This window comes from Capronia coronata (assembly GCF_000585585.1).
Source record: "Capronia coronata CBS 617.96 chromosome Unknown acBCG-supercont1.2, whole genome shotgun sequence".
Lineage (NCBI taxonomy): Eukaryota > Fungi > Ascomycota > Eurotiomycetes > Chaetothyriales > Herpotrichiellaceae > Capronia > Capronia coronata.
Genome location: NW_006912894.1, coordinates 2896024 through 3028867, shown reverse-complemented (window position 1 = coordinate 3028867; position 132844 = coordinate 2896024). Strand labels below are relative to the sequence as shown.

Below are 132844 nucleotides of genomic sequence, written 5' to 3'. Positions count from 1 at the left end.
GCTCCAGCGCCGCCCGGACCACCGGCCACACCAAGGCCAGCGTTTCCCAGAGGATTGTTCGCCGCGGCAGAATTGGACGACCGGATCCGGCTATACTGGTACGCGTCGGCGGCGATATCGGCGACGAACTTCTGCGTGGCCAAAGCCAGAAGCCGGGCCAGGGGCAGAGGCGTGCTGTTCGTGCTTGCGCCTGTAGGATCGGCCGGCGATGGAGGCGGGAGGCCAGAGAGAGCTAGATAGTGGTTTGTGACGGCGTCGGGGATCTGATTCATACAGAAGTGGGATTAGCAGGATGATTCATCTTAATCGTCATGTCCAAAAAGCGGGATCTATTGAATAGAAGGTCGAGCGCAGTTAAGGAAGTCCATTCGGACGCGAAGGTAAAAACTCACAATCGGGGCGTAATCGTCCATCTTGCTCAGAAACTCGCGCAACGTGACATCCTTGCGGTTCTGCTGGAGGAGGTTCGACGCCGTGGCCGTGGCCGTCGCCGGCTGCGTTTCAGACTGTGTCGAGTTATGATCCACCGTCGCGGAGGATGCGGCCTCGTTGTGTGCACGATTCGCTGGCCCAGCTGTCCCGGCGCCGTCGTCTTGAGTGTTGGCCATTTCGGTGTCGACGTCGGCATCGGCTTCGATGTCTCTTGTGGCAGGTTCGCCTTGTTCAGGCATCGAGGGAGGCGACGACATTATCGTGTCATCTATCAATCAGGTATCACTTGAATCAGGAAGCAGTGTATCAGACGCGGCGCGGTAAGGAGATGCAGAGTTCCAAGGAAGTCTGTCGATTAGCGTATCGGTTTACTGCTTGATCTTGAGGTCTGCACGCATCGCATCATCTGCGGACATTTGTGCAAACCGGGGTCCAGACACGGCTTGCAATAGAACGGCTGCACTTCGGGATGTGGAGAAGCACCACGGTCTACAAGTAACTCGACGTACTACTCACTTACGACGACCCACGACCTATGGACTGCAGCAGGTGCTTTTTCCGCCGCCATCCCAGTAGGTATTCACCTGAGTAATAAATTATACATAGAAGTCTCATGGGATTGGCATGAGCTGTCATATTTCCGATTTCCTGCAGGCACTGCAATTCCTGCGTAACGCAAATCGCTGCTCGGCCAGCGATCATTCGCACCAGTATACTTTTCAGCCATGAAGCCATTGAGTTCACGCCCAGTGCTTAGTAGTATGAGACTACCTGTTGAGCCAAATATAACCTCCGAAAGACGCCTGACGCTAATAGTTCGATGATTTTGTAATACCCGTTGCTGTGTTCATGGCCAGTCTGGACCCAATGATTGAGATGCTTGAGCGGCTGCTCTCGCTATCATCGCTTCGACGTCGTCCATACTTGTGTTGAACGAACCTTCGCCCTCGTTCTGGGGACTGCCTTGACCGAACTCTTCGCCACCGTCTGATTCCAGATTAGACTGGGATGCGCTCGATCCGGCCGCGCCCGAAATCTGCTGGTCCGCTCCGCCCAAAGCCATTGCCTCCTGCAGCGCGTCAAAGGAAGCTGCATCTCCTTCTGAGAGGAGCCTGTCGCGCTCCCGGGCTTCTTGTTTGGACGCCTGTCCTGGAGCACGAGTCTTGAGATCTCCAGTCACATATTTCAGGTAGTAGGGCACCTCGATGCCACTTTTCAAAAAGAACAGCTTCAGATTCCGAGCTTTATCTTTCAGCTGAACTTGGTTGCGGTCCTTGAGAGCTTCACTGACTGTGCCTCCCGGGCCATACATGGCCAAGATCTGACTCCAATGGGGCCCTTTCACGCGATCGAGGCCGGTCATGAGAGCATTCTCCTCTTCCGTGGTCCATGGACGTCTCTGACTAGGCGTAACTCCCTTCCTAGCGACGAGTGCAGCCTTTGTCGTAGCAGCTAGCCTTGCACGTTCGTACAGGACCGATGTTGGCGCCGTTTGAGAAGCGTGGGGTATCTCTCCAAGTGCCCCAGACACGGCCGTTGTACTATCGGGCTTAACATTGACGTTCTCAATTATTGGCTCGAAGGGCTGATAGTCTGGGAGCCCTGGCTGGGAAGTGGGCGTATCGAGTGGGACAGCAGGATTAGTGGGAGAAGACATGCTGTTGAACGTCTCTGGGAGGCCAAATCCACCTGCGTCTTGCATAGCAATCTCCGCAGCTCTTGCAGCCTGAGCAACGAAGTCATCCGACAGAAGTGAATCCGTCGAAGGCTTGGGTTGAGGCGCTACGGGCAGAATTGCCTCATTCGAAGCGACTGGTAATGGTGGTGTGTGAATTGAAAATTGCCCTTCCATTTGACCTCGTTGTAAAGCTCTTGTAGGATTATTTCGGTGGGCTTCCGCCACGCCATTGCCAGCATGTGCCGCGCTTTCAATGTTCTTGGAGAGATATGAAGAGACTTCACGGCTGAAGTCCTCCCATCTGTATTTGAAAGGCAGCTGGTCAAGAGTGTTGTTCTTGACGTGATTTAGGAGGATATCCCGCCGAGATGAGAGTCTGTTGAGGAAATCCTGCTCGCTTGGAGCCAAGGCGGTGGTACCAGGTCTCCTTGCCAAAATAGCCTTGTCCAGATCAGGCCCGAAGAGATCAGCCATCACAACAGCAGGCGGAGCGGCGCCCGTTCGCCAGGCGGTAATGAAGCCTTGGGTCTTCAGCTCGAGATAGATGGAAGCCTGCGCCTTCAGCAGTTTGCCGTTGTCGGGGACAAAGACCGAGAGGAACATTCGATCCATGTCGCGAAGCCCGATCTCGCCCGTAAAGACGCTGGACATGAATATGGCTTGGTTGGCCTTGCGAAGGATCTCGATTTGGCCTAGATCACGTAGCCCCAGGTCACTGGACGACAGAAACGGCTTTCCTGTGTTGAACATCCTCCTTGTCTGGTCGAACGTCGATCGCATTGCTGCATATTCTCGAGTGCTCGGCGAGTTGGGGGTATTGGACAACCCTAGGGCTTCGCTGGGCGTTAGCCTTGCAAGAAAGCTCAATATCTGAGACGCCTGGCCATCCAACGCAGTCAAATGCTCCAGACGAGATTTCTCGGCCGGAGACTGCGACCGTAGAGCATTTGTTGCAACATGGTCCCTTCGATTTCCAGCAATTCCTGAGGGCAGCGAATCAGCCTGGGTGCGTTGGGGCTTTTCATCCCCTTCCCTTTGCAATTCGGCCAGACCTTGGGACACGGCCGGCCCGATCACATTTCTGACTGCCTCCTCTTCAGCATTGGATGGAGTTATGCGTCGTCTTTTCGGGCTCCGAGGATTATCATCGGGTTCGGGGTCTGGTATAGGAGTCGACAAAGGTGCTGGCTGAGTGTGGGAATCTGCGAAACATCAGCCTATATACTTGCGCAACAAGCAACGGTACTAGCCTGTCGAATCCCCAGGTCTGACGACTTCCAACCGCCCTCCTCCACCTTGTCCTGCTGAGATATCCAGCGACATTGCTTACAGCGGCATCGTTGGGACCCTGCCTCTGCAGTAGGTGCATGGGAGATCCAAGTCACGTGGAGGATGTCGAGCGAGGAGATCAGAAAAAGATTTATAGATGCTGTCTGACAGAAGTCCATGCGGGGCACAACAGCCACTTGCGGCATCTGGGGTAATAACTAGGTGTCAGACGCATGGAGATTTGATTGTGGACTCAAGCTGCAGTGAGGCTTGAATCGAGGGGAAACGCGCCGTGTCTTCAAGTTGCGTGCGGGCATCCGACTACTACTCTGTACTACCAGTAGTATTACCTACCTAGTACTGGCGCTCGTCCATCACTCTTCTCTATCTCTAGAATCCTTCATCCCACCTCCTATCACGCTCCCAGCCACCGACATTTTTCTTCATCCTCATCCGGCAAATCCTTATCAACAACAGCAGGCAGCAATGGCGTCATGTTGATACATGTACTAGGCAAGCCATTCTTCTGCACAATGCCCTTGCTGTGTAGACAGGTTGAAGGGCCTTGCACGCACCTATCTGTTCGAGCGCGACCACAGACTCAATAGCTAGGTTGCTGTTCACTTCACTAGTGATACTGACATGGTCCAGCATCCAATGTACCTCCAAACCTCGTTGGGGCCCGATAGCCTTACTTACCATCCTTCCACGAGCTCTCTTCTCCTGATCGGCTCCTCTGGTAGCATCATCTTGACCAGGAAAGGCGGTGAATATGGTAGGCTTCTCAAGGATTGATATGGAGCCACATCGCCATCAGGCTGTCCTACAGAAAGTATGACTATACATACAACAACGCTCGACCGATAAACTATCTAATGGCTTATTGAAGCTACTGGGCGAATCGACGTTGAGAATACAGCAATATAACCCCACTCCATCATCGCTTATTGCTATCGAAACTCCTCTCCGTCCCTGTTTGAACTCGTCCACTCACGGTCCTCGTGCCCAGGCATACACTCCCTTGTCAACTGCTGCCCTGCGATCATGGGACACTGCTCTCAATTCGGTACCTATAGGCTACTTCTTGTAGCTTGCTTCCAAGGCATGCTGTCATGCGAGCCTTGGGAGCTCGACCCCTGCAGCCTTATGCCTGATCGCGAGCTCATAATGCTCGTCACACCCCGCAGCTTACTGCTGCTGTCTTGTGTTTCCATCTGTCTCTTGGATCGCTGGTTGACCTGAGAAAGCGCTGACCATTGTAAGGGTAAATATGGGACTATCAGTGGATGGGATGACTTTCCCTTCTGTCTTGTTGCTTTCTTTTTTGGCCATGTTCATCACTATTGATGCCCAGATGGGTGTCAAACAGCAGCTTCTGAGTACATTCATCTATACTTTACATGGAGACAGAACGCCTCTTGTCCTGTCAACATCACCCACTCTGACGCCTCTCGGTGCTCAACAGTTGTATGAAGCCGGCAACAGGGTTCGCCAGACATATGTGACACCCAACGCGAACGGCAGCATTACCATCCACGGCATTTCACCTTATCAGCTGGAGTACGACCAATTGACTGTGTTGTCGACCAGTGACCAATATGTGTTCGCATCGGCTCAGGCTTTCCTGCAGGGATTGTACCCTCCCCTGCAGACGTCGTCCAATTATACATACATTGACGGTCAAAGCACCGTCCAGAACGGCACCAACCTTGTGGCTCCTCTCCAGGGCTACCAGTATCCGAATATCATGACTCTTTCAACCAACGACCTGAATTCGATATGGCTCAGTGGTTGGAAAAATTGTCCCGCATACTCATCCTCGTCAAATGATTACTATGAAACCGAATCCTTCCAGAGCCTCCAGAATCGCAGCCAGGAGTTCTATACGAGCCTTCAGCCGGATTTCCTGAAGGGAATCTTTCCGAACGCTTCAGTCGGCTATTTGAACGCGTACAACATCTACGACTATCTCAACTATGCCTACGTCCATAACACCTCCGCTGCAGACCTTTTGACTCCCGCAATGTTGACTGAAGCAAGAACCCTTGCCGACGATCTGGTCTTTGCCCTGAATGCAGACACAACAGCTTCTGGATCAACTGCTGGAGATCATATCCGAGCAATAGCCGGCAGGACATTGGCCACCCGGATCATGCAAGCCTTCTACACAACCATCAACACCCAGGGCGCCTCAGACAAAATGACCCTGGCTTTTGGAAGTTACGAGCCCATGGTTGCGTTTGCAGCTTTGGCTCGTCTAGTGTCTCCTCTCAATTCGGCATTTTATAACGTTCCTGCCTCAGGGTCGAGTTTTATCTTGGAGCTGATTTCCATGCAGAGTGGCAATACTGACGCATATCCCGAGACCTCGGACATGTTTATCAGGTTTCTATACCAGAATGGCACCGACGACGATTCTTCGCCAGTGGCATACCCCTTGTTTGGTCTCAGTCCAAGTCAAACCTTGATATCATTCACCGACTTTGTCGCGGGTCTGCAAGAGTTTGAAATTTTCAATGTTGAAGATTGGTGCAAAACATGCAGTAGCTTCAGCGTGTTCTGTCCCGCCTTTGTTGGTACGAATGGTAGCTTGGACTCTGCAGGCCAAGTTCCCTCCCATCAGAAGGGTCTGTCGCCAGCCGTTGCCGGCGTGGTTGGCGCCATTGTCACTCTTGCCGTTGCTGCTTTGTTACTTGGTACGGCAATGTTATTTGGTGGTATGAGGTTTCATCGAGTCCACACCAAGCGCATGTCTGAACTGGGAGGGTTCAAGGGCGCTAAGAAGCTGGCCAGCGACCAGGATCTAACCATTCCAAAGGGCAATGTAGGGGCAGTGGTCGTCACAAGCGAAGAGCCGACTATCATAAGAGGTCACGAACGAGTCGGCAGCTGGGAGCTCAAAGATCAAGCAAAGGCAGAGGAAGCACAAGGTCGCATAATCAGTGCTGGCACTCCTCAGCTGCCACGCCCAAGCTATGAAGGCGACGACGAGGATATGCCAGTCGGTCCCGATACCGTCCCCGTCCACCCACGAAGCCATATATGAGAGTAGAGAACCGGCCGACAGATCGGTTGTCAGAAGGGTTTGTGCGAAAACAAACACATCGGCCTGCATCCTGCCGCACTATCCTGCAGAAAAGTCATTCGCTTGACTGAACACAAGGAGTCTTCCAACACCGCAACGTTGATTCGCTGATGTTGCTGCACCATTTTTCACGTCTCATTTACCCATCTTTCTCTTCTACAAGATCGTTCTACCACTTTGACCTTGTTGTGAATGCTGGTCTACCCTTCCTACAACTCGACAAGCACCACCCACAATCGTTCTGAAAGGTCCTTTTGCCAGCCCCGGCCCTAGAAGCTCTCTTGCTCCTGCCTGTTGGGCTTTCTTACTGTTCGGTAAGTCGTGGGACGTTCTTTCCCAATTGTTCGCGCAGGCGCACCTTCAGTTAGATCGGAACAGGCACTCGTCCTGCGCTCATCGCTCACGCTAGACTTGCGACACACCAATGCGTTTCCCCATCCTTCAGCACAACGTTGGCAAAGGCTTTGCTGTTGTTTCCCTCTCTTCTGAAGCTCTCTTTTGGTTCCCTTCCTTGGTTACTGCATTACTTCTCACTGGCGGTCACAATACGGTATACGGCCAATATGACTAACCGAAGCACAGATAGCCAGGTTGGCAGGCATCGCAGGTATACAGTGTCCCGTCTACTCGAACTTGCTCCTCACACAAGAGCCACCCACTTCGACCTGTCAAAGTTCACCTACGACGCAGCTCGAGGTAAGTCACCAGAAGCCCGGATGGGTCCAAGACGATACTGAGTCAAATCAGCCGGAGTGGTACCTCCATTAGGTGCTTGCGTCATGTCGAGTCGGCGGACATTGAGCGATCAACCACGCAACTGGTCACAGGAGTCCAGCAGCTCGCAGGAAGAGCTGATTCTCTATCGAGGGAACCGCATTGTCGAGCCTGAAAACCCTGAAAGACAACCCAAGAATCCGCCCTCCGATGCTCAGGCTGATGAAGGTTTCGTTCGTTTTCTCAAGAAGCACGCCTCGCCAACGCACCAGCGAGTCACCGCTGGGGGCCGGATTGTACCAATGGAACACAGAACTCGTCCTCCTGTCTGTCAATTGGCGGATTGCAAACCACATCCAGAGTCTGAGCGCAAAAACAATACCGGTGAAGGAGTCGCAACGAACACCGAGGGTCCAAAGTCAGAAGCAAGTAACCAGGTCAAGCCAAAGCTTGATTCTAGTGACATTCTGGCACAATCCCAACCTCAGCTTCACGTTCAGCTGCCTATGACCAATGCAATGATCGCCAACAATGCCTTCAATGCAGGCATCAACGTCAATCTGGTGTCCCCGGGAGATGCCTTGGCTCTTGACAACGCAACTGCACAATCTCAACACTGGCTGGCTCCCATACCGTCAGCACCTGGTGGTCCAACCATGTTTCCTGATCCATACTATTTGCAGAGCCCTCAACTGTTTCCGAGTTGCGCAATGCCCCTGACCCCACCGGTTTCTGGATTCAATGGAACCTTAGATGGACAATATCCTGTGGCCTTTGTCCCTTTCCCAGACATGATGGGTTTTCCTGGCCCGACTGACATGCCGATAATGACCGGAGAGCTTGCTCAGGCAGAAGCGAGCTCCCTTGACCACATGATCGCCGGTGCCACCGCCCGCTTCCAGGAGCTGGACCGCCAACTCAAGATGATTGACCGCCACCGTGCAATGAGAGTGCGCGATCCCTATCTCTCCGAGCATCGAATGGCTGTTGTTGAAATGCGTGCAAATGCAAAGTCGGAGATCTCGTACTGGTCCAATCTTGCATCAGAAGCCAAGAGCGCACCAAAATGGTCCGGGGGCGCAGGTAGCACACTCAACGTGGAAGCAGCTGCCTATGTCCCTCTTCAAACTGGCCCGATCATCACAGCATCGCCTAGCAAGCCAGGCAGCGTCTTGAAGGCTAATGACTACGCCGTCCAGCTCGCCCAACCCAAGGCTTCGCCCAAAGCAGGGCGTCGTGGTATTCCGATCGTGCCACCTCCAGAAACATCCGACCTGACGGTCAAGAAGGCTAAAGACGCGCCTCCAACCCAGCCTTCGTCTTCGAATGTGGATGAATGGGGTGTTCGCCTCGGCGTTGCACCTCCAGATTTGCTCCGTCAACAAGATGAACTGGCGAAGGTCCTGATTCGCGAAGCAAGCATGTCACCGCAGAAATTCGCCAGCAATGGGTCAAGCGGGAGTTCATTGGCAAGTCACAACACGTCACCGTTGCACGATTCTGCAATTGAGTCCTCGCCGGATGTGAATGAAGAGAACAAGGCGGAAAGTGACGAGTGGTTACCGACAAACCCTGGTCGGGCGCCTGCGACTGTTGAAGCATGCTATGAGTTGCAGCTCGATGCCATGCGGCTGCCTAAGGGCATCATCAGCAAGGTCCGATTGCCAGATGGTACTATCACCGAAGTCCGAGGTCGAGGTCTGCAACGTCCGCCTTCTCTGGGAATGGACGACTTTGAGAGACGGTACTGGAAGTCGAAGCCTGTTCTAACCAAGGAAATGACCTCGCAATTCGTCGGTATCCGAGCCTGTGACGAACCTTCCGCTGTAGAGGAAGTTCTCGAATACCTCGACTCCAATCACCTCAACGGTGCAGGGTTGGTTCTTCTTCTGTGACTTCGTTTGGAAATGTCTTGCTGACTATGGTCAGTCCAATCAGCAGCCGTAATACACCGTTCAAGGAGAATACCAAGGGGGACCTATCAGGTAGCAGCTCTGCGTCGTCAGACAGATTCAGGGATGACTTAAGAGATGCGGCAAAGGGAGGTCTACCGTGAGTGTTCCGTCCAAGAAGAACCTCCATTGATGGCGACTAACGGATTGCAGGGCAGCGAACCGTCCGCGGGAACACGGCCACAAGGAGCACCACTCGGCAACGTTCGGGTCCAATGGATCTGATCCAAGCATGTTGACCTTCAAGCAATCGTCTGCTTCTTCCACGCCTCTGTGGTTGCGAGGAGATGACAGGGTAGGCTGGTTTGCAAGCGAGCCATCTCAGGAAGCTGGCATCAACAAGGGGTACACGTCTGTGTCGGTGCAGAATGTGCATGCCATAGGTCGGCTTCCGCACATGCTGGACGGCACCACTGACAGTCAACGTCGCTCGGCGAAATTGATGCTTTCCGCAGCTGGCAAACGCCGAAGCCCGCACCGAGGACACAGCGCGACTACTGCTTCAGACGCCTTTCCTGGACCGACAGGTCGGACAGGTCGAAGCCCCGCCAATGGTACCGATGACGGGGTTCAAAACACCATTGGCACGCAGGAAGAGCTGTGAGATATGCCACACAAAAGAGACGCCATGTTATCACGGGTGTATGGATACACGCTGAGCACGGGTTGGTCGAGTCCAGTCACGCGACAGAAGATGGTAATGGTTGGCAGGCAGCATATTGTCTCGAAGTATTGCCAGGCCAGGGTGTCGTTGGGCAGCAGACAGACTATGTTATCGGACAGGATGCAGGAATTTGACAACAGCAACAGCACTGGCAGGCAAAAGGCGCATGATGAGCAAAGCAAGATGTATTCAATTCAGTGACATGAAGCTGAAGAATGGGTACGCATACATGGACTAGGTAGTGTCGCAGAATCGCTGCTGCATCTGAGGGCACCCCAGTAGAGCCAACGCTGACTGAACAATTGACACGAATCACGAATGTCTTCTTTTCCCGGAATGGAATGAGTAGGCCCCAGAGAAGCTGATAGTGGTGAGACTGCCAGTGACTCGGTGTTTCTACTCTGTAGGAGAGTCTGCTGAATGGGTAGAGGGCCCCGAAGAGCCAAGCAAGCAGCAGTGATAATACCATATACAGAGTATTCGCATGTCGACACGAAAGGGCGAGGATACGGTGGAGGGGCGGAAGCTGAGAGACAAGAGTCGACGTGGTTGTCTCGGGGTGTGTCGGGTGTATCCGTCAAACTGTGGGCGTCTCTCTTCGATCGAGATCTTTCGAACGATATCGGGCGGCGTACAACTCCGGAGGGAGAGCCTCTACTCTGGAGATTCTGTTCTCAGGAGCATACCGACTGATCGACTCGTATCGACAACGGCATCCCTGTCGGTGGCGACGACAAATACCTGGTGGTTCCCACAAGGTACATAAGGTAGGTACCTCTAGGTAGGTAGGTGTCTAGGTTGGTAGGAAGGCAACGGTATAGAATCTGTGGTAGAGCAGCAGTAAGGCGCAGGCGCAGGCAAAAGGACTAGGGGGAACCACTACAGTTTGGCTGACTGAGGAACAGGAATGGCGGAACTGAGTGCGTACGCGTTTACTTCCACGCCTCTAAGACTCTATGCGCGCTATCGTTTATCCCGCCACTACCTGGCACAGTAGTACCCGTCACGGGCTTGGTCGGTGATAGGGTTGTGTTAACAAAGTTGATCTGAATATACACCATGATGGCTGGTAAAATACCCATTGGCGCCTACTCTTCTTGAACAATACACACTGAAGCATTGCAAAGAAGCAGGTCTTGAGGTGCAGAGCGTAGTATAATCGCTTGCAAGAGGTCAGTGTGATGATACCGTATAGATATCTGCGAACTGGTAACCTAAGGTAGTAGTATGACAATCCCATCCTCCGAGCGTGGCTGTTAGCGGCTCTTTAACTAACAAGCCAAGCTGTCAGGCCAAGTTCCGCCTATAGGATGTCCAGAAACTAGGCGAGTTCTAGTTAAGCAGCTGCCCGAAGTAGCTCTACCTCGGGGCTCCTTAGGCTCTAGCCTTTGCCTCCCCACTGCTGGCGCAGGCAGGACTACTCTGCATCACAGTATCAATCCCCACCAAATCTCAAACGCCAGCCAGACCTGATCGACCGACGTTTACCAATCCCAATCCCACTCTATCCTTTCCCTTCTCGCTCGCCATCCCTCCCACTTCCTCCTCCAACAAACAGCCGATATCACTCCTCACTCGCTATCACCCTTTCTTTCCTTCCCCAGCTCATTCATTGACGGACTACTATATCATTCAGAGGCATTCGTTGGCAATTCCTGCCCGCCCTCATCTGTCCCTTCCATTAGGCAAGCATCACTGCCTCAGCTTCAACCCCATCAGGAGCAACCCCGAGATGGCGCTCCGCAGATAACACATCTGGTACACACGCCCTTGTCTGCATTTCGAAAAGCCCCCAGATCCCTCAATCCCGACGTGAGCCTCGCTGCTCCAGCCACGAACTGGCCTCCTCGACTCGGCCCCCTTGTCCTCACCGTCTTACTTCCTCCGACGTACAAGACCGCGATCACCTCCTGCCCGTCGAATCTGTGGATCCATTGAATTGGCACCTACATCACCATGGCGACCGAGAAACGCAACTTTTCCCCTCTGTCGTTCTCCTCCAAGAAATATCTCAATGGTGACGCTGGGTCGGGCACACACACTCCCACAACAACTAAGCTCAAGAACTTCTTCCGCATCACAAGCGGTGGCAGTCAGACCCCGATAAGCTCCGACGGGTTACCGACCCCCAAACCTGAGTCGAAGCCCGTCAAGCAATCAAGATTCCTCACAGGTTTGAACAGAAATCGATCAACCACGATAGCGAGCGAAGGCCATCCTCTAGACGATGCGATTGTGTCCCCGACCGCTCAAGCCAACCCCTACTTTGTCCATCAAGGTCCTCCCAACCTACGACACCGCAATGAAGGCAGCGTACCCCCCTCGCCTCCTGATACTCCCGAAATTCAGATCAATGGCACGTCCCCCGAAGAGAAGGCGCTTGCGGCCGGTAGAGAGGAACTGGCCCGGAAACTCAGAAGGGTGGCCTCCGCGCCAAATGCCCAAGGTCTTTTCAGTGGAGGCAAGAGCGACGGGAACAGGCCTCAGACGGCGGAATTGGGTAAAGAACCGCTCGGAGTTCTTTCTGGCTCGCCGCCTAAATTGGACATGATGTCCCCAGAGGATGCTGGGCCCTCCAGTCTGCCCTTACCTGGGAGCCAACTTCCCCTCCCCGGTCAAATTCGGCAGTCGGTCGCTTTTAGAAGAACGTACAGCTCCAATTCGATCAAGGTGCGCAACGTGGAAGTGGGTCCCGGAAGCTTTGATAAGATTAAGATGATTGGTAAGGGAGATGTGGGCAAGGTTTACCTGGTTCGCGAGAAGAAGTCAGATCGGCTGTATGCCATGAAAGGTTTGTTCTCCGGCGCGAGTGTTGTTGAGGCTTGGACTAATCCGAAATAGTGCTCAGCAAGAAGGAAATGATCAAACGAAACAAGATCAAGAGAGCGTTGGCCGAGCAGGAGATCCTCGCGACCAGCAATCACCCTTTTATTGTCACTTTATACCATTCGTTTCAATCCGAGGAGCATTTGTATCTATGCATGGAATATTGCAGTGGCGGGGAGTTCTTTAGAGCTCTGCAAACCCGTCCCAACAAGTGTATCGGAGAAGAGGACGCCAGGTTCTATGCCGCCGAAGTCACGGCTGCACTGGAGTATCTGCATCTGATGGGCTTCATCTATCGGGATCTGAAACCGGAAAGTACGCGAGAGCCTTGAAAACGAGACCGATGTTGCATGTTGACTGATTCTCTCCCAGATATCTTACTTCATCAGTCAGGTCATATCATGTTGTCCGACTTCGATTTGTCCAAGCAGTCAGATTCTGGCGGAGCACCTACCATGATCTTGGGCACGCGCAATGCATCCAACCCGACGGGATACCCTCTGGTCGACACAAAATCCTGCATTGCCGATTTCCGAACCAACTCCTTTGTCGGTACTGAAGAATATATTGCTCCCGAGGTCATCAAAGGCAACGGACATACCAGTGCCGTCGATTGGTGGACTCTTGGGATATTGATCTATGAGATGTTATTCGGAACCACACCGTTCAAGGGCAAGAACCGCAACGCAACCTTTGCCAACATCCTTCGGGACGAGGTACCGTTTCCCGATCATTCACACGCACCTCAAGTGAGCAAGTATGTATCAACCCCTGCTTCGCGGACGCGGACATTGTGGGACTGACGAAGCATAGTCTATGCAAATCGTTGATCCGGAAACTTTTGATCAAGGACGAGGTCAAACGATTAGGGTCTCGAGCGGGTGCCTCGGACGTGAAGAACCATCCCTTCTTCCGGCCCATCACCTGGGCACTCCTCCGGCACATGAAACCTCCCATGATCCCTCATCAGGGCAGGGCCATCGACACTTTGAACTTCCGGACGGTCAAAGACAGCGGCAGCGTTGATATTGGAGGCACCCCCAGCCGCTTGAAGGGGGTTCCTCTTGACTCGGGTATGGCGACGCCTGGCGGGGAGATCGCAGATCCCTTCTTGGAGTTCAACAGCGTAACGTTGCACCACGATGATGAAGATATGATGATGATGGCCGGCGGACCGGTACAGAATGGACGATGATAACTTTTGCATGCTTGGGTCAGACAGGAAAAGAAACGGTGGGCGAAATGTCCCCTGCATTGGCGTTTCCGGCGTTGATGGGTGAGACGGGTTGGTTGAGAGAGTCAGATCGGCCTTCCAACGCCTTGTCTCCCCTTGATCATTGACGAAGAAAACGGGGGCTACGGGTGGTACGACATGATCTGGCGTTGCAAGATTCGAGAGAGGCATGTACAGATATACAGCGGAGCAGACTGGAAAGGTGGTGCCGGGTATATGACCATATGGGATGCATGTCTTCCTCGCTTTCGTGACCCCGTGTACACGTGTGAGAGAGCCAGGGCTGTTCTCTCTTCCAGTCCATCCAGTCCATCCAGCCAGCCAGCCAGCCAGCCAATGCTGCAACCCTGCAACCTCCAGCCATCATCTGTGCGCGCTTCTTCGCGGAAGATTCGTTGTCGTACTTGTGTAACTGCAGTGCTGGCATTGTGGTCTGTTGGCCGACTCTCAACGGTAGCCTTGTAAATGTGCGGCGGTGTAGTACCGGGCGGTCCATGCTGGCCAATCAGAGCGGCGGATGGGTGACAACGAGGTCGAGACGCCCAATGACACCGATTGTCTGCTCCACGCTCTCGATCCCTGCTTCCTTTGATTCACAAGTTTTTTCAACACGGACATCCCTTTGTTGTTCTTCACCCATCTATCCTTCTTCGCGGGGAGATTATGTTATACTGCTACCGCTGTCTCTGCGACACGACATCACCACCCCCAGCGCTGGGCCGAGACCTAACGGTGTCCTCTACCCTCGACTCGACACCGGGCTGCTCCTCCCTGCTACCCGTGTGCCACGAGCATGGCCACATGTCTTCGTTTCCAACCCTTTGTCCCTGTCCTTCGAGTGCGAATTAGACCTCTTTGTCCTCACTGATCTCCCTACCGGTCATCCTCCCTCTTTACACACTAGACCCTTTTCCCCGGAGTAGAAAGACCACCGAAGACGTCATGAAGTTTGGCCGGAATCTCCCACGAAACCAGGTTCCCGAGTGGGCATCGGCCTATATCAACTACAAAGCCCTGAAAAAGCTCATCAAGGCCGCCGCCGAAGGCCAGAAGCAGGGTGGAAGCCTCGATCTTGCCGGTAGGAGACGGATTGGACGTGAGGCATTGGGCCAGAACAAACCGCTCATGTTGTTTTTGTTTAGGTTTCTTTTACACGCTGGACCGCAATCTCGAAGATGTGGGCCATTTCTACAACAAAAAGTTCCAGGACTTTTCCCGCCGGCTGAAACTCCTCGAAGACCGCTACGGCGTCTCTCCGCAAGCCGCCGCCCAGCTCGACCCGGACGAACGCGAAGATCTGTTGGCCGCGCTGCTGGAGCTGCGTGGGCACTTGCGGAATTTACAATGGTACGGTGAGGTGAATCGCAGGGGCTTCATCAAGATTACCAAGAAGCTGGACAAGAGAATACCCGCCGCCCAGGCTCAGAAAAAGTACTTGGAGCTCAAGGTCGACCCGTCGCCATTCGCGACGAATGCACAGCTCTCGGCTTCCTTGAACAAGGTCAATGACTGGATCTCGGTCCTTGGAGAATTTGCCACGTCCACAAACAACGACGATGTGGCTTCCATTTCCTCCAAGTCCTTGAAGCGCACGACATCGCGGCCGTCCGTGGACATCTCTACGGAGCACTTGGCAAAGATTGAAGCGACAATCCGTCAGGACGACGCAGGTGAGCTGGATCGGTTGATTCAGGGCTTTGTACAATCAGCCCCTGATCACTCAGAGCATGCTGTTCAACAATTGTTGAAGACTCTTCTTCAAAGGGCAATTTCGAGTCGAAGCCGTGCCTGTACCGCACGCCTCTTGCACGAGATTGTCTTCTTGGATGACCAGGACGACATCAATCGACGCAATTGCATCCACCGACTGGTCGTGTCTATCGGCCGAAAACAAGCCAACGCCGACCAGGAACCGACGACAGAATCGTATCCAGATCTCTTTTCAGAGCATCACAACTTCATCACCCCTGCTGCTCCGCCTTCGGTGCCGTTCAAGCGGTCTGTTGTACACGAAGATCAGCGGGCTCGGATCCTCACGCGGGAAGATGACTCCATCTCATTCCTTGCATTTCTTCTCGACAACATGCAGCCTGCCCAGCGGACAGCACTGCTGGCAAGAGACAGCGCTGGACGCACTCCCTTGCATTTCGCCGCCGAATATGGCATTCGTGTGATGTGTGAAATCATCATCGAACATCTTAAGGAGTGGAAACTGTTTGACGTTACAGAAGGCATTGATGGACCGCATTGGCAAGACAATGAGGGCTGGGCTCCATTGCATCTAAGTGTCACTGGCGGTCATCCTTTGACGACAGAGGCGTTACTGGACGCTGAGCAGAGTGCGACCCCTACCCCGTCGAAGTCGACGATTCGAAGAGCGTCGTCTAGGTCATCGGCCGTACTGGCGTTGGCCACGAAAGCCAACTTTGTCGACATTGTTCGTCTCCTTGTGAAGGCCAACGTCGACATCAACTACCAAGATGAGCAGGGCGACACGGCACTTCATGTGGCTGCTAGATTCGGCCACGTCGAATGTGCCAAGGTGCTCCTGGAGGGCTCAGACATCCAGAAGGCGGACACGGAACTTTGTGAAAAGACATATGGTTGGACACCTTTGTTCATCGCTTGTGTCGATGGGCATCTCTCTATCGTCGAGCTCCTCATTGAAAGCGGAGCGGACCTCGAAAGGGTTGATACGTCAGGCTGGAACGCTAAGGAGCATGCTGCATTGAGAGGGCATATTGATATTGCTCTGAAGCTGGCCAGTGTCATGCCCGAACCGGATGCCGATGGGGATTCTTCTTCGAATGCCTCGACGTCTCCTCCCACCACGTCATCTCTGACCGAGAGAAATTCCAATTACATCGGGGGTCAGGGGCCGACCACGGTGAAGATCAGCGAGCCCGTCAAGACTTTTGGACATCGTTACCTGACCGACAAGAGTATGATCCTGGTCAGCCTTGGCACCATGGATACTCGTAAGAACATTGGAGCAGTCAACCTCGATCGAATCCCCCTCTCCAATGCTCACTCGACGCAGCTTGATACTGCTCTGTCTATTGTGGTATCTGCCAAGGGCGCCGAGGGGGAAGCGGAAGTGATTGATCTTCCGGTGCAGGATAACATCTCAACCGAACCCATAGTCTTCCATGCACCGGATCCGTCCAAAGTCAAGCTGCTCTTTGATCTGATTCCAACATATGCCGGATCCAAGGAGCGCATCGTCGGACGGGGTGTGGCATTGCTATCGAGCGTCAAGCCCAGCTTAGGGTCGAGGAGAATGCCTTTACAAGGCGATGTGACCGTGCCGATTGTTGCGGCCAATGACCTCGAAGTCATTGGTTCGGTAACGTTCAATTTCTTGGTCATCACCCCTTTCAAGCATCCGAACATGTCTATCACGGAGAACCAAACATACTGGAAGAGCATGGCGTCCACCATGGTCATCGGTCATCGTGGGTTAGGCAAGAATTTTGCAGCCGGTAGACGATCGCTGCAACTCGGCGAGAACACGATTCAGTCCTTTATTGCGGCGGCCAACCTCGGTGCATCGTACGTGGAATTCGATGTCCAATTGACGAAAGACCACGTCCCTGTCATCTATCATGACTTCTTGGTCAGCGAGACGGGGATCGACGCTCCGGTGCACACTCTCACTCTGGAACAATTCCTTCATGTCAGCGACATCCGTACTCCCCGCCAATCAAGGCCCGCCTCACCAGTTCCTTTCGAAAGCCCCAAGATTGCCAGTCTCAAGAACGGCGAGTCCAGAGCGGGGAGACTACGGTCCATGTCTGTCGGTGGAGGTGACCCGGAGACAGTCGACATGGAAGAGCGCATGAAACATACCCGGGACTTCAAGAAAAAAGGCTTCAAGGGCAACACGCGCGGCAACCACATTCAAGCTCCCTTTGCTACTCTGGAAGAAATGTTCCACAAACTCCCCACTAACGTTGGCTTCAACATTGAGATGAAGTATCCCATGTTGTCGGAGAGCGAGGATGAGGAAATGGACACCTACGCCGTCGAGCTCAACTCATTTGTCGACACGGTGCTCGCGAAAGTGTATGACCTGGGTAAAGGGAGAAACATCATCTTTTCGTCCTTCAACCCGGATATCTGTCTGTTGCTTTCATTCAAACAACCCAGCATTCCGGTCCTGTTTCTGACCGATTCCGGCACCGCACCGGTGGGAGACATCCGCGCTACCAGTCTCCAAGAGGCCATCCGGTTCGCCAGTCGCTGGAATCTGATTGGCGTGGTTAGTGCCGCGGAACCGTTCGTTGCCGCACCTCGACTGGTCCGCGTCGTCAAGGAGAGTGGACTGGTCTGCGTCAGTTATGGCACGCTGAACAACGATCCGGAAAAGGTCAAGTTACAGGTCAAACAGGGCATCGATGCGGTCATTGTCGATAATGTCCTTGCGATACGGCGAGGATTGACTGGAGACAGCAAGTCAAACAGGAAGGATGCAAAGGTCGCCACGGCGATCAACGGACATGCCGAATCAGAGGCGGATGGCAAAGATGCCGCCGCTGCCGCCGCCGCTACAGCTGCCAATGGTAGTCTGGGCAAAGCGTTGTCTGGGAGTACCGATAGTCTGGAGATTCCGGGGATCACTACCAAGGGCATGTCCACACCTGCAGTCAACGTACCCCGGGTCAGGATCGTCCATGGCGAGAGCCGGCACAATGGTGCAGTGAAGTTCGTCGATGAACTTGACGATGCTGATGCTGACGTCGCAGTGTCTCCCTTGACGGAAGAACCGGAAGAGGAAGCCACCGGTGCGCAGAGAGCCGGAGCTTGAATAGACCTGATATCAGCCTAGCCGTCGAGAATGGTGGAAAAAAGCAAATTCAGAGACAGTCAAGCATGGCGACGCAGAGAGACGGTGCTAGGAGAGCGATTATACGACCTATGAGACTAAGCCTTTGTCCACGGTTGTGGTTGTGGCTACGACTATCACTGTCCTGTCCTGTCAGAGCCCTACGTTGGTCGTGTGTTGTTGTTTGCTAGAGACTACTACTACTCACTTACTCCCTCTGGTATGTCGTAGGTCGATAGAGTATTTAGAATCCAGAATCCAGAGTCCAAGACAATACATATATAGCACCGGGTGACACGGTGCAGAAAGAGGCAGACCGAAAAACAAGGATGAGATAAGATAAGAAATGACAAACATCACAATCGTACTTTTTTTGGTTCTCGCTCCTGCTGTCAGTACTGCTGAAGTGATATCTGTCACCAACTTCATTCAATCTAACCACATCCCCCCTCCCCCTCTTGCTTTTCGAGAGGTCCATGGAGTGTAACATGTGAGAAACCACTCTAACCACAACTTCCCTCTCCCTCTTTTTCTTTTTCTAGGAGGTCCATGGAGTGTAACATGCGAGAAACCACTCTAACCACAACTTCCCTCTCCCTCTTTTTCTTTTTCTAGGAGGTCCATGGAGTGTAACATGTGAAAAACCACTCTAACCACAACTTCCCTCTCCCTCTTTTTCTAGGAGGTCCATCGAATGTACCATGTGAGAAACCAATATGAGAGAACAAGACTCATACATACATGCATGCATGGTCTGAAGTGAAGTCAAGTCAAGTCAAATCTCAATGTTGCAATGCATCTCACATCAGACAAGCCTCCTTCTCGGATGAATGCAGTTCACTACCACCGATCCTTACTCTTCTTGACATTCCCTTTCCTTTTTGTTTTTCTTTTCCTGTTGCTTTGCCCATAGATTGGCCTATTGGAGCTGTGTCCGGTGCTGTCGAAGGAGCTGATGATGATGATGATGATGATGATGATGGTAGGGCGGAGGGGTGTGCATGTGATTGCGAAGGCAGATGCACAAAGACATCGACGATCCATTCGTACCAGACTTTCCTGTCGTCTGTTTTGCGCCACATTGTCACGGTGAGCTCGGACGAGTCGGGACAGAAGACGGGACTCTGTATCACCGAGGAGTGGGTATTGAGTTAGTCAATTTCTCTTTTGGGTTTCTTGTTTTAAGAGTGAGATGTTGAATGGGGTCATAGGATGCAATGTAATGGGATGAGATGGGATGGGATGGGATACGACGAGACAAGAGCACAACTGGAAGATAGCCGTGCTGATATGGAGCCGTCCAAGAGAGACTCCGCAAGACGAAAGAAATGGACTTCAACTTTGACACCAGGACAAGGAAAGGGGTCTAGACTAGAAAGAAAGGTGGGCAATGAGAATACAACCGAACGTACCTTCAGAGGGAAGTATATCGGGAACCAACTGATCATACCCTCACTCTTGGCGTCCATCGTGTTCGGATTCGTCGACAGCTCCACACCCCTGTACAGGACGGTCTCGAAATACCCTGCGATGCCATGGCATGTCCCACGATTCGGGATCGGGAATGTCAACGTACTGGTCCGCGCGTTGTGGGAATTACTCAGTTCCGGCTCGGAGTGTAGGTTTGAGTTGGCGAACGAGGTCGAAGCGCTGGGCAGCGCCGGATTCGGGTGCTGGAAGGACCATGTCGTGCCGATCACTGGGACTGGTGAAGGAGGCGTTGCAGGAGATTGTGGTCGCGGTTGCGGTTGCGGTTGTTGCCGTGTATGGGCTTTTGAATATGGTGCTGGCAAGGATGGAGATGTAGGAGAAGACACCGTCTGCGTCTGCACATCAGTCAGGTCAGTCTCGGCGCCGAGAACGGAGGCGGAGGAAAGGAAAGAAATACCTCCAAGACTGAATCTTGGTGTGAAGAGGATTCAGGGGGTGTTGTGGTGCTCAGATAGTCGATCGCGTTGAACATGACCACATACGGAATCTCTGCTGCATTGGGATTGGAACTGATCATCCCATGTTTGATATCGGCGTGTAACTTGGGCGCCGCGATGGGCGTGATGTGTGCGGTATATGAGGCTGGAATGGAAATGCCGTGAACCGGATTCATGAGGTGTTGCACTCCATCCAGACATTCTGGAGATAGCTCGTTGTCGGCAAAGGACCCGAGGAGCTCTGAGATCAGAATGTCGATTTTATACGGTGTCGGGGTCAAACTGGGGGTCGTGGTTGCAAGCAGGTATGTTGAATCCAGAGAAGGCGAGCCGGTAAAGGTGGTCGTGGTGCGGGCAGACGTAGGATGTGTCTCATCGGTAGTGTTATCCTGTGTTGCCCCCGGCCCCGTCGCCAGATCGCCATCCTGTTCGACGTTGTACGTCCGATCGGACTGCTTCTCGTCTGCAGGTCGAATTGGCCCCCGCCAGGTCCTCATGTCCGACTTGACCAGGTTGACACGATGCTGCCATATGGTTTCATTGTGGCGCTGAAGGAGGACGAAAGCGTTCGGGTTCTTCTCCAGCGCCCACATGTCGATCTCGACACCAACGTCCTCACTGGCCTTCAGGGCGCGAGTGACAAGTGGTCCTCGTCCGGCTCCTACCACGGCTACCACGACACGACCGTCAGGGTTGGAGGTCGGCTTGCCTTGTTCAATCCAGTCATGCAATGCGCGGGCAATGGCACGCTCGTACCAGGCATACTTGATAGGGTCTTTTTCGAACACCTCGTAGGTGATGCTCTCCAGATTGACGGTCAAGGGCTGCAGCGGTGTCTGCAGGTAGTCTTGGTACCCGGCTCCAAAGCGGTCCAGCACACCCTGCACAGGTTGTTTTGTCTGTAGGTTCCGCATGTACGAAAGATGAGGCGTTGGGTCCTTCAGGGGTCGAGAATCTGCTGCTTCGGCGAGACTAGGGAAATTCGATGCGTTTGAGATTGTGGATTGGGGCCCATTCAAGTTGTTTGTCGGATGGTGGGGGACTGCTCCGACATCACAGAGGAGAAACCATGGCGCAGAGCGGAGGCGGACGAAGCGACTGATAAAGGCTTGGTGGGCTCGTGACAGCACCGGATAGCCTTTGACATTTTTGGAGAAGACTTTGCCGTCCAGACTGAGAAGCCGGACAGGCTCTGAGTACCATCGCGACTGGATGGGGACCGGGGGAAGTAGCTTGGGGATAGATAAAGCTGGAAGAGATCAGCATGACAAACAAGGATGAATGTCCGAACATCCAAGCCAAAGCCAAGGACCTTAGATATTGTGGATAGTCAAGGTCTGTTGTCTTACCTACGCATAACCTGGAAGGATATTTACATATCGATCTAATCAGATCCCAAGCCTCCCAAGAACCGAATAGATCCAGTCTCTTCATCTCGCCATCGTCTTGATCTAGGAATTGCTGACGTGCGAACGGAGCAAGGTCACCCATCTCTTCCGTTTGATCGTCCGAATGATCAATCATGGGCAACCAGATGTACAGCTGCATGTAGGGACCTTGAGCCAAAGCGTCCAGAATTGCTCGTGCATATTGGGCAAAGCCACTTTCCGAAGCCCCTTGTCCACGAAGACGGGGACCAGGAACCAACGCGTAAGTGATACCACAGAAAGCGGCATACGCTAGTTCCAATTTCAAGACTTGGCGGGACACATCCGCGATAATGGGATCCGGAGAACTCAGATCGATCCAGGAACTGGTGACGCCAATGATCTGGCCAATGGACTCACCCGGAGTGAGCGGCGTGTCCGCTGGCGTAAGAGGAGGTATGGTGACGGGTGAGGCATTCTTGGTCCTGGTGATGTTTTCGTCTGAATGTTGAGAAAGAGACGCTGAAAGCAGCGTCAAAACCTGAGAATGGAAATGTGGTGTTGTAATGGGACTTGTCAGCATGTCATACTGGTCCGTGTCAGTAGCTTGAAACGATGGCGCCAGTATTGCGATCTTACATCTGCCGCATGTGCTTCTTGGATCGCCTCGACGGTAACAGGTATGGGCCTCTTCGCATCATGATGCCCAATAATGAAACGAGGCTGATCTTCCATGTTTGCGGTATGATTGAACACAGTCTGGATCTGCCCACAAGTGTCGACGCTATTGGGATATCGAGGGTTTGGATGACAGAACAAAACTAAGCCGGCTGAATTGGGCTCTTCCCATGGTGCTCGAAGTGGTGGAATTAGACCTGGTAAGCTGCAACAAAGCCTTCCGTAGTGATATGCCTCAAACAAAAGCTGATGCGAAACAACAAGCTTATGAGAGTGAGCTGAGCTGTGGTGCCCAAGACAATTCAATGTCTCAAGCGAGCTCAAGTCGACAACGTTCACGATATCCAAGGGAGAGTCGTCGTCTCCGTCTGTGTCTGTGTCTCTGTCTGTGTCTGTGGTGAGAATGCGAGGCACGTTGGAAATTTACAGATTCGGTTTAGCGTCTTCTCATTGCCAAGGTTCTCATTGACCAATAGCAGCTCATCTGCTGGATTGCAGCTTGTGGATTTGTACTCCGCCGTATTGAGAACATCTGGCGCCTCCTGCGGCCTTTGCAGCCAAATCGGAGCTCAATTGGAACATGCAAAGAAAGAAATATTTGCCTGCATTCCACCACAGCGACTAGAGACTATCGTCGTGTCGCAGCCCACGAGCTGCATCTGGGACACGATGAGCGTCTTCCGATCCTCAGAGTGTGTCTTCTGCCTGTTTTCTCGGTCGTCTCGTCCTGCCGCGGCCTCGCGCCGCCAATTCCATGCCACTCGTGTCCATCAAAAAAGGAAACCGCGGTTTCCAAGCGTCAAAGCTGCGAACACTGAGGTGAATCTGTCTCAGGCTACGCAAGACTACCGGTCCGCCAAAAATGGTACAATCCCACAACACTATTCCGCCGAGCAACGTGCCGCGATCGAGGCCGCTCAAAAACTGATCGATGCCGAAAATCTGGAGAAGCAAACGGGCTTGCGGACGGACCCGTGGAAGATGAAATACTACGACGACCTGACCAAGATAGATCCCGTGGTCGACAAGCCGGTGCGGGCGCCCTGGACGACCATCGACGACAATAGCAGATTAAAGACGGAGGATGAGCTAGAGGACGATCTGGTCAACTTCATGCAGAGGATCCCGCAACCGAAGCACGAAAATGACTTCGATCCTACACTTTGGGACAAGTTCGACAAGAATCTCAGATTGACTGTAGGACGCGAAGAGGCCGAGAGGAAGCCCCGGACGGCTCTAGCTCCTGAATTACCGAACATTTCAGACACGCCTCCACCCAAGAAGACCACCAAGGGCAATGAAGTGGTGGTGGAAGAACCCCCGTCACCGGCACTGGTCCGACTGATGCAGATGACCGGTTACGACCGACGCCAAATCAGCCAACTGCGCGTCAAGACCATCATTCAGCATCGGGTGACGAATCAGACAAGACTGGGCAAAATCCACAGAGCGTACGTCCTCAGCGTTGCTGGGAACCAGAATGGATTGATCGGTATCGGCGAGGGTAAAGCTGTCGAGGCCGGTGATGCTGTACTTCAAAGTCAATACCGTGCCATCCGAGCCATGACCCCAATCCTGCGTTACGAGGATCGAACCATTTTTGGCGAAGTTCGCGGCAAAGTCAGTGCCACTGAGTTGGAACTGTACTCCAGACCACCAGGTAGGTGACCTTTCCCTCGTGTAACAACCCACCGTGCTAACAACGCTGTAATAGGTTTTGGTCTTCGCTGCCAAAAGTATATTTGGGAAATTTGCCAATGCGCCGGTATCAAAGACCTTGCTGCCAGAGTCACACGGGCCCGAAACCCGATGAACACGGTCAAGGCAGCTGTAGAGGCGCTGATAAGCCAGAAGGATCCCGAGGAGATCGCCAGAGCTCGGGGTAAGAAGCTGGTGGATGTTCGAAAGGTGTATTATGCTGGACAGACTTAAATGTTGTACATTATTAGAGTCGAACAGGCCTCGTGTATCGGTTCTTGCCGCACCTGCAGCGCAGCGCCCGGAGTGCAAGTTGTCAAGCTCATTTAATTGTGTGGTTTCGATCTTCTCGAGAAAACTAGTTGAGTGTCTTGGTGTTTTGATCGAAGTGGAGGGTCGCATAATGGATTCTCTTGACATGTTTCCATGATCGTGTCTTCCTGTCATAAAGGTCGTGCTTTGGGCTCTAGAGAAGAGGATCATGGCGCCGTCGCTCAACGCTGAGTGTTGTCTTCTCCGTCAAATCCATCGCCTTCCATGCCCTCTATTTGGCCTTGCTGCAGTACGATACTGTAGACACTGGCCTTCATCAACGTGTACACGCTGGCCACTTTTCTCTCCAGTAGCCGAAGGCCTTCCGCCATCTCAAGCGTGATGGGTCCGCCCGAGAGCGATGCTAGAGCGGAAGAGAGCTGGGCAGGTTGAAACAGTCAGCTAATAGTACGTGGACAGCAACAGCAGAGCAGGTTCGAAAGAGATATGAAGGAAAGAAGGGTCCAATGGACCACACCGGGGCCATCGACATGACGTGCGTCTCTGACAGGAAGTGATCGGGGTTCAAAGATGATGCCTCAAACCCCCCAGACAAAGCAAGTAATCGGGCTGTGGATGCAAGTCAAGTCCGTGCCAGTGGTCTCTCCTCATTCAAGCGCAACGGTGAATGCATATTGGCAACTCACTCACCTCTTTCATGTTTCTGGCCAGCCGCTCATATTCATCAAGCACTTCCTGTTCCAGTGGAGACACTCCAGACGCCTGACCGGCTAGGTCTAGAAGAGGATTTCGCGAGTCCGAGTAGACGGTGTTTTCTTCCATTATCGCAACGCAATATAGAACAGGTTACCAGAGTGTTGATCTCATCGCAGCACAAATTCGAAGTTGTCGTCAGAAGTCCCAAGAGAGATCTCGGCTTCACATTCACGTTATCGAACACTTTGCGAGAACAGTCGGAGACGCGACGTGATGATGGCGCGTTCAAGTTTACACCCCACCGTATTATGCTAGATTGCCGCATAGTCCACCGTATCCTCCCTCCCCTTCGTACTTTTGTACTTCGTCGCGAGGTCGACCTCCCTCTACTACCTCAAGGTTGAGGAGCATACGAGCATCTATCTACCTGCCACGTACTGCGGACAGAAGCTACAGTACTTACCGTCTCCCTGGACTTGGGACGCTTACTCCGCGAAAAGCAACTCGGGGTGATGATTGTCGACACTTCCGTCTCCCTCAACGGCCGCTCGGGGGCCCGTGCGGCGGTCAGGCTGAACAAGCTGGTGTCTACCTAGGTACCTACCTAATGTATGGATCCTCAACAGGCTCGCCTCCTTTCCACGATTCGAAGAGTGACATTTTCCGTGACGAAAGATCACAATCTCCACCACCAAAGCTTGAAAATGGTCTTCGTCGATCATCTTCACTCACATCTGTGAACCACTACACCTCTCCGATGAACCGCTGTCAACGCAATAGACGATCACGGTGTGGGATGGTATCCCTGCATGGACTCCCTCCGGAAGGCCATTGACCGGTGTAACATGAAGCAATGTCACAACTGGAACATTGGGCCCTGACGTCTGAAAGCGCGCTATTCGTGTATGCAAATGCGGAAGGTCGTGACCACTAACGGCAGTCTACTGTACGAGAGGACACGCGACACCTGCATCTTCGAGTGCCTACCTGGAGTACTGCTCGGGGCAATGACCGAGTTTCACTCGCCGTGGGAAAGCCAACAACATTTCTGCAGAACCAAAAGATGACCGGCCTAGCAATTCTGGTTTCTCTTCTTCGGCTGATCAGTAAGCCTTACTTACAACCATGAACGCATTTTTCTTTCTTTCATTTAGTCTGTCAAGGCAGAATCTCCCCGACGGCAAAGGACTCGTAGGGGTTTGAGCATTCGTCCGAGAGAGCCATCCCAACGCTTCTTTCCAGCAAGGCTTGACCCAAAAGACACTGACTGTCCAGGACCCTTGCACTATAGATCGAAGGCTTCACCAGAGTACGCAACCCAAACGCATAGTCACCCGGCTGGTGAGCGGACCCTTGAATTTGCAAATGTTCCCAGCCAGACGGACTATATCTTACGTTAGAGGTCCCGGCGGAGACGTTATCTCTAGGTCGTACCAGTACGTTCTTGAAGAGTTACAGTTACACAATCGGCAGTGACAACGGGACCTTTGTTTCGCAAATGGCCGAGGCCGACCTTGGGATCCTGCAAAGCAACTGTAAGGCGTCACACTGTGGAACAGTAGATACCACATCCTCTACACGTGGATGGCCAAGAGCAAAGCTCGGAGTGCCCATGAGCATTGAGCACTTGCACTTGCATCATGATGGGGTGCCAGTGGGCGAGTTGACAATCGTGACAACGAACCAAATTGCGAACCAACGACAGGGGTCTGGCTCTCTCTTGCATCTCCTATTGCACCTTTCGTGGCACGGCGTCCGATAGTCAAAAAGCGGCGCCAGTAGTGGCTTCATCACCGATCATTTTGTTTCTCTGTGGATGGGTAGAGTCCAGACTCCGGACTCCAGATCCCAACTCAAACCCCAGGTCAGTCGTCCGGAACTACGGATCAAAATCCACTTCGGGCGCCTACGCCTATACATCAGAGAACAATCCTTTACTTCAAGTCGCGCGAAAGCAGCAACCCTTTCGACTCTGCAAGCCAGGCGGGCATTTTTTCTAGGAACAATCCGACCAATGACCAAATCCTTCGTTGACAGGGCCAGGGGAGGGGGATGCCTCAGGCTAGTGCCGGTGTGCTTTGGAGCCAGGTCTTTCAGCTACTAGTAGTACGTCGACACCAACCAACACACACCATCCATCCTCAAGCCACCATTTCCAGCATCACAATTCGAGGGACATGCATAAGGTAAGGTAGGCAGAACAGGGTGTCCCAGGATGCCCGAGTCTCAACGTGAGGTAGGCAGGCAACCAGACACATCCGTATAGCGAGCGACATGCATGGATTCTTATCTTTTTCTCTTGAGCCAGCCAGCCCTCGTCCTCCCTCATTGCCCCTGTTCAGCCCGACCAGAGGAGAAAGGCACTGGCCACACACCCTGGACGTGGATGTGGACGTGTTCTTCTTGTCGCCCATAGACTAACTTGTCCACACGTCCAACCGTTGGTGCAACCGAACCACCCTTTCGGGCTCGCTTGCAATCTTCCGTTGGACCAGCAGACAAGCATCCCCGTGGACGCAGGTAGGCGGTCTGCAAGGCGGGCTTTTACGATGTCCTTTTGGCCTTCATGAAGAATAAAATCATGTTGCCTGTCAGTCCTGCCGATAACCCTGGGACTGAGCCTCAGCCCTCAAGAGCAGGGTCATGCCCTCGGACTTTCCATCTCCTGTCCTTCTCATTCCCGACTTCTTCTCTCCTTTGCCTCATGCTCACTTACCCCTTACGCATTCTGGGCCTGAAGAGTTCCCAGCCGAATATGCTGGAGCCGCCTTCGATCGGCTGGCGCTGGGACTGACGACTCGACAACACCTCTCCACTTTGCGTCAGCCAGGCTCACTCAAAATCCAACAGTAATCTCAAAGAAAAACAAACAAGGCTGGAAGCCATGAATGTCATGTCCGTTGAGTATTGTGTTCAAGCAGGTAAGCCCATTAGTGTCGATTGGACCTTTCATCTGTCCTCAAAAAACGCCTTCCACTGCAAACAAGCTCCTGTCATGTTGTCTCTTAAAGGATCCCAATACGACGTTCTTTGATTTCATCGTCGAAGTCTTCATCATCCCCAAGGCTTCGAAAAGAGCTGCTATCTTCCGATGACTCATGAGCAGATCGGAAACAGTTGTGACGTGGATGCTATTCTGGGCCTGTGCTGTGCGACGCTGCAGTGGGCTGTGCAACCTGGCAACATGTTCCGCAACACATATCCCAGTCCTGTGTCCTCTCACGGGTGTTCCAATGGTCAACAACACCTCGACCAACACGCACCATGTCTTGCTCTGTATAACCGAGATATACTACCGTGCTTGCGAGATACTCACTGACGCCGTGCGTTTCAATCTAGTGATAGGAGCATATCGCGACGCATCGAAACTAATCCAGCGCCTCAAAGACAAACAGGGGACATCTGAGAATTTTATCTTACCCGAGCATTTGACCAAAGACTTTGAGGACTCGCTGGCGCTGGGAACCAAAGCAGTACAAAGCCAATATGACCACGATGTCCGACGGTTCGGCGAGACATACGCGCGCGGCGACGCGACCGCGCGAGAGGAAATGAAGGACATCCTCATTGCCTTGCAGAAGGCAGTCATCACACATCTGCGGGAGGTATACATGGACGAGGCCTCTCTTGATCTTCACTCGCTGAAGGAGACATCGGATGATAGCCGCGTCAATGCGACGGTATGCCTGGGTCAGCTGTATCAACGCATGTCAACGGCAACGGCGGCAATGAAGCAGATTTCGAACTCCAAACCGTATGCAGATGAGCGCGACAAAGGGGCGGTCCCCGATTCTTTGGCTTATTCGAGCAGTCGAAGTACACACTCGTCCCTTGGGGCGGGAGGAGGGCCTTTCGACAACCAGTCGACCACTTCCTACACGACATATAGCTCAAGAACGGCCGTGGTGCATGATCGCAAACCGTCAGGGGGAGCCATGCCACCGCAGAGAAGGATCTCGCTGAACTCGGCCCTCTCGTACTCCAGCGAACGAGAACAACCAAAGAGCGTCACTCCCGGTGAAGATGATATTCCGGCTCTTCCCCTCGCGATGCAACGACAGTCCAGTCAGGCTTCGGCGGAAAATAATACATCCAGTAGTGCCAGGACTGTACAGCACATAGGTGCCCTCGGCCTGTCCACCACTGCACGCAATGCACTGACGCCAGCTCCACCGCCATACAAGCCAGACCGGTCGCCATCGGTCCAGGTGTCTGCCGAAAAAGGACAGAATTTCCCTCCAGAATCGAGTTTTTATCAACCTCGAACAGCAGATATTCGAAATAGGCCGCCCCAGAGTCCACCGCAGCGCCAGGGAAGTCTTGAATCATACGGGGATCGCAATGAATCCAGTCACCCACTGCAGCCAAGATCAGTAGATGTTCACGAACTCGACGATGGATTGCCCTCCCAGATACCCTCGCGCGAAGAAAGGACGACGACGCATCCTGCACAACAATCTCGAAGCCAAATCCATAATCAAAGTCAAATCCACGCCGTGCCTGTCAATCCAAACTACAGTACGTTAGAGTACGTAGTCGACTTGGAGACGCGAAGTCGTCCTCCGGCCTCGTTGGCCACGTCGCAGCAGTACCAAGGGAACCAGTCGCAACTCGGTCAAGCATGGCCGCCACAAATGCAGCAGGGATACTACCAACAGGCAATGATTCATGGACAACAGTGGCAAAGTCAGCCGGTTGCCCGAGAGCAACCTGGCGGCACCGTGCCACCGTCAGCGGACAACCCTGTGGATCCGACACTGCAGAGAAGAGTATGTATTGACATGAAATCCTTTCTCCTCGCCACGGGCTGACTTCTTCAGGTGCCGACGATGCAATCGACAAGGCCACCGTCGATCAGATCTTCGAGCTCGACAGGGTCGAAATTCAGCCCGTTTACGCTAAGGAGAGTGCTCCCACCAGGAATTGCAGAAGCTATCCATAAACGTGCCCCTTTGCCGTCGGAGGGGCAACCACGGTATGTCAGGCCCAAGGAGCCAGAGTCGGGTGAGCAACCGGTGCCGCCTACTAGTCCGACATCACCTAACGGGCAACATGTGCACAACTGGCCGAGTGGAGGTTCAACAACATCTGTTCCAAACAGGCCACCTCGAGAGGTCGGTATGAGGGCGCCCAGTTCGCCGCAGATGCAAGTACCCAGGTCAGAGCTCAATATACCGAACGAGTCGAACCTGGCTGGATTCTGCAAAGGCGCCGTCCGAACGCAATTAGGGGGCCGCAAAAAGGGCTTCTCCCTAGAACACAAACGAGGAGGCAAGGGGCAGGGTTATTTCTTCCGATGTACCAAATGCAGCTTTCAGGGTCCGGCATCAATATCGACATCTCTGCCCAGCGGCGGCCGAGCTGCAATCAAACGGGAGAAGACGTTTGACACGCAGGTGCGTGTTTCGGAAGGGGGCATCAAGTATCGATGGGCATTTCTGGCCAAAAGTCATGTCGTCGGCCAGGCGGCGAGCAGCGACGGGCATAACAGCAACGACATATTTGGCTGCTACTTTTGTTGTGCAGAGGGTACCGCCAAGGGATGGGTCGACGAAACTGATACCTTGACTGCCCAGCTGGCGACCTTAGGCACCTTTGGCGACAAGAAGAACCGATCGAACAGTAAGCCCAACGTGACGCCGAGGTTCGTAGGGCTGCGAGCATTCCTGGCTCATCTGGAAACGCACCGCACCGCAAGCTGGACTCCCGGGATCATTGTGGCCAATGAGATGAACTGTATTGTGGGCCGAGCTGCGAACGACTGTGAAGATTTTGATTTGAATCTGCCGCCGCTGTCGTGAAGAGAACGGCGGCGAGTACGTACCAACACAGGAAGCACCAACGAAAAATGTCCTACCCAAAGAGCAACGCCTTATTGGTTCCATGCAACTATCAGCCGATGAAGGGCTCCGTGTGGAAACCCATGTGTGCACTAGACGGCACGACCCGTTGTGTTCGCCTCTTTTTTTCTGCTTCTCTGGGTTTCTCCCAGAAAATTTCTCGTGTTTGGGGGGAATAATGGTGTGAGGGGCGAGTTTTACTCAGGCCGCGCCACTGCGGTGTGGCATTGGCGGTCACGACGGTGATGCAGTCTACCCAGAGTGCAAAGTGGTGGCAGTCACGATTGTGCCGGTATACCCCATATTTCGTTCTTCCGACCACAAATGTCTTCAGTCACAATCGGTGGAGATCCCGGATCAGAAAGGACCGGTCATCAGACTACGCATCTATGACACGACTGGGTGTCGTCAAGCCTGAAGCGGCAGACGTGGGAGTTGACGGCCGGATCGATGATGGTCGACAAGCGTTGATCGTTGATCGTGAATCGTCGGAGCATCGATCGTCGATCATTTGATCAGTGCAGTGGAGGGGCTGTGGTCAGCGAGGCTGGTGAATGTTCCTCTGCTTGCTTATGGCAGGATTGGATAATAATGATGGATGATGAACGGACGGGGTTGGGGGTGGGAGGTGCCGGAACTCACGGAAATGTCAAGCTAATCGTGAGTTTTGGTTTCTCTGTTATGTAGTTACCACCACCATACCGTGTGGGACGAGAGCAACCTGCGCAGTGCTAGAGCCTAGGTAGTCATGCTGGACACGACTGAGCATGGTAGGGAGTGATTCGTTGGCCGCGGGGCCTCAGGGTAGGAGGAGGTCATGAACAGCTGCAGAGTAATAGACATGAAGCTATATTGGAAGAATTATGAGAATTGAACCTGCCAAAGATGGAGAACAAGTTGCAGACTCAGAGAGATGCCGAAAGTGAGCCGTGCGTGGTAGTAAGGAACTTGAAGGTGGAAGTCAGGTACCGTCCTGGGGTGGCAGCGGCAGGAGTGACTATGACTCGGTTAGTGCTAGTTTGCAGTGCTATCCGAGTCTAAAGAACTTAGATTGAAGAGATGCGCTAAGAGCTGGGTTCGGAAAGTACATCCGCCGACCAGTAAGAACGCGATGTCTGCCTTCTCAATTGGGCGGTTGGACTTTTAGACGAGGACTTGTGGTAAACTCGGAAGTTCATTGGGCGAAAATATCAGTGTAGTCGCACTACTGACTAATTCCCGTCGCGCCTTGACGCGCGATGATGGCATGCATCTCCGGGCGAGCCGCGTCCCGCAGCAATTTCAACTCGGGCCTTACGTACTACTACTACGTACCAACAAAGATTCTCGCAACGGTGCTCGTAAAATCAATTGACCGCAATAATAATACGAGTGACAGGTAATAATATAGGAGGCAGAGCCTCGTCGTGCATCTCAATTTTCCTATGTTGCCTTCTTTTGTTGATCTCGCCCAGGACTAGTATTTTTACTGATTGATTCAGCTTCGGATTGTTTGGCAACGACCTGTGCGCGTTTTCCAGCCTGTCTCTCTTTTCTTTACCCGGCTTCTACCTGCGTAACCCATTCCTAACTCAGTGGGATACTAACTCACGTCTCGTCTCTCCACTCGTGCTTCTGGGTACTACATAGTACCGAGTAGTCCTACGGCTCAACTCTCCTAGCTTCTACACTACTCCTTCTTCCCCCCGTCCGCTGTCTGGTTGTCTTCCGCCCATCCTGCTCGCATCGCTTCTAGTCAGCACTATCCGCTCCTTGCCGAGTCTTCCGCCCCATCCATTTCTCCAGCGATACTTGAGTCAGGCAGTTTTCAAGACTCATCGGGAGGTTAGACTCCCTCTGACACCACGGAATTGAATTATCCGCTGGATCGCGATCGTTGTTCGGTGTTGGCGCGTGACAGCCTGGTTAGAAACACCTCCACGATTACCACCACCACCACCACCACCAACAGGCTTGCGGTCTATCCAGACGTCTCCATCGAGCCCAGACTCACCCGGGAAATCACTTCTCCCGCCCATATATCCTACCACTTCCTATCGTGGTTTAAACCAATATCTGTGCCCCATCTACTAACCGCCCAACGCTCCCTCAACCTCGCGGCCGACTATCCGTTCCTCCCTCCTCCGATTCATCAGAAAAAAAATATAGTGCACTGACCTGGCAACGTACGGACCAGACCGGTACAAAACAAGCCATTCTCGATTGATTCCTTCTGCCTGTCTGCGGCTGTCTGCCTTGATATGTTCACCATGAGTACCGACTTCCACCAACATCAAAATCCTCATCCTTCCTCCCTCGAACCATTCCCTCGCTTCATCGACTCGGCCCCTCCCAATTCGGCCAACTACTTCTCTTCGCCCATGGCTATGGCCGCCGTCCAACTGCTGGCCTCGTCCAGTTCCTCCCACCTGGGACCCAAAAAGCCTTGGATATCCGTGCCGGCCAAGGTCTCCAATTACCTTCGCTTGCGCTACTATCAGTATGAGGTTACCTTTGGCGTCTATGTCATGACGCCTACCGAGAAGCTTGTCTTCAACACGATTGTCCTTACCATCTTCACCGCCCTCTTCTATGCGCTCTTCTGGGGGTTCCAGCCGTTTGTCGTCAACGCCCTGTGTCGGCTGATATACTACATGACCGGTTCCCTTTCGAATGCACCCCAGCTGTGCACATGACAAGACGGGTCATGGGATCATTGGCGAAATCTCATATACCTGCTGATCTTCTGTCGGCCGAAAAAGGTGGAGATGAATGAAGAGAAGGCTTCCGAATGGGTAGCAACCGACTGGCAGAGCTGGGCCCTGCCTCATCAAGGCTTCCTTTTCCATGCGCTGGCCATCCTGGCAAGGAGAGGCGCTTCATGGCGTCCATGACGCGACAATCGAGGCAAACCTATCCAAACGCCAGCCTTGCCCGGAGCACTCGACACCAGATGCCGGTACGCTTCGATGACAAGCCTTGTTACCATATGTACGGCCCGTCACCTTCTCGGGCAATTCTCTCCTCAGTGGTCAGAGCGTGCTCTGACTTTCTCCACCGGCCTAGGTGCCGTCTCGCCGATCAAACAATTATTCTGACCATACAGCCTGATTGAGCAAAGGACGGGTTCCTTGAGGTCCTTTCGACAAGGATGGCTCTGTTCGATGACGACTGGCTTCAAAAGTTGTTGCTGCGCCGGTATGAATCGATACATGTTTGGGATGCTATTGTCCAGGTGGCAATCGGTATAATCAGGGATGCCTTTGCGGGCGTCGTTACGCACTCACGACCTCATGACAACATAGCAGCAAGTACTGATAGTGAATACCGATAAGTCGGTACTAGTACTATAATAGAATGAACAATAATATAATACCTATAACCCACCTGAACGATGCACCAGATCGCACATTTGCTATCCTTTGGGACTGAATCGTCGTACTTATTTTCATACATCAGCACTCGCTGGTCCGTCACCCGAACCGGGGTGATGGACGCGGGAAGCACCTTGTGCATAGGGTGCTCGAGGGTAGCGTGACGGGGCTGGCTGCTTGCGCCGCAAGTAAAGGAGTCGTGCAGGGCCGGGACTAGTCTTCTCTTTGTATTCTGCGGCGTCTACCAAATAGGTAGCTAGGTATGGAACAAACGTCGTATGTTGAACTTTCAAAAAAGAGATGATTAGAATTCAGGACCTTGGGAAGATCGTATGCAGGGGAGAGGAGTAAAGCAGCCAGTCAACGCTCAAGGAGAAGCAGCTCGACGCCTGTTTGGGACGTAGATCGTGGTCAACCCCTGCGCGCTTTACCTGTTCCTGCATGCTGAGACACGCCTAAGAAGCCTGTTTGGGCGCTGTTTGCAGCCTAGGGCTGAACGGCTAACGGTCCTAGGCGTCCCTAAGGTGCCTGAGACGGGTGTGATTTCAGCTGTGGACAGTAAACAACCATGAACCAGGCCAGGAATCTAACCCGAGATGGCCTAATGTTGTGTCTATCCCACCGAACGCCAGAGGCCACGGACCGTCTACCACAGTAAACTTGTTGCTATGTGGCTTCCGCGCCGCAGATGAGTTCCACTCCCATCTCGCCTTGTACACAGTTCGCAGCCAGCCAAACACGCGTACCTGAACACCTGCATCAACCAACTGTCCCATTCCTCATTAACCCCCTACCGACTACTACACAGCTTCATCTTGTCACCTTCACTCTTGACCGAACATTCTAGCCGTCTCTTGTCCATCTCGAACGACAAATCAATCCCTTACAACCTTCATCCCGCCAATTTGGCACCTGTCATCTCCCAGAGGTGTCAAGTTTCCAACTCATCTTGCCTGGTTTCAGTCGGTGGTGACCATCACTCATTCTGGTTCCCTTGACCCTGCTCCTACGCCTCCCTTCATGTGCAGACTCTAGGGATGGACATCACCTTTGATTTCCTCATCTGTTAGACACGACCCTGAACCTGGCGATGACCATCGGTCGAGATTAATCCCATTCTCCTCCGCCCTTCTTTTCGGCGTCGACGGCCATCACCTGCGAAATCTCGCCTTTGTCCTTCATTATTACACCCCTACGACGAGCTTCGAGTCCGACCGTTGCCCCTTCGCTCAACGTCTCCGACACTCTTTGAAATGCGTTAATATCACCTCTCTCGCTCCCAGACCGAACGCTGCTGTGCAAACAGTCACACTCGCTTACTCCTTTTCGACGCTATGGCGGCCAACGACTATTATCGCGAATCCTACATGGCGCAGTCTTCTCAACCTCAAAGGCCTCAACCACAATACAAGAGACCATTGTCCCATATTGCACAAGTCTACAATCCTGGACAGAGTACTTATACTCTCGATCAGTTCGGTCGTGCTGAAGCATATAATACCCCACCGGCGAAAACCAACTACTACTACGAACATAATACCCCATCTCCATCGCGGCAATCACAATACTCCGACGCTATACCTCTGAAGCAGAACGCAAGAATTAGTACCATCCCGCAAGATTGGCAAAGTCAGCCTACTCAATATCCTCCGTCCCCCGAATCCGTTTCCCAACCTCAGTTACTGCCACAGTCAAGCAAGAAGAAGAAGAATGGATGGTTTTCGGGAAAGATCCCATGGGTGGTGTACGTCGTGAGCTTGGTACAGATCACGGTCTTCATCGTGGAGATCATCAAAAACTGTGGGTTCTTCGTTGCAACATCCGGGCAATGCTAATCCAGTATAGCCATCATAACAGGATCTCCCATCATGATCCATCCTCAATTCAATCCCATGATCGGCCCCTCGACATATGTACAGATTAACATGGGCGCACGGTTTGTGCCGTGCATGCGCGTCACTCCGGGAGTTCAAGACAGCGGAGAGCCTGTGAATTGGCCATGTCCAAATACCACCACCTCAGATGCGAATGCTGCAAGCAATCACTGTGATCTCAAGGAGTTATGCGGTTTTTCGGGACTCAACAATGACCACCCGAATCAATGGTTTCGGTTCATTGTGCCCATGTTCCTCCATGCTGGCCTTATACATATTGCGTTCAACCTTCTTTTGCAACTCACCATGGGACGGGAAATGGAGAATGCTATCGGTAGCATCCGGTTTGCCCTGGTCTACTTCAGTTCGGGCATCTTTGGATTTGTTTTGGGCGGTAACTTCGCGGCCTCGGCAATTGCATCGACTGGTGCATCGGGTTGTTTGTTTGGCATTCTGGCACTGACCCTCTTGGATTTGATGTATGGCTGGAACGAGCGACGCCACCCGGTCAAGGATTTGATGTGGATTCTGGTGGACGTTGTCATTTCTTTCGTCCTCGGCCTATTGCCGGGACTGGACAACTTTTCTCACATTGGTGGGTTTCTCATGGGTCTTGCGACGGGCATATGTCTCCTGCATTCACCCAATATTCTTCGTCAACGCACCGGCGAAGCCGTGGCACCTTACCGAAATGTCGGGTCTGAACCCGATATCACCAACCCCAAAGATCCCATGTTGGCCACGACTCATGTGACAACAACTCCCGCAAACGTGGCCGCGTTCGCCAAACACCCGCTTGGGTTTTTCAAGGGTCGCAAAGCGCTTTGGTGGGCGTGGTGGCTGTTCCGGGCGGGGGCATTGATCGGAGTTCTGGTGGCGTTTGTGGTCTTGTTGAACAACTTCTACGAGTACCACGACACGTGTTCGTGGTGCAAATACCTCAGTTGTCTGCCGATCAACAACTGGTGCGATATTGGCAACCTGCAGCTGAGTAATTCCACCAGCAACAGCTCGAGCAGCAAGCGGGATTTGTTGGGTATTGGAGCTGCATTGATGGACGATTTGTTTGCTATGGAACGGCTTAGATGATTGATTGTTGTGGGTGGGTTTGGAGATGAACGACATACTACCTCGCACTGCATTGGGACTCCTCTGGCATTGGGACTGGGATATATGAACGACTTTGGAAGAAATACTATGGAGACATGTCATGCATAATCAATGGATTTGATGGAGCAACCGATCGTTGCCAATCCGTCGTTCTGGCCCATTGAACTGCGGCTCACTCTTTTTCTTTTCAGCGCTTCATACATGTTGTATCTGTGTGCTTCACGCGGAACTGTCATTCATATATACAGTGCTGGCATATCATTTTATTGCTGTTTGCTGGCTCGGACGTCGACAAAAGCCTGGTGGATATCGATACATTCATATTGGGACAGGTCTATGGTGTTACCCACTCACTATTCTGGTCATCATCCCACGACTTGAGATCTGGATCTGGGAATAGACACGCAACATGGAACATGGCGATAGGCATGACCGCAGTGCTACAGTACCTGAGTGCCCTTATCGCATGTTAATCACGAAGAGCTGTCCTCCCCAACCGTAACCGTGAAATGCGCCTCGGTCGGCTCCATATTGTTCACCTTGACCAGGTCCTGCGGACAAGCACTCATAACAGCGACACAATCGACCAGCGCTTCGAACGTGACGCTGTCGCCTTTCCTGCAGACGGGGGCTTCGAAAGTGAGGGCAGCTCCTGCCGTCGTAACATTATTGTTAGTGGTGGTGGTACTGTCGCTCTCCGGTGTTGGCGATGATGATACCACTGCTCCGCCTGTCCCTATCCCCGTGCCCATGCCACTCCCGACAGGAACATTCATGAATAAATTCAATGGATCCGGAGGCGCACTTCCCTCCGCGTCGGGTAGCCTCAAGCCCAACGTCTCCAGCGCCGAATGCAGATTGTCGACGCAATTCGCGTGGTAAGTGTCCGCGGGAACCCCGAGTTGACGGTACCTCGCGCGATCGCACGCCGGGATCAAGGTATCGTGGACGCCGGGAGTGGTGTCTCTGATCAGTTTGAGGATGGGCGTGCGGCGGTTGGTCACGAGGACGTCGTTGGGTAGGGGGGATAGGTGCATTGTCGAGGCGCGCGTGTGGGATGTGGAATGGTGGATCGGGAGTGGTGTGAGGCCCTGCTGTTCCTTCGAGGTGGAGGCCTTGGGGAGTGTGGCTTCTGGGGTTTGGAACGCCCAGAAATCAATCACCTGTGTTCCGTGGGTGTTGATCACGGTTAGGGTCTGCGATTTCTGTAGCGGTACGGCCACCGAGGAGCGGGCGGGGATGGCGTGTTTGGTGTCATGGGTATATTTGTGGTATGGTATTGGTATTGTCTCTGCCATCTTGGAGGAGTACCTAGGTACCTATATACAAGAATGGATGAAGATGAGATGGGACGAGCGAGATGTAATGTTCGTGCAAGTGACGATGGAGGAATGGGGGAGGTGATACAGCGTGGAAGCGTGGCACGTGTTTCTCTTTTTTCTGATTCGGACTTGATACCCCCTGTACACATATATATATCTCGCTCTCTTCAGGAATCCCAGCTGTGTTGATATGCGTCGTTGATCTCCGTGAGGAGGAAAGCGGAGATGGAAGACACGGACCTCAGGGACGCGGGCGTGATGGATACTTTACCCAAGGTACCTACCCGGGATTGCGTGATATGATTCGTTGAGTGTCGGTGCGGGAGGGATGCTCCGTATCTGTGGGTGCCATCTAATGTGGTCTGTGGCCGTTTCATCTTCGTCTTTTGCTTGATATCATGATGAGTATGGCAGCGACGCAGAACTTGAGAGATGTCGAGAAATGTCGAGAGATGTATGAGCTTGAAGTTGAAGTTGAAGTTGAAGTTGAACTTGAACTTGAACTTGAACTTGAGCAGAAAAGCGCAACCCAGTCACTTAATGGTCGACCGTATAACTGTGCCCGGTTACGTCAGAGCATTCAAGTCAACACGAATCATGTATACTGTCGAGCACAGTAGTAAGAAGTACGACATACTACGACATACTTACTCTGTAGTAGGTATATCAACTTGTAAACATCCGCCTCCGGTCCCTTCCTCGACCCAACACGATATCAATGGCCTGAACAGCTACCTGACAGTATCCCTCCATGCGCTCTCGTGGTCTTCACTTCAACCTCAAAACTTACGTTGACGCCTCCATGGCAGCCACGACGAAGCCCCAGACCCCCAAATCTGCAAAGGGACCCCGATGGATGGAAGACGACGTGCCCATCATTGACTCCAAAGAGAGCTTCTCTGATGTCGTTGCTAAACTATCTTCCTATGTGGTCAAAGCCATCGACGCCGCGTACACCTATGAACAGCTCAGGACCACCGTGGCCGGTCAAAGTCTGAAACCCCTGATCGCCGGTCTGAGCGAGGAATGCCACCATCCCGCCGTTGTGGCCGCTCTGTTGGCTGCCAGATACATCTTCACCAACGACTCGGACCACTCAGACTCGGCTCTGAACGAGAGTAGAGGTCTTGCCTGCGAGCTTGTTGCCTGGCAGTTCCTGACGTTTTTGTCTGAGAAGGAGCTGATTGACTACCTTCTCTACGAACTCCCCGAATGTCCCGACGATTCCCACCATCAACCACAACTAGAGTCAACGGACGATCTTCCCACCCCCGTCCGGGGCAATGGCACGTCTGATGAACGCTCGCCGCTCCTCCGGTCGCGGTCCGGCCAATATGACAGCCTCAGACCTCCTAGGAGAGCCAGCGTCCACGACACCCGCGGCACCACCACTTATCGGGACGAGGACACGACTGAAAGTCCACAGATCAATCTCGATGAGATGCTGGCTGGAATGAGTGCGTTGGAAATCGCCGCCATCAGTAATGCAAAGAAATTCCTGTCACAAAGCCCTGTGCAGAAAATCGTTGAGGACATCTGGAACGGCGATGTCATCTTCTGGGAATCGCTCTCGGTCCATGCCGTGAAGAAGCCCCGTGCTTACAACAAACGCGTTGCCGACCCCTTCACTCGCCTCAGGGTCCCCAAATACCAGAAGGCGTTTCAGATCGCCTTCTTTCTCTCCTTTCTCCTCCTGTACTATGCCGTTCTGGTGGAGCGGAATCCTCAGCATATCACTCCGACCGAGGCCTTGCTGTACGTCTGGATCGCCGCCTACGCGTATGATGAGTTCGGTGAGGTCATGGACGCTGGCCTGATGTTCTATCAGGTCGATTTCTGGTCGCTGTGGGACCTAGGCATTATTGGTGTCAGCGCCGCTTTTGTCGTAACGCGTCCGTCAACCCGACCTGGTTCTTGTGTGGAAGGACGCTGACCATTGCTGTAGGGATTGTCGGACTCATCAAAAACAGCGATTATATCATTGATGTGGCATTCGATATTTTGTCTATGGTTGCCTTGTTTCTTGTCCCGAGGTTAGTGAGCCTTCCTTTGTCCGCAACCAATACTGATGGTGGTAGAATATTCTCGGTCATGAGCCTCAACCCTTACTTCGGCAGTCTGGTACGTGGACGAGACAATTTGACCATGACTTCGCTGACTGTTTCATGCAGATTCCAGTTTTGAAGGAGATGGTGAGATCAAACAAGATGGACGCGCCCCAATCCCGCTGACCATCCTCCAGACAAAAGCATTCTGCAAGTTCTTGCCAGTCATCATTGTGCTCTACCTTGGTAAGCTCACAGATCTTGACTTAAGAGCGTTCTCTGATATATCATGGAAAATAGGGTTCTTGACCACTTTCACGATGCTCGCCCGAGATCGCATGAACCTGAACGAGATGTCTTGGTTGTTGATCAAAGTCTTCTTTGGGTACGAACCACAACGGCCGACTATTTGCATTTACTAATTGCCGTTCAGGTCGAGCTATCTTGGATTCGACATGGCAGTCAAGGTCCGTAAACCTCCAGCCGGCACCCATCTAAGCTAACACCGAGGCTTTGCAGATTTCTCCTCTATTTGGTTATCCGTTGATGTAAGTATTCAGCGCCACCTTTCGGGTACCAGTTGTATTGCTCCAAATGCTCAGCCGCAGACCCCTACCATCTTCGGCGCTTAGCCATCCAGCGTGGACTGAGATACCTGTTGCGGGCCGAGAAATCAACCTGAGCGCTTGCAAGTCCAATGTGCTAACAAGCCATATCTTGCGCAGGCTGATTTTTGTTTGCCTGACCAACATTCTCCTCATCACATCTCTTGTGTCATTAGTGTCGAATTCATTGACAGAGGTAGGTCGATGCCCCCCCCGAGCAGCCATGCAGTCGACAGGGTCCTAAAATAGCCGCCGGCTACAATAGCGTCCGTACTGATTGGCTTACCAGGTCATGGCCCATGCCAGGGAGGAGTACCTCTTCCAATATTCGATATACGTGCTCGAAAGCAGTACCTCCAGCCGATTGACCTACTTCATGCCGCCGCTCAATCTAATCCCCTTGACCCTTCTGCGACCTCTTCGGCTCTTTTTCCCTTCAGAGGATGTCCGGCGAATTCGGATCTTGGTGCTCAAGGTCACCCATGTCCCCTTCGTGGCCATCATCTGGGCCTACGAAAAATCCAGAGGCATAGTCTCTCGTCATCATTCAACATTGGGTAAAGCCCCCAACTTGACCAGTCGTCCTCTTAGTGCGGGACAGTTTAGTTTCGATGGCTCCCGAGACTTTGTCAAATCATCGACAACGCGGAGAGCGCTTCCTGAAACACCACCAGCCGCGACTCCTAACATGAGTGGTGGCACGGGAATGTCCAAGTCTGCCTCGGGCAGTGCTAATGATGTGGACTTGGTTGAGCTCGTTCAACAGTTGAGTGCTCAAGTGGACGGGTTGACAGCCATGATTGCAGGCCAGCAAAAGGACTGATTCTGAATCGTTCTCTCTCTACCACCGTTGCCCATAACCCTTGCAATCCGCATTGAGGGCAGGTCACATTGCAAGCTCTCAATAACCCCCAACTCGATACCATGGCGAATCATGTCGATCCTGGACCGAGGATCGCATGAGCCACCTGGCCTCTGTATGGCGAACCATAGACTGCAAAACTCTAGACCAGGGTCTTCATCATTCTCCTCCGTGCCCGAGCGGCCATGGCGACCCACCATATCGCCCGCCGGGGCTCCAAGACTCCATCGTGGAATTTATTTGCTTCTTATTGGCGACGGAACGTCTGGATCTGTTTGCCGTTCATGAGCTGGCTACGCTAATGCACCGACTTTGAACATGAGCAGCTTTCGTGCTCGGTAAGCTAGAGACTGAGGAGGGAGAGCTTCTCTTCTCCTATCAACGCCGCCTCTCCCGAAAACAGCCTGAGCGGCTGTGGGCGGGACTGTCGACTAGGGAGGACATATGTTCAGCAGCACTGCCCGGGGCGAGGCAATGGTTCCTCTATGGTCGAACATGCCGAGTGCGCTGTCGGACCATGTGTGCTTGGTAACCTATGGAGCAGCCTTTCATTCTCATGTGTTTTTAAAGCTTGTCTTTCCCATGCTGCTTGGGGGTGGTCTTTTGTCATGAAGATCAGTTAGGTAACGTGACATATCTACCAATATGGATCGTCCTGTTTTCCCCGAGCTCGTGGAAGGAGATGATCAAAATGATACGAGCGCGAGTCCCTTCGAGCCAACCATCCAGCCCACCATCCAGCAATCCATATGTCTCAATTCTCCTCATGAAGCTCCATGTCAAATCTTGCAGCCGGAGACTCCTAGCGGACCCTTCACGACATCGAACTACTCGGTTCCCTATGACCAAGGTTACCTGCCAGCCCCTACGATCACAACATCCCACGCGACCGGCGTGGAATCGTCTTTGTCACTGAAACTCTATGAAGACAGCGACCTGATTGCCTCGCAGCCACAGGAACAGGCTCCGGCAGTCTCCACACCGAGCAGTATACCAGTCCCAGCTTCAGTCGGCGCACCTACAACGAATCTCTTTCCAGACGGCTCTTCAGCGTCTGCCTCGCGCGCCATCTTCGCACACCCCGAGTTACAATGTCGGGTATGCCTCAAACATCTCAAGAGACGAGCAACACTCAAGAGTCATATGAAGACTCACAAAGCACATCGAGAGATATTGCAATGCCCGCACCCGGGTTGTTCGAAGATCTTCAAGCGGTCTGGCGATCGAACACGCCACATCCGGAGTGTACGTCCCAGACTCTCAGTCAGGCTCTGTTAGCGATTGAGGGCATTTCGCTAATCATGGAATCAAAACAGAAGCATCTCGAACCTCAGCAGTTTCCGTGCCAATATTGCGGAAGGGAGTATGGCCGGTCGGACTTGCGGGATCGGTAAGTGTGATTTCTCCCTTAAGGGTGTTGACTGGCCTCCATGGCCTGCTGTCACTGGCAGGACACTGTGACTGACGTCTCACAAATTGGGCCACAGACATGAAAAAGCTTACTGCGATGTCCATCGGCAACAGATGCAAGCAGCCGCTGCTACTGGTTCGCGGCTTGAGGGCACGACGCCGCTGCTCACAGCAGGCCATCTCCCACCACCACCACCATCACTGTCTGTAGGCACATCGCCCATGTCAACATCCACGGCCATGACAGGACCACCCACTCCGCAACCTTTGGTTGTGTCACAATCACGGGACGGTCCCGCTTATGTTTTTGATTACAGCAGTACTACTATACCGTCGTCGGACATATCAACTGGGCTTCTTATCCACGACATGGACACTGCTTGCGAAATGCCCTACTTCTTCTGCAACAATGACATCCTACTACCAAGCCAGATGGTGGGAACTAGTAGCTACGTCTTCCCGTGGACCTCGTCTTGTCTTGACAGTGGTCCATTACAAGTCCCTCTGTTGCCTGGTCCGGATTTGGATATCAGCGTCAATCCTCTGTCGGAGACTCGGACTCCTCCCATCAACACGCTTTACAACATGGGGGGAATAGGGCTTGGTATGGATATGGGCATGGATACCAGTATGGGCATGGGCATGAATACTAATATGGGCACTATCGACGTACCTATGCATATGCCCAGGAATGTGGACATCGGTACGTGTTTGGATCCGTGTATTGCTGTGGATGCTGTGAATATGAACATGCCCGTTGAACTTGGACACGCAACGATGATGGAAGTGCAAACGCCAGAGGACAGCTGGGATCAATTACCGGCGGCGGAACTTGTGCAAACACCACCACAGGACAGCTGGGATCATCTACCGACATGGTGGGAAATGTGACCACTGACCAGCCATACATGATACTTTATTCATTACAGCCGAACATGACATTGTCACCCTGGCTTCGTTTCTTGCTTGGAAGAGAGAATTCTCTTGGGGGTCAGATATCTAGGTTCCGACCATGGTTCGTTCCATTCAATACTTACTATGGTACTAAGGACTAAGTACAGTAATTGATACGAGGGCGACAATCCACGGAACTGAGAACATGAAGAGAAGAAGATGGCATCAGCGGACAGTGTTTGGACAACAGATAGATTGTCAAACACTGCAGCCAGTGAGTGGGTTCTAGGAGGAGAGAATCGGTCTCGAGAGGGCAGCTACTTTGGATGCTTCTTACTTCTTACTTCTTACTTGGTAAGTAGTAGTAGTAGTAGTAGTAGTATCTGACGTCGTAATAGAGGAAGCAAATCGTAGTCACGGATGGTTTGTCTTGTCCTCTTCGAGTACTGTATATCTCAGTGGCCATTCTAATTGTGTCACATATCTACCAGTAAAAGTAGTATACCAGTCAGTACTAAGATCGCTGACCTTTATGCCTACTACTACTACTACCAGTAGTATCCAGGATGCATCGACGTTGAGCAAACCGGCAAAAAAGGTGAGACGCACGTGGCCGAGAGAGAAGAGAAACCTTGACCAGCGTCACTTCCACTTTCAACCTCCAAGAACTGAAAGAACTTGAACTTCTCATTTCCGTCCGATCGTGGCTCACTTTCTGTATCTTCAACTTTGAACCCGGCGTCCACACAACACCCGAGCTCTAGTGGGCGCTTTCTCCGCCTCTGCATCTATTGCTTCGATTTAGAGATCTCAGTCGTGTGGAAGTGGTGTACGCTCCTTGACCGGCGACCGCCGACGGGTCACCATTACAGTAAGTCCCTCACACCAGAAATGGATTCCTTTTCGGGCGGTTTCAGTCTCTCGGGATGCAGGCCGGATACATACTTACTATTACTTACTACTACTTAGTAGTAGGGTCAGTTAGGCATTCTGGAGCAACTGGAAGGCCTGGTGTGGCTGACCACACTGCAAGGACCCGGCGCACGCATTGCCTCTCTACTACTATCGACCTCTTGGCCAGCTGCGCGCGTATCCTGATATCAGCCTGATTCTGCATCTCCTCACTGTATGCACCCTGGGTATCAAGCATCATGGGCATGATCGATCTTCATTGGAATGGAGGTGCCTACCTAGTCTGCGACCTAGCATATGATCTACAGTGCGTTGGCACTGTAGGGATCAGAGATGCCTACGCCACCTCATCTATCAACCTGTGGTCTATCCCAGCAACTCAACATCCACTGTATCACGCGTGGACGCCCGTCTTAGATCAGGCTGAGCTGCAGGCTCTTATCTCAACGATCTCACGATTTCTCGGGAAAGTGCTTCAAGGAAGGGTACATGGGATTGCTCTCTAATCAGGACGATGTCTTTTTCAAACTTCGGGAAATCACCACGGCACCATGCAGCCTCTTGCCTGTCTCCGAAGAAGCCGGGACTGGATGCCATATGGCTTCTGCAGCACGCCGACCTTCGTGTTCACGACGCTCCAGGCATCTCTCGTGGATGATGCCTCTCTGCTGCTCGATCTCATCATTCCTTTGGGGATCCTGCTACCTGGCGTTCAGTGATGCGGGATGCCGAAGAACGTGCGACTTCCCATGATCACCAGCACTACCGACAGCATGTGACCGGTCATTCGGACGACACCTCAGTGCTGGTGTGTCAACGCGACACACCTTGCCAGTCCGATAACGTTGGTCGGGTAGCAACGTTAAGCAAAGCCGTGGATCGAGCCGCTTTCGGATGGGTAACTTGGACGGGTATGAGCCCCTGCTTCCTTGAAATCCAGCCTGGTCACATTGGTAAGTACTGTTGAAGTATTGATACTTATATCCTCCTTGAGTGGCAGTAGGTCTGCCAGATTTGTGCCTCTTCTACAGCCAGCTGGATTCACTCTTATCGACGATACCCGAGACGCTTCCCTACTAACTTGCGCCGTCAGGATGTTGGGGAATTCGACGTGCCTCCCGCCACATGGCGCTATTATGTACATGATCAACTACATGTTCCTTCCGCCCAAACTGCCGTGTCAGGATGACTCTACTACAGAAAACGAGACAGCCCTGCTGAACACCACCATCGATGCTCTTCGTGAGTTCAGAGAACATGTGACAGATGATTCCAAGGGTGCCGTCGACATGGTGGTTGCGATGGTCGCTAACATGATTGCCATTGGTGATACTCTGGATGCCAGTCGGGCGGTCAATGAGAGGATCCTTTCCGATGTTTTGAGAGAGTTGCCTACGAAAGGTAGTTGCATCCTCCCTCTGCCCTTTCTTCTCGATCTCTAGCGGGCCAGGTGGCATGATACCCCTCCACATTCGAGCCCAGAATGCCGGGGTCATGATCAGCAAGGTAGCCGATCGTATCCACGTGGAAGTGTTTGAGCTGTCTCCTCTCAACGGACCAGTCCTTGCCACCAAAGGTCGACTTCGACACTCCTTTCCAGGATTCGCTCTGGCTCTCGACCTCGAGGTGTTTTGTGAACCCGGTTTGCAAACGGCCATGGCCCGCTCGCTCGCTAAAATGAGCCATCAGTCTGCTCCGGATACGCAACCTAAAGTTCGCAAGGCTCGGTATATGCACGATGAAAACCGAGACGCGACTCACCCCAAGATTGTCACGGAGCTGTTCATGGGATTTCTGAGACCGATGGGCGAAGATATGCCTGTCCCACTCCTATGGAAGAACACTCGTGAAGAGGTCATGTGGCGGGATGCTCTGTTGCCGTGGCGAAGATCCCCTGTCTGGTTGCTTCTCCGTGTCTCCATGCAACTTGCCTTTTCTCGATTGCCAGACTCGGAGAGGCGGTCTGCAGAATATTACAAGAGCTTCATGGTCTTTCTCATGGGAAAGGTGCTCCAGATGGCTCCCCAGTGCCGATTCCCCTGCGACCTGCTCTACGTGATGAACGCTAAGCTCAGTCGCCGCCTCCTGAAGCTCGATCCGTCGGACTCCGAAGCTGGCGTGGCCGTCGTTCACAGCATCATGCACGATACCGCCAAACTGATTCGGACGCGTTGGGAGAGCGTGGTACAACCGCCTTCGTCTCGATATGATCTGTCAGTTCTCACGAGCCTCAATTTCGAGCGGGATATCTCCACCCCCCTTCATGACCTCGCAGAGTGTCTGCCTCTCAGTGTGATGCATCTCGATCTCCCAGAACAGCGACATACGAATGCTTTGGTCCTGGAGCATCTCCTCCGACCGGAGAATTCTGTTAGGAGTATGCCACTGCCAACCCGAGCAGGAGCTTGTGATACGACAGCCGAGAGCTTACTGGCCATGGTGAATGAAATGGACCCGCCAGCCCAAGTGATTTTAGATGTCGGAGCCCAGATCCTGGAACTGGGGAACCTTGAAGTGGCGAGAGAGTGGCTGAAGAGAACCCAGGACCATGAAAAGGCTCAGGCCGTGGTGTTTTTCAATGACCATGATGAGCTTTCGGTCCTGGACCGCAAGGGACGAGTTGAACCTCTTCAAACCTCGCCATTTGCCGCCCGGCTCGATGTATGTCTCGTCTTCCTGGATGAGGCGCATACAAGAGGCACCGACTTGAAACTGCCAGAGTTCTATACGGCAGCCGTGACTCTGGGAGCACAATTGACAAAGGACAGATTAATTCAAGGTGAGCCTACGCCGTCTCCATAGCGGTCTTGACTCTTGACTAACACAGCGTAAGCATGCATGAGGATGAGAAAACTAGGCTACGGACAGTCAGTCGTGTTTTGTGTTCCAAAAGAGATCCGCCGGCAAATCCTGACACGCACAACACACTCCGAGAACACCACCACCGCTATTGGTGTGTCCGACATTCTCTGCTGGGCCATGATGGAAACGTGGCTTGATGTTCTACGGAGCATACCTCTGTGGGCTGTGCAGGGGCGACGGTTTGAACAACAACGTCCGCTGTGGGCTGGCGTCGGCATTGACAGAGATCTCGTCGTATCAACCAGCTGGGCGAAACAGTTCCTCGAGGACGAATCGCAGTCTCTGGACCATCTTTACCGAGGAGGCCACCTCCTCGAAGCTGGTCGACCAAAACGTGAATATCCAGCGCATCACAAATTGATGTTTGGAGTTCGACAACCTGGAAGCCAACGCGGCCACACTTCAAGAGGAACAGGAGCGTGAATTGTCGCCCGAGATTGTGGCAGAACGAGAGGTGCAATGACCTGCCCCTGCAGAGCCGCTGGAGCATTCCATCCACCCGGACCTCGTTTCATTTGTGGAAGATGGAGTGCCCAAGACCGGCTCAAAGGCGTTCAAGCCCGCCTTCCAGACCCTCCGTTCGACGAGTGGGGCTGCACACATGGACGTTGCCCAGTTCCCGACCAATGTCCTGGTGACAGTCGACTTCGCCCGCACGATTCAAACCATTCGAACCCTCGGCGAATCGTATGTGCTCGACGCGTACCAGCGGCCGGTGCAGTGGATTTTGACCAGCGTCGGTGGTGACGAGTCAGACTCCAGGGACAACAACAACAACAGCCGCTGCAGTTCCATCAAGCATCTCGTCGTCATCAGCCCATATGAAGCACGAGAGCTCCAGCCCGCCGTGAGACGCTCCACCAGAGTGACACTCCATCTCTACGCCCCTCGGCCAAACCTGGGCATCCGCCCGTTGGATGGGTTGGATTTGTACAATGTTTCAGCGATTCGAATGTCACCGACACCACCGATCGATCTGGTCACTCAACTCAATCTGTTTTCCGGCCAGCTCTATCTGAAATCTTTCAGTGAGTATGTCCAGGTCTGTAACACCCTCCGCCTCGCCTGGCTGGAGGCCGAACCTGGAAGCTCCATCGCCGCCGATGGCTTTATTGTCCGAGACGCCGACTCGTCGGGCCGCATCCCAACCACGTCGACTTCAACTTTCCTCCAGAGTCCGGTCCCCTTCTTGCGAACGCTCATGATGCAGATTCGGAATCATTGCGAGGAAATAGACAAGACTCACATGGGCGCCATCTTGGGTGGGAGACTGCTTTGTCCTTCTGATTTTGAGGAGCCATAGTAGGAAGTAGAGATTAGGTACTACTAGGTAGGTACCTATATCTATAAAGACTTTATACGATTTAGCGATTGAAACCGAGCTCGAGCTCGATTCGAATACGATTTGAAACCGTATCGAAGGTGTATCGAAGCTATATCCAAGCTGTATCCAACCTGTATCGAACCTGTATCGAACCTGTATCGAACCTGTATCGAACCTGTATCGAACCTGTATCGAACCTGTATCGAACCTGCATCGAACCGTATTAGAAACGGATCGAAATTGACATAATACTATAAACTTTCTACTAAGAATATATAGATAGATATCTAGCTAGGTATTACTAAATTGTATTAACTACTTACTACTATATTAGGATTTATATAACTTAAGAATCTTTAGCATTACGAATATAAGCTATTAGAATAAGATAGGTATAATTTTTTCAATCTAGTTCTAATCTAGTTCTAATCTAGTTCTAATCTAGGGAGGCTGGCCCGGGCTAGGGGCAAGCTGTACCGGGCTGGTAGTGAGCTGTACTACGCCAATCTAGTAAGCTGTAATCTACTAGATACTAGTACTTATAAGGTTGATTTTGATTTTATCGTGATTTTATCGTGATTTTATCGTGATTCTGATTCCTATTCGATCTAGCGTCAAGTAAAAATTTCAAGTGAAGCAATCAATCACACATCCATCACCTCGGGGTTTCCCAAAGTCGAGGTCGTCTCGGTTGTCACGCTCGCCATCCTCCACAGATGGCCAGCTCGGACGATACGGCATCGATACTACTACCTTAGTACTTGTTCGCATTCAACCAATGGTCCTGGGTCTCAGGGGCTGGGCCTTCTCCGAGCCCAAAGTGTTGGGCCAGGACGACACTGGTCAGTTCGGCCGCGTCCTCGTCCGAGTCGTTGTCGACCGTGCATCGAATGTTGGTCGCCATGTGAGTCGGGTCTTCCGATCTTTCTCATCAGCAAGTCGACAATCGCGTCTAAACGAAGAACCTAGCGAACCGGCATCATCCAGTCCGCGGACGATTCGTGGTAGCGGAGGTCTTTGGGCGCAGAAGCTGCCAACATTGCGATCAGACCAGCGTGAAACCACATCCGGGCTTGATGGTTCGGGCAACTCAGATCGTTCTGTGATCGAGGTATCACTGCTCGTAGTGTGTGAGGCGTATGAAATCCGAGACACGTGTCTTCGAAGCCCGCGCTACGGATCCTGCCGATGCGTGTTGACATGGACGATACTGGAATGTGATACATTTATCAGACCAGGAGAGTAAGACGTGTCAGATGCCGCTAGACATGCTCGAGGCGTTGTTTTTGGGTGTGAAGATTGTGATCCGACCCCAAAGCTATTTCGTGAGACTCAGTGCTGGGTACGCATTGCATGTCCGTCAGGCACCGCACGCCTTCAAGATCCTCGGCCTTGAACTTCCTGACGAGCATTTCCAAAATGTCGGCAGCTTTGTGAGCTTCCAGACTCTGTTGTCGCATTTGACCGAATACTCGCGCACTGAGTTCCAAAGCCTTGATCATCTCCATCCTCGTGGGCATGCCTGGCATGACTTGCTTGCCTCGAATGTTCTCTGCAGGGTGAACACAAGTCGGCGGTGACGATGGCTGCAGCAAGCAGGGAATTATATATCGCCAATGATGTCTGATACTATTTGAAGTATGTCGTCAAGCTTCGCAGGTGGCCGTCGACCGAAATGTTTTGGTTTTGTATGGCTTGAAAGCAAAGTATCGACATGGTAGAACTCAGACAGACCCGCCTGGAGTACAAGAATCGGTCGTCGGTGTTGGTGCTCTCGAGAAACCGACTGTGGAGGATACAGAGTGACTTGTGGTGAATGCTGGACAAAGTGAAGCGTGCTGAGACCAGGGCAAGCGAAGCCTGGCTCGATAATGGACCAATCTTGAAATACTTCTCGGGGACCTTGTCGTAAATATGGCGGAGCTCACGGTCGATCTCCAGAACTCGTTCCCACCACATTGCATCATTTGCATGCGAGCGACTGAATTCGTCCAGAGCACGAGCGATTCAGCATCAGAGCCCAGTGCGCTTCATTCACGAAGGGATGGTCTCTGAGATCGGAACTGATGCTTAACACTGTCCCCGATTTCCCCCGGATGGTTCTTGTCTGGTTGTCGGTACTGCCACCTTTATTACCTTTATGATGGCCCGTCTCTGCTCCTTCGAAGGTTCTATTGTGATCGGTGTCGACGCTGGTTGAAGCTCGAGATCGGCTGTTTAAGAGGGAGAGGTACTCGGATGTGCTGCAGCTATCATGCAACAGTCCGCTGTACTAGCAAAGCAGACCTGCGCGGTGCAGGATAGAGGCCCAGGACGAACAATGTAAGTAAGTGATGGTCAGCGTCGCTGTTTCTCCAGAAGGGTGAGGACAAGTTGCTCCAGGTGATCAATTGGGGCGTGAGCGCTCTCGGTCAAGTGGGAAAGTCCTTGCGGGTTGGGACACGGTTCGCGGTTGCGCACAACGTAGCAGCAGGCTGTGATGTCGTGTCGATTGACACAGTTTCCGCATGCCTGCCGAGCACGGTCACATCTCAGTCTCAACCAAAAGTCAGCAAGGGGAGTGGATGATGGTCGGAGTAGTTAGTAACTTGCTTCCGGTTCCGACATGGGAAGCATGATATAGATCTTCCGCCCCTAGCATTTCCCGTGGCCGTGGGCCGCACCATGCGAGTTTGGCCGTGTTGTCCGCGGGAGACAGCCATTGAACGACGCGGATTGATTGCACCGGAGCATTGGTTCTCAACCTTATGATAGGGAACTTCGCAGAGGACAACGTTCTGAAGCGTTTGCAACGATCGATGCACAGGAAATTTGGGTGACGGGAGTAGATGAGGCGGAGTTGGTGGGCGTAGACTGCGGGACGTCAAGACGGAGAAGATGGAGTTATGTGGGTACGTCCTATATAGTACGAGTAGTACCTGCCTAATAGTACTTTAGCAGTCGATAGTAGTAGATACACTGGACAGCCTTCCTGATTAGACTTGGCAAGTTAGGGACATACTAGTACTTACTAGTACCTACCTTGAGCTTGAGGCCGTGACGCCATTATAGACTGCGGGAGTTGAAGTGACGACTGGCAAGAGAAGGAAAGACCCAAAGTACTAACGCGGTTCGGCGGACACACGCGTTAAGTGCAGTGGCCTCTGACGCGACATCTTGGCGACAAAAGAGGCGTAGTAGTAGTTGTAGTACGCTCTAACCAGATTGAGAGTCCAGTGCAGACAGGGAACTTAGTAGCGACGACGAGCCATCCGATTTCTGGATATACGAACTTCATTCCTGACAATTTAACGGTGGCAGGCGAGCAGAGTGTACCCCTACGCTCGACTTCGATCCACCCCTTCTGACGGTACTTAGTACGTACTAGTACTAAGTCACCGCCTTCAATGCCATCGAGTCAACGCAGGGCCGCCCAGTCCAGACTAGGCAGAGCATGTACTGAGTGTCGCCAGGTCAAGGTATGTACTATTTGCTGTTCTTTTCCCCCTGCTACATCCAGCTCATGATGGCCACTGAGCGCCTACTTACTAGTTACGATGCGACTCGACGGTTAAATTCCCTGCTCCTTGTTCAAGATGCCAGGCGACAGGTCGGGCGTGCACCTTTGACCCCTCCTTCAAAAGGACTCCGACCAGAGGCAAACTCGAGCGCATCACCAAGGAATTGGATGAGCTCCAACGTGTCCTCAAGAAGTCCTCCCAATCTCAGAGCATTGCTGCCCCGAGTACCACCGACAGCGACGGAAATCAAGCCGCCAGTGCCCGCACGGGAGGAGAACATGCTCTCCTAGAACACGACTCACATCAAGCCTCCTCGGTCGACGACGATGCCGTGGCAGAGCACTTCTTTGGACTTCAGGACCCTACGGTACTATCATCGTGTCCTTCTTTCCAGCTTGGACCGGTCCAAGTATCGGCGGCCAGTGTTCAAAGACTCTTTACTCTCTTCTCGCGACATCATTACCGGCATCTCCCCATCCTCGACACCCGCAAGACCTACGTGGAGCTCTATTCCCGCATACCGTTTCTGTTCTGGACAATTATCGTAGTGACATGTCGTTATCATCCCATCGATGCCCATTTACACGACTCTCTGGTCCAACCATACCATCAATTCCTGGGTAAAGTCCTCTGCAAAGCTCCGTTATCCCTCCATGCCATCCAAGCACTTTTGTTGCTGTGTCTCTGGCCATTCCCAGTTATGACACAGCTTTATGACCCGAGCCTCGGTTATTCGGCCATGGCGGTCTCAGCTGCAAAGGACCTGAGGCTTTACAAATCATCCCTGTCGCCACACTCGAACGCGGCTTCAGAAGAAGAACAAATCCGAATGAAAACCTGGCTAGCATGCTTCCAAGTCAACACGAGGTAAGTACTAGTATGTCTGTCTTGCAAGATGCGCAACCCCGTGCTAATCCTCAGTCTGGCGCAGTCTCAGTACATTCAGAGGGATTTCATCTCTTCTGCACAGCCCCAGTGAACTCGCCGACATCGGCAGAGCTCTCGCAACAGGCAGCCTTCCGACCGAGTTTGCAGCCCAAGTCGAGATCCAGCGGCAAATCTCGAGCCACATCAACATCTTGCCGATAGATCAAAGCGTCTCTGCAAATCTCTCCGCCGTCCAAACGTTTGAGGAGGATCTCGGTAGTCTCGAAAGGCAGTTCCACCCGCTCAACAATCCCGAGATCAATTTTATGGTTTTGCGAGCCAAGCTCAATCTCTACACTCAGACACTGGTCTCTCTGCACCGACGCCGTCGCGAGGAAGCTTCCTCACGAGCCACCACCGGCTCTACCTTCAACCAGAACCAATACTACCCCGCGGAGATTCTGCAGGTCAAGATCTTCGAGACGGCTGGCCGAATGATCGCTTTATTCCACGACATCCTGGACAAAACCCCTCCACTCACCAACGTCCAGGCCACGACACGTCCCAGGAGTTGCTATCCCAAATACTACCTGCATGGATTGATTTTCGCCTCGTTTACCCTCGTCCGGCTGTTCGCTTTCGGGACGCACGAGCTGCATCATCTGTTCGAACACACGCTAAAGCGGGCCTACGAAGCGTTCATGCGAGATTCTCGCCATCCCCTGGACGAACCGGCCCGGGCGGCCCAGCTCGTCGAGGTGGTCAGCAGGATGACCACCGACGTAGAGATGACGGTGGAAGATCGTGCGGGAGCGTCGGTCGTGTACGATGCCATCAGAAGAGCGGGCGAGCTGCGAGCTCGTCGGTCACTCGTCGAAGAGCCCATCCCTGAAGTCCACTTTGACTCCCAGGATGGTCCTACCCAGCGGCCAGACTCACCCAATCCGCCTTTGTCTACTCCGAACGCACAAGTGCCGCTGGACCAAGCAGATTCGCAGTATTATTGGATGACGGCAGGGCTGGATCCGTCTAGCAATATATGGGGGTTCGGAGAGATTGAAGATTTCGACGCTCTAATGCCATTTTCACCGCAAGGCTGATGTGATGCCTCATCTCATGAGGAAAATATCAAAATCTCTGTGACGAATGTCGGCCACCAGAATTCCCCTCTCGTATGACTGACTACCAGTCTCTTGATGGCTGCATCAAGGTGGGGCCCCACAAGTCACCGTCTACAGCAAATAGACAAAGTCAATGTGCTCGTCGCCTACAATGTCAAAGACCTGACCATCCCTGAGCCGTTGCAGCTCCTCTGGACTCAGGCTTGCCTTCAAGGCTGCTTTCTTCTTATTCAGGTATTTCGCATACCAGATCTGCGCCAATGCACAAACGCCGAGCAGGAAACACAATGCCATTGCTGAGGCATTTCCTTTTCGATCTGATAGTCTCGGGTCAGGATCTGAGTTTGGGGCTAAGCGGTAGGGTCCCGAACTCACAGATGGGGGGATCGCTATATGCCTGGTTTCCGCCAATGCCAGTACATTGTGCGACTATATTGACCATCTGGAGATCATCGCATCAGTCTCGCCGTTTGGTGGGAGATTGGCAACTTAAGGAGACTGGCAACTTACGGCTATGGCTGCACTCCTCTTGGTATATCCGGCGATATTGGCGGTGGTCCATGACAGAATCAATGGTATGGCCGGAAACACGCCAGCAACCATCAGACAAGCCGCAAACATCCTGACTTTGTTTTCCGTCAATGTGATGAGGAGGAGAAATCCGATGGCTCCGACCAAGGAGCAAGCGGCGATCGGGTAGCCACGGCGATTGTATCTCTCTCCCAGGAAGGCCCAGAATAAGATTGACACGAATGAACATGCATAAACAACGACGCTCATCAGCTGGGCCTTGATCGATGTGTAGCCGAACCCCTAGAGACCTGTCAACTGGATTTCAATTCTTGTGCTCGTGTCTCTTACCCTGATGATGGCCGGCAGGAAGTTCGGCAAGGAACCGGAAGCAAAGTGTGCACAGGAGTACATGACAGCATTCAGCCAGAACTTGGGGTCGATCAGAGGTTTCCAGAGGAGGTTGACTCGTAGCCTTTGGTCGGCGTGGTTGTGAGTGGCTCGACTGCGTTTTCGAGCGACCTCGATCTCTTCCCTGGTGAACAACCACTGGCCTCGGTCGGGAGTGGCAGGTAGTACAGCCAGGACAATCAAGGAATAGACCATCGGGATGATTCCCTCGATAATGAAGAGCCACTGCCACGGCTTCCACGGGGCTTTGTGGGCGAGATTCTCCTGGATGCCGTACGCGATCAGTCCGTTGAAGGCTCCAGCAAGTGCCGATGTACTGTAGATGACTTTGAAGTGAGTTAGTATGGTCTCTCTGTCTATCTCTAGTATGATGATGACCCCGGGTCCTGAAATAAACACTGATGCAGGGTATGTGTGTGAGGGTGTGTGTCCCGGACTCCTCCTCTTCCTGGCTTTTGTTTGTTTACACAGTATCTTAGGTAGACCATAGTACTCACTTGCTCCACGAGTCACCAGCTCAGGATATGTATACCAGAAGCTCAAATACAGAGTCGATCCTTGAACGTAAGCCTCAGCAGCCCCAACCAGGAAGCGGAGTCCCATCAGGTCGCTGTAGGAAGTGCATGCCACCAAAGCGGTTGTGACGGCTCCCCACTGTCTTCCAGTCAGAAAGAAGTGCATCGTTTGTTTTGGGGGGGATCAAAATCAAGGGCATCAGTCACGACTCACGTACCAGTAACATGGCACCGGCGAATTGAAAGGGAGGGCCGATTTTCTTGATAAGCACCGTTCCCGGGAGTTGGAAGACGACATATCCAGCGAGGAAACTGCTGGAGATGTTGGAGTATTGTCGTGCGGTCAAGGGAATGCTTTGTTCGAGGCCGGCGACTTTGGCATTGCCGAGATCAGATCGTGCCTGATGATAAGATAGTCAGTCAGTCAGCTTGCTTCTACTTTGTGTATGTGAGATACTAAAGTCTGAGATGTTTTGTGGGTTGAGTTGTTATGTTGGACGTCAGGGAGGGTAGGTACTTAGTAGCCAGGCTTAGAACTTACCATGGCGCTGAGAAAATAGACAATTGACAGGGCCGGTAGGATAACAAAGTCCAACTTCCGCTTCAGTCGACGCTCGACTGCCTTGTCGATAGGTTCTGCGTCGTCACCGCCGAACGTGACGCCGACGCCAACGCCAGGACCCGCCTCTTTGTCTTTGTCTTCGCCGGAGCAGCCGGAGCCTCCAACGTTCTCGACCATGGAGATGGTTTCTTTGTTGGTATTGGTGGCCCTTTGGAAAGGAACGGGCCCGGCAGGCCCAGGCTCGACGGAGTGCGCCATTGCATGCAACCAGTTCTCTAATCAGACGGGACTAGAGCACACTGAGCTGAGCGGTGATATCTGGGTCGATAGAAGGACGGAAAGGGGAAGTGGCACCAGCGCCGAGTCCCCCATGTAGCTGAGCCTGGATATGCAGAGAGAGAAGAAATTGGTGCCCTGGGACATTCCCCAGAGAGATCGGAGAGAGGAGTTTTATATACGACTCTAGTCTCTCGCCGGGGTAACTCCACACGACAGGGCCAACAGACCCCGGGGCATCATCGTGGCAAGGGCTCTCCCCATGTTATCTTAGACACCTCGCCTGACGACTGGTCTTCAATGATCATCACAGATTCACAGACTCTGGGGTCTTGTTCTGTTCTGGGAAGCGTGAAGCTGGGGAGACCCGATTTTGTGGGGGACCCTGATTCTCCACTCACCAACTAAGCCAATAAGAATGCGCTTAATGCGGGTCTGGCCGTAAGCGAAGTTCGCTTGTTGCTGCGAATTGCGCTTGATCGGGCGAAACCCGCTTCAAGTGTGCGAATTGCGCTTGCGAGGCTGACGACGCCACTCCGGTCCGGGCGGCCAAGAAAGAATGCATTGTTATATCCGGGAACATTCCTCCATAGGTGTACGAGACGAGAGGGCTGTCAAGAATCGAAGAAAGGTAGACTTAGGCTTGTTGACTTCCCAAGGTCTTTGAAGTCTGAGGTCGAAAGGCGGACGATCAACCATCACAGCACCATTTGTTGTCTAGGGATTCACCGGTCGACTGCAGACAAGCCTGAGGTCTGAAAGGAATCTATCCTACCCGGCACACCCGCCTCTGCCGTGGTCGTTGTTTTTGTTGCAGCATGTCTCCAAGTATAGACGTCGCCGAGAGCCAAGGGGATTTGGTTCCCCTCTGCTCCATCATCACTCCTATTGGCATGCTAGGTGTAAGTCGTCTCCCCCCCCTCAAGATTGAGGAAACTGTCACAGTGGCACCGTGCTGACCAAACACCACGTCCAGTATGGCTTCGATGAAGCACTCACGGATGAGGCTCTTGCCGAACTCACCCAGGGACCAGCCCCAGTGGCTCTGATCATGGACTCTGGCTCGACCGACTCGGGACCAGCCAAACTGGCACTGGGCGTCATGACTTGTCCGCGGTCTTCGTATCAGCGTGACCTCGAGAAGCTGTTGAAGTTGGCCCACAAGTACAACGTGCCCATCATGATCGGTTCGGCTGGCGGAGATGGTGCTGGAGAACACGTGGACGAGTTCTTGGATATTATCAAGGACATTATAGATGGTCCAGAGGGCAGGTAAGTGACAAGTCAAAGTCAAAGTCGTACAGTCTCGTCAATCTGGATTGGGATCATTGACGACAGTCCAGCCATTACAAAACCAAGGTCGTAGCTCTGTATTCGGACATCCCGAAAGAGTTGGTTAAAGAACGCCTTGGAACCGGCAAGATCAAGGGGTACGAACACCTTTTTAGATCATGCTCAGCATTTCTTACTTACTGTCTTCTAGCTGTGGTCCACCTGTACCAACATTGACCGAGGAGAATATAGACGCAGCGCCCCGGATTGTTGCACAAATGGGAGTCGAGCCATATCTCGACGCCATGTACGCGTCGCCCGACTTCAACATCATGGTCGGCGGGCGTGCCTATGATCCAGCTCCTTATGTCGCCTTTGCCGCATACCATGCCATGGGCTCGCAACAGTTGCCCTTGGACACGCTTGGAGCCGAGAAACTCGGAGCTTTTTTCCACTTGGGCAAGATCCTCGAGTGTGGTGGGATATGTGCCACGCCCAAGAGCAGGTCCGCATATGGGACGATCTACGTCGACGGGTCGTTCAAAATCACTCCACTCGAGAAGGGGGCGAGATGCACGCCGCTCACCGTCGCCGCCCACACGCTGTACGAAAAGACTCGGCCAGACCTGCTCGAGGGTCCAGGCGGCACCCTCGACCTGACCCAAACCACATACGCGGCTTTGCCGGACGGCAAATCGGTGCTGGCTCGAGGGGCCCTTTTCCACTCTACCGCAGTCGAAGGGATACCGTACACGATCAAACTCGAGGCTGCAAAGACACGTGGCTACCGGTCGCTCTTCATGGGTCACATGGGAGATCCCGTTCTGACGGGCCAGATCGACAGCTTTCTGGCCAGAGTGCAGGAGTATGTCAAATCGCAGCATCGACATGTCACAGAGGAGTGGGAGCTCGGGATGCACAAATACGGCGCTCTTTCGCCGCCAGGCCAGATCTTCGTGGTCGGAGAGGCGTTGGCGACGAACCAGAAGCTCGCCACCAGCGTGGCATCGGCGGCGAGAATCGCTTGCACTCACGGCTCTTATCCCGGTCAGAAGCAAACCTCGGGCTCTCTCGGGTTCGGAATAGGAGGTAAGCTCGAGCTCGAGACAGGGCCGTGTGCTGAGTTCTGCATATACCACGTCATGGACCTCCAGCCGGGCGAGGAGCGTGGCAGAAAGATTGGCGACGGGGATCAACCCAACAGACCATCCGCACCGCTATTCCCGTGGCAGACTTTACAAGTTGGTGAGGTCGACGCCCCGCCGCCAAAGAAGACGGTTTCAGAGGATGCTCCGCAGGTCCAGAAGGTCAATGGAGTCGTCCAGTCGAGCACCGTGACGTCGAACGGACTTAAACAATCTTCTGGCTCTCAAGTCGGACACCAATTCACAACTATTGGGGAGGTCGCACAAGTCGTCCGTTCCAAGAACGCAGGCCCGTTCGAGATCACGCTCGACCTCATATTCGAGTCGCCCCAGGTCTATCAGACCGTCAAGCGTTCCGGCTTCCTCACCGAGGAGACGGTCGCATCTCTGTATTCGCTTCGCGTCGAAGAAATCATCTTCTGCGGCTTCTTCGACCAGGCACTGGCTTGGAAGGCAACCATTCCGAGGATGACTGACGGCAAGTACTCCACCAGCGGGTCATTCCTTGACGATGACTATCATGGCTCTCAGAAGTACAGCCCTCTAATGAATCTGAAGTTGCCATCTGCGCTGGCGGAAGAGCTGGGCAATATGGCGTAACTTTAAGATAGGAGGGTCGAGGTGCTCAAACCCAAAGGAGTGATTGGCCTTTCCTGCATAAAACCTTCAGACTTCAGTATACCACACTTTCGAGGCATAAAGCGATATATATCGGCTCAGACTCGTCCAGAGCCTAACCACGTCGGCTGAAGGCTTCAGTCTAACGGGTCAGTGTAGGAATAAATTCACATCGGGGATACCTCAGCCTTGTCAGAACATGTAACCGTAAGGCTGTGCTCATGTCTTACAGGAAGGCGCAATCTGATACTGTACACAATGCGGAATTTTGGTTTCAGTCAATGTCCAATTCTCTATGGTACTAAAGCTGAAGCCGGAAGTCAGGCAAGAATCCCGTCGAAGCCAAGCTCGACTGCAGCTGACTTGAGCTCCTGTCTCACTCTGTCTTCAAGCTGTCCTTCTTGGGACGGCGAAAGAGTGTCTGAGGTGGTGCTGGTGGTCGAGCAAGCAGTACGCGGCACGGACTGTAGAAGCTTCAGAACGAGGACCTTGATATTCTCGTAGCGAGGATCAGGGCCTTTCTTCGCAGCCTGAACCGGATGAGAGAAAAGGGACGAGGCTGTCTCCGCAGAGACTATCAATTCGCCGACTCTGTCATTATCCTGGCCCTCAGCGAGGCCGGACTGTGCATCGCTGATCAAGCTTATGCCGTTCTTCGAATCTCGCCCCGTATCAATGCTGTTTTCTTCAAGGTCGAGCGATGAGGATTGCGTGACAATTTCGCGAAGACGTTCCAGTAGAGGTCCGCGGTGCATAGTGGCTACAATCCAAGGCCGTGCGACAGGAAGGTTTGACAGCAGAGCAAGACCAAACCAGGCCTCTGCCTCTGCCTGGATTCGGGTTGCCGATTCGGGATGGGTGGTCTGTCGCTGCGGCTGGGTGATGATATAGGCCATTGCATCGGCAATTGTCAGGTCCGGGTGCGGATAGGCTGGATCAGGTCGCCCAACTAGGAAGAGGAGTTTGCTCTCGATTTGTTGCTCGGTCGATTGGTCGATGTTAGAATGGGGTGATGGTTTTGTTTCTGTTTCTGCTGCGGATGGGAGAGGGTATGACGGTGGAGAAGTGAAAAGGGTTCTGAGGACCTCGATTGACAGTCTGCCTGTTTCGGTCTTGGTGATTGTATCATCAGTGTTATTGAACAGCCACATGGCGGCAAGCAGAACTTCATTGGTGTCGTTTTCCGTGAGGCCTTCTGGTGGCGTAGAGTCAGAGGGAAGATTCCATAAGTACTCTGCCCTGCCCTTGATCAACAGTCTTATCAGGGTTACAGCCTGGCGCTTGACCTCGGTGCTACCGTCACCAGTCTGACTTGGCAGTCTTAGCAGATTGTGCGCTGCGTACATCATGTTGGCCTCACGCAATATATCTTGACCTTCACGGCATAGTGCGAGGCGAGTAGCGAGGTCAACTGCTGGAACAAGAACGCTCGTATCAGAGGTCCTGATCATCAACCTCACCAGCGCGGAGGCTATGGGAGTTGAAATCAACAGGCGCATGGCGCGGTCCATAGAAGTGATGCTGTTGGCAAGCAAGACGCAACTGGACGCCCATGGGCGGGGATTTTGGGGCCTATCTCTCCCTGCCTGGATTAGCGAAATGTCGGTTCCATAGCGTTGAAGTAAGTCGACACAGTTGCGCATCAAGGTCGAGTCGTCATCGAACTTGTCGCCATAAGCACTGAGCGCAGAGATCTCGTACACGATCTTGAGGATGGCTTTTCTGTATGGCTCCTGCACTCCATCGTAGTCGTCGTCACCGTAATCGTAAGCAGGATATGGCAGAAAAATGAGTCTCCAGATTGCGTCCTTGTCTTCGATCAAAGCTCCATAGCAGCCTCGGTGGGCTAGGACATTCAGAACCGCTTGGCAGATTGGGACACGGCAGTCGGTGTCATAGTCGGCCATATCGGCACCCTGTGTCAGGAGAGAATGAATCAGTCCTAGACTGCGCGTTCCCTGCACTTCCTCTGCGTCGTCCTTGTTGAGACTGCGGACTAGTTGGTGGAGACCGTAGAGAGCGACTCGGCTCGCCATCTCCACCAGATCAGCCAGCATATCCAAGCAGTCCTTCGCAGATTCCTTCGCTCCGAGCAGGATCTCGACTGACGTGACTGAATTGTTGGCGTCCCAAAACAAGCCCAGTTTCTGCTCAGCAGCATTGACCACTGGTCCAGCATCGTGTTCGTCGTCTCTGCTCACCTGTGGGAGTGATGGCCATGGGTTTCCTTTGTCGTCGACAGCAGGTTTGTCGTAGTCGATGCAAACATTGTACAAAGTAGGAATCACTAGGTCGCATTCCTGCTTGTTTTGTACCATAGCCATCATTGCTTCCACGCCGCCTCTGCGGATGATCACGCTCCGATTCACATTATTGTCCGCACAACAGTTTGCGATGATCCGAAGAGCAGACCGGATTTCCTCTTGCTTCGATTCGAGCCATGGCCGGGCTACAATTCGCCTCGCAACCTCCAGGATACAATCAGGAGGGACTTCGCCGGCCACTTGCAGTCTTTCTTCTTGCAGGTCGCTTTTTCTGTCCAGACCAAACAATGAGCGCCAGAATGGGACTTCGCGGGTAGCATCGACCAGGACAGTGAAGAGCGGTTGGTGAGTCGGATGCGGGAGCTGAGATGCTGTGTGGAGATATGCAGCCAGAGGTCTCGTGGCGTGCATAACTCCTGTCGTCTCATTGTTTGGATCATTGGCTGCAGTCTTCAACCCAGAGACTACCGCTTCATGCTGGCTCTTGAATTCGAGATCAGCGGGTGGATGTTCTGATAGTTCGCTGCTGAGTTGCAAGCAGGCCTGACTTGGTGTTAGAGACGACATGCTGACTTCTGCGGCAGCCTAAAGGCCACAGTTGAAGACCACGCGTCCTCTCAGAGGCCCATCAAGACTCTTCTAGGGCCTGACAAGTACGATGATCGCAATAATGCTGGGATGCTGACAGTGTTGTTATGGCAAGACGCAGGTCGTTATGCACAACGTTTGCACAATGAACGGCGCATATAGAATCAGGAGAGATATATATACCCCTCGAACAAGCGAAGATACAGTGGTCTTTTCACTTATATCTTAGTGTATCACGAAAAAAGAGCAACTGATAGTTTGCAGTGATGGTTTGCAGTAATAGTCTTCAGTGATATACTACCAGAGTGAGGCTGAGGTTGAGAAATGCACTTGGAGAGAGTAATGCTTCGAGGCAAGGCTGCGCGCCAAGCGGATACGGCGGAGGCCACGACGCGTTACGACGTGAAATGCGTCTCTCCTTTTCCCCATACTAGTCTGCGAGATGTGAACACGTCTGTACAGACTTCTCTACAACTTGAGGACCATAAACACTGTAACTGATCATCCAAGAAACAAAAGATCCTGTTACTTTGAAGGCTACTATAGCCACTTCCACACGAGATACAGGGCCTCTTACGACCATATTACGCTACCCAGCAGTCAATCATGGGTCGCGCGGCGCAGACTATATCCTTTGCCCTTTTGGTTTCTTCGGTATGAAGCCACTGTACCGCGTCTCTGGCATACAGCCATACAGCTTCATGTCCGTAAGAGCTAACCTATCGGAACCAGACATACCTTCTACTCGTCCTCCCACTACTGACGGACGACTCGCCCATTCCGTCGATTCTGCCAACAAAGATTCAAGTGGAGATTATTCCAGTCCTCCCGTTCTGGGCGGTCATCACGCTCGGCACATACCTGCTAGGACGACTAGGTCTTGGAGTCCTACAATTCAACGATACCGAAGAAGCATACAAGGAGCTAATGGGGCAAATCGAAGGAGCCAAGAAGAACCTGGATAAAAGAGGCGTTTCGTGGACCTAGTGGAAAGGGGATGGTTGCGATGGGATGCAATGCGACAAAATTCCAAAGCCAGGGTGGAATGCATTGATTGGTAAGGAAAAAGAAGAAGGGACACCGGATTGCATCATGATATCAACACGGCCTCATATGTATATCACTCGCCGTCTCATGCGAGCTCCTCGCTCCGACTCCATATGTCACGTTGGCAAGCAAGAAGAGCCAAAAACAACTAAAAAACAATGAACTTCGCCGGACCCCATTCAGTCCGTCCACGTCTATTTGACACCATGTTCAGCAGCCATCCTATCATGCTCATCAATGTCGGTGGCCTCCCAAGGATAGCAGATCCAGCAATCCGGCACCGTGACCGCAGCCAGGTATCGGTTCTCATTGATCATGTCTTCAGGAAGATGACCCTTCTTCTCCTTGTCCTTGTTGTGCAAGACGAAGATGCAGAACTTAGTCGGCTCCGTCCTGCCCTGTTGTTTCCTGGCCGTTTCCACATCCTTCTCCAGCTCCTTGACGGCGTATTCGAGTGTAGTGCGGGTGTCGTCGACCTCGTCCACGATCAGGATATTCTTGCCGATCAGGTTCTTCATCTCCAGGGACGACAGATCCAACCACTGCGTGCGCGTGACTTTGGTGCCCGGCTCTTCCACCACGTCCGAGTCGGACAGCTGCTCGTAGAGGGAGAGGCCGATCGCTTGGATAGGGATGTTCGGTGCTCCGGGTTGTTTGAGGAACGATCTAGAACACAAGATACGATGGTTGATCTTAGCATGTGAACTCTTTTGACTTCTTCAATCTGCTTTTCACTTGGCAGAGGGTAGGATGCAAATACTTAGTTGTTGTAACGTACCTGAGAATGCGAGCAGGGACATAGCCGCCTCCGCCAATGGCGATCATGAGGTTAGGTTTGAATTCGTTGAGGATTCTGGGCGCCGCATTCTGGCAGAGCTTATGGATCTGTGCGAACGAAGAAAGAAATCTGTCAGTACCGTGCAGAGCAGTGCTAGACAACCCGCAAAAAACCACTTTCTTTGTCGCTGGACGAGCAACTGCGCTGCAAATGCGAGTGCGAATGCCACTGCAGTCGAGATCAGAAGACCTTTCTGCGCCTACGAGACTCACCTGGTTGTACGTGACGTAGACTTTTTCGACCATTTTGGCGAATGCTGCTGCGTGATAAGGGACGTGTATGTACGATGAGAGAGACAAAGTGAACCTGGAGAACTTGAAACGTAAAGACAGTATGAAATCTCAGAAAGGTCACATCTTCGAGTCCAGTGAAGCCACTTGGGGTCCCGCTCCGCTAAGAAAAAAAGTTCGCCGGGAATCTGGCGCGGGCGGGCGGCGGTCGGCTTACTTACCCCGCGGAATCTCATATAGTACTACCTCTACCGACTGGGGTACTACAGACTACTAGTAGTACTGGTTGTACACAAGTCATATTACCTAGAACTACCTACCAGGTTGGTAGTAGTACTTGTGTAAGTAGGTTACCGGACGTACTTTTGTGAATTTCATGTTATGCTCAAAGGCACCAAACCAGCATGGGTTGGAGGTGGCTGACGATATCAAACTTCTGTCTTTCCATCACCGAATGTCATTATCGGCTACGTAGTTCTGTTCACCTTTGCTTTAAAGAACCATCACAGTAAGCACCTGGGCGCATACCGGTCTTCGGTATGCAAATGCTCAAGGCCGGCTCGACTGGCATGCGAGCAAGATGGTCGCATAACAGCTGTGCTGGCTGACATGCCTCTGCACAAATCCCCACAAGGATAACGCACCAGACGCCAACGCTAGAAGCACCGCAGAGTTCCCAACGACCATGGCTGCACGAAAGATCTCTCATGCTCTTTAGTAGTCCACTCCGGAAGCACCCATTTGGTCATTACTTTCGAGGACACTGCCATTTGTCAGTGGGCGAAGAATGCCACGCAGGTGCCATGCACTTACGAGTATTGTTTGATTAGCGTCCCTTCACCACCTTTTGCCAGATCAATGCTGAAGACGTAGAAGTTGCCCTCGCTTGTGACAACCATGACCTGTGGAGAACTGGGGCTCATGGCCACCACACTGCGCAGCTGACTCAGTGAAGCCCCTGAACTGGACTTTGGTAGCCGGATCCAAGCAAAGTCGCGTGATGGTTCCCACATTTCGGCCACGCCTTTCGGCAAATATCCACCTACTGTCGAGGCGAGATTGATTCCCACATGCTGGGACGTTCTTCGCAGCAGACCCATTAGCGTCCCGTTCGGCTTGCGGCTTGTCAATGCGGTCGGGGATTCTGCGCCATCTTCATCATCGGCCGCGGCGTCGTAAGCCGAGTCGCTTCCCAGACTCAACCGGCGAGTGAAAGCGGTGTTGGATTTGGTCGGTGAGACTGCCTCCTCGCCCTCGCCGCCAGTTTGGCCTGCCTGTGGGCCCAGCTTGAAGATGTGGACGGTCTCGGTGGCCGAGGACACGCATAGCAGAGTTGAGGTGATGTTGAAGGCCATGCTGTATATCCTTGCGGGCATGGACCCCCTCCTAAACTGATATAGCTTGTGGGCGTCTGGGACCGAGAACACCCTAATGATTGTTCCTTTGTCGGAAGCTGTCGCCAGCATTGTGCCTTCGTTGTTGAATGTCACACAAGAAAGTGGAGAGCGATGTGCCTCCACAACATTGACAGCCTCCAGTTTGATGGCATCAAACACCAAGACTTCTCCAGACGTAGGAGGAACATGTGTAGTATTGGGAGGGGCGTGTGAAGGTGGTGCGGACGATGAACCTGCTGCCTTTTGTGGTAATGGATATGCTAGATAGCAATTGTCGGAAGAAGGGGACAGAGCGCAGATGGCTGAACAGGATGCGGTCAGTATCATGAAGATAATAAACATGAAACAAAGACTTGCCTGCAGGATTGGGCGAGGTCTCAATGGTGTAGAGCAGTCTCATGGTCTGGATGTCATAGAGATATATCTGGTCTTCCAGCACGATCACCAGTCTTTTTCTGTTCAACCGCACCGCCAGTACTGTGGTGGGGAAGGTGAGTTCGCAGATTATGGAGTCTCGCTGTACAACGTCAACCACAGTCGGCATGGAGTCCAGAGGTGCGCACTTTTGTATTCTTGATCTGGAGCCTTCTAGGAGACAATATTAACGCGACAAGGGAAGTGGAGAAGAGCATTTCGAGAATGGCAATGTTGCCAGCTTCTTTGGACTCGTAGCATTTCGCGAAAGGATCTGTAGTGAAGATGCGAAATCCTCTGGAAGTGCCTGGCCGAGTTAGTCTCACGATGTAGGACGGTGTAGGACAGTGTACGGTAGAGACATACCGACAGCCAAGTGGCTGTAGTCTTGGTTGAAAGTAACGAAGTTCATAGCCATGTTGAAGTTGGACAGCTCGCCCTCAGACTGCTATGCTGCGGAGATCCATGGATGTGATTCTCAGGCGGAAGAAGGTTGTCGTTGTAGGTGACTGGCTGTTGGCTCAGGCGTCGCTACACTCCGCCTAGAGAAATGCGTCTAGTGGTGAAGGCTTTGTAATTCTGCTTGTCACGTAGCGATTTTGAGAGAACCCAGGAAAGATGAATGAGATCTGTTGCTGTTCAGAGCGGAAGGCTGCATGTGACGTTGGAGTAACACGAGTCAGTGGAACTGAATGGTGGCAGTACGTAGTATTTTGGCTGACTAAGCTGAATGACTAATAACTTATATAAGCGTGCTGCCTGCGCTGCACCCCAGGGTCACGCCTGATCTACTACGTACTATGTTAGGTACTGTTCTTACTTGGGAGTCTACCGTATTGACATATTCAGAGCCAGACTCTGGAATATAATCCCACCCTGCTCGTCTCTTACTGTGGAAGGCCTGGCTGCCTGCTACTTACTTCGATGTGAGGCCAACGCTTTCGGCAAGCGATGATATCTTCCCAAAATGGCGGACGAGATGGAGATTCAAACAGGCTCTCCTCGAGGCGTCAAAAGGACTGCCGAAGTGGCAGGTCTGTCTCTACAGACTCCCCGCCGAATAAGGGCATGCCACCATCTTCCCGCTGGGTCACAGCTTCGCTAATTGAAGTACAAGGCTCTTGATCAAGACGTGGTCAATAAGATCGCGGCTGGAGAAATCATCGTTGCTCCCATGCATGCCTTGAAAGAAATGCTGGAGAATTCGGTCGATGCTGGTTCGACAGCTATTGAAGTCCTCGTCAAGGATGGAGGCCTCAAATTACTCCAGATCACCGACAACGGTCATGGCATCGAGGTAAGTCGGCAGCCAGGTTTGCTCGTACCGTCCTGACCCGCGCCAGAAAGACGACTTGCCCATTCTGTGCGAAAGGTTCACCACTTCCAAGCTCAAGGACTTTGAAGATCTCATGTCCATTGGTACTTATGGCTTCCGTGGTGAGGCTTTGGCAAGCATCAGCCACATCGCCCATCTGCGAGTCACCACAAGGACTGCAACGTCGAGTTGTGCCTGGCAAGCTCACTATGCCGACGGCAAACTATCTCCGGCAAAGCCTGGTCAAAGTGCTGATCCCAAACCCTGCGCCGGTCGCCTCGGCACCCAGATCACGGTGGAAGACCTGTTCTACAACATCCCCAACCGTCGACGAGCGTTCCGGTCGCCTTCAGAAGAGTATGCCAAGATCCTCGATGTCATTACGCGATACGCCGTCCATCGTCAGGGCGTGGCCTTTTCGGTGAAAAAGCACGGTGAATCTGGAGCCGGGTTTTCGGTAGCAGCGGCCGCGACCAAGATTGATCGAATCAAGCAAGCTTATGGCGGTGGTGTGGCCAAGGAACTCATGCAGTTCGAGACCGAGGATGCCAAATGGGGGTTCAAAGCCTCAGGGTACGCCACCAATGCCAATTACAGTGTCAAGCGAACGACTCTACTCCTGTTCATCAACAACCGATCCGTCGAATCATCGGCCGTCAAAAAGGCCATTGAGCAGACTTACCAGATGTTCCTTCCGAAAGGCGGACATCCATTTGTCTATCTTTGTCTGGATATTGAACCCTCCAGAGTGGATGTCAACGTGCATCCTACGAAGCGAGAGGTTCATTTCTTGAACGAGGACGAGATCATAGACCTCGTTTGTATCAATATCCGCGAAAACCTAGCGAAGGTCGACACTAGCAGAACATTCAAGACACAGACGCTGCTCCCTGGAGTGACACCCATGACACCCATGAATGGAAGGGCTGGTGCGATTGCTGAGACGCCTCCTGGCGACGAGAGCGGTGCTTCGCGGAGAACATCAACCACCAAAAAGCCATACGAGAACAACCTGGTGCGAACAGACTCGAAGATGCGAAAGATCACATCCATGCTTCCTCCTACTCTGAGGACCGGGGATTCTCAGGACGAGGCACCGGCCACAAATGGCGTCCGGTACTCAACCACAGACCGAGAGCCAGTCCCGGTGCGTTTGTCGTCGGTAAAGAATCTGCGGGCTGAAGTTCGAGAAGCCATGCACAATGGTCTCACCGAAGTCTTCGCATCCCTGACCTATGTCGGTCTTGTCGACAGCCACAGGAGGCTAGCAGCCATCCAGTCCGGGGTGAAATTGTACCTGGTGGACTATGGACTGGTCTCGAACGAGTTCTTCTACCAGGTGGGGCTCACCGACTTTGGCAATTTCGGGCTCATCCAACTGCAGCCCGCGCCTGAACTGCGCGAGCTACTGGATATGGCTGCACAGTATGAAATCGAAACAGATCCCGATTGTGCTGGGTTGGACAAGGACCATGTGGTGCAGAAAGTCCACGACCAAATCATGAGCAAAAGACAGATGCTGTCCGAGTATTTCTCCCTCGAAATCTCCAAAGACGGCCTCGTCGAAGCCATTCCTCTGCTGTTGAAAGGCTACGTGCCGTGCATGGCCAAATTGCCCACTTTCCTCTTGAGACTGGGGCCCTCCGTGGACTGGACACAGGAGGAGGGGTGTTTTCGAACGTTCCTGCGCGAACTGGCGTCGTTCTATGTTCCTGAACAGCTACCCCCACGCAGCAGCAGACACAACCCTAAACCCAAGCCGGACTCGGCCGACACAGAAATGGATGATGCCCTGGTGGACCAGGGTGATACGGTCGAAGGAAACCGTGGTCAAGAGGACAGAGTTGATCAGGCTGTGGAGAAGAGAGGAAAGGAGCTGGAGCATGTTCTAGAACACGTTCTCTTCTTGGCGTTTAGGTCACGCATCGTCGCTACCCAGGGTATGTTGAAGGGGGTGATTGAAGTGGCCAATCTGAAAGGCTTGTATCGCGTCTTTGAGCGCTGTTGATTGGGCTTGATCAGGCGACGCCATTCCTGGGCTTTGTGGTTCAAGTCGTATGAGATGTATGTGTACGATGACTTTGATACGCAGCAACAATGGGGCATGGTAGAGCAGACTGACTTACATGCAAGACTACTCCTGGTCACAGCACACAGACTTACATGTAAGACGACTCCTGGAGTGACAAGGTTCAGAGCCCTCCTGGACACATAGACAACGAGAAGGACTTCGAGATTATCCAATGAATCGGTTCGTCAGGAGAAAGTAAGTAATCGACCAGACGAGGCTGAACCCATATATGGCCCCCTGCTCTGCGTAGCCCCTGAATAGAGCCAGCCTTGTCTCGTTCACAGAGACTCAGAATGCATCTTGTAAGAACTACAAGATAACATGTCAACATACCTAGCTACTAGTAGTATGAATACACTCTCATGTCTCTTCCCTATCACAGCATATCTTTCCCCCCCAATCCAAACCCTACGTAGCCTCACCCTCATCCCGTCCCATTGTAAGAATACCATACATCGCCCAAGACGCCCCTCCCACTCCCATCCGCATTCAACAAGAACTCGGTCCCACCATTGGCATTCGCGAAATTGCCAAACCAAGCATACCTCTGGACCCAAGGCTGCCCATCCATCCAGGCCGTAGCGTTCTTCATGAACGCGACGACATCGCGACTCGGATAATCAGCCCGGTCCATACCAAACTCCGTGACCCAGACAGGATACCGCGACGCACCGGTCTGGGTATACGCCTGGGTGAGATAATCCATGAAATACTGGATATTGTACGGACTCGCGTACCAGTGCAGATTGATGAAATCGACGGTAAGGCCCAGCTGCGTGGCATTGCCCAGAAACTGCGCGAGGTACGACAGGCCCGACGTGCCCGAGTTGGTGACGGCGGGCGCGCCAATCAGCACGCCTTGACCGGAGAACGGTTGCATGTGGTCGATGTAGCCCTGCAGGGTGCGCGCGAGGGACATGCACGCCGACTGGCCCGAGTAGCATGCGTCGGGCTCGTTGAAGCCGAAGATGGCGTCGGTGTGGTAGGTCTGGATCGAGGCGTTGACGTTGGCTGCCCAGATCGACGTCAGGGACGACGCGTCGTTGTAGAGGAGCGGGATGAAGCGGAATTGGGCGGTGGGGTAGTTGCCGACGTTGTCGGACGCGTTGGGCAGCGAGTAGTAGTTGTAGGACCAGCTTATGTAGCGTGCTGGAGGGGGGTAGTAGGTTAGAGTCGTGACGTTGGTGTATGCTAGCCCGCGTTTTGCTGGGTAGTTTGTAGGTGTGGAGGAGGAGGAGGAGGAGAAGGAAGAGGAAGAGAAGGAAGAGGAAGAGAAGGAAGAGGAATAGAAGGAAGAGGAAGAGAAGGAAGAGGAAGAGAAGGAAGTAGACGATGTGCTGGTGCTGGTGCTAGTACGGGTCCCTGATCTTGACGATGTGGAAGTGGATGTAGATTTAGACGTGCCGCTGTTCGCAGTTGTCGTTGCAGTGCTAGTGCCAGAAGAGATTGTCACTGTGTTGCTGCTAGATCCGGTCGAAGATGCTGAAGAAACGGTAATAGAGGAGGAGGAAGATGAAGAAGAGGGCGGGTGAAGTGTGGTTGTGGTTGTGGTTGTTTGGGCGGTGGTGGAGAAGGACGACGACGACGACGACAATGAAGCACGAAAACTGCTAGAAGTCGATGGCCCGCTTGACACTGTAGATGCTGACTGGGAAGTACTCGTCATTGCAGCAGTGCCAGATATGCTGGTTGATGTAGTGGACAGCACCGAGGTCGGGCTGGACGAAGAAGCACCAGTCCCTGACGAGGAGGGACTTGTCCGGCCGGTTGTTGTCGTACTTGATGCCGCTGCCGCTGTGGACGAGGTCGAAGTCGCACCGACACTGGTACCGGTACTCTGAGCAGAAGAGGTCAATGAAGCACTGCTGGATGTCGCGCCGCTCTGACTGGAGGTGGTTGAATCTGAGACAGATGATGGAACACTAGACGAAGCGATAGTCGACGATACAGACGTCGTGGAGGTATGAGACACTTGAGTCGTCGTGCTGTGCGGAAGGGTTCCCGAGAGACTGGACGATGTTGCATGTTTAGGAGATGTCGATGGCAACGCAGACGTCGTCGTCGTCGTCGTCATGGCTGAAGTCGAGCTCGGCGCTGCGCCTGTTGGGCTATCAGCTGAGCTTTCTCCAGTCTGTGCGGTTCCGGGAGTAGTCAAGGTTGACGTTGATAAATTCGTTGTCGTAGCCGTGGTAGACCTTCCCTCCGTAGAACTCATGCCCAGACTCGTCGTGCTCGAAGCCATCCCAAATGTCGAAGTTGTACTTGTACTTATACTGGGAGCATCAGCATCAACAAAGTCCGGCGCCATGGTCACCTGCAACGCGCCATCAGGAGGCGGACTGTCGCCGAACACAACATAGAGCAGGCCGTCAGAGGTGGCGACGAAAGTGGTGTTCCCGAACCTCAACGTCGTGCCATCAGACGACCATGTATAGCCGGGCGGTGGCGCGGAATCGACTTGTAGAAGCGGCATTGCTCCTGCATAGTTCTCGACGCCCGTATATGTCCCTTCACTTCTGAGTTGTCCATCTGATGTGATGAGGAAGACAGCCGCTTCGTTCTTGTCGGGATACAGAAATGCTTCGCCCTCCACCCAGGTGAGATAGACGGTTGCGCGCTTGTGTAGCTTGTTGCCAAACCCGGTGATTTGGATGATGAACGGACTGGAGGTTGGAAGAGCCGACGTTGTAGTTGTTGCTGTTGCTGTCAGGCTTGGATTCGATGCCGTGGTTGACGAGTCCTGCGTGATACTACCCAGGCTCGACGACGAGGTTTGCGTGCTCAAAGACTCGCTGGACACAGACACAGACACGGTCGACTGGACTGTGCTAGTGGTGCTCAGAGTGCTGGAAGCTGGTGCGGATGATGTCGTTCGGTTCCCATATATCACTGTAGATGTCAGATAGCAGGTGTCCGCCATGGTAGACCCTGGGATCATGTTAGCTGCCTCTGTCAGCGTCGGCGTCTTCATGATGGATATTGGGGATGCTGACCAAATTGTGCTGCAGAACAAGCCACGAGGCTGGACAAAGCCAACACGACATGGCCACATCCTAGACTCTTCATCTTGACTTATCGCTCGTCCTCTTGACCGGCTTTTCACCTGTTCGTCTTGCAAAAGATACTTACGACCGCACCTCGCGCGGTATGTATGAGACGCGGACATTGTCTGGAATGTTACTGAGGAATGCTGATAGGGGTCAATGCGCTGTTCGGTCAACATGGCACCATCATTCGAAGGGAATCAAACAAAGTGAAATAGTCGAGGAATCTCATCGAATTCGACAGTGCTCTCGCTTCAACTATAAACTTCAGTTGCCGTGACAAGTGTGACAGAAGCTCTGAAAGAAGCACGTTGTGGCTGACTAGTATACAGATCTGCTTTTGTCTTGCTTTTCCCGAGATCGTCCATTCTGTTGTACATAAAAACGCAGAGGTATTTGCCAGAGACCCAAGAAAGACGCCTGTCATGCACCGGTAGCACTCAGGCTGATAACCTGGGCTACCGTAGATAGGACCAGAAGAAACCTCCAAGAATTACCAGGTAAGATTGTCTCCGGCCAATTCATAGTCCTGGACTGGTTGTTGGACTCGGTCCGGTGACACTGCCGGCATTAAGGTATTCCACAGGTACCTTGGGGACCTTTGGACTCAATATGGCGCCTGGAACCGGATTGTTGCCTCCTGATTGACGTCGCAACCGTGACGTATCTTTCGATCTCTCCTTCTCCCGGTGACTTTCACTCTTTCCACCAGTTAGACGCCGCATGCCTCGCCGCATGCCTTGTAGACTGAAGGCGCCTCCACTCTCCGCAGCAAAGCTAGGCGTGGTCTGGTATTCCGAGAGGCCCGGGCCTGCTGGGATCTTGCTGTGAACGGGTGCGGCGACACTAAGAGTGGGAAAAGGGCTGTTCTCCCCATCGGAGTGTAGGGCATCGTCATATTGATCCGCATACTCATCCTGAGATCTAAACGAAGTGCCTTGAGGCATAGCCACAAACGCATTGAGTGAGGGCTGAGAGGCTGGAAACTGGTTCGCCGGCGATGTGATGGATCTAGCATGCAACCCAGGTCTGGGTTGACTGACTGGAGTCGACGCAGTCTGGACAAACGGCTTCTTGGTCGAGTTGGGCATTGACGGACCTGGTCCACCAAGCTCATCAATGGACGAGAAAGATGATTGCGCCGTTCCGCCGGAACTGGGCGACATGAAGCCTGGTTGCGGCCGAGGGTAGACTCCCTGGAGTGGTCCAGGTTCAGTCAGTCCATCTTGCATATGAGCAAGAGAGGAAGTCCGGGCAAGGCTTTGGCGGAGGATGGGGGCAGTGTGTTCATCATAGACGGCAGTGCTCTGCTCTGTAAGAGTAGGGATCGACATCGTTGAAGGCCCGAACTGGTTGCTTCCGGTCGGCGTAAGGACATTGTCACCATCAAGGTCGTCGAAGAAATCGTCCAGACTGTCCAGGGTATTTACCAGATCACTGACATTGGTGTCTGCTGCAGCCTCCATGGATCGCATGGTCTCTGCCCGACTCTGGGGCGGTATATAAGAATCATTATAGCCATCATCTCCTTGAAACTCGACTTCAGGAGTGGCTTTCTCTTGATCCTTTAGCGCGTCAGACTCTCCGCATGTATAGAATACGGCATGGACGTTCCGTCGAGTCATGCTCGAATAAACTGCCGGCATGGGAATCGACCATCCTGACGCCAGCGGTATGCCGTAGAGACTCTCTGTGCGTTCATATTCCTTCCGAATGGCCTTTGCCGTGCCCGAGGCCATACTCATGCGCATGTGGTGTTTTTCCATAGGCGTGACTGCCACTTCCATGATGTAGTCCAGAACCTCAAGTGCCTGGGTACAATGCTCCGTCTGCAAAAGTCGGAGAAGTGGTGAGATGAGATCCGGTCCATGTGCGGTGACTGTTGGACTTTTCATGTTCACCAGAGGAATCAACACGCATAAGGTATCCATCACCTTCTCTCTGAACCAGGGGATCTTGTTCGTCAGCAGACCCATCATAAATATCAGACTCTGAGCATCGTAGGCTGGGAAATAGGCCACTGACAATGCCTCCACGGTGCCTGTGAGCATTTCCTGGCTGCTCGTGAAGCCCTTGCTAGCGAAGCGACGAAGACAAGTAGACAAAAGGCTGTGACCCTCGAGATCCGCCACAGCCGCGAGTCTTTCTGCGCATGCTAGCGACGAAGCGTCAACGGCATCCACATCGAAGCTTCTCAAAAAGCCGGGCAGATTTGCCAGAATGCAGTAGAGCAGGCGAGCTTCATCACCAACCAGTCGACAATTGGGCAGTTCAGCAAGCTCGTGGAGAATCAAGAGGGTCTTCTCCAAGCTGTCAGCCGACTTGAGGCCTTTGTAGAGCAACGACTGCAGCCCGTCGAAACCACCCTCCCAATTTGCAGGCTGCCCTTTCATCATGGCTTCAGTAACCTCCGGAGCAGACAAATCAAGCTTCTCAATGAACTTCTCCAGCATGCCCAAGGTCTCATAAAATTCCCTTTCGTGAATGGTGTTGAGACAGGCACATGTCGTCCAGAACAGTTGAGGATAGCGCATGAGATTCTTGGGCTCGAGGGCGGAGATGACAACCTTGAGCGTGGTCAAAATCTCCATCGAAAAGGTCTGATAGTCGGTATGCTCGTCCGCGATGGTATTGGACAAGCGAGCAAGCATGTCAGCAAGCATCCTGGCGTCCAAGCGGACGGAGATACAGCGAAAGACCTGGAAGGACCGGCAAGCCAGATGTCGAACGGGGCAAATCGACGCCCAGTGAAGAGCTTCTTTCGCCCAACTGTCACTGAAGTTGTCGAACGCTAGATCAAAGATACCCACGATTTGTTCAGCCAGCACAGCCATTGCTGGTGGGACTCGGCTTCCTCCATCATCCTCATCCTTTCTTGTGTTCTTATCGTAGGACCAGCTGACGCGAGGGTTGTTTGTACGGACTGCCTCTACGAGGCTTTCGATCTTTGATTTGGCGGCGTTGAGTGACTGGGGTTCGATCTTGGTTGTCACCAACTCATGGATGAGATGAACCAACATCTCTCGTGCTTGTTCCTGGACGGAAGTTGTGTAATGGTCCCAGAGAATTAGCACTGCATGCACAAGCTTGATCGCTTCTTCTTTGGCGAGAGTCACCGGCGTCACCATCAAATCAACCAGGAAGATTAATGATACCTGGCCTAGTGACAGCCCGACTTGCTTGTTACCCATAGGCAACAACGACCCCAGGTCGGCAACATACGGTAAGTGTCTCGTGTCGGGCACGTCGACATCGGCGTGCTTTCTGTCGTTGACCATGTTCTTGGGCGCGAGCTGCAACATAAAGAATTCCAACACTCGAGAGCCAGCAGGAGTAGAGGATAGATACACGACGATCTGTTTAGCATACTCCACGAAATTCTGCTCACGTCGGTTCAGAGACAGATAGATGATGAAGTCGAGGATCAGCTGAACATTGCCGGCATGCGGCCCGGTGGCCAGGGCCTGCCACAAAGCCTGCACCTCGTTATGCATGGCGTTGCTAGAGCAGATGGTGATCTCAAACATGTTTGCCAGGATCATGTGCGAGACGGCGGTTGGCCCGCCTGTCACAGGATCGACCTGAAGTTCGAGAGTCTGCAGCCAAGGCAAGATAGCCACCACCATGTTGCGCTGATGGTCGTTTCGCGCCGACTTGTAGTGGAGGGAGAACTCGGAGAAGATCATGAAAGCAATATCGGAATTCGCATTGGCCAGCCGTTTCGAATACTCGAATTGCGCCAACTTGTACACCGCTCGTGTCTTGTCAGAAATGCTAATGTCGAATTCTTGCAGATTGGACCTCTTCTGTTGCCGCTCATCCAGCGTGCGGATGATATGGGCCGATTTCATCCTGATCTCGCGGTTTTCATTGCCCAACGTGAGGACAATGATGCTCAGGATCTTCCAAAAGGGCAGAGGATAGTCTGGCTGCTGGACCAAGACCTCGCAGACGACCCCAAAGTAACTTTCCAGCGCCATTGAGAATTCCGTCCTGTAACACTGCTCTATGGCATGCTCAACAAGGACGAGGTGCTCGGGGTTGTTGATGAGCAACAGTTTGAGCGCCCGTCGGCCGATCGTGTGCATTCGGTGGTTGTGGGTGGCGAAGATGGAGTCTATCCACGAAAGCATCCGCTGGAGGTTGAAGGACAGGATGGCATTGCTGTCGGTTTTGATGCTGATCGGACCGGCACAGAGGGTCGCCATTGCACTCAAAGCAGCCACCCGCAGATTGTTCTTCTCTTTCTCCGTTGCAGCACTGGCGTTCATACGCTCTTGTATGTCTCCGCCATGTCCATGATGAGGATCAAAAAGATTTTGTTCGGGACTATAGCCGCACCAGTCCTCCATCAAGGCAAATGCCGATTTGCGCGACTCGAATGGCATCCACCGGGAGGGTGCCTTGGTTCTATTGACACCCTCGAAGACTTCTTCCACGAGACCACAGAAATGATACCGCAGTTTCTGGAACCGCCAGTCATTCTGCACATCGGTGTCGCTCAAGAAGATACGCAGATCGCGGGTGTAGTTGACCAGATTGGTCAGAATCCACTCATCGCAATAAATATCTTCGTGGCGGAGGAAAGAAGCGGTAAGCTTGTAAACATGCGTCACTTCCGTTCGCAGCCGTTCTGTCTGCTGAGAGCGCTGTGGGTTACTGGGGGTACGTTGGTGGTTGATCCTAGCCTTGGCCTCGTCGTTGCACTTGATAACCGCATATTGAAGCGATTCGAGCAGCGTTCGATATAATTTGCGGTTGATAGACGCAAGAGCCGAGACCACAGCGTCACGAATGGCATCAGGCCCTGCTCCAAGCATCGGGATGATGGCAGAGAACAAGGCTCGGGCCGAGCTCAGCTTGTCCTGGGCTGGAGTGGCCCCTTTAGAAGTCTTTCGAGCATGAGCGGCATCGGCCAGTTGACTCTGCGATTGCGCGCCGGGAGAACTGAGTGTGACACAGGCCATTATCAGATATAATTTCCACTGCTCGAAGAACACTTCCGCCGACGTGGCCGAGCTGCGTCCTTGTATACGATATTCAAACGGCGCCGGGTTTCCTGGAGTAGTCTCGGAAAATCCATCCACGTCGTTCTGCATCATGACCAGCCGGTCGGTCACCGTCCCACGGCACAGAGCAATGGCATTCGGACATGCATCGAAAACGACCCGGATCAGGTTAGGAAATGCCTTGTACCAGAGCGTTGAGTCGTATGACACTTCTGAACTGCAGATCTCAATCAACGTGCTTTGTCCAGAGCTACCTCGCTTGTCTTTCTGTAGGCGGCTTCGCTCCGCAACATTGAGAGAATTCTCCTGCAGATCCAGGATCTTGGAAGATTGATTTTCCAGCAGCTTGATGATCCTTGAAGGTTCTTCCTTTCCGAGAACGTTGTCGAATTGAGATACTAGTCGCAGGACTTTGATCGCATACGATCGTACGCGGCGAGACTGGGAACACAGGAAGAACAGACCATAGGCCTCGATCTCATCCACATGAGAATGGACGTTTGTAATCTCCATTTGGAGCGCCCTGGCAGAACTGGCGCCGGCACGATCTCTTGCTTCGGGAGAATTAGCCACGGCCTTCTGCTTGAGCTGCTCAGTCCAGATCTGGAGGAGTTCAAGGTACAACGTCAGTGTTGCTTCGATGTGTGCTGGTCCGAGACGGCCCTCGTCTGACATTGTAGAATACTGCGTGTCATAATGGAAGATGAATCGCGGGAATGCGATTGCAACTGCTTGAGCATGACCCTGCCGCGCTATTGCCTTCAATGACTGTGTGGCCGAAGCTGCGATGCTGGGCTGCACATGAGCGGAACCTGTGCATAAGAGGTTGATCAAAGGACTCAATGGGATGTGGTCGGTAAAGCAACGCGGAAGAGCTTGGATGGCAACGTGCAAGAGCTCATAATACAAGTTCCTCTGATCGGTCGCTGACCCATCTTGATTTCGAGTCAGATTGAATGCATCGACAAGTGGCGTTTTCGGGGTCAGGGTGGTGGTAGAAGAAAACTTCTCATTCAGCGTCGCCTGGCCCCCGAAGGTGTTGTCACACAGTATCGTGATCTTACCTAGAACCTGACAGAACTGTAAGTAGTATTGTCGTGCATTTTCGTCAAGTTTGGAAGCATTGACAGGTAGAGATGAAGGACTTTCATCGTCAAAGGTCATCCTTAACGGAGTGTCAATTCCCAGACTGGTTCTCATGCTGATCGGTGATGATGGTAGCCCTTCAAGATTCTGCGTCTGGATGCTAAAGGCAGGGAAGGGAGGACCTTTGAAGCCTTCCTTTTCCAAATCCGCCATGATGGCCAGAAAGGCTCGGATACCAATCACCATCCGTTCAGGCTCCATGTTCTCGATCTTCAGATTTCGACTGGACTGGAACATGTCATAATGGACCAGGGGAAAGATGACGGATCGGAAACACAGGTCTTGAGCGGCAAAGCTGATGATCCTGATAAGCTGCACCAGTGGTACGGACACAGAGGGCTCGGAAACCACGTGCGTTTTCCTGCCCTGGGGGAGAGCAATCTTTATGATCTCTTCCAGTCGTCGAAGTCTGACCTGAGAAGACTCGCTGATGCGTGCCAAATACGTCCAGAGCAGTTGACAAACGGCTTGCAACGCTATACCGCGCGTTGATCTGTCTTTCAATTTCGCAGCCAGTGTAGACATCATGGGAAACCACTGTTGTGAGAAGGTTTCGATGGGAGATATGCAAAGAAGCAGGATTGACACTGGAAACCCGAGATGCCAATGACGGACCTTGATCAGCATATTACCCAGTCGAGAGTTTATGGCATCGATGAAGTCCTTCCATTTGGGAACACTTTGAAAACATTCGGGATTGCTAGCTACGGCAGTAAGCAAGCGCTGGAACAGTTGACAATATGCTTGTTTGACCCGAGGTCCGTGTGCGTCAGAGAACAAGGCTGCAAGAGTGCGGAGGAACTCGGCCACCGGATACGCAGCCTCTCTGCTGGCAGTAATGTGCAAATGGCGCATACCCAAAATAAGCAGCTCAAGTCGCGATTCGATGTCTCTGGCGGCGGTCGTCCCAGAACTTTTGGCAAAGTCTTGTTGCCATGTGTCAAGCTGTTGAGTGAAGCGATGGGCCACATTTGCAAAGTCAAGACGACTCATGTGACCTAGCACCTCGCCGTAAATCCTCCAGTTCGCGAGACGAATGCTGGATGACAGGATTTGGGCAGGTTCCACCTCGCGGATCTGAGTGAAGACGATGTCTTCGAGTTTATTGGCCAAATCTGGAGTTATCGCGGCCAGATTGCTTTGTTCGAAGATCGCAATAAGGACGCGACACAGAATGTAGACGGATATGGTTGCTCTTCGATCTGCTAACAAGTACTCTTGTGTGAGGCTATCCTCTGCCGGAGACGAGTTGTCCGCATTGACCTGAGGAAATCCAGATTCTCCTGGGGCTTGAAGAGGTTCTGTATGACGGCGTGGTAGAGAGGCCGGCAGCGACAAATTCGGCCCGCTGACTTGCAATCGCTGCTGATAGACTTGTTTCTTCAGAATCGCCGCGGCATCCCCCTTGCCTTTCCGCCAGAGCATTAAGCTGTCCACCAGGGGCTTTGGGCCTTGACGTGAGATATGGCCGAGGGAGGCTATCAATTGATCAAAGCCAGGGTCTGCTCCGGGGCCACAAGCCTGCTCCACCGGTGCGGGCGAGCTGTCGAGGAGGGTTAGACAGTGGTTGATTCTCTGGTCCGCACGCAGCACAAATGCATGAAACAAATGATGTAGAGCATATTCGCCCGGCGTTCGTGGTTCTGCCTGCTGGTGGACGCTTGACTGATGGTATGCATGGCCTCGCCTGGTCCTCGAATGCTCTTTTCGTCTTCGAGGCTGTGACGGCCCAGTTTCTTGTGGAGTTCCCGGTCCATCTAGCAGTGAGTCGATCGAATGCCCTTGCGCATGGCCTTGAAAGGGAGCCACTGGGCTCGTGAAGGCGGACGAGCTCTCGGAAGTGGAAAACTGGCCGCGGCGAGTGGGTTGGGAGGGATATCTCGCGTAGTTGGTGGCATTTAGCAGAGACTCTGGAGTGAGTGGGCTCGCGGTCGAGGGAGAATTGAAGCTGGGATCGCGCGAATGTTGTAGTCCATGGATGACAGAGGTCTGTCGATGATGGCCATAGTTGCTCGAAGTCCGTCGCTGCAGGCCGGTGTCAATGGCCGGACCACCTCTTGAGCTCAGACTCGACTCCGTTCCGTGCGGTTGCGTAGAGCCCGTCCGCGAGGAAGACACGTTACTAGAGCCATATGTCTGCGTTGTAGATTGTTGAGATCTTCCTCTTGTCACCGAAGTCTCCCTGATATGGACGGAGGCACCCAACTGAGGGCGTGCGTTGGTCGGGCCAGAGGTTTGGGAGGGTTGTTCGGGGCCGGGCCCATCGAGGGAGTAGTTTTGAGGCTCGCTGGAGGCAGATTGGGCATCTAGAATCATTCGATATTCCGTCAATATTGGTCCCCTGGTACATGGCAGTGGTACGACTCGAGGGATGGACGAGTTGCGTTCTCGCCGCGGAAGGATTCCGAACTGCTACTTACGGTTATGCAGCATGTTGTGCCTTTGATGGCGGGTGCAAGAAGAGCTGCAGGGTCTGCGTCATTGCTCCGTGTCAGAAAAGTAAAATGTGCGATAGAAGGGAGAGACTGTGGAGGGTTTGGGTTTGCGAGACGTCGAAGGAGGTATGTGGATTTTAGTAGCCGCAGAAGAATGAAGGGATCGGACTCAATTGAAACAGGCGGACAAGGTCCAAATTAATGGCACGGAGTGGGAGTCACCACCAATCACAAAGAAAGCAAGGACTCTCGATATATTACAGCCTGCCAGCAGACAAAGATCAGGACGAGGAGTTGCTACAGAAGAGTTCACGATCATCAGTGGTGCAGTGAGTGGTGTAGGACAGTCTCCAAAGGTCACGGATATGGGTGAGAGACCATCGAGACGGCTGGCTGTGTGCTACCACAGCGCGCCATTCGCTGTTGCGCAAGCTGAGCCATCGAATCAGGGAAACGGTCCTTTAAAATACTATCTGGGGCCGAGGTGATGAAGGAGATCAGGGCTGGCATTATTTATTGACTCGCAGACCCTGGCGCCGATAGATTTATAGATCACAGATAGATGCCGTGCGCTGATGTGAGGAGGGCTGAAGAGGCCAAGCTGTAGTATGACCAGGCTCTGTTCCAAGATTTTGCTTATATGTGGAGGATACAGCTTTGTATATCCAGTCTCTTCTCCTCCTGCCTTTTCCACGCTCTAGATAATCTCAGACCGGTGCATGTATGTGTCCTTATGCTGTGGTAGAGTGGCATATCAAGCCCCATACTATTCCCATATTCTAGATCGGTGTTGGCAGGTCTGTGTTCTGTGCGGCGGGGCAGCAGTTGTAGTGTGGGACTCGTCCAGGTGTCCGCGCGGTATGCTTACTGCCGCCGTATCTCATGAGATACTAGTAGTATAGGGTGTGCGAGCTGCAGTGTGAGATGGGGGTGAGACCGGTCGAATGCATGCTGGAGGATGTCATATTGCCGCTGGCTGTCTTCTCACCCCAGACTCAGAATGACAATATGCAACCACAGACTGCAGAAGAAGAAAAAAGAAACCTCGAACACCTCAACCATGCGTCGTGGTCCCCAACGCATTGCTTTACCAAATCTGAAGTGCGCAGTCTGTCCTAGGGTCCTTCGGGTGCGCACCTTTTAGGCATCCTGACCTAGGACCCTTATTTTTTTAGGTACAGTACGTTCAAGTTTTTCGCCCCCCACCTAGTAGCGGAGTACTCCCGTCGCGTTGGCCGCTCTCTTTCAACGGGCTACCACTACCTACATGTACCTATACCTACAGGCACCTAACCTAACCCCTTGCTTGCCGCCGCCGCCGCGCTTACGCTGGCTGTCACAACGCCTGGGCCTTGGACCTGGACTTGGACGTGGCCGTGTGACCACTGACCGTCGCACCGCTCCCGACCTCCGAAGCCGCAGGCTGCCAGTGCTGCCATCCCCGCCATCCGCCACTGCCCGATCGAGATACCGCCGTTCTGTCCCTTGTACAGCTCATCCCCCTCCCACGTCTCCCAGTTGCTCTTCAAGTTGCCGAAACTGCCTGCGCTGTCCACAACATTTACCTGCCGGCTCTCGACTTATAATCCTTGACGTACTTGACATTCTGAGAAGACAGCTTCCGATCCTTATTTCTACAATCAATAAGCAATTCCTTTCCTCGTTGTCCTGTAGCACCAACTCAAACCCGATAGCAAGGCTCATCCACGGGCAAGGCGGCGGACAAGATTGGCCCCTACGAGCTCACCTAGAATCCGAAGTTTTGCCTACCTACCTTACCTACACAGCACCGCTTCTTCTCTTGGCCACATCAGGCCACATAAAGACGGACCCCTCCCAAACGGCGTCAATCTCCGCGCTGTTCACTTGTTGCTGTTGAAATCGATTCAGTCTTTTGTATCTTTTTTCTTTTGCATCTTTGGACGCGTCTTGTCGCTCACTCAGCCTGAGGAATTCCATCAGTACATTCCACCCTACCCTGTGAGCACGCTCCGATCTGCGCACCATGGCTCAAGTCGATATCCTGGACGTTATCGTCCTTGTGCTCCTCCTGCTGGGCAGTGTCGCCTATTTCACCAAGGGAACATACTGGGGTGTTGCCAAGGACCCCTATGCCACCTCCGGCCTCAATGGCAGCGCCTCCAAGAAGGGATCACGTAATATTGTCGAGAAGATGGAGGAACTGGGGAAGAATTGTGTCATTTTCTATGGCTCCCAAACTGGTACAGCGGAGGATTACGCTTCACGTCTGGCCAAGGAAGGTCATGCTCGCTTCGGCCTGAGCACCATGACTGCCGACCTCGAGGACTACGACTTTGACACACTTGATACCTTTCCCGAAGACAAGGTAGCTTTCTTCGTCATGGCCACCTATGGCGAGGGAGAGCCCACAGACAATGCCGTCGAATTCTGGGAATTCATCAACGGCGATCCTCCTTCCTTCTCCCAGGCTGAGGAGGATCAGCCATTGAAGAACCTGAAATATGTTGCATTCGGCTTGGGTAACAACACCTACGAGCACTACAACCTCATGGTCCGCAACTTGGACAAGCAGTTGACCAAGCTCGGTGCGCAGAGGATCGGCGCCGCCGGTGAGGGAGACGATGGAGCTGGTACCATGGAAGAAGACTTTTTATCCTGGAAGGAACCCATGTGGGCTGCTCTCACCGAAGCCATGGGTTTGGAAGAGCGGGAAGCTGTCTACGAACCCGTCTTCAGCGTGGAGGAGAGAGAAGACCTCTCTCCCGAGAGTGACACCGTCTACCTAGGCGAGCCCAACAAAAACCACCTGGAAAACATGCAGAAAGGCCCGTACAACGCTCATAACCCGTTCATCGCCCCCATCGCCGAGTCTCGGGAGTTGTTCACGGTCAAGGATCGCAACTGTCTCCATATGGAAATCGACATTTCGGGTTCCGGCCTCTCTTACACCACCGGCGACCATATCGCTGTCTGGCCGACCAATGCAGGCTTGGAAGTGGATAGATTCCTCAAAACTTTTGCTCTGTCGGAGAAGCGTGACCGTGTTATCACCATGAAAGGCCTCGATCCTACTGCTAAAGTTCCTTTTCCCACTCCTACAACTTACGACGCTGCTGTCCGCTACCACATGGAAATCTGTGCCCCTGTGTCTCGTCAGTTCTTGGCGACATTGGCTGCCTTCGCCCCCACCGAGGAGGCTAAGAAGGAAATGGTTCGCCTGGGCTCTGATGCGGATTACTTCAAGGACAAGGTCTCCTCCCACATGTTGAACATTGCTCAGGCCGTCTCTGCCGTGCACCCTGGTCCATGGTCTGCTGTTCCTTTCTCTTGTTTGGTGGAAGGTATCAACAAGATCCAACCGCGTTACTACTCGATTTCATCGTCATCTCTCGTCCAGCCAAACAAGGTCTCCATCACCGCCGTGGTTGAATCCATCCGCATCCCTGGCGCCGGTCACGTCGTCAAAGGTGTCACCACTAACTATTTGCTGGCATTGAAGCAGAAACAAAATGGCGAGCCCGACCCTTCGCCCCACGGTCTTACCTATGCCATTAACGGTCCCCGCAACAAGTACGACGGAATCCACGTACCCGTCCATGTCCGGCACTCCAACTTCAAGCTTCCTTCCAACCCTAGCAAACCGGTCATCATGGTTGGGCCTGGCACTGGAGTGGCTCCATTCCGAGGTTTCGTTCAAGAACGCGCCGAACTTGCAAAACGGGGCGAAGATGTGGGAACAACCGTTCTTTTCTATGGGTGCAGACGTCCGACTGAAGATTGGCTCTACAAGGATGAGTGGGAGGTAAGTAAACTCTTTATCCCACAGATCCTGCGATTTCATTCTGACTGACTTTGTTGCAGGAGTACAAGAAGGCTCTTGGAGACAAGCTGCACGTCTTTAACGCCTTTTCTCGGGAAACCTCGAGAAAGGTCTACGTGCAACACCTGATCCAACAGAACGCCAAGCTGGTCAATGATCTTCTGCAACAGAAGGCCAACTTCTACGTGTGTGGTGATGCTTCGCATATGGCTCGAGAGGTGAACGATATTCTCGCACAGATCATCGCTGCGGAACGCGGAATCGACGAGAAGAAGGCCGAGCAGGTGGTCAAGAGCATGCGTAGCAGTGGCGTGTACCAAGAAGATGTCTGGTCGTAAAGGTGCCTTATCATGATCGAGTCATCACATGGCACGTCCGAGAATGGAGCCCCAGGGTATCGCACTTTTGACTGGGCAAGGCTGGGCCAGTTTCGCCACGTCCAGCTTCCTTCCTGCGCCAAAGAGATATTCGAGGCCAGGCCATTCTGCCACGGAGTATGTGTGCTGAGTCAACTCCGCACCCCAAGTTTTCTGTCCCGTGGAAGCCGGCTACATCGATTCAATGGCCGCGAGGAGCGAATGTGGAGACTTTTGACCATCATCGGACGTGGAGAACGTGCATCGGAGAGGGGCCTTATCCGAAAGCGCCATAATCAAATCTCCCAGCTCCGAATGATGGGCATCTTCTTGGACCTCTTGGACCCCGGGCGAGCAAGCTCTCGGAACTTTTCCCTGTCAGAAAAGAAGTGGGAGGTTTACGATGCGGGATGAGACAATGTGGGGTCGGGGGCAGTCATCGGCCGATTTGGTTTGCGAACGTTGCCATCGCCATCGCCATCGCCATCGCCGCCGCCATCAACATACTCATTCTCACATCTACCAATTTCTTTTCGTCTTCTGCCTCCATTCGTCGGTTCCAATGGAGTACACCGTATTTGTGTTCCCGAGAGCGTGGCGTTCAGTTCGTTTGGAGCTTACGACGTGACTTGGACCGAGGCCGATGCGATGTGGGGCATCGAAGGTCGCGGACATTCCTATTGACAGTGCCCTGTCTTACCCTTCGTCGTTCTCACAACGCCAATTGTGCTATGGTCTTGCTGACCTTGCAGAACTGGCAGACATGGGATTAGTACAAATTGGGATGGAATTTGTTGTGGCAATGGCAAGAGTCATATTTTCCGTTTCCGTGTCTGTTCGAGGTGAACGAGTGTGGCTTGTTCGGCGCGATGGGGCGAGAGACGCTCACAAGAGGTACAAGGAAGAGGGCACATGTAGAGCGGAACGATAGCGGATCTAGGCATATACAGAGTATCACACATATCCAAGCTACATTCGACGAGGACCTCTATCATGTTGAAACAGTGCAAGTTGCGTGCTATGTGAGTTTTTGGTATTTCATCTTTTCGGGATTTCATCTGTAGAGCCCTCCCAGGGAGGGTGGTCTGTACTTTTTGGTTGCTGGCAGTGACACAGTTCACCTTCACCCGGTCCGTCCCAGCAGGGACCAGGGCCTTTCCGACAAGACGCCTCAACCCAGGTAACAAGAAATCAAGGATACGAGTTGACCTTGTCAGTCAACTAGTGGCGAGACCGATGGCGAGGCTGCCTGGATGTCGTCAAACTATGTAGATTTTGCAACGAGCTCCAGAGCCGCGGTGGCACGGGCACAAGCGTCTTCGAAGGCGTAGATGTCGGCGCGGCTTTCTGCGAGAATATCCTCACCCTCACCCTCGCTCTCGGCTGCACCCGACGCAGTAGTAGCATGCTGGAGCAGCGTCAAGAGGAATTGCGATGACGTCTTTAGTGAATCGACGTGGGCAGATAATCGGGCTCTCGGATCGGTCGTGCCGCTTGACGGAGCCGATGGCGGAGGCAGATGTGGAAGGAGGACGCAGAGCAGGTTGAGCGTCGCAATGTAGTAAGGAATGTCTAGAAGGAACGACAACAGAGTCTCCGAGCCGTCGGAGTCAGTATCGACTGGTTGGTCGGTTGTGGTCGTCCGGGGTGGAAGCGTGGGCAGTCCTGGCGGAAACAGCAGATCGAGCAGTGGCGATGTATCGATGTCCTTCTCCCCGGCTGTCTCCGAAGCCACATTGCTGTTCATGAGGATGGCAGGGTCAAGGCCATCTGTTCGCGCAAGAGGCTGTTCAATTTGGGATTGACCGCTCTCGGCACCCTTCGGACGAAACCATATCGCGAACTCATCCTTCAGCCAATCCACACCGACTGCCTTCAAGGCACCCATCTGCTGGGGTGGTGCCAGGGGGATTGGATGCGGCTGAAGTGCTGACGTGCTGCGTGTGAGCCCAGTCTCCTCATCTATGCCGGGTTCTGGCTCGGGGTCGAGGTCGTCTTCGATCTCTGCCCAGTTGGTGCTCAGCGTGCTGCCTCGCAACGTTTGGACAATGACTTCCAGGCGGACCTTAGGATCAGGGTAGGCGTGTAAAAGCTTGGTAGCAATGTAATGGGCAGCGTCACGCAGGGCGGGCCACGGCGTGATGGTGAAAAGTTGGGTCAGTGTGCTTATCAGCAGCAGAAATTTGGCCGGTGATGGTGGCGCTTCCGTGGCTGAAGGCGACAGGATGCGGCGGTAGAGTAGTGAGAGCAGCGAATCCTGCAATGCGGGAGAGCCAATCGAGGGCGTGGCTGAGAGCGGGAACGAATGTGCAATCAGTTTGGTCAGCTCGGTGGTGGTGAGGAGAGGTGGCAGGGAGTCGACGTCGACGTAGGACTCGAACGCGTACAAGAAAATCACTCCCGCCCTGGGGAACGGGATTTGGGATGGCGAAGTCGGGTACTCTGAAGGTTCTTGTTCCGCTGACGAAACTTCGGTCCCCTCATCGTCTTCGTACAGGAGTTTTTTGATCTCGGTCGCAGTATGAATGTTCATTTCCTTGCTGAGCGCGCCGAATCTCGCTACCAATGCGTCTCGCTCCTTCAACTCTTCAGTTTCTTGCCAGAGCTGGGTCTCAGTAGCTCGCCTTGGAAGTACTCGTTGTGGCTCGAGCTTCTCTCGTAAGCGAGCGGTCCAGGACATGGACGGGTACTCATGTGATGAGAGAGACGATAGATATTCGTCCAGGACCTCAAGCAGGACGGCGTCAAGGAGTCGAGATGTGATAGCCATGTCTTCTGGTGAGGCCGTATTGTTGCCTGTATCTTCCTCTTCCGCCCTGGCTTCCGGATCTGGCAATGAAGCTGACGTGGTCCTGCCAGAACTGCCGTCTCGTGGAGGGAGGGCCGGACGTCCCTTGCCAGCAAGCGTTTGTAACATGGTCAGAAAAGAGGACGTTGTTGCTATAGAGATGGGGAGTTTCCGGTAGGCCCCCAATGCTGCAGGCAGTGACGTTGCGAGAAATCTGCTTGGATATTGTGTCTTGATCCTAGGGTGAAGGATGCTGAGCATGTTAAGCAATGCCTGCAACTTCAATGGGCCTGACGAAGCCGTCGGCTTTGCAGTTTCTAGGGCGTCTTCGTGTTGGGCAGAAGCCTGTTCCGCTGGCTCTCTGGCCTCGGGCATACCTTGGAGTGCCATAGGGCCCAAATGAATACGGGGTGCTTCGCCTGCAAATGTGGGCAGCTCATCGTCAGCCGCTCCCTGGTCAGACCCGTCACCATCTTCACTCAGCCCTTCCACTTCCTCGCCCAGTCTTTCAAGCTCCTCGGCTACACGGACCACTACCTCTCGAGGGTTGCCTCTTCGAGCAATCACTTCCAAGCAGCGGTTGGCTTCATCCGGGTTGTGGTTCAGCAATGGAAGCAGAAGCCTCAACAGGTCCCATCCAATCTCCTGTACCAACGTACCGTCGTCTTCGCTGAGCAGTCTGGTTAACGTAGGAAGGTTTTGCGGGGTTAGCTGGTACTCGAGCATGGTCAAGTAGGTCATATAGTCTGTAGCAGGGGGTAAAGCGGCAACGAGCGGATCTTCCGCGGGAGGAGGCTGAGAGGCCATCGTGCAACAAGAAGTCAAAGAATGCAAGCTCTAGAGCTCTGAGGGTGTTTCACGAGTAGCGGAGGACGCAGCTGGACCACGATAAGCACATCGGGTACCAAGCATGCGGCTTGTGGCTCGGTAATGAAGCAGTGTCAATTCCTAGGTATTGCGGAGCTGAAGCCACAGGACAGGACAAATATGTTGCAGGCGAGGGACAGTCACATAACCATCAGGGGGATACAGGTAGCAGAGCGAGTGAGCATCATCAGATGGAACTGAAGGTAAAGGGGTTGATGGTGATGGTGAAGAAGGTGAAGGTGAGATGAGGTTAAGGTTTGAGAGGTTGAAGCGGTTTGTCCTTAAGCTGCACGTGACCATTGACTGCGCTGCAGTTGTTCGTCATTCACAACTTGAAGCTGGGCAACTTGAACTTCAGTATAACGGCGACTACTAAGGTACTCACTACTACTCTGGAGTACCTCCCAGACAACATTCTATTGACGTGGTCCTCCTCCGTCAACGTAAACCGCAATCTGTTGCAGTACCGCCTCATCAACTTGGATCTTGTCTGATTCTCACCAAGCTCTCCCGCAACCTACAATCACATCCACCTCATGTCCAACCCGACCGCTGCGATGGTTTTGTCAATGAATGCGAATGTCTACCCACGGCCCATACCCCGAGGTTCCGATAGAGTGCAAAGTTGTCCCCCCCCCCCCCTTTGATCAGGGACGCGGGATGGTCCTTGACCTGGTATCTGACGATCGTTCACCTACCTTTTGCCACTCGGATGTGCAGCGAAAGAACATCATCGTCGACACGGCGCAAGGGGATACCATGCAGGGCAAGATTTTCGAGTATCGAGGATTGACTGGAAAATTGCTGGTTGGTATCCCAACTACGGGAGTATGCTGCTGCTTTTTAAGCTTCCGTTGGGACGAAGATGACTGGCCAAATAGGATAGAGGACTTCTCTATGGTCCTGAAGCGCCTCCTCGGACGTTATACTATAAAGGGGAGTTTGTATACCATCGTACTACCCTCGTCGAGCCGTATCGACATCTTCGTAAACCTTGGCGCCTTTGACGAGCCTAGATACAAATCCGGTTTGAGCTGCTGGCCTTTGACATTTGACTGCCCTTTTCCACGTCCTGGGGCCCCTGTGGAACGTGGCAATCTGAATGACCCTATTCAGAAATATCTCGGCCGGCTCATTTCAGACTGCAGCCTCAGATGTTGGCTAGTTGAAAGAGACAAGACGCCCAAGAGAGGATCAAATACACTTGGCTGTCAGCTGAACAGGGCTCCCGCGCGACTGCTGCCCCAATGGCTCGCCTGGGTTCGTGGCTTGTGGCTTGAAGCCGCGTCAACTAGAGAAAAGATAGTGTCGCCAATACGCTGTTGTGCCTGTGCCTGTGCCACATTCATCCATCCGGCTGGCACCTACAAGCTCCTGATGGCTTGCTGTGGCTGATGATCCGCGACGCGAGCGGCGGTGGGGTGACGAGATTTGAAGATGTCCAAATCCAGGCCAGGAAGATCTGATCATTCGCCATGTTTCATCGCCATCAGATCACGGCGAAAGAAGTAGACAAGATCATGCAGAGGAAGGGCGCCATGGGAGTGCCAATCTTTTTTGTCTGTTGAGCGCTGCCTGGGGATCTGAGAGAACACCACGTTCTAATTGTCGTTGTCGTTGTTTTTGCTTTCGCGGAGAATAATGGCGGCTCGACCCTTTGGGCTGCTTCCTTCGCTTGTCTGTCCTACGACAGACTACACCAGCGGCCCTCTGGCGTCTGTCACCGGCATAGCGAGACCCGCCACAAGGGAAGACTCCGGCGATCTGTCCTTGGACGAAATTCAATAGTGCTGGACAGTGGTGCCTCTCCGCTTCTTCCACTATCGAAAACCAAATAAGATCGCGGTCAACGGAAATGGAAGAGGATCTGCTCGTCCAATTCCACGTTGGGCCTACTGGCCACGGATTCGACATGTTGTACACACGTACAAATCAGACGGCTGTCAGCTTTCAAGATTGCTGGTACTAGAGGTAGACATTCCGGACGCCATAGGTCGACCCCTGACCCTGGACTCGGTCCCTTGTCCACCACGAGCCCCAGGCCAATTCTGCCTTAGAAGAACCACCAAATACCAAAGTTTGTTTGTCTGCTGTGGTCGTACTCCGGGCTCCGGCCTCCAAGACAGCGGAGATGGTGGATCAGGTTTATTTCACAGGAGGCCCGCCACGTCAACAGAGAGCAAGCACGCGACCGGCCATTCGCCTGACAGATGTCGTTCGAGATTATTTATGGAACTCGTTCTAGAAATCTAAATGGTATCTGCCCACCGATGAGGAGATGCAATCTTCAAAAATACCCAGAGGTACTTCAGAAGAACCGGGAATAACGTCTGACGATAGAGACGAATAACAAGGTGCCCCTGACAGAGGCCAACCAAGGGAATGCTACCCTTCCATCAATGCACTAACAAGCGAGAAACCAGCGTGGATTCAGCAAGCCAACAGGAGGCCACGCCGGGCATCGGGTCCTGGATGACAGGCCGGGACCTTAGCATGGCTGACAGAAACGGACTTGGTATGTAACCTGTATATGGCAAAGTCAGCGAAACACTGCAAGTCAACAGATGGCAAACGAAGACAAATGGCGACTTGTTGACCAAACCGTCTAAGCGACGTCCAGGGAGTCGGCATGTCTCGTCCAGACGATTGACATTCCGACTCAATCAGATGAGGAGCAATGTCTCCCCAAGTCGAGAGACTCATGATCCAAAGTCCCATCAACTGCGACCGCACTATTGGATATGACAAGAAGATCATAAACAACATATCGAACCCTGGTTCACGCGTCGGGCAGGCGGGGCGCTTGGTGCCCGCGGGCTACTTTGCTTGATACGCCCTGCCCAATTACTCTGTATTGCAGGCCGATGCCCGACGCCCGACGCCTGCAAGACGTACGTACAAAGTTGTCGCTGTCAATAATGTAGCATCTGTGGAACAACGAGTCCACCGTGGAGGTTCTCAACTCGTCATCGGTCGCACAAGAGTGACCTATTTCTGGATCGCCATGCAGCCCGGCAGCCAACACCTGGAGATTGAAAGGACAACAACTTTCAATCTAGCATACCCAAGTGCTTGGGAGATGTCTCTCCTTCTTCCTCGAGTCCTTCCAAGAGGCTCGGCTCGGTTTGAAGGGGTTGCTCGGGACTAGACGAATCATCGACAAACCCTTCCTCTGGCACTCATGCGAGGAGGCAGCGGCGGCGGAGGAGGCCTGACGCTTTCAAGATCGTGTTTGACAGGGGACCAACGCCATCCAGTCGGTCTTCTCCCGTTTGGGGCAGTCCTGGTCTACTTTGTTTCTCCAATGTCTCTCCCTGCTTGCGGGCTTTCGCCAATAATAGGACATCCATCCCAGGTCCGTCCTTAACGGTCGGCCTCGTCAATCGCCCGTCCTAATAGAGGCCCTGTCCGGCCAATGGCGAGAACCTTGACTCTTTAGGCCGTGAGCAAGAAGGGCGTCGACGAGCGATGATTGGGCATCTCTCAGCTGGCCTGTGGGATCTACGTGCCGGGATTGCTGCATCCTCGACCCGCGCTGGGGATTGACAGCCCGGTCCATCATTGGGTCCGTCACGATAGAAGCTTATGCCTGGTTACGCTCGCTTGATGACTCTTGGTCCTTCGGGGCGAGGGTGGAAGCATCCAGGACACTGGCTGCCGGTCCATTCTGATCCTGAAGCAGATGAAGACTATCTTCTTACGGCGTTCGTCGTCGTCGCTGGTGCCATCTCGCTGCTAGGCTTTGCCGAGACATCCACTATCATGGTACTACCGCGCCACAAGGCAAACCATGTTGGCGAAAGCGGCGAAAGGAAAGCTCTTCTCCTCCACACCAGGCTGCCCAGTCGATTGCTGCGGACTGCCAGTGAGCGACATGGTGTGAGTGTCGAGCGTGAGTGAGAGAGGTGAGCGTGCCCAGTGGCATGTCACCATGGACAGCGGGAGGCCAGGGCCAGGTGTCCGTCAGACGTAAAGGCTAACGCGATCCGCACGCCCTCCTCAGCTCTTTCATGGATCCCTAGGCTCTGCTCTTCCATACCGATGTGGAGCTGGCGACCGGAACTATTGGGCCAAACATGCTGCCTTTTGATGTCGAGCAGATCATCGCTCTCCATCGCGAACGAACATGAGGAAATTTGGGCTTGCATTTTGCAGCCCTGGGTGCCCGCTTCGCTCGTTCATCTACGCGTCCCCCATACACACGGCCCTTGCATGCATTGTGCACTGTGCAGACAGATGAACGTCCGGATATCGCATGGATTGGCCAACTCTTGCGTCTTGCCTGTGGCTCTGGCTCCAACTCTTCCTATAGCATGACTTCGGATCCAAGGCGCCGAGTGATCGAATCCTCGTGTCAAGAAACCAGTTCTCTTGCTTCAGCTTCTTCCCGACATCAGACATCAGACATCAGACATCGCACCGTCCTTGTTGGCTGACGACTCATCGTTCTTTGACGCTCCTTCGCGAATAGATTGCCATCTTCCTGCCCTTCGGATCGTTCGTTGCTGTGCTTGCTGCCTCGCTTCGTTCCTGCTGTCGCTTTGGTCTTTGGACGGGCAGCTTCCAGTCATTTCAGTCAGACGTTCCTGGATATAGACTTCGCCAGTGGGTTTGGTCTTTCATTCTTCTGTTCGTCGCCGTCACCACCCTCTTCCTCCACCTTGGCCTTCTTCTTTGCCTTTGGCTCAGCCTCAATCCCGTCGTCGTTGTGTTTGGTTGATATTGGTCGTGGTTGAAATCGGGGCCAAAAGGGGAAACCACCTTGTCCAGGTATCCAGCACGACTCGGGGGTCGATATGTTGTACCCATCATCCGATTGATTCATTGGGGTTCCATGTACATCAACTGACATGTTCCCAAGCACCTGCACGGACGCCTAAATAAGCGTCGGAAGCACTGTCGGGTACCTGGTCGAGGCACGATACTTACCGTGCGGGTGTTATGCGCATACCAGACAACACCCGAGCACGGACATCTGGAGGAACGTTTCTCTTCCTCACCCTCTTGCAGCCTGAGGCGTGGCCATCGAGTCTGGAGGGGAACTTGAAGGAAAACGACCCGTCTCTCTGAGAACGAACAGGTCTACGAGATTGTGTTTCTGGTATTCGCGTCGACAGAGACCAACCCTGATGCAGCATTCACGCCCGCCTCATCTCCCTCCCTTCTGTTCGTCCTTCAAGAAACACCGGTCGAGCATCGACAGCTCCAGGTTCACCCTCGACCTCACTCTGCCGAAACCAATCGCCGCGCCCGTCGGGGCTTCTCTCCCTACACCTCCCATGTCCGGTTCTCCCCCACCGGAGCCACCCATCGAACCTCCACAGATTGCAGGTCGCCGAAGAAAGCGATCTTACACTCCCCCTGTGACGACCGCATCCGCCTCCGCCTCCGCTTCCGCCGTCACATCACCTGTAACTCCCCTGGAACATACTGCCCCAAGATTAGGCGCACAGTCAAGAGTTGGGGCGACCATCGCAGAGTTCCCTGTCCAGCCTGGTCCTTATGCGCTCGCATATGCGCCACAAGCCTCGTATCAATCCTCGTCAAGTCTACCCACCGCCTCGATCAGCGGACCCGACCCTCGGTATGCGCTGGCATCTATCTCGCCCCGGTCCGCACGAAAGCCCAAGGCACACGTGGCATCGGCCTGTATCAATTGTAAAAAGAAGCACTTGAGATGTGATAACAATCGGCCTTGTCGGCGATGCATCGCCAGCGGAAAAGAGGTAGGTATTTGGCCCACATGAAACTGGCAAGGGTGGACTGACATCTTCAGGAAACATGTGTCGACGTCGAGCATAAGAAACGGGGGCGACCTCCTCTGAAACCTGAGGACCCTTCTGCGAGGCGCGCGTTCGAATCGACCATGAGCCCCGTCGCCGGATCACTGGGAGACCCTATGAGGAGGATGCCTGGGTCAGGCCTGGCTTCCTTTCCCGCTGGGGGTGGTCCACGAAGTTTTAGGCCCCTTCAAGCCTATGACCCTTCTCGACCACCTTTGAGAGGGCCGCCGTTCCAGTCGATGTATGCCCAACCATCCATTTCGCCGAGCCCAGCCATCGCTCTGGGAACGTTTATTCCTCCTTCGCGACCGTATCCGTCTGGCCCTACTCCGGTTCCTGGACCGTCGCGGCCACCCTTTAGTCCTCAACAGTCCGAATCCTCGCTTAGATCAGTCGCCTCGTATTCTACCGGCTACAACTACCCACCTCCTCCGAGACAGATGGGCCCTCCGTCTCATGTGACGTACTCCAACCCTATCTTTCCGCGCCAGCCTGGATCAGCGCCGATTCCCGGCGGGTCCTTACCGCCCATGCAAGGTCCAGCGAGTCTTCAACTTCCACCGATTCGACCAGCACCTCCTGCCGCAATCGATCCCGCAATCACCCAGCAACAGCAACCCCGTCAACCTGTCCAACCATCCCCTCGTCAGGAGCTGGAGCGGCGAGGCGACGGAACACAAGAACCTGACCCCAAACGACCAAAGATGGACATACAAGGGATACTGGGGCCGCGACATGATTAAAGCAAAGCAAAGCGACGAAAACGATATACTCTGGTTTCCCAGGATTCGTCCTGGACACTCGATAATGTGCATTCTGATGACACACCCGGGCATTGTTAACGACTAGCAACGACGAGTGGCCTCTCCGGGGTTTGGGATAACGGCAACCTTTTCATTCTTATATGATGTACAACATAGTGACGTCTAATACAAAAAGAACTCTTGCGCTGGACGCAAGAGGGGTGATTGTCAGGGAAGGCATTAATACTTGACGGGCGCGGGCCGAGTTTGATGATCGAACAGGATGCAATTGGTGGTTCAGCCGGCACATTCAGCAGTCATGTTTCCTGGCTGAACGAGAAGGTGGAACAACAGGGAAGTCTCTTGGTCCCGATATTCCAGTTCTCAGTTCTCACGGACCCCTGAAATGCTTCTCTTTGCACATATTTGCATCTTTGCAAGGCCTTGAGCGTTGGGAAAAACCATGCACCAGCATCACCCCTTTTTCTTTTTATTAAGTTTGAACAACTTACGGATGAAATTCACGAAATGGTCCACAGCACAACCTGGGTTCAAGCGCAGTATTGCGAAGAGGGATAATGTAGCCGGTGGGAAGGGATCAGGCCCGGCTTCCCTCTGGACAGGCAGACTTATGGTATGGGTCGTTGGTCTTTGCGAAAGGGAGGTATACCAAGTGTTGATCGAGTCCAAGGATGGATGGCCTTCGTATAGAATTTCAGACTTGAATGAAACACTGGTTTGAACTTGTTTCCTTTTCGCGGCTCTCTGTCTGTCTGTCTGTCTGTTTGACTGACTGACTGACTGTCTTTCTAAAGAATTCCGAAAGGCAGACAAGAGCACAAGTGACAGGTGTTATGAGGACACGACACGTAATGAGGCTTTCAGGCCGATGTTTCTCCCTGAATGAACATGATGGTTATTTTGGGAACAGAACAAGAACAAGAACAAGACGAAAAAGCTGTCCCGAGTCTCGAGTCTCGAGCCTTTCCTAAGCCTGGCTTTTTCTCGTAAACACATCCATGTACACTCCCATATATCTATTCAGATATCTATTCATATATACTCCCATATATCTAATCATATACACTCCCATATACATTCCTGCGATACGCATGCTGCACGCACGTGAAGTATAGTCCGGATGCCGTGAGGTTGGAATTTATATCAAGCGGTGTATGGTGGAGGATCCGGATGACTGGTAGAGGCTTCAGCTCGGAAGAAAAAGCACGGAGTACCTCAAGGGAAAGGGAGGTAGAAACAGGGCAGGCGAACAAGACGGGGAAAAAATAGACCGGTTGCTTTTCAGGTCATATTTCAAGAAGAAAGAAAAATAGACCGGTTGCACTCCAGGTCACATTTCAAGAATGGAGATAGATAATCGAGAGTATTGTGGATAGGGGTATATAGGTAGGTAGGTATATATCCAGGATATATATATATGGATATGGATATGCCTACTTCTACTCTGTAATACCACTGTATCTTCAGTAGTAGTAGTCTTATACAATCGTACAGGTCTTGTCGGTCCCAGTACTGAGGTACCTCACATCATCAACCTGTAGCAAGTAGACCTGATGCTAGGGCTTCAAGGTCCTCGAGGGTCTGAGGTGCTTCAGCTGCTGCATCGTCCCCGCGACGGCCGTGTCTGATCTTGATCTTCTTGTTCTTATTCCTGACGCCATCGACCTTGTGCTGGTCTGGTTCATCGTCCGAGGATGAGGCATCCTCGAACCATTTCCTCTGTCGTTTCGGCCTGGGTTCGGTCGTGTCTGTCTCGAGATCCACACCGTGCGCTTTGTCCACGTCCTCTTCATACGGGACAAGCTTTGTATCGTGACCGCCGGTGGCCGCGTCGTCCTCACCGTCAGCTTCATGCTGCTGTTGCTGCTGCTCCAATTCCCGCCGTTCACGCTCTTTCCTCTTCTCCTTCTTCTCGCGCCTCTTGGCCCGCGCAATCTCCTTGTCGACTTCATCCATCTCCCTGGCGCGTTCGCGTTCACGCTCCAGGAACGCCTGTTTCTCGGCCTCGGCGGCGTCAGGGCCGAATGTGCTTTCGTCCTGGTAGGCTTTGCGGTCCTTAGGTGTGTCCGAGTCGCTGTCGAACGTGAGGTGCGTGGCGCGGCCTTTGAACTTGAGCAGTTTCTTGCGCGACTTGAGCAGTTTTTCGCGGCGGTGCGAGTCGATCACTAAAGGTTCGGCTTCGGGGTTGTCTGTGAGACGGAGAGTCTTTACTTTTGCTCCTTCTTCTTCTTTGTTATGGTGGTGGCTTGACGAGCGACGACGTCTTGATGAGGAGTCGCTCTTGGCTTTGTCCTTCGTTTCGTTGTCAGATCCAGTGTCCGAACCAGAGCGTGACCGTGAGCCAGACCCAGACTCAGATCCAGACTCAGCATCGGGAGACGCTTGTCGCAATCTCGCACCCTGGTGGTCGAGAGCCGAGTCTCCGGCGTCGAAGCGGCGCTTGACTGACAAAAAGTCCAGGTCGTTGTCTTCCTCAACTCCGGCACCAGCACCATTCGGTTGCGGGTCTTCGTCATCTTCAATCAGCTTAGTGTAGTGCTCTGAGAGGACGTCTTGGTTGCGCCGCTCGAACATGCGGTCGTACTTCGTCCGGACTTCTTTCTGTTGCTTGCGGTTGGTTTTGTCCCCATCTTCACCGTTGTCGTCACTGCTATCGCCTGCAAGAGCGGCAAGCAGTTGTCGCGGCGCGTTCTTCCTGGCCTTTGCATCCTCACCCTTGACGAATTTGACTCTCGGCGCGCCAGGAAGACCCAGGCTGGCCGCGAATGCCTCCAGGTCTAGTTTCTTCAGGTTGAACGTCTCCTTGTCCTTCTGCACGTGCACACTCCGCACGTAGCTGACAAACGCTTTCTGGCCTAGATACTTGAGTTCGGGGTCCTTGAAGCACATGTTCTGCAACTGGGTGCGGATGGTCTGCTGCATCTTCTTCTCCCGCACGTTGATCTTCTCTACGGTGACTTTCTTCTTCTCCAGTGCTTTCATCATGCCCTCTTCTTCGCTGGGATCCACGAACATCACCGCCCGTCCATCACGCTCGTACCGCGCCGTTCGGCCCACGCGGTGAATATATGTGTCCGCGTCCTCAGGACAATCAACCTGGACGACCCAGTCCACCGAAGGAAAATCCAAGCCTCGTGCAGCCACATCCGTCGAGAATAGACAGGCGTGTTTGCTGTTTGAAAATTTCGTGGTAATGTCGAGCCTGGCAGTTTGTTTCTGTCGCCCGTGAAGGTGAAGCAGTGGGACACCAGGCTGCAGATGACGAAAAGCCTCGTACACGAAACGCACTTGCTTGCCACTGCTCAGAAAGACCAAGATCTTCTTCTTGACGTTGGCGCGAATGAATGACCATAACACGTCGAGTTTGTCGGGTAGAGGTGTCACGATATAGTTCTGCTGCAGGGTCGACGGGGTGGCGCTCTCGGCTCCTTCGTGAACCGAGACAAATTCGGGCTCAGTCAGACTCAGCCTCGCCAGGTCAGAAACTCTCTTGGTCTGGGTTGCACTGAACATCAAGGTCTGTCTCTCTCGGGGCAGATGGTCAATGAGAGCGTCAATCGTGGCCTGGAACCCCATGTCCATGATCCGGTCGGCCTCGTCCAGTACCAGCATTTGGAGGTTGCCGATGTCAAGTTCGGCCGTCTGATCCATATGTTGCAGCATCCTTCCAGGAGTGGCCACCAGAATATTCATCCGGCCCAGTCGATCTCGTTCTTCTTGTAAACTCTTGCCTCCGATCACCAGGCCGGCCGAGAATGTATGGTTCCGCCCAACTTTGCGCAGGACCTCGAAGATCTGGATCGCCAATTCACGAGTCGGCGAGAGTATAAGTGCCCCCAAGCCATCGTATCCTGTCCATCTCTTGCGATATAGATTTTCAAGCACGGGTACTAGAAAGGCAAGAGTCTTGCCGGACCCAGTCTTTGCCGCGCCGAGGATGTCTGAGCCTTGTAGAGCCAACGGGATCGTTCGACTTTGGATGGTCGTCAGGGTTTTGAAGTGGGATGCGTCCAGACCGTCTTGGGTGGCTGCGGACAGTGGTAAGTCGGTGAAGAGTTCCGGCGGTGTCGAAGACTTGGGATCGAGGTCGGCCACCCGCTTCGACAAGGCGTCCAGGTCTTCCTCCTCTCTTTTTCGTTTGAGAATCCGAGGTCTTTGGAAGGACTTCTTCGGTCCTTGACCTCCTTTGTGGCGGCCTGGTGGCGCCATTCTGTGTGTAAAGTAGAACCGTGGGTGGACGGTGTCGTTGTTTGTCGAATTCAGGTCGAAACATTCGTTACAGACTGAGAAAGTTCCAAAAAATCTTTGATCCCGTGACTGCGAGCAGCTTATCGATAAGAACATTAGAGAGAGAGAGAGAGAGATGCGCATGTCGCCGGCCGCAGATGCGCATGTTCGACTTGAAACAACCACTGACGCATCGCTCTTTGCTGCTTCCACTTCAAGTCCATTCAGCCTGATCCCGTCAATCCTGCATCTTGCATCGCTTTGGAAGGCAGCTGTTCTTCTAGTTGACTTTAAATTTGCTGGCAATTATCCCCAACCAGCGAGACCACTGAGATCACCGAGATCACTTCTCGAACCGCAGCCTGACTAGTCGTTGGTAAGCTATAAACTACCAGCCCACCATGGCTAATGATGAGTCCGATGCTCTTGACGTGCTTGAAAGAGAAGCCAAGGAATATGACAAGGTTCGCCGGCTACGTGTTGTTGGTTTTGGGATTTGCTGATGAACCGTCCAGGATGCTGAAATCGACCGAATCCTGAAAGCCTTTAGACTTGATGCGTAGGTATCACCTGTTCCAGACCAACTCTGATCTACAGCTGACTGACTTCTTTGTAGCTACGCGGTGCTAGATCTCCAACCCGGCGTACCTGACTCAGACATCAAAGTCGTCTATCGAAAGAAGTCACTACTAATCCATCCGGACAAAACCAAAAATCCACAAGCGCCTGAGGCATTCGACCGTCTGAAGAAAGCACAGGTGGCACTGCTTGATGAGAAACAGCGTCAACATCTTGATGAATGCATCGCCGATGCCAGACATCTGCTCATGCGCGAGCACAAATATACCGTCGACTCGGACGAGTTGAAGACCGAAGAGTTCAAGCAGGAATGGAGACGGAAAACGGTCGAGGTTCTGGTTGAAGCGGAGGCGCGGAGGAGGAGACAGATGAAGGCCAAGATGCAAGAGGAGGGTCGAGAACAGGCCAAAGAGGAGGCGGAGATTGAAGAGAGGAAACGAAAACGAGAGCATGAGAAGAAGTGGGAAGACACCCGAGACGAGCGCATAGGCAGTTGGCGGGATTTCCAGAAAGGCGTCAAGAAGGGGGAAGAGCAGAAGAAGAAAAAGAAGATGAAAGTGCTAGGATGATTGATATGCTGCCTCTGCCTCCTGGGAGGGTTTGGGTCGTTGATGGCAGCGTCTTTCTTCAAGGCTCCCTCCAGGTTGTGGTCGGAGGACTAAGAGCCGAAGATGCTTTCGTCTTCGTTCTCCTTCGACTTCCGTCCTCTCATGTGCTATGATGATGAGACTCTTCGAGTCGTCTTGATGGAGCGCAGTATGATAGAGTCTCATAGGTGTCTAAGGGTTGGGTTGATGAGTATCAGCGCTGGGTGTTTGTCCTCTCGTCGCATCCCCATCTCCTGGCTATAGGATGCCACTGCAGACGCATGGCCGGCCTGCACTCTTTCTCCCACCCTTCACAAGAACTGTGACATGCCACATCGTCTTGGGGACTGTATGGGAAATGTTCCAGCTGTTTCGGTTGGCGACCCGAGGAGTTACTTGGAGAGTCTGTCGGCTGTTGAACAGAACTTCCCCACACTCAAGTCTGCGAATGAATCTCAATCAGTTTCTGTAGCGCAGCAGCCAGACTCACTCACTCACTACTAACTCACCAACTCGAGCTTCGAGCTTCGTCGACCTCTGTGTACATACATACCTACCTACCTGTCGCATTTGACGTTGACGTTGACCTGTTCTCCGCCCTCGAGTACTTTCTACCCCATGTATTCGCCATGAACGCTACATCGCTGCCGCCCAACGCCCCCATGACCAACGGCACTCGCACGACCGGTCATGGAGAAGCAGATGTATCGTCCACTGGCATATCAAAATCAAACAACGACTCCTCCAGCTTGTCCCCGTCCTCGCTACAAGATATCTGCGCCCTGCTCCACGCTCAGGTGAACGCCTTCCTGACCTCTCCTCCGCCCGACGAAGTGACGAAGCGGACGCAAGCACAGACAAAGATCGCTCTCGAGGTGATAGTCAAGGCCCTGCAAGACTACAAGTGAGCGCATTCCAAGTTAAACGTTGAAACAGACCCTGTTTTGCCAGAGGGGCATGCATGCATGGATGGATGAATGACCGCAGGGTGCAATGACATATCTCCTAGATGGCATGACACTAACTTGGTTTTCTACTGCGGCACAGATACGGAACACTGTCCATATCCTATAATGGCGGGAAAGACTGTCTGGTCTTGCTCATCATGTACCTGGCCGTGCTGCATACGCATTTCACACAACCGACGAACCGACGGAAAGGCAACCTAGACCGAGAACCAGAACCAGAACCAGAACCAGAAACAAAAACAGAACAAGACACACAAACAGAAACACAAACACAAACAACCTCACGGCATTCTTCATCGATACCTACCTCCATTCCCGCCATCTACGCCAAACCGCCCGACCCGTTCCCCGCGGTCACCGAGTTCGTGGAGTATTCGTCCAAACTATACCACTTGGACCTGACGCACATTTCGACGAACCCCGGCCCGCGACCACGAGAGCACTCGCATTCCAATCCGCCCTTGACGCACCCGTTTCCGTTTCCGTTTCCGCCTCCTCTCAAAGAAATTGACAACGGTATTGACAGCAGCATCAACATCACCAACATCGATAGCAACGTCACGACCACCACAACCACCACCACAACCAACGAAACAACGACGACGACATCCAAACCCATCATATCCTTCCGCGACGCCTTCGCATTATATCTCGCGGCGCACCCCTCCGTGAAAGCCATCTTCGTGGGCACCCGCCGCACCGACCCGCACGGCAGCCATCTCACGCACTTCGACCCGACAGACCACAACTGGCCGGCCTTCATGCGCGTCCACCCCATCATCGACTGGCACCTGTCGGAGATCTGGTGTTTTCTGCGCTCGCCGCACCTGCGCGACCCCATCTCCGGCGGGCCGCTGAGGTACTGTCCCATGTATGATGAGGGGTATACCAGTCTGGGAGGCATCAATGATACCTTGAAGAACCCGAAGTTGAAGTACATGGACGAAAATGGCGTCGAGCGTTACAGGCCGGCCTACGAGATGACGGAAGATGAGGGAGAGAGGTTGGGGAGAGAGTAGCCCGACTGGACAAAAGAGAGTGCTGGAATGGAATGGAATGGATTGGATGAAACGAATGAACGAATTGAAAAGGGAGAAGAAGATAAGAAAAAAAAAGGTAGACCTTGTACAGGATGGATTCGAGCGGGAAGGGGAAAGCGATTGAGTGTACACTTCTTGTTCCATAGTCCAATCCAATCCTTTCCATTCCAAAAGGCAAAGGTCCGCAGACAGCTGCTGCCACAAGGGGCCCGAAGAGATGTGCTCTGACGATCATCATCATATGAGAGGCTGCCACAGCTACCTTGGAAAGAAAAGAAGCCACACTGAAGTCAACAGCTGGTGGGACACTACAGTTCACACTACAGTTCAAGTCGACCATGGACATTCGGACTCGCATGGGCATCTGCACCTGCATCTGTATATTGTACTGGCATATCTAGGCCGAATATTATACATAAATATAGACCTGACCCGTGTCCCGTCAGGGTCGGTGATCGGCGGATATAGTGTATTCACAGACAGACGCATCTCCATCTCTCTTTCGCATGAGAAGCATCCGCAAACCGCAAGGACACTTTACGAGTGACGATGCTCGGTCGCAGTTCTTTCTGGTTGCAGGCGTAGCCTTCCTTCCAAGTGGTGTCGCTGTATGTTTCACCCATCGCCGTGCTGTCATTAATATTCAATCCATCCTACTCTCTTACGAGAGCACGACCGACATCATCCCAGCTTCCAGGATCTGACGACGAAAGCAGGTTGTTGAGTCCGGCGGCGCGCTTTTCCTTTCATATTGTGCTGATGTGCAGAGACCTGTTCCTGAGGTTCATGATGGCCGAGTTTCTTGATGTCAACCATGGAAAACCAGCGTCGAGGCTTCCATCCTCTTCTCGACCGTGTGTATGAGTTCAAGGCCAGCTCGGCAGTGGGAGAATAGAGCGAATGCCAACTCATGTCCGTCCATCATCGGACAGGACTCGACCCAGTGGAAGACCATTGACAACCCAAGAGGAGCGGTCCATTCCTGGCACATGGGAACCTGTAGGCCGTTCAAGTCGACTTTTCTCTCTCATCCAATTCCCAGCAACCATTTGCCGCGTTCGTAGACATAAAAGCTCGTGGCGGCCATGGGCACAATCTTGACGTAACCGATAGTCAGGCCGACGAAGAAGCCGCGCCAACCTCGTTCCAGCCATATCCTGCGGGCCGTCTCAGAAATTCTCAATCTATGACCATCTCCAGTGGCACCGCCGACCTGCATCCGCCGTCGGATGACTTCGAGCGGGTAGGAAGCCGTCTGGGATACCAGACCGGCCAAGGCGCCCGAGGTGAGCTCAGCCGGGGCAGTCAGCTGACTTCGGTGATGGACCTTTGTGGAAGAAGTGCCGGTGATATCTCCGGGCGAACCTGGTGCTGTAGCTGTGGACGGCACCACCGCATACGGCGCCAGGAGGGGATGGCGGAATAGATCTCCTATGGTGTCATGCGTCAAAAAGGATATGCCTGCGTAGGGAAGCATTCCCAGCAGAGTGGGCGAAAAGCCGCGGTAGAAGTTGGCCAGGCCGGACCTGGGCACGACTCTCTCGGCGACTTTCGATGCCACTGCCGCGGAGGTTTGGGTGGTCGTGGTCGCCACCGGTTCTGGCGGGTTGGGGTGTTCGTGATATATCTGCTGGCAGATTCGCCGCAGCGAGGAGCGCGAATCGCGCTTCGTTTCGAAGGCGAGTCGCACGCGGATGACTTCGAGGGGATAGGTGAAGAAGACCGAGGTGATGCCTGCCAGGGACCCGGACAGAAACCGTCGCACTGGAGTCTCGTGGCGTTTGGAGGGGATGACGAATGCTCGGATCTGTTCATACGCCAGGAATTTGATCCCGGCGTAGGGGAACACTCGCAGGAGAGTGGCTGAGTGGCCGCGAAATAGTCCTCGAACCCCTTCTTGTCGGTGTATATCCCGCATCGCCGTCACCACGCCGAACCAGCTACCGGTGTATTTGGCGAATTGCGGATTCGAGGCCTGGAAGAGAATCTTGACCCGGTCAAGCGGTCCGACCACGGTTTTGCCCTGTGGACCACCGTCATGTCAGCATTGTCTAGACTTCACGACCAAGAACAGGACAGGGAGGCGACATGTAGGATGGCGCAGGACTGTAGTGCATGTAGAACACTTTATGTGTATTTCACGGGCGAGACGAACCGCACATCCAGCCAACCCACCCGCCAACCCACTGCGCACGACATAATCGAGGCTTCTCTTGTCCACCGGTTGTTGGGATTGAGCCTGACGAGCGCCAGGCGCATGTCTTGTCATCGGCCTAGCATCATCTTCTGTATATCTCTGTGATCGCGTCGTGGTAGCTTGAGGCAGTGGTTCCTCCAGCAGTCTCGGAGTCGAGGGGCCTCGGCTCTCCATCTCGGACGGTCGTGAGGGTTGTAGTGTTGTGTGTGCATGGCCTGGGGGTGGAATGGGCATTCACGAGCTCGCTGTCGTTATGACATGACGGGATGCAAGGGATTGGACCAAGCGCAGAATTGTAGAGATGCGTGAAGAGGTTTCCAGTAGTTGGAGATGTGGCAGTTAGAGGTAATGATGATGATGGTGTTCAAGTTGGTGGTGATGGTAATAATGGTGATGGTAATGCTGGTAGCGTTGGTGGTTGGCTCTGTCTTATTTCCGAAGCTTGACATCCGAGTCGGCATCATCTCGGGATAATACTGTAGTGATATCTTAGGTTCCTTAGGTGCCTGCCTTAGGCATCCCTAGGGAGGACTCGGCACCTAGGTCCCTACCAAGGCCATCTGACCGTCCCAGTCCTCCAGCTCTGTTCAGCCCCGGAGATGGTGATGGTGCCCCTAATTCCGCTCTCCGTATAGGCTACCTAGGTATCCTCCCTATCCCCACCCTCTTACTCTTCAAGGCTTCAGATGCCTAACAAGGACCCTTATTAGACCCCGGATCGCGCACACATTCCACAATCCCACATTTCCACATTCCACATCTTCAACGTCCCACACCACGACACCAATCACTATGCGGCGAAATCTGATTGCCTCTCGGCGGCAAGGTGTGAAAAGTTCTTCCTCGTGAATGTACCACAGAGGTACGCGGTCATCCACGGCCCATTTCCACCGACTGCTAGTACTACGTAGTACAGTATCTCTGGACAAGACCACTCTTTCAAGAACACATTGGGTCCTTTCCAGAGGTAAAGACGCGACCGTCACATGAATGTGCTCGTTATCTTATGTAACTGTTTAGACACGGTATCTGGGGTCCTGGTATGCCAGACACCAACTAAAGCTTTTTGATATCTATTTCATGAATCGTTCGTTGCTCGCCTTATGTGGTGCCCCCGTCTCAGGAGCAGGGCGCACACTCTGTGAACTAAGCCGTCCCGACGTGGCGCCGACATTGGACGAGACTGGAGTCAATGTCGTCGTCGTTGGAGAATGCATCTCTTCCGCTAGTGAGACAAGCTCTGCAGCGTCCGCGGAGATGGGTCCCAATGTCGGCACAAAGAGAGACGCTTGTCCCAAACTCCTGGTCCTCGAGTGAACGACTCTCCCTGGCTTTTCGGGGCTCCTAGATCGTGTACGTGTAGCCACCGGCGAGATGGAATCTGCATAAGTACTCGTGCCCAACCAGACACTGTCTTTTCGCCGTCGCCCTTCTGCCTCCCACCAATGTGGCGTGCGACGAGATCGGCATGGTTCGCTACCAGACCCGGTCGCCACAGGCTGCGGCGCTGGTTCTTCTGCAGAACCCCATCCCAGGATGGCCCTGATGCGGCTCCATGTCCAAGCCAGACCTTCCCGTAACGAGCGGTCTTCCCCTTTCACGGTCTTCTCGGTCAAGGAGAAAATGAGGCCGTCCACGCCGGCTTGGAGACTCACCATGATCGACACAATCATGTTGAGCCAGAACACCGGGTGTCGAACATAATAGTCGTCATAGTACAAGGCGTGTTGAGCGAACGGGAAACTCCACATCAGAATGTAGACGGCCGGATAGACAAACAGTGATCGTAGTTGCTTGCGAATGGCGTTTCTCGTCTGTCTGAGGGGGTCATTGGCGACCATGTCGGTGGCGGCGGGAACAGGTTGTGGCATGATGGGCCCCTGTTCGAGTCTAAGGGTAACAGCTTCCGAAGTCTTTCGACTTTCAGCCCTGGAGTGGTCCAATGTGCCTGGTATCACCGAAGCACTACCAAAAGCCGTCTGCGTGTCTCCCGACCAGTTGCTTCCACGTGCGGCGTAAGGCGGCTTGTCTTCGTCCGCCACAGCGGCAGGGCTCACGCCCTGTAACGGCTTGGAAGTGATGAAATTCATATAATCCCATGGCTCAAGTGGCTCGGATTGTGCCGGCGTTGGCTGGAATGGCGCGTCTTGATTCCTCGGTCTCATAGGGCTTACTGGCAGGGGTCGAGCAGTACCACCATCCAAGTTCTTCTCGAGGTCATCGGGCCTGATGGATGACTTCCGCCTCGACTCCGAACTCGAGCTTTGGGAGGAGCCGGTAAGCCCGAGATTGTCAAAGCCCCGAAACTTGATCCGAACATAGAGGTAGAGCCAGATATACATGGCTAGGATGACGCCGATGATCAGATATCGGGGCACCCACGACAGAGCAAGTCGATACCAGTACGGGCGTTTGGGCAGGTAGCAGAACGTCCCAGCCGTGACATAGCCGTGACCGCCCTTGACGAAGGCCAAAGAGGCGGCCAGGAGGGACGGCCCCAGCCAGAAAAGGTACACCCAGTTTCGATAGGGGTAGAGTCCACCTTCGCCTGCCTTGCTGTTGGGCCGGAGAATGTAGGTGATCGAGTGTACAGCAACAATGAGGATGGCCATGTCGGCGGACATGACCCCAAATTCCAGCACATACCCACTGGCCTGGCACCAATCCGACGAACTCTGCACTGGGCCTGCCGCGAACGACACGATTGGAAAGAGGAAATATACACCGGCTTTGACAGTATTGCTCATGATCAGGTGCATGATAAGTCGATGCCGGAAACTGCGTCTCTTTCGGATAAATATCCCCAGGGCGTATAAGACGATACAGAGGCTAAGACAGGAGCATGTGAGCGCAGCAATTAAGATGGCTCGATTCTGCGAACCGCTGAAGGCACCGCCAGCGGAGTTGGGTTCATGCGGCACAGCGGTGGACGGGCCGGTTGCCTTCCATGATGCCTGGTCGAGCGGAGATGAAGCAACGCTGAAAGGATCGGATGCTAGCATTTGTGACATGTAGCCGAGTTCGGGTTGCGCAGACGCCGGTCGAGTCTTTGCATGTTATGAGCCTCTTGACATATCGCTTGCGCGCGGCTCAACTGGCCGAGTAAACAGTAGCCGAGATGGTGGGCATTCGACGTCGAGTTCGACTGGTTAGATCTGAGAAGCGGCAAGAAAAGGCACGATCAGACAAGATGCGCCTTCCTGGAGTAGTGTTCAGGACTGACAGCGGGAAAGGGGAAAAGAGAGAGATGAGGAAGATGAATTCCTGCAGGGACAGCCATCACATCACATCATACATGCAGCGGTGGCCGGAGGTGACAAGATGAAGCATGTCGGTGCCTGCCGCCAGCTAGTATCTACCCACCTGAAAGTATGTTGTGGTGTATTCAATAGTTGACATGGCGTATCATGAATCGATGGTCAAGGGATGAGTCCTGGATCTTGATATTGGGGGCCCAGGATCGGGGGAGGGGGCCGGTTTGAGATGAGCCATGGATTTCTTTTCCTCAGCCATCGAATAGACGGTCCAGCAGCCGCGAACTTCGGGTTCCTTAGGTCCATCATTGCTGCGCTGTGTTGCCGTGGTGGTCTGTGAGCAGGTCCGTGTTGAACGAGGCCGGAATCCAATCCAGGGGTCAGTCTGTCAGTCATACCAGATCAGGTTAGACTAGAGAATGAATCCAACCTCTTTCGACAGTTCGACGACCATTCAAACTTTCCAAGGGTGAAAGGTCAAAGATCAAAGGTAAAAGGTGACCATCGTTCCCGCGCGGCCTCTTGCCTCTTTGTCTTTGTCGTTGGCGTCGCTTGCGGTTACTTCAGGACCCGCTGTAGTTTGTTAACAAGACCCGGCTGTTGGCCGAGCGATCGCAAATCCGCATCGATAGTCTGATCGGGGTTCCCAAGCATCCAAAGGTACCTAGGTACCTTCGTACATATGGCCCGCGGTCTAGACAGTCCATCGATCAGCAGCAAGATCCCAAAACAATACTGTGCCTCCCAACCTCTCAGCTGAGAAGAAGCCTCGAGCAATCCGCAAGCCTCCTATCGCCTCGGGTGTGGGCATTGGAGATCCGACATGGCGATCGTGTCAATCCCATGATGCCCGGGTCAGTGATTTACAGCAACCAAGCACGAACGACCATTTTGGTCGACATACCTGCGTCTATCGAATCAGGTCAGCGAATCCCATACAGACTCAAAAGTGCTGCTGCTCTGGATGATCCCTATCCCAGCACAGAACCAAGAGGTTCCAAGAGGGAGACCGCTCTGGGCGCGATTCCCTTGCACGATCGAACCTACCACGAGTCCGTCCAGAAGGACATCTCGTCAGCTCTCACGGAGATCCAAGACCATTTGCGTGGTCAAGGCAGTCCTTCATATTGGTGCCATGGCCGCCACGCGCTGCTCCCGAACTCGGAGAGGGTCCTGCAAGCGATGCCACTAGCTCCTTTCAGATCTTCGCCGGGGAGCACTGGTGATCTGTCGTTGTTAGCACCTGTCATTCTGTCGACCACCGAAACTCAAACCCGATTCTCCTCCATCGATTGTCTGCGCGGTGTCGCAGTGTGCAATCCTAGCCGAGACAGGACCGCTGTTGTCGAGACCGGAGACGCCGGGGAATTCCTCATCCCGGCTCATGCTTTATTCGTCCTGGCCAGCCTCGAAGGTGGAATGGCGGGGTTTCATTCGGCGCGTCAAATGCTGCTTCCTCCCCCTCAGCAGTTTCATTTGATCGTGATGGATCCGCCCTGGTCCAATCGGTCAGCCCGTCGTTCTGGTGTATATCGAACTTCGGAGCACCAAGAGACCGATCCCTTTCCAGAAGCCATGCGTATCGTGAAGGAGTGTCTGGCTTCGAGGGGATGGCTGGCAGTCTGGATCACGAACAAGGTATCTGTTCGTAAGGATGTAATAGATGCTGTTGGCTTATTGAACCTTCATCTTCACGAAGAGTGGGTGTGGATCAAAACGACTGCACGTGGCGTCCCTGTCACTGTTCTTGATGGCGTGTGGCGTCGTCCATATGAGATTCTTCTGTTATTCCAAGAAGATCGGGTCTGCAAGGTTCCCCGGCGACGTGTTATTGCGGCCGTGCCCGATGTGCATTCTCGAAAGCCGAGTCTGAAGGCTTTGCTGGACGAACTGCTGCCCGGGGAGTACCATGCGTTGGAGCTATTTGCGCGGAGTCTGACCGCAGGCTGGTGGTCATGGGGGGACGAAGTATTGAAGTTTCAGCATGAGAGTCAATGGTCTCGAGAGGTTTGAAGAGCGATCAATATTGTATCTGTAGACTACTCAGACCGCGCTGCGAAGATAGGTCGGAGAGCAAGTTCTGGTTCTATTGTCGACACATACTAGTGTATGGCAGTGGGCTCAGCCGTACAGAGTGCAAGGCTGCGCAGGTCACACTACCTACTATTAGGCAGGCTCAAGGAGAGTAAGGAAAACCCCTTAGAAGGCTCCCTTAGGTACCTTACCTAGGCACTGCGCAGACATCCTTGAGTCCTAGGGTCCTAGGGAAGTCTCCCTAAAGAGTATCCTTAGAACCTTCCTAGATCCCCCATTGACCCCTCGGAAGACCTGACGGATTAGGTCCCCCGGGTGCCTGACAGAGCCTAAAGCTCCTTAGGACTAGCCTAACCTTAGCCTTTAGACACTGACGCAACACGTTGCAGCCTTGCATCTTCCCCGCCAAAACGCCTCCATCTTTTTTGTCTGATTTACGATCTTCATACACAAATTCTTGATCAACCCTCCTCTCACTTCCATTCAAAACAGTTCGTCCCAAGTCTCCCAGTCGCTCTACTAGTATCCAACAGATATCACAAGACAATACTCTCTCACAATGTCACACCAAGACGTCGACGTCGACGTGCCAGCCACGAGGAAGGCTTTCGTGCCACTCGGTAAGTACCTACCTATCAGAGCCACAGAGAGCGTACCAATTCCAACCCACAATATCACCCCAGGATCAGTTGCATTGCATTCTATTCCAAACTTGAACAAGCATAACATAACATACTGACGGACTCCCGGTCAGAAAACAACCCCGAAGTCATGACCAGTCTGGTGCGCGAACTGGGCCTCTCGCCCGCGATCCAATTCCACGACGTATACTCGCTCACAGACCCAAGCCTCCTCGCATTCCTGCCTCGCCCCGCGCTGGCTCTCCTCCTGGTCTTCCCTATAACCGAGACGTACGAGAAATACCGCGTGGCCGAAGACGCCTCGCGCGCCGACTACCAAGGCTCCGGCAACCCGGAGGACGTGGTGTGGTTCAAGCAGACGATCCGCAACGCATGCGGTCTGATCGGCCTGCTGCACAGCGTCAGCAACGGTGGAGCCAGAGACCATATCGTCCCAGACAGCGATCTGGACAAACTGCTCAAGCAGGCCGTTCCGCTGACGAACCCGGATGAACGTGCGGACTTGCTCTACAACAGTCAGGCGCTGGAGGCGGCGCACGCCACGGCCGCGGCCAAGGGCGATACCAGTGCGCCGGACGCCGAGGCGAATGTGGATCTGCATTTCGTCGCGTTCGTCAAGGATCAGGACGGGGATCTGTGGGAGTTGGACGGCCGGAGGAAGGGGCCGATCAAGAGAGGACGGTTGGGCCCGCATGAAGATGTCTTGAGTAAGAAGGGCCAGGAGTTGGGTGTCCAGTCGTTTTTGAAGAGGGAGGAAGAAGCTGGTGGGGGGGAGATGCGGTTCAGTGTCATCATGCTGGGTCCTAGTCTGGAGTGAGAGCGCTGCAGTCCATCAGGTCTCGTGGCTGAGGGAAGAACGGATGTTGGCGGCCGCTGTACTACCATGCTACGGACGGAGGGCATTTTCTGCATGGTTTGATGGAGGTGACATTGAACCTTACGTTGCTGGGCTGGTTCTATTGCACTGCATTGGCGGCGCTACGGCATAAATGGGCGCATTGAGTATGGTCAAGCAACGGGGGCTATGCAATGAACACGAAAAAGACTAGACGATAAGACACGATCTAGAAGATCTGTACGAATGACAATGAGATATGTTATGACCATGTCAAGTGTGCGAACAAGGCTGAGCATCGTATATGGAGTGGATAGTGCTTCTGCAAAAGGGCTGGCATGACGGCCACGTAGACTACATTGCTGGGACCGTCAAGATTTCCTGTGAACTGGTAAACACGTATCGCCTTCTTCTCCTTGATGCTTGTGTCGAACATTTATGATATATACAACTACCCTTCGGCTCCGCTCCCGTTCAAGCGCACGAGGGCAGTCCCTTGTTTTACTTGTATCGCTCTCCCTCCTCCTATTCCAACTTGATCTTCTCGAGCTCGGCCTCCGCGTCGGCCTCAGCCTCTGCCTCAGCCTCGGCCTCAGCAATAGCTTTCTCCACATGCCTGGCTCGTCGCGTATTCCTCTCATCCCAAAGACCCTCCAGATCCATCTCGACCCTCTTCTCCTCGGTGAACATCTGCACCACGACCCTAGGAGAGTTCGGCCGACTTCCAAACCCGACATACTCGCCATCCGAGGGATTTCGATATTCTTCATCTTCTTCTTCGTCATCCTCCTCTTCGTCTTTCAACTCCTCCGACTGCGCCTGATGAGGCACTCGTCCCGCATCACCGGCAGCAGCCTCTAACTCACTTTCAGCAGCCACATCCCCACCGTCCAGCTGATCTTCAACTCTGCCCGACAACGGCAAAACAGCATCATCCACCGGCCCCATATTAACACAAATCCACCCCGTGGTAATCCCATCATCGACCTCCTTCCCCGCCATCGTATTGCCCACGGTCTGCGCGAGTTTCAATTTCCTCGCCTTCCGGCGCAACTTCAGTTTCAACTCGTTCCGGCCCAGCAAGCCATCTGCGTACGGCCGGAGCTTGTACTGCTGGCGTACCCAGCGGCAGAACCGGTCGGCCGAGACGTTGAGGTGTTTGACGCTGCGCGCCGTGCCGATCACCATGATCAGATTCGCGCCCAGGGCCGGCGGCGGGTCGAGGTGCCGGAGGTCCAGGAGGACGAGATTGTCCAGGCCGATTTGCACGGATAGGTGTTCGAGCACGGGTTGGAGGATCGCAGGCGGGTCAGCCGGTAAGGGGGGGATTTCTTGCAGCGCGAGGAGCGGTGAGATGGGCGATGGTGGGACGGGTTCTTCGACCTGTAGGTACCATGGTATTGAGGACCGTGACGTCGGGTCTTCTTCCGGCTCGGAGGGGGTAGAGTCTAATTGTTCAGCAGATGTCGAAGTCGGTTCGGAGGAGTATTGTGTAGCCGATGCTGACGATGACGAGAAGGTAGACGGGGACTGTGTATGAAATTCGGCGGACGGTTGTTTAGCAGAAGTCTGTCGCCGCGCTGAAAGACCACTGAACGCTCTGGAGCCTGGGTAATGGTGTGGGCGCAATGGCAATGGTAACGGTAACGGGTGCCGCGACGGTAGTCTTGACCCAGTCTTTAGTATTGTCGCTCCTCGATGAGTCTGGACCGGGATCGAAACGCCTGTGACTAGAGATGTGAAGGCGTCGAGCACCGATACACGGCACGCCGTACATTGTGCCAACGGGGAGCGGTGCATCTTTCTGTATCCCCGTGCTTGTACCTCTTTTTTGGATTCCTCGTTTGTGGGACCGAACGCAGACAGTATAGTCCCTCTATTGAGGAGATATGAGACTACTCCGGCGAGTGAATGAGGTTCGTAAGATCTGGGCGACGAAGGTGATGAAGCGAGAATATATGGAGACTGCGATGCAATTAATTGACAACTTGGATCGCGCCCAAAAAATCATTAACGGATGAATCTCGGTATCTGGAGTTCCACTGTGGCTCCTGTGGCTCAACACCCCTGACTTAGTCAGCATATAAAGGTACGCCACAGTACTATAAAGTACCTAACGATCGCAGTACCTTGAAGCCCAGTCTACAATACTCATTCGGATAACTGCTCTTTCCGAGCTTTCTTCATGTAGCGGAAGCCTTGTGAATGCAGTGTCCGAGGGGTCAATCATCTAAGCTCTTGCTGCCCAGGTATGTCTGCCACACTTCTCGCCATGCAGGATCATCATACTAGGTCAACTAAAGGAGAGTCGGGCTTAACCTCACTGCTCCCGCATCATTCACTGCTCTGTGGTCATCAGCACATCAGCGCCACCAGCATCTCCGTTGCCAATGCCGGGCAACGACATGGCGCCACCAGCTGCTCTCGAACCACCCCCAGCTGCACCCGACGGAGTAGGTGCTCCGACGCCATCATGGCCATTGCCCGACACATTAGCCTGTGAAGAACTGGCCAATTGTTGTTGCTGCTGCTGCTGTTCGAGGGCGACTGGATCGTCGATGGTGTCGCCATCACTGTCCCGCCCCACGGCGTCCTCATCGTCCTCGGTGGTTTCGTCGGTCGCATTCTCTTGAATCTTCTCCTTCATCCATTCATACACCTCCTGTTCATGGATCTTCATCATCTGGTTGAGCACTTCGCCATTCGACCGCACAAGGCGGCCGTATCGCTTGGACGCCTTTCCCTCCTTCTTCCATACGCTGTGGACATGCGATACATAGACCAAGCTATTGTCGCGGTACCACTGGCTCATCCAGTGTGAGGCCGGATTCGAGATTGGTCTGATCGGATTTGTGGCGATGAAGCCGACGATGCCCAGCAGAGTGGGGAAAATGTTTTCTGTATCCACGATTTCACATTAGACATCGAGATCAACTGCGAAGGGGTTGAAACTGCATGATGTTCTGTGACCCGATAGGCTTAAGAGAGATGTCGTGCTGGTCAGAGGATCAAGGCTGATTCAAACGACGCTTGAAACAAGGGCCAAGGCCAATCTGATCAGGGAGCGCCGGGTATCAAGGGTGGGGCAGTAATCCATGATTTTCCAAGAACATCGAGCGATGAAATGCAGATCAAAGAAATGGTGAAGAGAGAGAACAAACTTACCATGCTCACTGACCAACTTGGCGATAGCATGAAACGCATGGCCCGCTCCAATAAGGAAGATGCCACCAGGGAACTCGTACGGCTCCACGTAATTCTCCCAGAGATACGAGGACAGTTTCTCGCCTTCTTTCCGTGCAACGTCTGTTGCGGTCGAGGCGTATTCGACCTCGGTCTCATTGTCTTCCGCGTTGTTGGAATCGGAGACACTAATCAGCTCGGGGATGTTGACGTCGATGACTCCAAATCCGTGCGAAACTGCCCATCGAATGTACGACTGCGCGCCGTCAACCTTCGGGAAGGTAAAGTGAGCATGGGTGTTGGCATAGTGGCAATGAAGGGTAACGAGGTAACAGAATACGAAAGAGTGTCCGGAGATTTGGGAGGGGAGAGGTTACACACCAACCAGGTATCATGTGGCTTCTGCTGTGTCGTCAAGCCGTTGCCGACTCCTAGAAGATCGGGCCTGGATTTCATCAGCTCGTCAGGTACCTCAAGAAATGACACGAACGTGTACGGAATGAACGTACGAATCGTGGAATATGACAACGAGGCCCTTCTTGCTCTCGTAATTCGGTCTGGACGCATTAGTTCTGGTACAGCTACATACTGTTATATCGTGTCTCACGTTGCAAGGACCTGGTGGTCAAAAGATTTCGAGATGGTGTCGCGGTAAATGTGTAGCTGAGTGAGCTTGTATTTATCGTAGAGATGAGCTGCCTGCCACTGCCGGATGACATCTAATTCAGAGATTAGAGCCACGTTCAATAGGGATCCGCGATCCGCAGCTTTGGCAGCACAAACGAAGGAGTGGACATACCGTGTAACCTCTCACCGCCAAAGACGCCTCCTACAGGATCTGTTCATCAATCAATGGGCGATGTCTTCAGACCAGTATCATTTGAATTCACCTTTGGGGTAGATGCTTTTCCAATACCTCGATTGGACATTGCGAACCTTATTCACAGTGTCCACGGCCGAGATGGTGGCAGCTGTGGCATGGAGCCTGTCGGGCGGCTCTCCCATCAGGGTGCGTGTAACTGCTAAAGCAGATTTCGAAATGGCACGGAAGTTGTAACCTCCCTATTAACGCATTAAGGACAGCACCCGCATACCAGGAGCAAGCCATATCATACCTCTAGACACACGGCTATCTTACCGCCAGCGAGGGATTTGAGCATATGCGTCATATGTGCATAGCAAGGGGGCGAGACAAAGCATCCGCCCAGCTCATCTCCTGCCGCCGCGTCGAATCCAGAAGCGACTAACACCATATTAACACGGTTCCGAAAGCAAACCTAAGTAGACATACCAACGACGAAGTCGGGATTAAATTCGGTGGCGATCGGCATAACCACGTGTTGGAACGCGTACATATAATCGCCATCGCCCATGCCTTTGGTAGGCCAGGGAATATTGACGTTCCTTGGGACAGGTTCAGCCTGTGGTCATATGTGCGAAAGAAAACTATACGTACTTGCCGAGACCAGCACCAGTCCCACAATGGTACATGTCTCCCTCATTTCCTGAGGGATAGAACATGCCATTCATGTGGACATGAAGCGAAATGTACAGGACATTGGGATTATCGTAAAAGGCTTTCTGGCAGCCATTTCCTGCAAGCTTGAGGTCAGTAACAGCCAGTAACAAAGGCAAAGATGAGCCGGACCATGGTGGACGTCCCTGAAGGAAGCTGTTAGCACATTATCCTTGTTTGACAAGATGCAAGACAGTGGCCTACCAATCGACGATCAAGATCTTCCTACAACCTTCACCGAAGTCGTTCTGACACACCTTGGAAGCAATGGATACGTTGTTGAACAAACAGAACCCCATCGTGCGATTGACTTCGGCATGATGCCCCGGGGGTCTGATGACAGCAATCGCATTCTTGACCTTCCTCGAGACGACTGCCCGACAAGTCTCAATCGCCGCACCTGCTGACAATTTGGACGAGAAGAAAGACAGGGCGTTGAAATATATGGAGTCCATTTCGGGATCCTCAGACAGATCGATGAGTTTGTCATCCGTCATATCTGCAATGGACAAGCCAGTTAGCCATGCGATCCAACCACCGAGGTAGGCTGTCCACGCAGTGACACTTACTAGCGGTGCTCTTGACGAACTCATAATGCTCCGGAGTATGGACGAGAAGACACTCTTCACGTGTGGCCTCGCGCGCGTCAATCCGTTTGAGTGGTACCTCGACCATCGGGGGATAATATTCGTCGTCCACCAGGCCGGCTTCACAGAGCTCCTTGTAGATGTAGTAGATTCGCCGAGGGTCCTCGGGATGGACATTCTCTCCAGTGGTGGCCGCGATCTCGGCATGATACCGCATGCGGTCATCATAGCATAAGCCAGTCGGCAGTTGTGCGACTGGCAGCCCCCGGGGTGGCTTGGGGATGGTATCGTCTGCTTCGGAAGACGTGTCGGATAACAAACTGTCCTCGTAATCTTCATCTTCTTCAGAGGTCTCGATTTTCAGCCGATGATCCATGTCGGCTGAGACATCAGGGGTGGCCGTATCCCTCATCGATGTATCGCCAGCAAGATGAGGTTCCTGAACCCTAGGGATGGGATAGGGGAAGTTAGGGCCACTGGGAGACTGTAGGTCCCCTTGACCAGATGGGGGAATCTGCGCCATTTGACCTATGTTTCCCCGCCGAGGAGAAGTCAACACGCTCGTTCCTTTCTTCAACAAGCCCTGCCACTAGGAAGGCTGCATGTTGACAACAAAACCCAGACTTGCAGATAGACGGGTAGTCGTTGCTGTCTGACTTAAACTGTTGTTCCAAGCTAAAGGATGATTCACTTGTCAGTTAGAAGCCCTGCACGGTGGCCATAGAGCAAACAATATGAGAGTAAGTGGTCAGTCACAAAAAGGCGCGGGCTATCAGATATAGAGAGTGATCCATCATAACATACCTCGCGCCCACACTTGGAACGTCTCTCGTCTGAGCTTGATCTTTGTCTAGATTCCCTTATAAGTACAACAAAATATCCTATAGTTCTAAATTCCTCCGAAGGCGACAATGAGCCCAAGTAAAGAGCCTGGTTTGGTTCAGCGGAAGATAATCTATGGTGTCTCATCGAGCATTGAGCAGCGGACAACCATGAGGACCAGGGGATTGCCAAGAATACGTATCACGTGAGGGGGGAGAAGGCTGAGACCACGTGATTAATGTCGCTGCGCCTCAATGATCCGCCGGAATTCACCTTGTCGATCAAATTGATCAAACCCTCGGCAAGATTTCAGCTTCGCCACGATTCATCTAAATCGAAAACTGGGGATCTGGGGTTGGAAAAGAGCGTATTTTGTCTGCCAATACAGGGATTTGCATTTGTCATTCCAACTAATGGTGGTGGGTTTCCTAAGGATACCGTTGCCGCCTAGGGCTATTCAGGTTTGTACGACCTCACTCTATGTTTTTCACCTCGATTTCCGGGCTCGCCCAAGGAGAAATCCTTTGACCTCAATTCAGGGCGGGAAAGCCCCGCGTGAAGCCTGGGTAGACGGGAATTTGAGGTGTCACGATTGCAATTTAGGCGTTTCCGTCAACCTTGGCAATGTAGGCTAGACCCCAGGTTAGTAACGAACCCCGAGATCTTCCGATCGGATAATGCACTTACCCAAGAGATCGAGAACACGTCGGGAGTAACCCCACTCGTTGTCGTACCACGACACAAGCTTGACGAAATGGTCGTTGAGGGCAATGCCGGCCTTGACGTCGAAGATGGAGGAGTGCGGGTCGCCGTTCAAGTCGCTGGACACCAGAGCATCCTCCGAGTATCCAAGAATGCCTGCCAAACTGTCAGTTAAACTGGTGAGGAGCAGCTGCTGGGCTCCTTCTACTTACCCTTGAGTTCACCCTCGGATGCATCCTTCATGGCCTTCTTGATCTCCTCGTAGCTGGCAGGCTTCTCCAGCACGCAGGTCAAGTCCACAACGGAGACGTTGGAAGTTGGGACACGCATAGACATGCCGGTGAGCTTGCCGTTCAGAGATGGGATGACCTTGCCGACAGCCTTGGCGGCACCAGTGCTGCTGGGGATGATGTTCTGGGCTGCAGTTCGTCCACCACGCCAATCCTTGGATGACGGGCCATCGACGGTCTTCTGGGTCGCGGTGTAGGAGTGGATGGTGGTCATGAGACCCTCCTTCATGCCGAACTTATCGTTGATGACCTTGGCCAGAGGTGCCAGGCAGTTGGTCGTGCAGGAGGCGTTGGAGATGACGGGGATGTCGGACTTGTAGTCCTTGTTGTTGACACCCATGACGAACATAGGAGCGTCAGCAGATGGAGCAGAGATGACCACCTTCTTCGCACCACCCTTCAAGTGGGCAGAAGCCTTCTCGGTGGTGGTGAAGACACCGGTGGACTCGACGATGTAGTGTGCACCGGTCTCGGACCATGGGATCTCGGACGGGTCTCTCTTCATGTAGAACTTGACTTTCTTGCCATTGACGACCAGGGTGTCGCCCTCCACCTCGATGGTGCCCTTGAATTGTCCGTGTGTGGAGTCATACTTGAGCATGTATGCCTGCGAAGGGTCAGTATGTTTCGGAGCTGTGGGAAGGTCGGCAGGGTGTCACGTACGGCGTAGTGAGGCTCAATGAAAGGGTCGTTGACGGCCACGACGTGGACATCCTCGTGCTCAACTCTAGAATGCTGTCAGAAAGGGGAGGTTTGGAGCGCGAAGACTGTGATCAGGCTGAACTCACGAGTTTCTGAACACCTGGATACTGATTAGCGACGATATCACTGTTTTGGAGCTTGTTCCCACTTACAATTCTGCCAATACGGCCAAAGCCGTTGATTCCGACGAGAGTAGGCATGTTGATCTTGGTATGAATGAAGATTTCTGGAGGAGGAAAAGGTTCAGGTTAGTTTGGAATATTGGCGGGTCACAATGAAGTTTTGTAGAACAGGATGTAGGCGGAAGGGAGGTCACGTCAGACTCACGTTAAGTGTAGTTTGGCTGGAGCAGGGTGGATGGAGGAGGATGAAGACTGATGTTTGGTTCAGTCAAATAAGTTATGTCGCGGAGTGGTGTGATGGGAATGATGAGGAAAGCTTTTTGTACTAGTAGCAGCAGCAGAGTGGCAGTAGTAGCAGTATTGAGAAGAGCTGGTGAGCAAATGGTGGGGCGGGATGTTGACGTTGAGGGGCAGTTGCTATTGCAGCTAGTAGCGAGTAGTACGTAGTGCAGGCAGTCTTCTTCTTCGTTGGTCTTCCTTCCACCTGCGAGCTTGGCAGCCAGTTAGTACTGCACTGCAGATGGCACTCGGAGACAGGGTCAATCCGTGCTACGCACTGTCCAGTCTCGTAGCTCGTAGCTGTATAGCTCTGTAGCTAGCAGCGATCATTTATCGTGAAACGATAATTAAATGATGGTATTCCGGCCGACGACGAACGAGAATCGGATGCCAATTGCCTCGGAATACAGCTGGACACCTTGCTTTTGTTGATGCGCCCCATCAACCACTGCAGCGTGAACCCTTCGAGGCTGTGATGCAATCCCATCAATGTACAAAATGTACTAGCATTGCTTATCTCACAAACTGTCTAGACCACAAAGCAGCAACCTGCCTGAACCGCTCCCACTGCGCCCCATCCAATCGCCAGGCGATGCTGTTCTGGCAGTTCGGCACCCGGAGCGGATTATCTATCGTTCCGTCCAACTCGCCGTCGCAGCCGCGCTTTTTTATGCAACATGTATCTCATCACTGCTCGATGCTGAGGAGACAGACAATCTTGCCATAACCCAATGTAGCATTTTCAAGTGGCAATCAGCTGTAAAACACTCCATGACAGTGACCAACATGCTCAAACGCTCAGCTCGCAAGGAAACCACGCACACTCTAGTACTGCTTGGGACCATGGAGGGGGGAAGCGATTGCCACTATGGCCAACAGTGATATCTAATCCATTCCACGAGCCATCTGGGCGCACCCGTTTTAATTATGCTATGCGTATGCACTTTTGAGGCCGAACATCTATTCCTCCTTCGCCCCACCACGACCGGCACGTTCAGCAGCCTCGATGCTGGCTTTATCGCTCTTAGTCTCGCCTTGACCCATGCCCATCATGCCGCCTGATGCCTTCCATGGTCGCTTGAGCTCACCCACTGCAGGCTTGCCGAAGAGGTGGACCTTGACCAGGTTGCCCTCGAGGGCACCTTTGACCGGAATGATCGACTGGATGAGGAGAGGGTTGGTGTACTTGAGGTACAGGTGCATGAATGCCATCATGGCAATGCCCATGAGTTGAGCCTTGTAGGCGGCCGACAGCTGGCCCTGGTCATACTCTTGGATGGTGGTGGTCACCAGTTTCGGTTCTTCGCCCGACCCCATGGGAGCAGGCTCGACGTATTTCAGTGTGGTCATGTCTGCGGCGCATGCATGGTCAGTATGATCGACTAGTGGTGTTGTCGCCTGGGGCTCCCCTTCACGTACCCTTCTTGGCCTTGATTTTCAACCCAATGTAGTAGTACAGGCCGAAGATGATGAGGTTGGACGTCACGTAGAGGATGCGCACTCCTGTCAGGACTTGAGGATCGTCAAATGGGATGCGCTTCGAAACCTGCATCATCCCGAGGATGATCACCAAGTTGGTGCTGCATATGGTCAGTCACGAGTGCTTTGATCAACTCAAGATACATAGAACAGCAAGTACATACATTTGTGGGCTGAGGGCGTTCATTGTGAGGGCGGGGTTGAAACTGTCTCAGACGAGAACAATGATGCTTGACTCTCGGTGATAGACAAGATTGAACAGGAGCGTCGAATATGAATGCGTCGTGCAGTAGGATGGACAATCTGCATGTACGTATCGTGAACTGGACAGATTGCAGGCTACAAAATTCCCGCCTGCGCCAAGCGGGAACAGCACCTCTGCAGTGGGAGCATCTCCGAATTCAAGCGTCCCGGTGCAGCGGCCAGCCACCTTGAACTCGAAGCTACATGGATCTGCCCGCCACCCGATAAGCGAGTCAATCAAACAATCACGTGATCGAGGCGCTGAGTCAAGACAATCGATCAACCTATCTCGCCAACCTTATTCCTGATACATCGCTTTTCGATATTGGATTCCCTTGCCCGCGGCACTCATGCTAGCCTCAAGGGTTGCAGGCTGCATGTTCGCAGAGCGGGTCGTCAGTGGAAGGACCCGTGGAGGGTACCGAGGCTGAAGGATCCTATCCGGGCAACAGCCTGGTTATGTATAAGGTAGGTCACGGCTTTTTTTCACACATTGGACGTCGATCAACTATGCTTCGATCAGTGCCCATTCTCCATTTTGACATTATCATCTCCAGCCCCCATCGTCTCATCCATCTTCGTGTCTCCTACATCTTGGGACTCGGCGGCTCGCGAGATATCCAACAATCCTTGAGGTCCTGGCAACGTAGGCCCACCACCAGGCGTGACACTACTCACATTCCCATCTTCATCCACATATTCAAACCTATATCTCGATAGGTAATGTGGGATAGCACTCAACTGCGGGCCATAGCGCGCGCTGTTGTCGTAGAGCTCGAACAACGGCACAGCCAGGAGCTTCATGTTCTTCGGAACACTGAGCACCTTATTCGGGGGCAGGTGGATGAGGTATAACTTCTTGAGCTCCTTTGGCCGCGAAACGTGCGCTGGGAGAAAGGGGTAGAGGAATGTCTCGTGGTTCGGCCGCCACCTAGTCACCAGATAATGTTAGAATGGCCGAGCATAATGGCGATATATGGGTTCGTCCGGACAAGCTGGGCAGTTAAAGGGTCTGAAATACCATTGAGCAAGACAGTCTCCAATATCCCACTCTGTGTCCCCATCTTTGGGATTCGTCGGAGCAAGCCTTTCATTCAGTCGCATTTTGAAGCCATCGATTTCATCGGCGTCGTGGGGCAGATAGTCGCCGGGTCTGTTTGTAGAACGTCGTGTTAGCAAACCGTTTCCAGCTCAGCGGTTTTCTCCTTGAAAGCTCAGACAAGAAGTGTCCTTCTGCTACGTCTTCGGGAGTGCAGAAATAGACTATGGCGTCCCCAGTCTCCTCTGGAAGCAATCAGAGTGCTTCAGGCCCCTCAAGCTTCCTCCCAGAGAGCAACCGGGAAAAAGCACACAAACACGTAGCCTCCGCTAGAAGCACGTCTGGAAGGAGAAACACCGACTCCTACTCTTTCCTTCTCGCAGAGCTGGCTCAGAGCATAAACATATCATCCCTGGATCCGGCTCAAGGAAAGAGAAGACAATGCGAGACATCTCCACCATGAACCACAGATCCGGCGATCTCTTCGGGAAGGACAACCGCACAACACCCGTCATCTCTCAACATGCTCAGCAGGCTCGTCCCACCGATGGCCCGTCAATCTCCTCGGCTCCATGAATGCGCGGTTTCCTCCCTTTCCAAGATATTCAGCCCGCCATGTATATTCCTGCCAACCTCAACATTCCCAGCTCCCTCAACTCTGCTCGTCCCGAAAAGGAGCCGCATTTGCCCACCCTGGTGAAAGACCAGTACAACCCAGACAACAGCCACAAACTCAACCACCGACGACACCAACGGACGAAAGAAGACAAATCAAACATTCATTTTTCCTTTTCTTTTCTTTTTAAAAACTCACAATTTAAAAAATGCATTCGCAATCTGCAACATAAGCACATGCGGATGATTATGTTCATGACAGACCAAGATGCCCTCACACGTCCTCCTCATGCCGTACTGGTCATAGTGTTCCTCCAGCCTCTTGAGCCGCGCCGCCACCGACGGGTCTTCCTCGGGCTGCGTCTCCTTCGTGCCGAATGTATAGTTCGATAGAGGATATAGTCGGATCGTGGGCGGTTGGTTTGCGGTGAATGGAGGTGGGAGGATAGGACTAGATTAAACAATACCCAAAGTCAACACAGTAAAGTACGGGTAGTAATCCTTCAAGAAGTATAGGAAAACCCATTTGTTGTTCTTGATGCGAGTTCCATATCTCAAGTCCCTCAGGAACGATTGGAGGTCTTGGATGAGACTGAAAAGGGGCAGCTAGGGAGGAAACGACAGAGGCGGGTGCGGGTGCGGGTGCGCTGCTTACGGGTAGGACGATTTGAGGGTGGTTGTGGTGAGGGTTGACATCTTGCCCGGGGCTCTGAAGGTGAAACCTTCCCGGAGATGTTTTTGTCCGGCAAGATCAAGGATGCACTGGTGATTGCGATTGCAGTGCAAGGTTCGGTCAGTGCGAAACGCGGATCGAGTGGAATCGGTATGTAGGAGTAGGCTGGAAGAGGCGGCAGTGAGAAGAGGACAACCGCCCTTTCGTCTCGTCGCTTTTGGAGGTAGTTGCTGGTGCGTGGCCTTTCAGTTCCTGCTACTAGTACGAGGGAACTGCAGGTCAGTTTGTTGGTTAGTGGTAAAACTCATCCGGAATGTCTGCCTTCCCCAGACTGTCCATTGAAGGTGGAGGGGTGCGTAGTGTGTAGATACTCTGTACGTCCTTGTGTACACAGTCGTGACAGGCCGGAATTAAAGCGGAGATAAAGCGGGATGGTTACGAACCTTGAAACTCATTTATTATTGAGCATCGACGTAGCATCATGTACTAATATTCGATTCCTGGTAGCTACTAGGTACCTGTCTGTAGTAAACGAGGTTCACATGATGTCTGGTACAATAGCCCGAGAGAAATGACTCTCCCATGGTACCTCATAAGAAACTATCAGTTCGAGAAGAGTATCCATTTTAGTGACCCATTCATTCTACCTATTTTCTATCTCTGGGTGTTATGCCGCTTAACGCCTTCGCTATGTTGGTCGTCAAAATAGACCGCAAACCACCATACCAACGTGAGATCTTTGAGAGCTGCCTCTTCACTTCTGTCAAGCAAGTCCAGAGCCCAGACCCCATGATGTTGCGGCTCACAGCTTCGGTTCGAGATCTTCGAAAGTCCGTAGATCTTCGATCGCAAGCGGTCCTTGACTGACCTGCAACCCGGCCTTCCACAGGTAGGGGTCTTGGATAACCTCAGGAGTCTTGATATTCGCAGCCACATCATCCGTGTCACCAGGAGACTCGACCGGCTTGATCTTCAGTGCAACTTGCATCCGTGGCACTGCCTCCTTCATTTGTGTAGCAATTTCTTCCGACTTTGAAGCAGCGGTCGTGGTGCTGATGTACTCTTGAATCGCTCCCACAATACTGCTGTCGTCCGCCAAGTCGACCTTCTCAAACGATGGCTTCAGCTGGTCCTCGTCCGCGTCAACGCCGAGAGACTTCAAAATCTGCACAGTAAGACCGACGAGCTGTTCTCTCTGTTGGGCTGGGGAAATGGCCTCTGCTGGAGCAGGTTTGGCTTGTGCTTCGAGGTGCACCGAGACTTTGGCGCGAGTGGGCGATTCGGGATCGATATACTGTGTATAGAATTCCCGCATGTCATCCTTTGTGAGTTGTCGGATCGCAGCAACATCTCGGTCGACTTGATAGAAGTTGAAATACTCCCCACAAATATAAGCCCACAGGCGACCCGTCTCAAAGTCAAGGTTCTTCAACTTCTCCAATCGCTTGTTGATCAAACTGCGTTTGTGACCCTCAAATTCGTCGTCGGTCATGGACTCGAAATCCTTCTTGAACTTCAGTAAGAACGCGTCGATGCGGGTTTCGAGGTAGTCCGGATCTCTTTCGCTTTGGATGAGGACCCTGTATCCCATTGTGACAGATGCAGGTCTCACGCCACTCCAAACCACGTAGCCGAGTTGTTCCTTGGTACGAAGTTGATCAAATGAAGGCTCATCGGTCATCTGAGCGAATAATTGCAGCTTCGCCCGTAAGGGAATATCCATGACATGGCCGACATCCAAGAAGTACTCGATCGCGTTGTTGATGTTGGCCGGGTCGCCCAATAATTGCTTGTACACGAAATTGCTTCCTGGCGGAATGATCACGTTTCTTCGAACATCCCATTGTGATGGAGGCAGAGGCCGTGGCTGCAATGTCGACTCGACCAGGTTTGCAATCTTCTTGGCGTCCTCTCTATACAAATTGCCATGAGCGAGCACCTCAACGTGCGCCTGTTGCAGGATCTGTGGTGCAAATGTTCTGATATCATCCACAGTAATATGGGGGAGCTCCGCCGCAAACACGTCGTTCATCCAACCGCGTTCATTCAGGATCCATCGAGTGTAATCTCCAATCTGGTAGTACGGTTGTTGGAAGGCCCAGTTCTTATACTTCCTGGCCATACGCTCCTTGATGATTTCGAAACGATCAGCTCGGATCTCAAGGCTCTTCAACGTTACCAAGATTTTCTCTAGAAGTACTGCCATCTTGTCGTTGTATCCATGAACGCTTAGATCCACGCCCATCGTATTGGCACCCACAGCGTATGCAAGCCCGGAAATTTCTGCATCGTAGGAATAGGTCGATAGAGCATCCTTGACCAAACTGACAAACAAGACAGTCTTGACATAATTCGCCGGGGTTGCGTAGGTGACTGGGTTTCGGAGTTTGATATTGAGGTTAGCCTTCGGAACCCAGAAAGTATCATCCTTCTTCCACCACAGGCGAACCATGTCATCGTTGCGGAGCAATTTCGGGGTCTTCGCAGGCTCTTTGACATCTGTCCTCTCCACATCGAGCTTGGTGGGAATGAATTCGTTCTTATGCGGGAGATGTAGCTCTTTGATCGGGTCGGTCCCTGGTGAGGAAAGGGCTTTGCGTACCTGGGACAGAACGTCCGTAGGTATCCTTTCCACTTTGTACTCGGTCCCATACCATTTCTCCCGCTGGTCCCAGTCACCAGGATACTCTTGAGACACCAACATCAACCGGAAATTGTCCTCGCGGAGATACTGCATGGCTTGTGTAATGGCGTCGGCGTCAAACTTCCGGAACTTGCTTGTCCCACTGAGGAGCCAGTTGCGGGGCAGTTTCTTCTGCATGACGCTGCTTGTGCCACTCGTGAAGCGGCTGGCCGGGGATTTTTGGCGGAATCTGAAGTCAACCTCGGCCATGTTCTTCATCTCTTCATGCAGCCATGCCACGGGTGGATTCGCCTTCATCATGCCAATATATTGGAACACAATCTTGACGATCTCATGATAGTTCTTCAGGCCGTCAGGTGTCAGTCCAATCTCGATCTCAAAGAATGCTGACCCGGGGCAGACGGGGTGATAACCGGCAGAAAGAGTCTGGCCTAGTCCTCTCTCTTTCAAATATGCAAGGATACTTCCGGGACCCTCGTGACCAATGAGGTGGCTAATGTATCTGGCCGGTTGTGTCTCGTACATGTCCTCTTCGTCTTGCCACGGGAAACTGATCTCCAAGGACCGCGACTCCATGACCGGCTTTGCGAAAATTTCGGTTGACAACTGATCTTTGGTCAACATCTCAACCCCATCCCAACGATTTTGTGGTAGATCCTTGTTCTTGACCTCGGAAAACAGCTCGACGACCCAGTTCTCCAGCTCGTCCAAGGATTCCCTGCCCAAGACGACCAATTTCATCCGATTTGCAGAATAATTTCGTTCATAGAAACGAATAAACTCATCCCGAATTTTGACGCCTCTCTTCTCCGGGTCATCTCTCAAGGTTTGCAGGTTGCCAGTCGAGAAATGATGGTACGGGTGATGAGGGTTCGACAAAGATTTGGCCAGCTGAGACAACCTCCATGCGTCACTTTGTAGATTCTTCTTGTTCTCCGAATCCACCGCCCTCAACTCACGATCCAAGGTGCTCTCCAGAAACAGCGGCTTCACAAAGAATTGTGCAAACCGATCAAGAGCGCCATACAATGGACCTTTTGCGGTGCCGTTTGATATCCCGTTTGCAGCGCCATTGGAGGAGTTGTCGTTCGCTTCATGCGAAGCGGCGCACTCGAAGAAGTAATTCGTCTGAGTAGCTGCCGTATATGCATTGGAGTGACCCGAGTTTGAGGAAAGATAAGACGAATACTCGTTTTCTACAGGATACTGTTATATTCCGTCAGCGTGATGTTTTCTCATTTCAAGGGAGATTTTGTAGATTGTTCAGCCCACCTTTTCAGTTCCCATGAACAGCAGATGTTCTACGGCGTGTGCCATCCCGGGCATATCCTCCTCGTCCGAAAAGTTGCCGACATTGACATTGAGACTGGCACTAGCTTTGTCTGTTTCTGCATCGTGGACAAGTAAGGCTTCCAGCTTGTTGGGGAGTTCGATGACCCGGTACGATCTGTCGTCGAGATCTGGCTTCTCCAAGTCGTCCGTTATCCGCTTGACTGAGTTCATGACTGTGGCAAAGGATCGACTAGCAGGGGACTGCTGGAATGAGGCTTTGGACATCAGAGGTTTTGGTATTGGCAAGGAGCGGTATGCCAATGGACACGAGACTCGAAGGGAAAGGAGCGACGAGTAGAAGAGGCGGGCGGACAGTCTCATGTAGATGGGGTGGAAGGGAAAGAAGGGAGTATGTGAGGAGGAAGACAGTTCGGGCACAAGGAGGGAATGTGATAGTCGTCTCTTGTTCAAGCACTCATGGCGGTTGCAGAGAATTGAATTGATGATGATGATGGCAAACAAACCACATAATGCATACCGCCGCCTTGCGTTGACCGCGGCTGCCCACCGACGATGTGCGCAACACACTCTAACCTCCACAGTAGTTTTGCTACGGTGGATCTTACCAGCCTCACTGCGCAGTTACACAGCCTTGTGCCCCTGACGCCTTACACCGGCAATTCCTAATTCCAATACAAGAATGAAAAACTATTTGCAGGAGAGCAGGACTCTCAACTACGTAATTATCTGGGTTGAATGCTGTCTGTATTGAATTCAACATGCTCTATCTCTCCGGTGACATCCGATTTACCATCAATATGGCATTGGTTGTTTTTGAAGTACATCTGTTCTGCCATAAGCCATGGGAAATAAGCCATATCCTTGGTTAACATCGATTGAAAGATACTATTTTCATATTATGTGTGTCTCATTACAATCTATGGTTCTCAACTACACAGTTCCATATACTCGTTACCTCCTCTTTCCTCGCTTTCTTTTCTCTCCTTTCCTAAACATTATCTCCAATCCCGTTATTGTTATTGTAGATAGGGGATCCAGTCCAGTCCACTGCGGTCCAGGCCGTGGGAAGAAGCGAAAAAGTTGTCGATGCCGCGTGAATGTGAGTATTAGTACCCGGAAACCGTAGGCCGTGAGATATTGAAGTGGATCGGAGTGGAAGTGAAATGCTTTTCGGGAAAGATCAGGCGTAATAAGTGAAAACATGCAAACCCCTTTTCACCATAAATCATACTTCTTGCTCTTTCCATCGTCTCGTCCCGTAGACATGCAAACCCTGTTTCGCTTGATCATTGATGAACCGTCACTTCGTTTCTTGATGCCAGGCTCTGTATGGTCCGTTCGTACCACTCCATCTCCGCTCATGTATTTCACAAGAGAGCAGCAACAGCGGCCAGCATGGCGAGGATGAATCCCGGTTCAGAGTGCAGAGGGAATTTGTTCGCTGCGCCAGTATACGTCGCGAATGGAGCGGGGGGGATAGTCATGCTGATGCTGCTGCTTGGAGTTGAGCTCGAGCTCGGGGTTGAAGTTGTGCTGGACGTGGAGTGTATGGGGATCCAATGCGACGACAAAGTCGAGGGGGATGGGATCGTGCTGGTGGATGCAAATGTCGTGGTTTGGCTAGAGCTTGTCCAGTCAGCCCATACGGAGGAGATCGCTGTAGTAGGTGCTGCCGTCGTAATAGGGGTGAGAGTCGTAGTCGTCCAGTCAGCCCAGGGCGATGGTGCAGTTGTTGGGATCAACGGAGTGATAGGGACTGAGCTGGTGGTTGTAGTGGTCCAGTCTGCCCACGTGACAGGGGTAGTGGTGCTGGAAGAGCTTGAAGGAATGGTGGTTGTGGTCCAATCTACCCATGTCTCAGGAGTCGTTGTGCTGGTAATGGCAGTGGTTGTCGAGGATGTTGTAGTTGTCCAGTCAGCCCACGTCTCAGGAGTTGTCGTGGTAGTAGTAGAGACAGTGGTGGTTAAGGAAGTTGTAGTCGTCCAGTCCACCCACGCCTGTGGGGTTGTCGTCGTGGTAGCAGTAGTTATAGGGGTGGTGGTGGTGGTGGTGGTGGAAGGTGTTGTGGTCGTCCAGTCCCCCCACGTCTCCGGAGTTGTTGTACTCGTCTTAGTGGTGGTTGTCGTTGTGGTGGTGGTGGCGATGGTTGTCGGAGTGGTGGTAGTCCAGTCAGACCAGATCTCCGGGGTAGTTGCAATGGTGGTGGTAGTGGAAGTAGATATAGTCCAGTCAGACCAGGCCTCCGGAGTGGTGGTGGTTTCGCTGATTGTCGTCCAATCGATCCATGTCTCCGGTGTAGTTGTGGCTGAAGTCGTCGTCGTGCTTGACGTGGTCGAGGCGGATGTGGTCCAATCACCCCAGACTTTCTCGGTAGTAAGGGTCGAGGTAGTCGTAGTCGTAGTCACCTTCGTTGTGGTCGTGGTCGTCTTTATGCTGGCGCTGGTTGTCGTCCAATCGACCCATATCGCCGGCGTGGTGGTACTAGTGGTCGTGACCGTGGTACTGCTGCTCGTAGTCGAAGTGGAAGGGGTAGTAGTTGTCGTAGTCCAATCGCCCCAGATCTCGGTGGGCGAAGAAGTGGTGGTGGTGGTAGTGGTGGCGGCAGAGGTAGAAGAAGTGCTAGTAGTCAGTATCCAGTCTGTCCATGCCTCATCGCTGCTGCTAGGGAGCGGTGGCAAGCTACTGGGTGTAACATGGTAAGTAGTATCACTGCTTGGAACAGTGGTGCCAGGAGCTGAGGAATTGACAAAACGAGGAAGCGGAGAGTTTCCGAACTTTTGACAATGGGAATCCAAGACAGCCAGGACCGTAGAGACAGATTCAGTAAGGCATTCTTCCGCTACACAGGAGCGCACTGTGGCTGTGGCGTCCGAAGAGCAGAAGCTTGTGGGGTTGGGCAGGGCAGACCCGATGCAAGAAAGAAGGCATTGCATAGGACCATTGCTGTTGGCTTGTGGTCTGGGCAGGGCATATGACAAGGGTAAAGAAGAGAGCGTAGTTGCGATGAAGACAGCAGATCTCATACTTGAGGAATGCATGGGGTCTGTGCGAATTGACCCGATCGAAGCGCGGGGTATGGGGAACAAGGATGAGAGGGAGATAGATGGACAATGCAGATGTGAGACAGAGTGTTATGATCTCTCAGAGGACTGTGCAGAAAGTAGCGTTTCACAGTTGACGTCCAAGCTTATGGAAGGAAAGACTCACAGACCTGAATGCGACCTCAGCTGGCCATACTTATATAGATGTGGAACTGGGAGCTTGCCCGGCATCAGCCGCTTGATGCAGGGTACGGTTGTCCAGCCACTCGTATGCGGGAGGAGTACCACCATCATTTTCCCATCAACAAATAGCCAGTAGCCAATAGAAACGCTTGTGTGCGTATGGACTCGGGCTGGGTGGGAAGTAAACATGCAGAATAAACAGCGAGGTGGGAGAGAGTATCACAGTAACCACAACAAAAGGGGATGGCAGGGGGCGGGTGGAGACGGTGGCTTCGGGTATGGCGGAGTATCAAGCCTTGCCAAGATAAAGCCCTCTATAACTATTGGACAGAATTGTTGCCAGCCCCCATACTTTAAGCCATTCTGAGAAATACAAACAAAG

At 53.0% G+C, this 132844-nt stretch overlaps 44 protein-coding genes across 44 annotated transcripts in view; 22 read left to right on the top strand and 22 right to left on the bottom strand.

The window, feature by feature from the left end:
• A1O1_02755 (uncharacterized protein) overlaps positions 1–689 on the bottom strand; it is a gene marked incomplete at both ends in the record, with an annotated part of 882 nt that extends 193 nt beyond the window's left edge. The window contains 2 exons of the mRNA XM_007723665.1: positions 1–263; positions 393–689. The exon at positions 1–263 is cut by the window's left edge and continues 193 nt beyond it. Of these exons, the coding sequence (XP_007721855.1) occupies positions 1–263; positions 393–689 (560 nt within the window). The remainder of the gene's footprint in view (positions 264–392) is intronic.
• A 590-nt stretch (positions 690–1279) lies between these two features.
• Positions 1280–3433, bottom strand: A1O1_02754 (uncharacterized protein; the record flags this gene model as incomplete). Its single annotated transcript, XM_007723664.1, has 2 exons — positions 1280–3312; positions 3406–3433. The coding sequence occupies 2 exons, from the start codon at positions 3431–3433 to the stop codon at positions 1280–1282; spliced, it is 2061 nt and encodes a 686-aa protein (XP_007721854.1).
• Positions 3434–4670: 1237 nt separating this feature from the next.
• Positions 4671–6425, top strand: A1O1_02753 (uncharacterized protein; the record flags this gene model as incomplete). The annotated part of the gene is made up of 1 exon (XM_007723663.1): positions 4671–6425. One exon carries the CDS (start codon positions 4671–4673, stop codon positions 6423–6425), a length of 1755 nt encoding a protein of 584 aa, XP_007721853.1.
• Positions 6426–7243: 818 nt separating this feature from the next.
• A1O1_02752 (uncharacterized protein) lies at positions 7244–9734 on the top strand (the record flags this gene model as incomplete). The annotated part of the gene is made up of 3 exons (XM_007723662.1): positions 7244–9054; positions 9108–9230; positions 9284–9734. 3 exons carry the CDS (start codon positions 7244–7246, stop codon positions 9732–9734), a joined length of 2385 nt encoding a protein of 794 aa, XP_007721852.1.
• Positions 9735–11750: 2016 nt separating this feature from the next.
• A1O1_02751 (AGC/RSK/RSK-UNCLASSIFIED protein kinase) lies at positions 11751–13815 on the top strand (the record flags this gene model as incomplete). Its single annotated transcript, XM_007723661.1, has 4 exons — positions 11751–12585; positions 12636–12935; positions 12993–13377; positions 13434–13815. 4 exons carry the CDS (start codon positions 11751–11753, stop codon positions 13813–13815), a joined length of 1902 nt encoding a protein of 633 aa, XP_007721851.1.
• Positions 13816–14796: 981 nt separating this feature from the next.
• Positions 14797–18661, top strand: A1O1_02750 (uncharacterized protein; the record flags this gene model as incomplete). The annotated part of the gene is made up of 2 exons (XM_007723660.1): positions 14797–14932; positions 14997–18661. The coding sequence occupies 2 exons, from the start codon at positions 14797–14799 to the stop codon at positions 18659–18661; spliced, it is 3801 nt and encodes a 1266-aa protein (XP_007721850.1).
• Positions 18662–19479: 818 nt separating this feature from the next.
• Positions 19480–22709, bottom strand: A1O1_02749 (protein arginine N-methyltransferase 5; the record flags this gene model as incomplete). The annotated part of the gene is made up of 5 exons (XM_007723659.1): positions 19480–19803; positions 20092–20499; positions 20577–21856; positions 21957–22563; positions 22614–22709. The coding sequence occupies 5 exons, from the start codon at positions 22707–22709 to the stop codon at positions 19480–19482; spliced, it is 2715 nt and encodes a 904-aa protein (XP_007721849.1).
• A 612-nt stretch (positions 22710–23321) lies between these two features.
• A1O1_02748 (uncharacterized protein) lies at positions 23322–24584 on the top strand (the record flags this gene model as incomplete). Its single annotated transcript, XM_007723658.1, has 2 exons — positions 23322–24312; positions 24367–24584. 2 exons carry the CDS (start codon positions 23322–23324, stop codon positions 24582–24584), a joined length of 1209 nt encoding a protein of 402 aa, XP_007721848.1.
• Positions 24585–24844: 260 nt separating this feature from the next.
• On the bottom strand, positions 24845–25445 carry A1O1_02747 (uncharacterized protein; the record flags this gene model as incomplete). The annotated part of the gene is made up of 2 exons (XM_007723657.1): positions 24845–25042; positions 25314–25445. 2 exons carry the CDS (start codon positions 25443–25445, stop codon positions 24845–24847), a joined length of 330 nt encoding a protein of 109 aa, XP_007721847.1.
• Positions 25446–28552: 3107 nt separating this feature from the next.
• A1O1_02746 (uncharacterized protein) lies at positions 28553–31120 on the top strand (the record flags this gene model as incomplete). The annotated part of the gene is made up of 2 exons (XM_007723656.1): positions 28553–30088; positions 30140–31120. 2 exons carry the CDS (start codon positions 28553–28555, stop codon positions 31118–31120), a joined length of 2517 nt encoding a protein of 838 aa, XP_007721846.1.
• Positions 31121–33408: 2288 nt separating this feature from the next.
• Positions 33409–33834, top strand: A1O1_02745 (uncharacterized protein; the record flags this gene model as incomplete). The annotated part of the gene is made up of 1 exon (XM_007723655.1): positions 33409–33834. The coding sequence occupies one exon, from the start codon at positions 33409–33411 to the stop codon at positions 33832–33834; it is 426 nt and encodes a 141-aa protein (XP_007721845.1).
• A 2012-nt stretch (positions 33835–35846) lies between these two features.
• Positions 35847–37475, top strand: A1O1_02744 (uncharacterized protein; the record flags this gene model as incomplete). Its single annotated transcript, XM_007723654.1, has 2 exons — positions 35847–36312; positions 36358–37475. 2 exons carry the CDS (start codon positions 35847–35849, stop codon positions 37473–37475), a joined length of 1584 nt encoding a protein of 527 aa, XP_007721844.1.
• Positions 37476–37969: 494 nt separating this feature from the next.
• A1O1_02743 (uncharacterized protein) lies at positions 37970–38794 on the bottom strand (the record flags this gene model as incomplete). Its single annotated transcript, XM_007723653.1, has 1 exon — positions 37970–38794. The coding sequence occupies one exon, from the start codon at positions 38792–38794 to the stop codon at positions 37970–37972; it is 825 nt and encodes a 274-aa protein (XP_007721843.1).
• Positions 38795–39620: 826 nt separating this feature from the next.
• On the top strand, positions 39621–42291 carry A1O1_02742 (uncharacterized protein; the record flags this gene model as incomplete). Its single annotated transcript, XM_007723652.1, has 10 exons — positions 39621–40710; positions 40764–40851; positions 40897–40939; positions 40990–41010; positions 41061–41109; positions 41164–41248; positions 41297–41330; positions 41383–41411; positions 41589–41664; positions 41758–42291. 10 exons carry the CDS (start codon positions 39621–39623, stop codon positions 42289–42291), a joined length of 2049 nt encoding a protein of 682 aa, XP_007721842.1.
• Positions 42292–43421: 1130 nt separating this feature from the next.
• Positions 43422–44631, top strand: A1O1_02741 (uncharacterized protein; the record flags this gene model as incomplete). Its single annotated transcript, XM_007723651.1, has 2 exons — positions 43422–43720; positions 43818–44631. 2 exons carry the CDS (start codon positions 43422–43424, stop codon positions 44629–44631), a joined length of 1113 nt encoding a protein of 370 aa, XP_007721841.1.
• A 2051-nt stretch (positions 44632–46682) lies between these two features.
• A1O1_02740 (uncharacterized protein) lies at positions 46683–48831 on the top strand (the record flags this gene model as incomplete). The annotated part of the gene is made up of 3 exons (XM_007723650.1): positions 46683–46947; positions 46997–48325; positions 48380–48831. The coding sequence occupies 3 exons, from the start codon at positions 46683–46685 to the stop codon at positions 48829–48831; spliced, it is 2046 nt and encodes a 681-aa protein (XP_007721840.1).
• A 178-nt stretch (positions 48832–49009) lies between these two features.
• A1O1_02739 (uncharacterized protein) lies at positions 49010–49711 on the top strand (the record flags this gene model as incomplete). Its single annotated transcript, XM_007723649.1, has 1 exon — positions 49010–49711. One exon carries the CDS (start codon positions 49010–49012, stop codon positions 49709–49711), a length of 702 nt encoding a protein of 233 aa, XP_007721839.1.
• A 775-nt stretch (positions 49712–50486) lies between these two features.
• On the bottom strand, positions 50487–51261 carry A1O1_02738 (uncharacterized protein; the record flags this gene model as incomplete). The annotated part of the gene is made up of 2 exons (XM_007723648.1): positions 50487–50655; positions 51044–51261. 2 exons carry the CDS (start codon positions 51259–51261, stop codon positions 50487–50489), a joined length of 387 nt encoding a protein of 128 aa, XP_007721838.1.
• Positions 51262–53118: 1857 nt separating this feature from the next.
• A1O1_02737 (uncharacterized protein) lies at positions 53119–55199 on the top strand (the record flags this gene model as incomplete). The annotated part of the gene is made up of 3 exons (XM_007723647.1): positions 53119–53190; positions 53264–54099; positions 54164–55199. The coding sequence occupies 3 exons, from the start codon at positions 53119–53121 to the stop codon at positions 55197–55199; spliced, it is 1944 nt and encodes a 647-aa protein (XP_007721837.1).
• Positions 55200–55331: 132 nt separating this feature from the next.
• Positions 55332–57476, bottom strand: A1O1_02736 (uncharacterized protein; the record flags this gene model as incomplete). Its single annotated transcript, XM_007723646.1, has 7 exons — positions 55332–55537; positions 55596–55662; positions 55731–56033; positions 56082–56467; positions 56639–56795; positions 56875–57057; positions 57198–57476. 7 exons carry the CDS (start codon positions 57474–57476, stop codon positions 55332–55334), a joined length of 1581 nt encoding a protein of 526 aa, XP_007721836.1.
• An 836-nt stretch (positions 57477–58312) lies between these two features.
• A1O1_02735 (uncharacterized protein) lies at positions 58313–60511 on the top strand (the record flags this gene model as incomplete). Its single annotated transcript, XM_007723645.1, has 4 exons — positions 58313–58396; positions 58471–58766; positions 58838–58924; positions 58978–60511. 4 exons carry the CDS (start codon positions 58313–58315, stop codon positions 60509–60511), a joined length of 2001 nt encoding a protein of 666 aa, XP_007721835.1.
• Positions 60512–60849: 338 nt separating this feature from the next.
• Positions 60850–63360, bottom strand: A1O1_02734 (uncharacterized protein; the record flags this gene model as incomplete). The annotated part of the gene is made up of 1 exon (XM_007723644.1): positions 60850–63360. The coding sequence occupies one exon, from the start codon at positions 63358–63360 to the stop codon at positions 60850–60852; it is 2511 nt and encodes an 836-aa protein (XP_007721834.1).
• Positions 63361–63987: 627 nt separating this feature from the next.
• Positions 63988–64368, top strand: A1O1_02733 (uncharacterized protein; the record flags this gene model as incomplete). Its single annotated transcript, XM_007723643.1, has 2 exons — positions 63988–64035; positions 64114–64368. The coding sequence occupies 2 exons, from the start codon at positions 63988–63990 to the stop codon at positions 64366–64368; spliced, it is 303 nt and encodes a 100-aa protein (XP_007721833.1).
• A 254-nt stretch (positions 64369–64622) lies between these two features.
• On the bottom strand, positions 64623–65511 carry A1O1_02732 (uncharacterized protein; the record flags this gene model as incomplete). The annotated part of the gene is made up of 3 exons (XM_007723642.1): positions 64623–65094; positions 65207–65313; positions 65479–65511. 3 exons carry the CDS (start codon positions 65509–65511, stop codon positions 64623–64625), a joined length of 612 nt encoding a protein of 203 aa, XP_007721832.1.
• Positions 65512–66210: 699 nt separating this feature from the next.
• On the bottom strand, positions 66211–67725 carry A1O1_02731 (autophagy-like protein 18; the record flags this gene model as incomplete). The annotated part of the gene is made up of 4 exons (XM_007723641.1): positions 66211–66259; positions 66310–67250; positions 67457–67614; positions 67674–67725. The coding sequence occupies 4 exons, from the start codon at positions 67723–67725 to the stop codon at positions 66211–66213; spliced, it is 1200 nt and encodes a 399-aa protein (XP_007721831.1).
• A 549-nt stretch (positions 67726–68274) lies between these two features.
• On the top strand, positions 68275–70630 carry A1O1_02730 (DNA mismatch repair protein MLH1; the record flags this gene model as incomplete). Its single annotated transcript, XM_007723640.1, has 3 exons — positions 68275–68334; positions 68425–68604; positions 68651–70630. 3 exons carry the CDS (start codon positions 68275–68277, stop codon positions 70628–70630), a joined length of 2220 nt encoding a protein of 739 aa, XP_007721830.1.
• A 487-nt stretch (positions 70631–71117) lies between these two features.
• Positions 71118–73664, bottom strand: A1O1_02729 (uncharacterized protein; the record flags this gene model as incomplete). The annotated part of the gene is made up of 1 exon (XM_007723639.1): positions 71118–73664. One exon carries the CDS (start codon positions 73662–73664, stop codon positions 71118–71120), a length of 2547 nt encoding a protein of 848 aa, XP_007721829.1.
• Positions 73665–74258: 594 nt separating this feature from the next.
• A1O1_02728 (uncharacterized protein) lies at positions 74259–82208 on the bottom strand (the record flags this gene model as incomplete). Its single annotated transcript, XM_007723638.1, has 1 exon — positions 74259–82208. The coding sequence occupies one exon, from the start codon at positions 82206–82208 to the stop codon at positions 74259–74261; it is 7950 nt and encodes a 2649-aa protein (XP_007721828.1).
• A 2124-nt stretch (positions 82209–84332) lies between these two features.
• Positions 84333–86467, top strand: A1O1_02727 (NADPH-cytochrome P450 reductase; the record flags this gene model as incomplete). Its single annotated transcript, XM_007723637.1, has 2 exons — positions 84333–86111; positions 86171–86467. 2 exons carry the CDS (start codon positions 84333–84335, stop codon positions 86465–86467), a joined length of 2076 nt encoding a protein of 691 aa, XP_007721827.1.
• A 1282-nt stretch (positions 86468–87749) lies between these two features.
• Positions 87750–90080, bottom strand: A1O1_02726 (uncharacterized protein; the record flags this gene model as incomplete). The annotated part of the gene is made up of 1 exon (XM_007723636.1): positions 87750–90080. One exon carries the CDS (start codon positions 90078–90080, stop codon positions 87750–87752), a length of 2331 nt encoding a protein of 776 aa, XP_007721826.1.
• Positions 90081–95419: 5339 nt separating this feature from the next.
• A1O1_02725 (uncharacterized protein) lies at positions 95420–96666 on the top strand (the record flags this gene model as incomplete). Its single annotated transcript, XM_007723635.1, has 2 exons — positions 95420–95866; positions 95917–96666. The coding sequence occupies 2 exons, from the start codon at positions 95420–95422 to the stop codon at positions 96664–96666; spliced, it is 1197 nt and encodes a 398-aa protein (XP_007721825.1).
• A 1551-nt stretch (positions 96667–98217) lies between these two features.
• On the bottom strand, positions 98218–100896 carry A1O1_02724 (uncharacterized protein; the record flags this gene model as incomplete). The annotated part of the gene is made up of 1 exon (XM_007723634.1): positions 98218–100896. One exon carries the CDS (start codon positions 100894–100896, stop codon positions 98218–98220), a length of 2679 nt encoding a protein of 892 aa, XP_007721824.1.
• A 419-nt stretch (positions 100897–101315) lies between these two features.
• On the top strand, positions 101316–102062 carry A1O1_02723 (DnaJ like subfamily C member 8; the record flags this gene model as incomplete). Its single annotated transcript, XM_007723633.1, has 3 exons — positions 101316–101378; positions 101430–101473; positions 101531–102062. 3 exons carry the CDS (start codon positions 101316–101318, stop codon positions 102060–102062), a joined length of 639 nt encoding a protein of 212 aa, XP_007721823.1.
• Positions 102063–102709: 647 nt separating this feature from the next.
• A1O1_02722 (uncharacterized protein) lies at positions 102710–104067 on the top strand (the record flags this gene model as incomplete). Its single annotated transcript, XM_007723632.1, has 2 exons — positions 102710–102984; positions 103128–104067. 2 exons carry the CDS (start codon positions 102710–102712, stop codon positions 104065–104067), a joined length of 1215 nt encoding a protein of 404 aa, XP_007721822.1.
• A 1048-nt stretch (positions 104068–105115) lies between these two features.
• A1O1_02721 (uncharacterized protein) lies at positions 105116–106459 on the bottom strand (the record flags this gene model as incomplete). The annotated part of the gene is made up of 2 exons (XM_007723631.1): positions 105116–106111; positions 106244–106459. 2 exons carry the CDS (start codon positions 106457–106459, stop codon positions 105116–105118), a joined length of 1212 nt encoding a protein of 403 aa, XP_007721821.1.
• An 899-nt stretch (positions 106460–107358) lies between these two features.
• A1O1_02720 (uncharacterized protein) lies at positions 107359–109287 on the bottom strand (the record flags this gene model as incomplete). Its single annotated transcript, XM_007723630.1, has 1 exon — positions 107359–109287. The coding sequence occupies one exon, from the start codon at positions 109285–109287 to the stop codon at positions 107359–107361; it is 1929 nt and encodes a 642-aa protein (XP_007721820.1).
• A 1098-nt stretch (positions 109288–110385) lies between these two features.
• On the top strand, positions 110386–111552 carry A1O1_02719 (uncharacterized protein; the record flags this gene model as incomplete). Its single annotated transcript, XM_007723629.1, has 1 exon — positions 110386–111552. The coding sequence occupies one exon, from the start codon at positions 110386–110388 to the stop codon at positions 111550–111552; it is 1167 nt and encodes a 388-aa protein (XP_007721819.1).
• Positions 111553–112132: 580 nt separating this feature from the next.
• A1O1_02718 (ubiquitin carboxyl-terminal hydrolase L3) lies at positions 112133–113031 on the top strand (the record flags this gene model as incomplete). Its single annotated transcript, XM_007723628.1, has 2 exons — positions 112133–112193; positions 112328–113031. The coding sequence occupies 2 exons, from the start codon at positions 112133–112135 to the stop codon at positions 113029–113031; spliced, it is 765 nt and encodes a 254-aa protein (XP_007721818.1).
• Positions 113032–113574: 543 nt separating this feature from the next.
• Positions 113575–114849, bottom strand: A1O1_02717 (uncharacterized protein; the record flags this gene model as incomplete). The annotated part of the gene is made up of 1 exon (XM_007723627.1): positions 113575–114849. The coding sequence occupies one exon, from the start codon at positions 114847–114849 to the stop codon at positions 113575–113577; it is 1275 nt and encodes a 424-aa protein (XP_007721817.1).
• A 538-nt stretch (positions 114850–115387) lies between these two features.
• On the bottom strand, positions 115388–118711 carry A1O1_02716 (histone deacetylase 6/10; the record flags this gene model as incomplete). Its single annotated transcript, XM_007723626.1, has 12 exons — positions 115388–115947; positions 116215–116503; positions 116614–116677; positions 116742–116789; positions 116840–116999; positions 117123–117294; positions 117348–117475; positions 117524–117636; positions 117689–117827; positions 117881–117894; positions 117953–118247; positions 118318–118711. 12 exons carry the CDS (start codon positions 118709–118711, stop codon positions 115388–115390), a joined length of 2376 nt encoding a protein of 791 aa, XP_007721816.1.
• A 1045-nt stretch (positions 118712–119756) lies between these two features.
• A1O1_02715 (glyceraldehyde-3-phosphate dehydrogenase) lies at positions 119757–121051 on the bottom strand (the record flags this gene model as incomplete). Its single annotated transcript, XM_007723625.1, has 6 exons — positions 119757–119788; positions 119845–120015; positions 120072–120756; positions 120813–120876; positions 120938–120951; positions 121004–121051. 6 exons carry the CDS (start codon positions 121049–121051, stop codon positions 119757–119759), a joined length of 1014 nt encoding a protein of 337 aa, XP_007721815.1.
• Positions 121052–122212: 1161 nt separating this feature from the next.
• On the bottom strand, positions 122213–122918 carry A1O1_02714 (uncharacterized protein; the record flags this gene model as incomplete). The annotated part of the gene is made up of 3 exons (XM_007723624.1): positions 122213–122604; positions 122672–122832; positions 122896–122918. 3 exons carry the CDS (start codon positions 122916–122918, stop codon positions 122213–122215), a joined length of 576 nt encoding a protein of 191 aa, XP_007721814.1.
• Positions 122919–123493: 575 nt separating this feature from the next.
• Positions 123494–125324, bottom strand: A1O1_02713 (autocrine motility factor receptor; the record flags this gene model as incomplete). The annotated part of the gene is made up of 4 exons (XM_007723623.1): positions 123494–123905; positions 123996–124127; positions 124828–125079; positions 125284–125324. The coding sequence occupies 4 exons, from the start codon at positions 125322–125324 to the stop codon at positions 123494–123496; spliced, it is 837 nt and encodes a 278-aa protein (XP_007721813.1).
• A 779-nt stretch (positions 125325–126103) lies between these two features.
• Positions 126104–129448, bottom strand: A1O1_02712 (insulysin; the record flags this gene model as incomplete). The annotated part of the gene is made up of 2 exons (XM_007723622.1): positions 126104–129151; positions 129218–129448. The coding sequence occupies 2 exons, from the start codon at positions 129446–129448 to the stop codon at positions 126104–126106; spliced, it is 3279 nt and encodes a 1092-aa protein (XP_007721812.1).
• Positions 129449–132844: the final 3396 nt, after the last annotated feature.